This window comes from Zalophus californianus, chromosome 2 (assembly GCF_009762305.2).
Source record: "Zalophus californianus isolate mZalCal1 chromosome 2, mZalCal1.pri.v2, whole genome shotgun sequence".
Classification (NCBI taxonomy): Eukaryota; Metazoa; Chordata; class Mammalia; order Carnivora; family Otariidae; genus Zalophus; species Zalophus californianus.
This window is the reverse complement of record NC_045596.1, coordinates 133,457,488-133,601,666: the sequence shown is the minus strand read 5'-3', so window position 1 is coordinate 133,601,666 and position 144,179 is coordinate 133,457,488. Positions and strand designations below refer to the sequence as shown.

The 144,179-nt window shown below is 37.5% G+C and overlaps 4 protein-coding genes across 7 annotated transcripts; 2 read left to right on the top strand and 2 right to left on the bottom strand.

Annotated features, from left to right (window-relative positions):
- Positions 1-24,278: 24,278 nt before the first annotated feature.
- Positions 24,279-37,844, top strand: PPID (peptidylprolyl isomerase D). 3 transcript variants are annotated; one of them, XM_027597451.2, is made up of 10 exons: positions 24,280-24,475; positions 25,750-25,890; positions 27,660-27,766; positions 29,670-29,858; positions 30,769-30,891; positions 31,039-31,145; positions 33,098-33,239; positions 36,431-36,517; positions 36,618-36,660; positions 37,454-37,844. In XM_027597451.2, exons 1-10 carry the CDS (start codon positions 24,391-24,393, stop codon positions 37,540-37,542), a joined length of 1,113 nt encoding a protein of 370 aa, XP_027453252.2. In that variant the 5' UTR covers positions 24,280-24,390; the 3' UTR covers positions 37,543-37,844. The 3 variants fall into 3 exon arrangements, with proteins under 3 accessions (XP_027453253.2, XP_027453252.2, XP_027453251.2); XM_027597450.2 differs by having other exon boundaries at positions 36,618-37,844; XM_027597452.2 differs by lacking the exon at positions 30,769-30,891 and having other exon boundaries at positions 24,279-24,475; positions 36,618-37,844.
- Positions 37,845-38,377: 533 nt separating this feature from the next.
- On the bottom strand, positions 38,378-66,262 carry ETFDH (electron transfer flavoprotein dehydrogenase). 2 transcript variants are annotated; one of them, XM_027597448.1, is made up of 13 exons: positions 65,888-66,262; positions 60,752-60,892; positions 60,139-60,368; positions 58,785-58,866; positions 58,235-58,353; positions 55,689-55,766; positions 49,229-49,375; positions 47,690-47,830; positions 46,312-46,455; positions 43,290-43,458; positions 40,590-40,772; positions 39,963-40,184; positions 38,378-38,704 (listed from the first exon to the last, which is right to left on the bottom strand). In XM_027597448.1, exons 1-13 carry the CDS (start codon positions 65,919-65,921, stop codon positions 38,541-38,543), a joined length of 1,854 nt encoding a protein of 617 aa, XP_027453249.1. In that variant the 5' UTR covers positions 65,922-66,262; the 3' UTR covers positions 38,378-38,540. The 2 variants fall into 2 exon arrangements, with proteins under 2 accessions (XP_027453249.1, XP_027453250.1); XM_027597449.2 differs by having other exon boundaries at positions 60,752-60,831; positions 65,888-66,097.
- Positions 66,263-66,334: 72 nt separating this feature from the next.
- On the top strand, positions 66,335-70,168 carry C2H4orf46 (chromosome 2 C4orf46 homolog). Its single transcript, XM_027597453.2, has 3 exons — positions 66,335-66,428; positions 66,597-66,797; positions 68,498-70,168. The coding sequence occupies exons 2-3, from the start codon at positions 66,612-66,614 to the stop codon at positions 68,651-68,653; spliced, it is 342 nt and encodes a 113-aa protein (XP_027453254.1). The 5' UTR covers positions 66,335-66,428; positions 66,597-66,611; the 3' UTR covers positions 68,654-70,168.
- Positions 70,169-78,537: 8,369 nt separating this feature from the next.
- RXFP1 (relaxin family peptide receptor 1) lies at positions 78,538-138,806 on the bottom strand. The gene is made up of 18 exons (XM_027599133.1): positions 138,710-138,806; positions 138,462-138,599; positions 118,686-118,784; positions 114,794-114,899; positions 109,853-109,924; positions 106,606-106,677; positions 102,501-102,572; positions 102,343-102,414; positions 101,690-101,764; positions 94,251-94,322; positions 91,856-91,927; positions 90,723-90,794; positions 87,424-87,495; positions 86,461-86,532; positions 84,430-84,659; positions 81,725-82,135; positions 80,774-80,992; positions 78,538-78,883 (listed from the first exon to the last, which is right to left on the bottom strand). Exons 1-18 carry the CDS (start codon positions 138,774-138,776, stop codon positions 78,582-78,584), a joined length of 2,295 nt encoding a protein of 764 aa, XP_027454934.1. The 5' UTR covers positions 138,777-138,806; the 3' UTR covers positions 78,538-78,581.
- Between the last annotated feature and the right edge of the window lie 5,373 nt (positions 138,807-144,179).

The following is a 144,179-nucleotide window of genomic DNA, read 5'->3' as shown; positions in this document are numbered from 1 at the left end:
ACTTGTGAGTTTCCCAAATCAATACTCTACACAGGGAATTCTAATAAAGTGTTTAGAATCTCATTCTGAAATATGAATGGCAACCTAAGAATCACTAGAAATTTGATGAATACTTCCAACATGGTAAGAAAAATCACATGAAAGTGGAAGGGATCTGGAGGGAATAGAAACAATGCAAGGAGAAAAGGACTTAAAAAAACTATAATTGATTATTATCATCAAAGAGACAAAAGAATATATATTTACAAAACAAAAACAAAAAGTGACCAAAAAAGGAAAACACATAAAGAGCTCATAAAAATAAAATCTGTGGTGGTGTAAATTACATATTCAATACAAACACTGGAGGATAAAGTTGGGAAAGATGGAAAACAGAAGAAGAAAGATGAGAACATTATAGAATCCATCAGTGACTTACTAATATGAGTTTCAAAAAGAGAGATCAGGGGCACCTGGGTGGCTCAGTCAGTAAAGCGTCTGCCTTCGGCTCAGGTCATGATCCCAGGGTCCTGGGATCAAGTCCCACATTGGGCTCCCTGCTCGGTGGGGAGCCTGCTTCTCCCTCTCCCACCCCCCCGGCTTGTGCTCTCTTCACCCCACCCCATCAAATAAATAAAATCTTTAAAAAAAAAAAAGGATCAGAGAAAACAGAGGGGAACAAATCATCACAGAAGTGATAGAAGAAAATTTCCCAGATAGGACTCACCCAGAACAACGAATTTTTTTGAATACCCACTTCGAGGCATATCATCGTTACATTTCAGAACACCCTGGATAAGGAAAAGAATTCTAATACCTTTCAGAGAAAAAAAGCTGATCACAAAAAATGGAATGACTCAGAATAGCATTGGAATTGCTGCTAACCACTCTTGATGGTAGAAGACAATAAAGCACTACCTTAAAAATTCAGAGGAAAAACTATTTTTAGCCTAGAATCCTTTATGAAACTAAACTGTAACTCAAGTAACATAGAATGCACACAATTTTCACATATATAAGGTCTCAAACATTATACCTCCATTCTTTCTTGGGAAGCTGGAATATGTATTTTAGCAGAATAGGGGATTAAAATATGAAAATGGAAGATAGAGGAGAAGATCCTAGAAAGAAAAGCAGCAGGGAAAGTTGTAAGGGGCAGGAAGGAATGTCCCGGGACTTCTAGAAAACAGCCAGGCCAAAGAGGAGGAGGAGGGAAGAAGGCTCCCAGAGCAGCTCAGAAAAATGGAATAGAAGTTTTTGGGCAAAAAGAACATGTTATTAATAAGTATATGGCAGAGATGCCAGAACATTGGGGAAAAATTAACAATAGGTAGATGGAAAACCAAACAAATGATAAAATGAGGCAATTATTAACTTCAGAAAAATGGAAAGCTCATACAGGAAAAGAGGTGTGATTGCAATGCATTACTTGGCTCAGTGAACAATATTTATATAGTTTCAATGATGTAATGCTGACCATTGATTTCACAAAAAAAATTGTATATAATTGGGGTGAGAAGAAAAATGAGTTAGGAAGCAATATTCTAGGATTTATTTACAATGGCAGGAAGTCAACAGGCAAATCAAGGAGCAGTGACATAAGTTTATAAAGATATGGAGGAAAATTATCTGTGAAATTAGCTAGAAAAGTTGAGTGTGTTAACCTGTCATGCTGGGAGTGGGCCTGGGGAAGGGTGGGTTAGGAGACTGCTGGCTTTTATCATAAGGCTTGCAGTACTATTTGACTTTTAAAATGATACACACGAATGTGCATTTGTGTGTGTGTGTGTGTGTGTGTGTGTGTTTTGCTTTGACAAAAAATAGTTTATTTGGTGGGTGCCTAGCTGGCTCAGTTGGTAGAGCATGTGACTCTTGATCTTGCGGTTGTGAATTTGAGCCCCACATTGGGTGTGATTACTTAAAAATAAAGTCTTTAAAAAAATAGTTTAGGGGCCTCTGAGTGGCACAGTCGGGTAAGTGTCCGACTCTTGGTTTCCACTCAGGTCATGATCTCAGGGTCTTGAGATCAAGTCCTGCATCAGGCTTGGAGCTCAGCGAAGAGTCTGCTAAAGTTTCTCTCTTCCTCTCCCTCTGCCCCTCCTCTCTCTCTTTCTCAAATAATCTGTAAAAAATAGTTTATTTTTAAATAGTCTCACCTGTGAACATTGTTAAAAGTCTTATTTCTGGGCTTGATCCTATGATTCCAATCCAGTAAGTCTGCAGTGGGACTCAGGAATCTGAACTTTTAACTAGAACCTCATGAAATTTGGATGCAGATTGTTCATGGGTGATCCTTTGAGAAATCTCACCCAGATCCCCTGAAATTATATATAAAGTTTCATAAGAATGTACAGTTTTTTGGAAGGAGTCCATAATTTTTAGATTCTCTTTGATTCCTCAAACCCAAAAGAGTTTAAGAATTGCTCTTCTATGTCTGCCTTCTTTCCTTCCCAGAATAATTGAGATTCCATTAATTATTTAAGGTCAAAGCATAGCTAATTATTGTTAGACAGTGAATTAAACACTTTATAAAACTCATTACATAAGCATATGTATTGAAAGCATTGGCAAAATTCTTAGTCAATTGCTTAGTATATTACCAAAGTAAATACCAGTACATTACTACTGCAGTGAATTGAATATAAATCTAGTAGCTTGAAAAAGTTAATACAAATCCATTAGTACCTACTGGTGGTGTTGACCAAATCTATAGTTAAATTTATTCAGCTGAAAAAAATGTCCATATATGGTCATTCAGTGTTATCTTTAATGCTATAATAGTGCCATATAAATGGCGCTAGCATCCAACTAGAAAATTTAATGCAGGTATTTTGACAATCTTGTATTTTTAACAAATTTAGTAATTTTATGGTGAAAGCCAGCCTTCCTCAAACTTAGGCTTTCAGCCTTTTAAAAACAGATTTTTCTGTATAAAACATTACAAAAATTCATGAGATGTGATTTGGATTAAACCAGACAGCAAAATGTGGCTTCAGATTAATTCCTAGAAGGAATTAAATTTTATGTTTTTCTTTAAACTTTGTACAATAGAGAAATGAATCTTTTCATTTTAGTGACTATAAAAGGAATAAAATATTTAAAAGATAAATCACAAAAACCATCACAAACCAGTAGCTAACAAGTTAATATTTGTTGTATGACCAATAACATACAGCATGACCATTATTAGTTATTTGAGCTGATTATGCACCAGTTTGCATATCGAATGTCCCTTCTTCATATATCAAGTCATCTCTGATATTCTTAGGTGTGGCACACCATTCCTTAAAAATAATAGCAAGGTCATCCATAGCATTTACTGTGTCCCAGACCTTGTTCTAAAGCATTTTCCTTGTAGTATCTCATTTAACTCTGACAACAGCACTATGAGGGAAGTGTTATTATTCCTTTTTTACAGACAAGAAAATTGGCACATGGGAAGCCTGGGTGGCTCAGTCAGTTGGGTGTCTGCCTTCAGCTCAGGTCATGATCCCAGCATCCTGGGATCGAGCCCTGCATCGGGCTGCTTGCTCAGCGGGAAGTCTGCTTCTCCCTCTTCCTCTGCCTGCCTCTCCCCCTGCTTGTGCTCTCTCTCTCTCTCAACCTCTCTTTCTCTGACAAATAAATAAATAAAATCTTAAAAAAATAAAATCCAAGTTTAAAAAGAAAATTGATCCACAAAGTTACGTAGCTGTATAGTCAGTGAACAGCTGAGCTGTGAGCTGAACTCATCAATCTGACATTGGATCGGCTATACTCCCCCGAGGCATATTAATGTAGAACAATCGTATAAACAATTACATCAATATATATGGAAACTTCTCATTTGTAGATTTTTTAAAGATGCATCTTAAAAGAAAAATATCACTATGAAAAAAATTGTTTTTCATCGTTTTCACCTAACAACTAGCAGCTGACATCTTGAAACTTCATGTTTCAGGGAACACATTTTCTGAAATGATGGCCTAAGTAACGGTTTGAAATTTTCCTTTCTGTCGTTCCTTTTTGGCTCCATCCTTCTCTCAGCCCCCTCTGAATTTACTTGTTGAGCTTCTTCTTTTTCAAGACGTAGTAGGAAGACACCTTCATGCAACCCTCTGCCTACCAAATGCTTACTTAACAAGCCTGCGCTTCCTGTTCCTCCCACCCCAGATTAAATGCTTATTGTTTGAGCTACCTTTCTCAGTTGTTTTCCAGTCAAGGCGTAAGTGAGAGCTAAATATCACTACATTTCATTTTTTGGGGAAAAAAAGTTAAACCATATTACATCAGTGTAAAGAACATATATCATATGAGATCTAAGTGTCCTAACAAAATGGCACCTCTTTAATAGCCAGAAATTTTTGCATCACTCTTTGATATCCTTGAACTAATACTTCTACTTCAATTCTTCCATGTTATTTTATCTTTTTTTTTAAAGACTTAATTTATTTTAGGGAGAGAGTGAGCGGGGGGAGGGACAGAAGGAGAGAGAGAATCTTGAGCAGACTCTCCACTGAGCTCCGAGCCCATGTGCGGCTTGATCCCAGGACCCTGTGATCAGGAGCTGAGCCAAAACCAAGAATCGGTGGCTCACCCCAGGTGATTTTATCTTAAATTTAAACAACATTTATATTTGAAAATCTTTGATTATTTGATTGTTATACTCTGTAAAAGATATTAATTTATTTCCTGGATTAAAGCTGTAGATATTAAAATACTCTATCAGTTTAATTATTAGTAGTACAAAATGTATCAATATAACAAATTTTTAATTCTTTTTTTTAAAGATTTATTTAAGAGAGAGAGAGCACGAATGGAGGAGGGTCAGAGGGAGAAGCAGACTCCCCCACACTGAGTGCTGAACCTGACTCAGGGCTCCATCCCAGGACCCTAAAACCATGACCTGAGCCACAGACGCTCAACTGAATGAGCCATCCAGGCACCCCAACAAATTTGTAATTCTTAAACAAAAAATTAAATTGTGTTATAAATGCATTTCTCAGTGACATATGGAGCTTAATTCAATTTTGTTCACTCTTATGGATAAAGATTACTCACTGTGAGAACGAGACAGTTTCAACATTAATTTATGCTTTTTGTTTGTTTTTATAGTTATAAATGCTGAGAAACCTTATTTACATAAATAAGGAGATGAGAATTCAAGGAGTTTTGCTACAGCATTATAATTTTTTCCATCCAAGTTTTATTTTAAAAATCACTGTGTTCTATCATCGTAAATTAGACTGGTGTCCAGCTTGTGGAAAACCCTTTGTTGGAAGTTAGCATTAAGTCTCAACTGTTTTTAATGGACTTTTTATTCTCTTCTATTTGGTTTTTTCTTTCCAGTTAATTATCATACTCTGTAATTATTATTGGTTTAGAGGATATTTTGATCTGTCAAGGGCCAGTCCCTCGCTCTTAAAATTATTTTGGCTCACATTTACTGTTCCCAAAGATTTTTGTGATTAATTTGTCAAGTTTTAAAATTTGGAGTTAGTATATTTACTGAAGTGCACTGAATTTTAGATTAATTTGGGCATATTTGATATTGCTCCAATACCGAATTTTCTCATCTAGGACCTCAACAAGTCTCTCCATTTATGCAAGCTTTGTTTCACATCCCACAGTAAGGTTTTATAGTTTTGTTTTCATGGGTTTCACATATTTCCCTCTGAATTTAAGATAACACAAACACTTTGACCTCTTTAAATGCATTCCTTCTTTCTTTGTCCTCCCTCTCTTCTTTCTTTCCTTGTCCTTTTCTCTTGCTCTTCCAAATAGATTATAAACTCGCACAGAATTGGGAATGGATTGCCCTTCTAACCTCCTAAGTGGTTAAAGCTTTGTTAGAATGGTTTCTAAGGAAAGAAGTACTTGCTGAATAAATAAAGGAATGAAAGGCTTGATTCATAAACTAGAAATGCAACAGGAAGAATTGGGGGATATTCCAGGAAAGGCCTCAAAAGAATTATAATTCCTTAAAATGGATGACAAATTATGGCTTGGTTATACCACAGGACAGATTTGACAAGCTATTCGATATATTTATATATATTATTATTTTTAAAGAGACAAAATGACCTAGATATTAGATAAAATTCTCCTACTGTGGATTCACTCAGAGACCCAGAGGAGATAAATATATGCTTCTGATTTCCTCAGACTTTGAGAAAAATGCTAAAGTTTTTCTACTTATGAGGTTTTCTGAAACATTATTGAATATCAAGGATAATTTAAACTTTTTTTTTTTAAAGGATGACTGCTGCCTAAACATCACGGACTAATTGGTCTTTTAAATAAGGAACATTTTATTTTTTTTAAGATTTTATTTATTTATTTGACAGAGAGAGACACAGCGAGAGAGGGAACACAAGCAGGGGGAGTGGGAGAGGGAGAAGCAGGCTTCCCGCTGAGCAGGGAGCCTGATGCGGGGCTCGATCCCAGGACCCTGGGATCATGACCTGAGCCGAAGGCAGACACTTAACGACTGAGCCACCCAGGCGCCCCTAAATAAGGAACATTTTAAACCCAAAGACTAAGTGGTATTAGGGGTGGAGAAGGGATTTTTGAGAGGAGCCCTGCTGTACATTTTGTCTGTCACTTCAACCACTCACATTCAGTCTGTTGCCTGAAAGAATGTCATCACAGCAAATGGCTCCCATCCTCCTTTGCCTACCTGTTACCTTGTAGACAGAGCCATGGAGGTCAGTAGACATGGCCGTGGGCTAGGAAAAGGCAAACTTGGGGCAGGGGTAGCGTGGGGGAGGGGGTGAAGCATACATTTTTGAGGCACTAGAGAGGTTGCACCAGCAGAGACCCTGTCTGTTCTGGAGTTAGAAATTGAAAGTGAATAAAACTTCTTAGGCAGCAGGAACTCATTCTGACAGAAAGTTCCCCTGACCCAGGACTCCTGCCACAGCTTAATGAACAGAGCCTGGGGAGTGTGGGGAAAGAACTGATCTTGCTGCTTCTCCTGCAGGCTTCCCAGTTGCTGTGTGGTCCCAAAGTGAAGCTGAGGAGCCACCAGAAAACATCAGAAGCTTTCATCCAGAAAAGCCTGAGGAGACCCCTGCCCTTCCTCAAGAGAGAGAAGTCCTTTAACATGACAGCTATTTTTCTTAGTCTTGGAGGAATTCACACCACTCCTTCCCCCATCTTTTTCCCCCAGTGGCAGGAGCAAAAAGGTGTCTCAGAATTTCTAGAAAGGCCTCAGTCCTCCCTACGCAACAACAGGCACAGCCTTGCTAACATTATCTACCCTGAAACCATCAGGATTAATCACATTATCCCTTTATCCCTGTTCACATCATCACTGCAAGAAGCCAGTGGACTCCCAGGTCACCCTCCACCTCCCTTACTCCAATCCCCATATAGCTCTTAATCTCATTCTCCTCCCTTCTTCTACCCTCCCCTACTCTCAGAATGCATCCCCTGTGCTCACTGTAATGTCCAATTTAATAGTGTAATAAATAATTGTGATCTAAATTCCCTATTTTAAGCTTAAAAGATTTGTTATTTTTTTTTATAACTGAGTGCACAGCCTTCTTCCAACAGCTTGGCCCAGTGATCACTTTTAGGGGACTATTGAAGAAGCAACTGAAAATGTTGGCTATTTTTTTCTCAAAAGCAACAAGTCACCTCATTAATGATAAAAAACAAAATTGTTGGGGCACCTGGGTGGCTCAGTCATTAAGCGTCTGCCTTCGGCTCAGGTCATGATCCCAGGGCCCTGGGATGGAGCCCCGCATCAGGCTCCCTGCTCAGCGGGGAGTCTGCTTCTCCCTCTTCCTCTGCCCTGCCGCTCAACAGCAGCTTATGCTCTGTCAGCAGCAAATTTCCTACAACTCTCAACCTCTTCTGCAAAAGTCCCCTTTACTGTCCTGCTCCAGCTGAGATCTGAAGCTCCCCAGATTACTCCTTCCAGCGTAGCCCTCTCTAGTGGTGGCCTTTATCTCTACCATCTCTACCGCATCCTACCTGACCACAGAGTGAGGGTGCTTCTTGCTCCTCATTGCCATTTCCAAACTCCTCCTCCCCCAGATCCCTGCTTTGAATCGCATGTCATCAGATATACCACCTACTGTCCCTTATTGTCACTTGCCCTTATTTCTCAAAGAGTTTAGCAGCTGATTCATGGTCACTTTCTCCATTGGTACTCCTAACATAATGTTAGGTAAATTCAATATCCATTTGGTCAGCTTTCAGATATCCTGGCCTTAGTTCCTTGACCTCTTCTTCCTGTAATTTTGCCTTTCACCCTTTATCAGTCACTCACTGTGAAATCTACTGTAGACCTTGGCATAATCTGTAACAATAACTCCTTCATATTCTCAGTGTCAGGCGTCCCTCTACTACCACCACTATGCCCGCCAGAGCCCGGACTCCAGCAGCCCTCTTGTTCTGCCAAGACCTATAGTCCCTTGACTCTATCAACTTTCAGTTATGGGTTATGCCTCCTTTTCCTCAGATCCTCTCATAGCCTCGTTACCTAGCATTAAATCCCTTGGTCAGTTATTAGAATCACTCCCTTGCAGGGAGTTCTAATTATTTGCTAAAATCGATCCTCCTTTCTTCCAAAATCAGAGCATTGTAGCTCAGCAGAGAGCTGACTATACACACCACATTTCTCCGGCTTCCTTGCATTTAACTGTAGCCATAGGACTAAAATTTTGCTAATAGAATATGACCCTAAGTAATGTGTGGTGCCTGCAGGCTAGGCCCTTAAAACAAGGGGCAATGCTTGTTCCTTACACTCTCTTTTCCCCTCCTGATAGCTGACAAATGGTGTGCCTGCTACCCAGTTTCTAGGATTTAGATGAGAATAAAAGCCCTAGGTCATGAAAGAGAAATAAGGTAGAAGGCCCCTCAGTCCCTAAGTGATCATTTGAAGCTGAGACTCAATGGCCTGGAATGGTCATTTCTGCTTAAAATTGAAATTTGTCAGAGAGGGAGAGAGAGAGAGCAAACGAGCCGGGGGAATGGCAGGCAGAGGGAGAAGCAGGCTCCCCACTGAGCAGGAAGCCCAGTGTGGGGCTTGATCCCAGGACCCTGGGATCATGACCTGAGCTGAAAGCAGACCTTAACCGACCGAACCACCCAAACATCCTTCCACCTTGAATTTTTTTTTTTTAAGATTTTATTTGTTTATTTGACAGAGAGCAAGAGAGCACAAGCAGGGGGAACAGTAGAGGGAGAGGGAGAAGCAGGCTCCCCGCCAAGCAGGGAGCCCCATGTGGGGCTCCATCTCAGGACCCTGGGATCATGACCTGAGCCAAAGGCAGACGCTTAACCATCTGAGCCACCCAGGCGCCCCCCCACCTTGAAATTTAAAGAAAAAAACCCTTTCAAGCTTCCTTCTCTTCCTGCTATCACTTCATCTCTCTGTTCCTGTTTAAAGCAAAAAAGCCCGAAAGAGATACCTGTATTTCTTGAATTTAACTTTCATCTTATTTTCTTTTTTAAAAAAATTATTTTGAAAAATTTCAAACATATGCAAGGGTAGAGAGACAGCAGAATGACCTCCATATATCATCACCCAGTTTCAACAATTATAAACATTTTGTCAATTTTATTTCATCCATCCTCCTTCCCTAAATCATCTGGACTGTTTTTTCTTCTTTTTTTAAATTTGAGTATTGTTGACACATAATGTTACATTAGTTTCAGGTGTACAACATAGTGATTCACTGATTCACCTTCTCTTTTGGACTGTTTTAAAGAAAGTTCCAGGGGCGCCTAGGTGGCTCAGTCGTTAGACGTCTGCCTTCGGCTCAGGTCATGATCCCAGGGTCCTGGGATTGAGCTCCGCATCAGGCTCCCTGCTCGGTGGGAAGCCTGCTTCTCCTTCTCCCACTCCCCCTGCTTGTGTTCCCTCTCTCGCTGTGTCTCTTTCTGTCAAATAAATAAAATCTTAAAAAAAAATAAAATAAAAAAAATAAAGTTCCAGACATCATTTCACTGTAAATACTCCAGCATACATTTCTAACAGATAAGGACTGTAAAAAATGACAGTCACAACACAAACTTAATATCCAACAAATCTAAATACATGATCAGAGTTTAAATTTCCTATATTGTCTCAGAAACATCTTTTTATAATAGATTTGCTCAAATCAGGCTCTAAACACATTGTGTTTGGCTGGTATGTCCTTTAAGTCTTTCTTATCTCTTAACAGTTTCCCCTCCACCCTTTTCTCATGCCACATGAATGTATTTGTGTGTGTATATATATATATATATATATATATTTTTAAGGTCATTTTTAAAAAGATTTTATTTATTTATTCATGAGAGAAAGAGAGAGGCAGAGGGAGAAGCAGGCTCCTGGTGGAGTAGGGAGCCTGACATGGGACTCGATCCCTGGGATCATGACCTGAGCTGAAGGCAGATACTTAACTGACTGAGCCACCCAGGCGTCCTTAAGGTCATTTTTCCTGTATTAGTTTCCACATTCTGGAGTTGGCTATTTGCAACCTCATGATGTCATCTAGCATGTTCTTCTCTCCTGTATTTCCTGGAAACTAGTAGTCATATCTTGAGGCTTGATTCTCTGCTTTCTTCAATCCATTCCAGTCACACATTCACCCTCCTACTACTGTGTGCATGTTGTCAAGTTCATTGATGACCCCTATTGCTAAATCTAATGGCCCATTCTCAACCCTCTTCTTCTTGATCCATTGGCAGTATTTGAATTGATCACTTCATCCTCCTTGGTGCATTTCCTTTATTTGGCTTATTGGACAGCACACTGTCATGGTATTACCTTGACTTACTTGTTGCTTCTTTTCAGTTTCTTTTGCTGGTTCCTGTTTACCATTGCTACCTCTAAATGTTAGAGTGCTATAGGATTATTTTTTGGTTCTCTTCTCTATTTGCACAAAATCCATTGGTGATCTCATCCAGTTCTCAGGCTTTAAGTACCATTTTATACATGCTGACTTTCTAATTTATAGCTTTAGCCTCCTGGATCTCTTCCAAGAAATCCAAATTCATATAGCTAACTGTTTATTTGACATAACCATTTGAGTGTCTAATAAGCACCTCAATTTGATTATGTCCATAATTTGGCACCTGACCTTCCTCCAAATCTGCTCCTCTCTTAGACTTCTCCATTCCACTTGATAGGAGCTCCATCTTTCCAGTTGTTCAGGTCAAAAATCTTAAGATCATTTTGGACACTTTCTTTCTCTCCACCCCAAATAGAATCTGTCAGCAAATCCCACCATCTGGTCATTTATCCCCACCTATACTGTTGTCATCTTGATTCAGTCCATTGTTTTTGTTTTTGTTTCTTCTTTAAAGATTTGATTTTATTTATTTGAGAGAGAGAGAGAGAGAGCATGAGAGGGGGCAGGATTAGAGGGAGAAGCAGACTCCCTGCTGAGCAGGGAGCCCGATGCAGGACTTGATCCTGGGACTCCAGCATCATGACCTGAGCCGAAGGCAGTCACTTAACCAACTGAGCCACCCAGGAGCTCGATTCAGTCCATTGTTATCTCTTGCCTCTTTTTTTTTTTAAAGATTTTATTTATTTATTCATGAGAGACAGAGAGAGTGAGAGAGAGAGAGAGAGAGAGAGAGAGAAGCAGAGGGAGAAGCAGGCTCCCAAGGAGCAGGGAGCCCGATGCGGGACTCGATCCCAGGACCCTGGGATCATGACCCGAGCCGAAGGCAGATGCTTAACCATCTGAGCCACCCAGGCGCTCTATCTCTTGCCTCTTATCATAGCCTCCTAACTGATCTCTGACCTACTCCTTTGTTCTTATCACAACAGCAAGAATGATCTTTTTAAAAAAATGTAGGTCACATCAGGTCACTCCTCTGCTCAAAATATTCCAGTGATTTCCCTGTTTCCTTACAGGAAAAGTTGAAGTCCTTAAAATGACCTATAAGACCCTACATAATCTTATTCTAATACTTCTCTGACATTTCTCCCAGTATTCTCCCAATATTCTACCCCCTACTCAGGCCATGCTGGCCCTCTTAACTGTTTCTGTCACATACCTCCTCTCAACTCACCTTAGCATTTGGTGTTTTGCTTGGTATGTTCCTCCCACATTTTCAGTTTGGCTCACTCCTTCAAAGGGTAAAAGATTTTACATTTTCAATGAGTCCTTTTCTGACCAACTTCTTTAAATTTACATTTCTCAGGCGCCTGGGTGGCTCAGATGGTTAAGCGTCTGCCTTCGGCTCAGGTCATGATCCCAGGATCCTGGGATCAACTCCTGCATCGGGCTCCCTGCTCCTTGGAAGCCTGCTTCTCCCTCTGCCTCTCTCTCTCTCTCTTTCTCTCTCTGCCTCTCATGAATAAAAAAAAAAAATAATTAAAAAAATAAATAAAATTACATTTCTCTAAAAGTAAAATTGAGGAGTCAAAGGGCATAAGCATTTGTGTTTTGAAAAATATTAAAATATTACCAAATTACTTTCACCAATTATGTATGAGTATACAAGTTTTCCCCATAACCTGGCCAACTGAGGCTATTAGCAACTTTTGAATTTTTGACAATCACAGTGTAGTTTTAATTTTCATTTCTTCTCTTATGAGGGACTTTAAATATCAATTTAAGAGCAGTTTGTTTTTCCATTTCTGAAAACTGGAAGTTCATATCCTTTGTCCACTTTTCTAAGGATATTGGTCTTTCTCTTATTTATTTGTAGAAGCTCTTTGTATGCTGTGGAAATGAATACCTAGTCTGTCATATGAGTTAGAATAAAATTTTCCCAGTTTGTCATTTGTTTTTGACTTTATTTATGGTGGGTTCTTCTATGCAGAATTTTTAAAAATTGGAAGTCTAATTCATCGATGTTTTCTTTCTTTCTTTACCTTTTCAATGTGGCTAATAGAACACTTTAAATTATATGTATAGCTTGCATTATATTTCATTGAACACCACTGTTCTGGGTCTTCTATCTCCAATGTAGTGTGGTTGATTTGTTTCCTCAGCAGTGGGCACTGACATCTTCTTGAGGAGTCTCTGGTCCTGCACAGTAATCACTACTGATGACTACCATCCCCATTATGGCCTCTGGTTATAACATCTCCAACTCTAGCTTTCTTTTCTCAACCAAATCACTTTGATCTGTCAGTCTGTGATATTGGGATTTATAATAAGACATACATATTTGATTTTCTTCCTGATTTCCGGCACAGAGGTTTTATCTTTTTTTAAAGATTGTATTTATTTATTTGAGAGAGAGAGAATGAGAGATAGAGAGCACGAGAGGGAAGAGGGTCAGAGGGAGAAGCAGACTCCCTGCTGAGCAGGGAGCCTGATGCGGGACTCGATCCCAAGACTCCAGGATCATGACCTGAGCCGAAGGCAGTCGCCCAACCAACTGAGCCACCCAGGCGCCCACATCGATATTTTCTTTTATGGATTCTGAGTATAGTGTCATACCATGAAAGGCCGTACCATATCTCCCACATGAGATAATTTTTTTATCATACTTTTTTTTTTAACATTTAAATCTTTTATCCATCTGGAATTCATTTTGTTACAGGATGTGAGATATGGTTCCAATTTTATTGTTTTTCCAAATGGTCAACCATTTGTCCTAACAATTGCTCTGATTTACTGAATGCTCTGTTTTCTTCATTGACATGAAATGCCACTCAGGAGATTCTTAGGCAAACTTTAATGGCCGTGAACTTACGTTGATGTAACACTGTTTTCTCTTTGTGAAACCTCTGCTGGCAGGCAGAGACCTCACACTTGCCACTGAGAGCTGCAAACAGGTCAAACCTGTAAAATGCTGAAAGCCCACACCCAGTAAATGAATACATTATGTCTTCAAATTGTAGCTTAGAAGTGTTGTGAGCACATGATTCTCATATAGTTAGTTCCTCCACCCCACCCACATTCTTTCCAATAAGACCAAAAGGTGGCAGGAAAAGAGTCACATGGTTTTTGGTCGTTTGTTCAATAGGTGAAGAAAACCAGAACTTAATATTTGCAAATCACTTTGAACTGCGGAGGAGGACACTGCTATTGTAATCCTCATGTTACCTTTTATACATCAAGCATGTTGTTGTAACATCAGCATTCTGGGCTTAATGAAGTTTTATTCTAATTAGTATAAATTAATCTCTCTTCAACTAGTTGTGAAACCAGGTCACCAAGTATGGATTATGAGAGACAAAATTTGGGGGGATGGAATGAAATTTTTCAGAATTGATGATGTCATATGAGACCATTAAAGCCAGTTCACCTGGCACCTACCTATTAGGATGTTTTTAAAACTAGGACACATATGTATTGTTCAGTGATAATTATACTGATAATGCTGATACTAAGATCCTGCAAAATACTGCTATAGCTTTTGAATTAAGTGCTGACTCATAAAAAATAATTATGAGAAATATAATTTAAGTTTCAAGGTTATTTGGCTGTGTTCCTTAATGGAAATACTGTATGACATAATAGGGGTTTTGTTGACAATGCAGACAGGATAAGTTTAGTTTTATTTTAATTTTTTAAAGATTTTATTCATTCATTTGACACAGAGAGCACAAGAAGGGAGGGCGGCAGGCAGAGGGAGAAGCAGGCTCCCCGCTGAGCAGGGAGCCTGGACGTGGGACTGGATCCCAGCGAAGGCAGACACTTAAGTGACTGAGCCACCCAGATGCCGCAGACAGACAGGGTGAGTTTAATCTTGATTCTTCCACCTTTTATCTAAGTAATTTGAACAAGTAACCTTACTTCTGTAAGCTTCCATTTCCTTATATATAAAATAATATGGTAATACTACTTACTGCTTTAGGGATTAATCAGAAAATCCACTTATGCATTTCCTCCCTATCTGATTGGCAAAGACCAAAAAAATGTAATGATATACTGGGTGGTGAGAGTATGGTGGAGACAGGTACTCTCATACATTGCTTGAGGGAGTGTAAATTGGTACAACCACCACATAAAACTGTTTGGCAATATCTATCAAAATTACAAATGCACACACATACCTTTGGCCTGCAATTCCTCCAGCTGGAATTTATCAAGCAGATGTACTATTTTATTTATTTATTTATTTTTAAAGATTTTATTTATTTCACAGAGAGAGACAGCGAGAACAGGAACACAAGCAGGGGGAGTGGGAGAGGGAGAAGCAGGCTTCCTGCTGAGCAGGGAGCCCTATGCGGGGCTCAATCCCGGGACCCTGGGATCATGACTGGAGCCAAAGGCAGACGCTCAATGACTGAGCCACCCAGGCACCCCTAAATACTAGGAGTTTTATAATATATGAGTAATTTTAAACAAAATTGGTCTTACTATAAATTGTAAAGGCATTTCTCTTAGCCCATTAAGTCTTACAATCTGGGTCTGTTATCATTTAGATTTCTCATAAAGGTATTAAAATAACTAGTAATTTTTTTCAAAGATTTTATTTATTTATTTGAGAGAGAGAGAATAAGCAGTGGGTGGGGGTGGGGGTTGGGAAAGGCTCGAGGCAAAGGGAGGAGCAGGCTCCCCAAGGAGCAAGGAGCCTGATGCGGAACTCAATCCCAGGACCCAGAGCCAAAGGCAGAAGCTTAACCAACTGAGCCACCCAGGTGTCCAAAATATCCAGTAATTTAAAAAAATCTTAATTATGCAAATAACATGATTAGAAGGAAAGATTTTCCATGTACAAATGCAAACATCTCCTGTTAGTCATTGAGCAATTAGAGTTTTGATAGATAAGAAGTGTCATTTAAACTTCTCTCTAACATTACTGGGTTTTGGGGCACCTGGGTGGCTCAGTCCTTGAGCATCTGCCTTGGACTCCGGTCATGATCCCAGGGTCCTGGGATAGAGCCCCGCATCAGGCTCCCTGCTCAGTGGGAAGCCTGCTTCTCCCTCTCCCACTCCCCCTGTTTGTGTTCCCCCTCTCACTGTCTCTCTCTCTGTCAAATAAATACAATCTTTAAAAAAAAAAATTACTGGGTTTTGAAGAAGAAATGAAAATACTTCGAATCATTTATTTATTTATAGTTAAGTTTCCTTATAGTTCTGAGTTTTGAGCAAATTTGGATAAACAGAATAAATGGAGAATTTTCTATTTTACTTATATGTACTATCAGGCTGCCCTAGTTTCTTTTCAGTAAACTGTGCATCTAGATTTGTCACACTTATCAGATATTCTACTATTAATATCTTGTTCTCCCCCATACTTTGGTAATAATACTTTCTCTGGTTTTTAATTTCTTAGACATAAATAGTTTTTAGGCTATGCTGTATATATATTATATATTATATAAATTTATATATTTATTTATATATATATTATATACATATTTTATATATATATATATGTAATGTGTCCTTCTAGACTCTAATCTCCCAGTCTGATAAAGTATTTTCCAGAATGTAAGAAAGACTTAGATCACATGGTGTCTTGCCTACGAAATTGTTAAGAGATCTCCAAAGCTGGGTCTCCCAATTTTTTCCCAGTGTCTTGAGTCTACCTCTATATACTACTGTAATTGCTTTGTCTCTTTTAGCAAACAGGAAACACCTTAAAAAACATGAACTCAATTTTTCATCCTTATAACTATGTGCCAGGCCTGGCAACCAAGTATTAGGTACTCAATAATATTTGCTGAATAAAGACCAGTTTTTTCCAGTAGATGTTATACTTCTAATGAAAGTGCTTCAGGAAATGTTATCACTTTATTACATTTGAGTATTTTATTAAGTATAAAAGTAAATCAAATATAGAGTTTTTATCTAGCATGTCTCAAAAATCTGAATACAGAGGAATTCTGTTTTTCTCAAATTCTAATTTAATAGTGTAATAAATAATTGTGATCTAAATTCTCTATTTTAAGCTTAAAAGACTCTCTCTTTTTTTTTTTAATAACTGAGTGCACAGCCTTCTTCCAACAGCTTGGCCCAATGATCACTTTTAGGGGACTATTGAAGAAGCAACTGAAAATGTTGGCTATTTTTTTCTCAAAAGTAACAAGTCACCTCATTAATGATAAAAAGCAAAATTGTTGGGGCACCTGGGTGGCTCAGTCGTTAAGTGTCTGCCTTCGGCTCAGGTCATGATCCCAGGGTCCTTGGATTGAGCCCCGCATCGGGCTCCCTGCTCCGCGGGAAGCCTGCTTCTCCCTCTCCCACTCGCCCTGCTTGTGTTCCCTCTCTCGCTATGTCTCTCTCTGTCAAATAAATAAAATCTTTAAAAAAAAACTGTTATTGGCAGATGTAGACAGATGAATAGGGAAATGCTTTTTCTGACCTAGGGGGTCTGTTTTGTGGTCTGAGATGGAAGCAAGCAGGACTCTGACAGTTTGGCCCAGAGGTACATTCTTCAGCCTCCCTCAGCCAGGTTCTTCCTCTGTGAAATGGGATCCAAACACCGGCCTCACGGTTTTTATAACCAAGGTTGTCTGTTTTTGGATGATGCTCTGTAGTACAGATTTCTGGGGCTCCCAACAGACTTCCAGAATCTAAATAGATCCACTGTTGCAAATTGAGAAAAGTCCTAACCCCCTCTGGAAGGTTCCACCTTAAGAAGGTGAGCTATTCTTTCGGTCGGCAAAAATACAAACTCTTTTCTTTGCTGCCTACTGGTCTGGTAGCTAGGGCGCTTAAATTATATTCTTCAGGGCGCCTGGGTGGCTTAGTTGGTTAAGCGACTGCCTTCGGCTCAGGTCATGATCCTGGAGTCCTGGGATCCAGTCCCACATTGGGCTCCCTGCTGAGCAGGGAGTCTGCTTCTCCCTCTGACCCTCCCCCCTCTCATGCTCTCTCTCTCATTCTCTCTCTCAAATAAATAAATAAATAAAATCTTAAAAAAATTATATTCTTCAATCAACAGCACAGAAATCCCTCATTTCCCATTGTTACCAGTGATCTCAATGATGTAGCCACAATGCAGAGACTTAAAATCTTAGCTGGTAACAAGTGAAAGGCAGCAGGAATTGCATTAGGAACATAATAACCATTAAGTCCTATGGCCTCACTAATATATCCATCCTTCAAATTTGAATTCTAGAAATCTGTACACCTAGGTAGACAGCAGTATTCTGGCCGCCTGTAAAAATGACTTAATATGTTCTTTTGCCTGTTTGTTTTGAGGGTCAATATAAGAAAAGACCTGGGGGAGTAGTACATTCTGTGTTTTGGTATTATCGGCAACACCATCCATCATGTTATTTAATGTTCCTCGTATAAATTAGGGGAGAACCTAGAGATGGCAGACCCATTAATAACTATTTCATTTAAATTTGAAAGTTCCTGAACAGGAGGGAGATGGCTTTGAGAGACATAATTTGAAAGGAGGGAGAATAGACAAATTGTGACAATGAATGTTACTGAACCACTGTGTGCCAGATGCCTTAAATATTTCTAGCCTATGGTACCTTTAAAGAAAAAATAGAGAAGGACATGTAACTTAAGTGTTGGGATTTGTAGAGGAGAGTTCAGATTTGAACACAGCAGCTTTGGTGGGACAGGATCTAAGAAAGAGGACTTAAAAACTTCCCTGTGCTAACTCATCTCTTCAAAGAACTTCAAACTGTCACCACCAGTAATCAATACTTACCTAGAATGGTTGACACTGACATCAGGATACAGAAGATAAGTTATAAGATATGTAAATCATCTGGCATACACTACATATTCAGCAATGTTACTTTTACTTTTAATTCTCACAAATCATTCTGCCAACGGTACTGGATCTCACCATGGAAAAAATTTCTTTTTCCAAAGACATTTATATGTCTACAGGAATTCTGTATTGTACTTTCTATTTTCAGTAAGTTTAAGGGCATTAAAATAATATTGATTATTGGGAACAAATGTCAATATTATGAATTTAAGACATTGATAAACCCAAATTATTCCATTAGAGATATAATGACATTGATTATTAATGTCTCAGCAATGTCCCCAAAGACCTCTGTGTCACTAAATTCAGTGGGTATTTATCAGTCCTCTTTCTCTTTTTACTTAACCTCCCAAGTTTACCAGCCAACCTGTTTTTCACTCCATCCATCCTTCTATGTCACATCTCATGTCCAATCTGTTACTTGGAACTGTTGATTTTATACCCTCTCCCCATATGCCTTTCTCATGCATAATTTTTATCCATCTTTACTATCATCACTTAAGTACAAGCTAGATTCATGTCTCATTACCAGTAATTGCCCCACTGCCCTCCCTACCTCCATTATGGCTCCCTTTGATTTTGTTCTCCATGCTAGAGCCAAAATAGTCTTTTAAAAATGCAAATATTTTAATGTTAACCCTACGAAAATTCCTACATTGTCTTACTTAACAGGTCACAGAAGTCTCTGTCAATCAAGGGGACCTAACAGACCCTCTCAGTATAAACTCTTCTACTTTGTGTAACTCTTTTTTTTTTTAATATTTATTTTTCAACACAGAGAGAGAGACAGTGAGAGAGGAAACACCAGCAGGGGGAGTGGGGGAGGGAGAAGCAGGCTTCCCGCTGAGCAGGGAGCCCGATGTGGGACTCGATCCCAGGACCCTGGGATCATGACCTGAGCTGAAGTCAGACACTTACCTACCGAGCCACCCAGGTGCCCTTTGTGTAACTCTTTTGTCAGAGTCACCAGGATTTATAACTGCCTATCTTCTCTTGGCTTCTTTTGCCTTCTATCTCTACCTCAAATTAGGGAAATTCATGGAGATGCCAATAAGTTGGCACCAACTCTCCTACCTCCATGCAAAGTGATTAGGAGGAAGTTTTATTATTGCTTTCATTTTCTGTGGAAAAAATGTTTTTGTTCTCACATCACAGTCTATAGATATAGAATACCTTTCAGAAGGCATAGAAGCCTAATCCGTTTTAGGATGCCAGATCAAAGCCGAGATATGAAAGGATAAAACAATTCCAGTGTTAATGCCATGAGGAGCTCAAGGATCCTTTATATGTCATTATGTTTCTTATATAATATCTAAACGTTGTATATTTAAAGATAGATTTCAGGTTCCATCTTTCCAGTACATAGGGAAGTGGCTTTGGAATCAGATCAGGCAACTTTCTTAACCTCCCCAGTACTCATCTGTCTGATAAAGTAAATAGGATAGTAAGATTACCGCTGACACAGAGTTATTTCGAGGATTAACTAGCATAAAGTAAGTAAAGCACTTAGCAGAGAGTCTGGCACATATCAATGACCAATATGTTCTAGTTACTATTTTTGTTTGTGATAGTCATAAAATCCATTTTAAGGAAGTCCTTTTAGATTAATGTAGATTTTTTTTCTTTGGAGGAAGGGAATACTAGGATTTGAACAGTACTTTTGTTGGTTCAAATCATTGTATCATTGATTTTGTTCTATCAGATAAATAGACATTTCACAACTGAACACAGTTAAAATTTATCTTATTACTGTTCTTCAGGAAAGGAATACACAAACCCTGTCTTACCTGGTGTTATTGTAAACTAATAATCAATATCCTTTTTTGACCATATCACTTCCAGCTCCTAGAAGATTCTTACCATTTTGGGAGCTCTCAAGCACAAAGTTCACTGCACTATTTCTATCTGTGGGATGATTTCTGTTGGTGGCAGAGACTCTACTGTCCCCTGGTGGCATCTGCTGTCTTCCATTGGTTCAGTGTTCTAGCTCAGAAAAATTGTAATTATTCTTAGTCATAAATTTTAGCAGGCAGGCAGAACTTGAGAGTTGCTTTTCCGTTCTGATATGGAAGAGTAGGGATTCTTAGGCCTCTCTCCTACACATTAGTATCTCAACACCAATGCTTCCTCTAGAAGCAGAATCATTTTGTCTCCTTAAAGAGTTACACATTAGCCTCTTGGAGTTCCAATTTTGCAGTCAGAGCCTGACTCAACAGATAGGATCCTGAAACTTTCTCCCCAAACTCTGGTGTCCTTTCTGACTTCTTACCTGTGATGAAGGGGTTGGGTGTTATTTCAGACTTGTCTGGGTCCTAGTTAGGATCTCAATGATCTGCAATCTATTACTGTATAAAGGTATGAACTCAGGTGTGTGAGACACAAGTTTTTTTTCTATCACTTACCTTAAGTTCAATTTTGAATCGCCTATTCCAAAGGGTCGGTAATGCCATAATTTTGCCAATTTCTGGTATCTCACTTTTCTCTCTTGGGATTGGATCTAAACTTGATAATGTCTAGCAAATTTTGGGGTTGGGAGCCTCTGGTTCTCAAAGTCATTTGTCTACATAGGCATCCAATGAGAAACTAGACGTCTTACCTCAGTCATCAGTTCTCCCAGGCCTCTTGAGTTCAGACTTCCCTTCTGCAAGCTCTCTTGAAGTATGGAGGCCATATTTCCTTTTCTATGGGAATACAGGGGTATTGTTTTGCTCCCACTCCAAGCTAGGGCATAGGAAATCTTTGGAGTCTGTCTAGTTCCCATCTACTTACTCACACCATTAATCCATATTCTTTCTAGGGCCTGCTGCCTTCCTGAGGCTGTATTTGGGAATCCGGGCACACCATTCCCTCTGCTCTCAGATTTCATAAACTTTTGGAGGTTTGCTGACTTTCCAGGGATGTGACTGGGGAACATGGTTCAGAGACTTCTCATCTCTGGGATAGTGTAAATCTGCCCTGCCATTGCTGCCCCTCCTACTCTCCTCTCTCTGCCATCTGTAACCCCCTCATTCTCCTGCATGGGAGATGGGTTTGTTTGTGCTTTAGTATTATTATTTTTTGCCAGTGGAAAGCCATGCTCTTAGATGCTCTTACAGCCATTTTTGTTCAAATCTCTTGCTATGCCAGGAGTCTTTCTTGTTCCTGTAAAGCCAAGCCTTTTGCAACTCCAAAGTTAGGAAAGTTAGAAAACACTCCAAAGTGTTTTCCCCACTCTGTTTTCTTTGCTATCACATGTTTTTCTCCTTAAGGAATGAGCACAAAATGCCTAGCTGCTTGTTTGAGGGGAGTAATGAGCAAAGAGATTGAGAGAGGATATTGGGTGGGGGATGCAATCTGTTAATATTATCCTCCCAAACTTATGGGGAAAGTGACAGAAATAACAATAATGATAATAATGATAATGATAATAGAGATCTTAGAGCAAATATTCATCCCTCTTTCCAGATGAAATTGTATAACCTTAGCCCTAATAAATAGTGCATGCTCCTTAGTCTTTCTACACACAGACAAGAAGCCTTCAGAACTGAGAAGACGTGTTTTAAGTAAGCAGACTGACAATGGGACAGGTTGTCTTCTAGGAGGATTTATCTTTTCACTAGAGATCAGTACTGGAGTGGTTTTGAAAGGTACGATTCTGTTATTCAAGTTTGTTCTAGGAAAAATGACAGTTTACATAAAGCTGTTACGTTACTGTGAGAAATCTAGACAGAGTAACATTTAGTCTTTTACACCCAGAAACCTGTATAACACAAAGAATCACGTTATATTTTCTGAGAATGCAGAGGCATCTTCAAAGTACCTTTGCAGTTTTAACTTTCATTTTGAAATAGGTTGATACTAGTAATTATTTTAATAAAGTATTAGCTATTTATGATTAATAATTGCTTATACTTGTTGAGTACTTACTATGTTTCTGATACTACAACATCTAAATAATTCTTCACCTAATCCTCATAAGGCACCTGGCTGGCTCAGTCAGGGCAGCATGGGACACTTGATCTTGGGGCTGTGAGTTTAAGCCAAACACTGAGCGTAGAGCTTACTTAAAATAAATAAATAAACAAACAAACTTAAGAGATACATATCATTATCCTAATTTACAGATGAGGAAACTGAGGCACAGAAAGGCTAAGTACTTTGTCCAGAGTCACAAGTTAGTATCTATTAGTGATTGAATTTGAACCTCAGAAGTGTGATGGCACAGAAGTGCTTAACCATGTTACCTAGTTAATGATAACAATGGTTAGGAGGATATGGAGTAAAAGTGACGATTCTTGGACTTAATGTGCTAGAGGCTAATTTTAAGCTACTAGAGCAGAATAAAACTTTTAATGTGAATTTATCATTTGATATTTATGAGACAAAGTGTAAATTACCAGTTTGCAGCCTGGAAATGAGACTGGATTAGTGAGCAATTTATTTTGACTCATATTCATCAAAGGACACAGAGGTTATGTGCTGGGCTGACCTAGATCCTCGTGGAGCCATAACGAATAAACACTATGGAATTCAAGGACATCAACTCATAAGGAATTAACATTTTGCATTAATTTTAATGTGCTGGAATTTGAAAGGATCAGCATGAAGTGCTGATAATCTCAAATTATACATAAATACACATGGAAATGAAATTTCTTATTAACATTCTTATAACAATTCTCAAGTCCATTCACATTCTGTATAACTCGTTCATTCATTCAAAGACATTTATTGAGCACCTATGGGGCGCGTGGGTGATGCAGTCGGTTAGGTGGGATTCTTGGTTTTGGCTCAGGTCATGATCTCAGGGTCCTGAGATCCAGCAAACCACCCCCCCCACCAGCTCAGCAAGGGATCTGCTTGAGACTCTGTCTCCCTCTGCCTTTCCCCCTCCCCCCACCCTGCACTCTTTCTCTAAACAAAAAAATAAACCTTAAAAAAAATTTATTGAGCACCTACTATGTGCTGGACACTGTTAGAAGTGCTCTGAATAGAGCAATGAACAAAACCAAATTCTTGTCCTCGTGGACTTGAATTCTAATGGGAGGAGATAGATGAAATAAATGAATAAACAATTAGAATATTACCAAGTGCTAAAGAACATGCCACTTCTCTCCAAAATTTGGCTTTATCAAGAGGTGAGTCTATGTTCATATAAATACGTAAAATGTTTACACAAATTCCCAGAAGGGAAAAGCGGACTATAACACAGTTTTATCAGGAAACTAAACTGCGCTCTCTTCTGGACGTTCAGCTTCAGAGCCTTTGCCTAACCTCTCTCTATCACTTACAGTGTTAATAGCAACTTGTAACAAAACGGCAGCAGTAACACGGTCACTATAGATTAGCTACCACCTGGCTGTGTTAGGCGCTGTGCTAAGCAATTTGCGTCTTTAATCCCCAAAACGACCCTCTAAGGTAAGCATTTTTATTCCTATTTTCCAGACAAGCAAGCTGTGTGTCAGAGAAGCAGTCACACGCCCGTTAGTGGCAGGCCTGAGGCTGGAATGGAGAGGACTGTCTCCAAAGCTCTTCTATACTATCACAGTAGGAAAAGCGATGAAACACGCAAAAAAGAATAAAAAGGACTGGGGCTGCAACTTCAGCACACGAGAAGAGAGGAAGAACAGAAAGACAGAAGTACAGAAAACTACGGAGAGCCGATGCCAGGTCAACTACGCGGAGACGCCGACGGAAGTCGGCGCCGGAAGTCGGGGCGCGGCTTCCGGACCTCACGCCGGAAGTGGCTCGTCAGCGCCGCCGACAGATCTTCGTGGAGAAAGTCGCTTTTGGGTTGAGCTGCCGGTCGTCCACGAGGTTATTTGAGTTCGTTCCCAAGCGTATCTGCAATTCAAAATGTCGCACCCGTCCCCTCGAACTAAGCCCTCCAACCCCAGTAACCCCAGAGTCTTCTTTGATGTGGACATCGGAGGGGAGCGAGGTAAGCGGAGTCTGATACTTGCGGAATGGCCCCGAGGAAGCTATGCTTCCCGGGATTCGGGGGATTCCGACGGTGGCGTGCCGTTCAGGCCAGGGGCTGCTCTGTGGTGCGGAGGGGACGGCTGCCCAGACTGGACTGCTGGAACATATCCAGGCTTCCAAGGCTGGGTCGAGCGAGCGCCCTTGTACCAAGGCCATCGGTCGTGCGGAAGTTTCTGGAAATTTTTGGTTTCGGGATTGTGGGGGCCGTTAGGTTTGCCTCCTGATTTGGTTGTACCTCCTCGCCACCTTTCACTATCAAGCAGGCATAAAATAAGATTATTTTATGTTTGCAGTGGGACCTTCAGAAAACTGATAATGTGTTTGTTGGGTTCCGGTCACGCCGTGTCTTCTGCCACCCGAGATATACCAGCAGTTGCCAGATTGTTTGTAAATTAAAGCGACTTTTGCTGGTTGATTTTTCTTATTATCAGTTTTTAACTTAGAGGTCCCGTCAGATTGGCGAATGTTTGTTTCTCGTGTTGGCATTGGGGAAAATGAGCTCAGTGTAGCAATGTGGTTGCGTAGGCTACGAAAGCACTTCGGGAGCTCCGGAGGTCTTGTGAATTAGCGTATTGCTTTGTAACTGAAATACTCTTTTTCTAGAACAGGTTAGAATTGTTAGCTGGTCTGTGTGAATGCAAACGGACACATCAGGATTCAGCGACTCCCTTGGCTGATTATGGACACACACATGTATTTATATAATAAACATAAACATATATATTTATTTTGTTTTGAAATTAGTGCGAGGTTTGTTTTTACCTGCCCTAGGAGTTGTCTAAAATGGGAACTTTTTCCTCTTTTGCTTCAGCGGCTGCACTAGGGAGTTTCCATAGAGCACAAAGGCTACAGCTATACTTAAAACTCAGCCAACCCGACCACTCAGAGGATATTTGATTTTCTCCTATTGGTTACTTGGTGGTTGGAATTGCTGAGTACAAGTAGAAGAAATTACTCAAAATTTAAAACCATTTGTACTTCATGGTGTCCCTTATATGGTCCTAATCTGCTGGCTCTGTTTTTGATCCTTTGTTAACATGTAGAAAAATGATTGTTTCAAATTCATCTAGATACGTGACACTTAACATTAGACTAATTTTGAATATTTAGAAAAATGACCAAAAAAGAGAACTTGGTATCTCAGTCACTATACTTTCGCCAACCATCCTTTTATCATTTGCTTATTTAGTTACTTGTTTTGCATACTGACATGTTTTCATTTTTTTCTTTTAGTTGGTCGAATTGTCTTAGAATTGTTTGCAGATATTGTACCCAAAACTGCAGAAAATTTTCGTGCATTGTGTACAGGAGAAAAAGGCATTGGACCCACCACTGGGAAACCTCTCCATTTCAAAGGATGCCCTTTCCATCGAAGTATGTGTAAATTTTTTAATCTGATTCTTATAAATAATTCTGTTCTGTAGCAATTAGGGAAGAAAATCCTAAGTAAAGGGAAGTAAAGAGTGAAAATTAAGAATTACTTTTAGTTTCAGGAGAATGCTCTAACATCTGAGGCAGTAGCTCAATTTCATAAAGGTTGGGCTGTGAACAGTGGAAATATATGAGAGGGTACTAAAGTTTACTTATAGAGAAATGGACTACCTAGCTTCACCAGTGCCCTAGCTCTTCACTCCACTGGGATTAGATTGAGAAAAAAGGGTGTGCCATGATAAAGAAGCAGACTTTAGATAGTTTGACTGCCTGGTGGCAAAAAAGTTCTAACTACCACTTGGGCAGGATTGCTTGGGAAGGCTGTAGCCGATTTAAAAGATTCCGTGTCTTGGTGTGATATTTAATTAAAAAATGACATTTCACAATGCTTATCACACTTTTTAATCATACCTTTGTTTAGTGATTATTTGATGCTTCCCCTAATGGACTGTATGTTCCATGAATTCAGGAACTTATCTTTTCACCATCTTGTTTTCAGCATATAGTATAGTTATTGAGTGGGTACTCAATAAATATTTGTTTAATGAATAAGTATGTTAAAGTATAATCTTGAGTAGTTTATTAAAAGCAACTTAAGAAAAAACTAACATTGATTTTAAAATGTTTAAACTGTTGATTTACATTCATGTTTAATAAAATACTAAAATATACTGTAGAGTGTAGTATTTGGAAAAGAGTTGACATAGCAGGCCTGAGACTGCTCTCCTTGGAAAGGTTTGCTTGCAGCCTGGACATTAGTTGGAGTTTAGGAACTTGGCACTGGAACCAGTCCCTGAATCATAAAGATGGTTTACTGTGCCTGGATTATTTTACAAACACTTTGATTTATGCTAAACACCTGTTTTCCTTTTGGGAGTCTGAAATTTTGGTACATGCTAGGTAGAGAGTAACTGCATGATCTGGCCTGGTTAAAAACCTTGGGCTTACCTGGGCAACAACATTGTGCATATGTTGCAGCATTTTTTTTTTTGCTGGGGGAAGAATGTGCTCTCTGACCTTTCATGGGAGGGAGAGAGTATAAGGAAGCACATAGATTTCTCCAGACTCTGTTGTATCTTTATCTTTTATCGACTAGCTCTGTGTCTGTCCTTTATTGCTGTAATACAACCAAATGCTGAGTCCCATGAATCCTAGGAAATTTCTGAACATGAGAGTGGTCTTGGGAACCTTTGACACCAAGTGATAATACTTGCTGAAGTACTCCCATTATGGTATAACAAATCTACTGGGAATAATTGGTCTTTCCTAGTAGACATCAGTGAGTAACACATGTCTAGCCATATACACAAGGAAAAACAGTTGCTGCACCCAAGGAATTAATGTTTCCTGGAAGAGACAGATCATTACGATACACGTTATGAATGTTATAAAGTGGAGGTAGAGTCAAGATATTGTGGGAGAAAAATTATGAGATCCAACTTTGGGGTCTCAGTGACAGTTATATAAGGGAGGTACCATTTGAACTAATTCTTAGAGTATTAGTGAGTGATTAGTCAGTAAAAGTAGTTTGGACCCAGGCTATGAAAAGCCTTTTAAGAGTTTGGAGTTACGGGGATGGGTGGGGAAAGACAGGAGAGTGGTATGACCAGAGTCATGTTTTAGGAAGTTTCTTTCTTACTACATGTTCATTAGTTAACATTGCTGTAGTCATCCATATTTTAGTTTCTAATAGTTATTTTCCTTTTCTGTAGTTGTTAAGAAATTTATGATTCAGGGTGGAGACTTCTCAAATCAAAATGGGACAGGTGGAGAAAGTATTTATGGTGAAAAATTTGAAGATGAAAATTTCTATTATAAGGTAAAGTAGGCAAAAGTAAGTGTTTATTGCTAATAATAAAGGTTGTTATGTGTCTGGTCTGGGATACTAGTTGGATTAAGACACCAATAAATGTCTCAAGTGTGCATAGATTCTCCTTTTCTTGTAAAAGATACCATATTTGTGAACATGCTCTTTAACATACAAAAATTTCATCCACTAATTTTATTTGGCAAAAATACAATGGTTATGTCAGTGTGATCCAGGTTTACATACTTCACTAAAGCCAATGAGTTTTTAAGAGCAACCACCATATGGCAAATTGTTTCCAGGAAGAATGTTCTCATTATCAGAAGGATGGTAACTTGTGCATTTTTATGCTTGAATTTGAAGAGCAACAAAACCATCGCTAATATCCAGGATGTCAGGGGATTTGCAAAGTAGCGGATATGGTTAATGTCCAAGCTCCTAAAGGACATTAGTGGTGCCTTTGCCTTCTTATATTCATTGTCCCAAGATGTAATCGGGTATATTGCATCATTCAAGTTGTAAGAATGAACATGTAAGTACAAAAGTAGAGTAATATCTTTGGAAATGAGGAATATGAGCAAGGTAATTAGGATATTTTGAAAAGAAAATGTCATCAGTCTTTTAAACAGTATTTATTGGCTGCAGCTATTATGTATTTAGTACTGTCACTGGCACCAAGGAGTTTATAAAAATAAATAGCCTTGATAACAAGGAATTTATGATATTTATGGGGAAGACAAGATTAAAACACATGGGACAACAGGAGAATAATATAATAATGGGCAAATAAATGCTAAATTGATTGAGACTTTCTGTATATATTATAGGAGAAAGAGATGATTTATATATTTCAAACTATGAGGGAAGATATTGAAGAGGAATGGGTACTTAAGCTGGGCTTTGCAGGGTGGCCAAGACTTGGTTAGACAGGAACTAAAACATAGATTCCAGTTTGAATGAGGGATATAAGTAAGTAAAGACAAAGACAATAGGAGGCTGAGAAAATAAAGTTAATATTCTATTTGTTATTATGGGAAAAGCACCAAACTTTTGGAAAGGAAAAAGGGAAGCTGCCTCTGAAGGATGAAAACTAAGATTATGGGATTGCTTTGATCAAAAGAAAGGACATAGCTTTTGCCTTCTGCAAACTTGGTAGCCCTGAAAGCTGAATTTTTTGGGTTGCAGGGGTAAAAGGCATTTTCAGTGGGAAGACTAACATGAGAGTACAATGCATGGCCCAACAACGAATAATTTAGAAAGCCTAAGGATAAAGTGGAAAGGTGAAGAAATCTGGTTTCACAGCACTTTTGAACAGGTTGATGCCAAGTAGAAATTTGATTTCAGGATGTATGCAGCAGTTTCTTTAGGTCATTCTCTGAAGAATGGTTCTCTGAAGATTCACCGGGGATGAAAGCCATAATGTTTGGATTACTTTGAGATTAGGAAAGTACTTAAGGAATGTCTTGTCTAAATTGAATATCCCATCACTGTTCCCAGTTTATTGATGTGTAAAGGAAGAATCCTAGCGTAGGCCCCTAAAAATGGGAAGACTATTGAGTTCTTCTCAGAAAAGAGAACATTCATTATAAAAAAGGACAAAGTATAATCATTAGATTTCCTTAATGCAGCATCTTTGTCTTAAAGTTGAGATATAAGCCTGTTCTCAAAATGGCCAATTTAGAAATCTAAATTGTTATTTTATTTGGTTTCATAAGGTTTTTTTTTAAAGTCTAAAAAGTGATTAAGTACCCCATGTTTGTGAATTAAAGGTTGCAATTTATACAAAATAACACTACATTGTTTGCTCTAAACGATATTACAGCCTGCCCTAGTTTTCTGTGAATGGTCAGTGAAAGAACAGTTCAGACTAGGACCTCTAACCTCGGTTTTCTTTTCCTGATTTGTATTTCTACAGCATGATCAGGAAGGTTTATTGAGCATGGCAAATGCAGGCTGCAATACAAATGGTTCTCAGTTCTTTATCACAACAGTCCAGACTCCTCACTTGGATGGGAAACATGTGGTATTTGGCCAAGTAATTCAAGGAATGGGTGTGGCAAGGATACTGGAAAATGTAGAAGTGAAACGTGACAAACCTGCCAAAGTAAGTAAAAAGTTACAGTGAAATACACTTGTTATTTTAATTACTGTCTTAAAGAGATGTAAGTAAAAGGATCAGATGATTATTAACTGGGAAAATGTTAAGATGACTTTGGCATAGAAGCCTAGACCTTTCACTTTTTCTTGAAACTTTTCTACAGTGGGAAGGATAACATTAGGGTAGTTTAAAAAGAGATTTTTATTATTTCCACTTCAATTTTGGTGATTTTTTTTTTTTTTTTTGTAGCTTTCTTAACTCTTCTCTACCTGCAAAAGTTTGAATCAGCATGTACACTAGTACATAGTAGGAAGAGGACAGGAAGCCAAGAAGCCTGTTGAGACTCTGCTCTTTCACTGGTGGTTTGGCCTTGATCTTGTTATTTAAATTTTCTGGCCATGTTTCCCCATCGTATATAAATTACTTTAGGGTTTAGACTAGATTATGTAACTCTAAAGAGCCTTGTGTTCTAAATGTCTGTGAAATCACAGTGGCCACAAAACTACCTAACCTAACTGGCAGGGCTGTGAGTGGGGATTGGAAACTGAAATACCTGGAGGAGGTAGGCTGTCACCATTGTATGAAAGAAACAGTAGTGGAATTGAAAGGACATGCCTCACCTAAAGAAAATTACATAGAGAATGATAATATTTTCCACATATTCTTATTTATTGAGCTGCTGAATAGCAGTAAAACACTTTCCTAAAATAGTGTCATGGTATTACTTGGAATGTATATAAAGGGCATTATTATAATTAGAGCAGATAGATGAGACTTCTGTCAATCTGTCATTTGAGAAGTGACTTGGACAGTGTTGCACATGACTTACAGCTGTATAGCTTTTGAACCCAGATTTCTGGTTTTTAATCTCATTAATATGGTAGTAGACCTCTACAATTTAGGATTATTTTTACAGTTGTGCGTTATTGCAGAATGCGGAGAATTGAAGGAAGGGAATGATTGGGGCAAATTCCCAAAAGGTGGATCTGGTGACAGTCATCCAGACTTCCCTGAGGATGCAGATATAGATTTAAAAGATGTGAGTACTTTTAGATTAGTCAAATTTTAATTATTAAAAATAGTACTAAAATTTTGAATTTCTCATATCAATCTGTCTTAGTGATAGAACCTAGCATTAAACCACATTAATTACTAAAATGCAACATATTTGTATTTTTAAATACAGGTAAATAAAATTTTACTGATAACAGAAGATATAAAAAATATTGGAAATACTTTTTTCAAATCTCAGAACTGGGAGATGGCCATTAAAAAATATGCAAAAGTTTTAAGGTAATAAAATATTTTTAATTAATTCTAAGAGTTTATAAATTGAATTATAAACTGAAATTCAGAGTTGTTTATTGTCTTTTTGGCAGAATTACTTTGCAGCATAATAACCAGATGTGTTGAAATAGTTTCACATCTTTTGTTTCCTCCAGCTTCTTATTTTGAAAAATTTCAAAATACAGGAAAGGTGAAAGAACAGTATATGAATACACCTGTACCTTTTTTTTTTTTTTAAAGATTTTTTATTTATTTATTTGACAGAGAGAGAGATAGGGAGAGCAGGAACACAAGCAGGGGGAGTGGGAGAGGGAGAAGCAGGCTTCCCGCGGAGCAGGGAGCCCGATGCAGGGCCCGATCCCAGGACCCTGGGATCACGACCTGAGCTGAAGGCAGATGCTTAACGACTGAGCCACCCAGGCGCCCTACACCTGTACCTTTATCTCTTTACACTATTTTTAACTTTTACTATCTTAGTTTTTGTAGAATCATTTTGAAAGGAAGTTACAGATACCATGACACTTTACCCCTAAATAGTTGAGCAGGTAATTCCTAAGAAACGAAAACATGCTTCTACATAACCTTGATACATTTGAAACACCCTGAAAATAACATTGATACAATATTATCTAATATGTAATCCATGTTCAAATTTCCACAATTATTTCAATTTTTTTTTTTTTTAGTCCAGAGTCCACTGTATCATTTGGTTTTATGTCTTTAGTCTCTTATCTTTAGTAGTCCCTACTCTGCACTAGGTTTTTGTAGTCATTTGTATCTTGTGGAGTCTTAAGTCAGTTGTCTTATTGAATACCATCTGTATTTATTTGATTACTTCCTCAAGATTAGTTTGAGGTTAAATATTTTGGTAAGAGGACTTAAATCGGTGGTGAATATTTCCTTTGATAACACATCCTGAAGGCACACGTCAGTTTGGCCTATTTTGAGTTTTGGCACTTGGTTAAAGTGGTGTCAGCCAGATGCTTGTGTCAGAAAGCTACCTTTTCCCTTTCGTAAATAAGTACTTTGTGAGGTGATCCTGTGAGATTGTGTGAATATCCAGTTCCTAACCTTTCTTTCATTCAGTGAGTTTTTGCATCATTGAAGATCCTTCCCTGAATCAGTTACTATACTGGTCACAGAACTGATTTTCTAATATTTTCATTCTGCAGTTATTTTCTGGCATTCTCATGTTTACAAGAGCCTCCTCCTTCTCCCCACCCCTTTTTAGTATTATATACCTGTGGATTTTTTTTAAGTTCAACCTATTATTATCATTCTTTTTGATGTTCAAAGGGTTCCATATTTGTCCAATGGAAGCCCCCTCTTCCTGTATCCTTTGGACATGTTCATATTAGTCTGTGAGCACTTGCTTTCTGGTACAAGGTGTTTCAGTTTCATCTTTTACTTAACTGTTTCCAGATCTGGTATTAGCAGTTTCTCCAAGGAGCCCTGGTTCTTGGTTCTTTTTATTGGGGGATAGATTTTAGAAACCATATTCTGAGGGCCAGGTGTGCCCATTGTTTCTGGGCCCTTTTCCGTGGTCAGAGCCAGGAACTGTATTCAAATACAGTTCAGAATCAACACTGCAAAGGTTCTTCATCTTGCCTCATTCCATTCTCTCTCCCACGGTGACAACCTTGGCCCAAACATACTTAACGTTGGAAAGTACATAATGGAGACCTGAGCTTTAAAAATTGGGAAGTGTTAGTAGTGCATAATTATCTTTAGATTTGAGGAATGCTGTTAAATTGGTTTCTTTGAACACTTCGGGGAAAAAAGTTGGAACAAATAAAAATCTTCTAAAGGAAAATAAGATGGTGATCATTAAGAATATTAATATTAGCATTTGATGAGCTTTTTATATCAGAAATGACCTAACACTTTTTGCCATAGTTGAAGGAGCAGAGTAAGTTGTGTGTGGCATTATATGCTACCTTTATTAATGTATTCTCCAGATATGTGGAAGGTTCAAAGGCTGTTATTGAGAAAGCAGATAGATTGAAGCTGCAACCTATAGCTTTAAGCTGTGTGCTGAATATTGGTGCTTGTAAACTGAAGATGTCAAATTGGCAGGGAGCAATCGACAGTTGTTTGGAGGTAAGTCTCTTTGACATCAGACTTTTTGAAGGAGTGGAATTATGATTTATCAACTTGAAAAAAAGCAATTTTATGTACAGTAATATATTTTATTACAGAGGACCAAATGAGACTTGATGAAACGTAACTTAAAAGTCATTTTTTCTCTAAATATTTTGAACCTTCAGTTCTTCCTGTTAATCCATTTATTTAACTGATGACATTATGTAACTTAGTATCTATGAAGATACGTTCCTTTTTTCCTCAGAGCACAGGTATCAGCTCATTTATTCATTGAACATATTGAGCACCTATTGTGTGCAGGGCATTGGAATATGGGTTGCAGAGCCAGTCAGACTTGGTGTTTTTGTTAGACTTCTGTCACTAACTTTGTGATCTTGGTTAAGTCCTAATTTTAGAGTCTTAACATCTTTATATTAAATGAAAATAATCCTGTCTCACAGGATTGTTAAAAGATTATATAACATATGTAAACCATTTAGCATAGTTTTGGGCACATGTTAGGCACCTAACAGAGATTAGGTGCTTTAATTAAAAGACTCATACTCTTAAGGAACTTTTTGTTTGACTGAGGAGGGAGTCTGTTTTAATTTAGGGTCATCAGGACTTGTATAAAGAGAATGGGTACTACTGGAACATACAAAGGTCACCTGTCTTTATGGGGACATCCAGGAATACTAACTGATAAAACTAGATAGGTGGCAGCATTATCTCCTTACATAGAGCAATTATGATACTCTCCCTATTGCACAGTTGAAAAATTTTCCAAACTAAAGTGTGTATTTAGAAAGATCATCTCTAATAATTTTTATGTATATTGCACATTAAGCTATGTACTTAGATCAGCTATGCCCAGAGCAAGTAGAAATACAGTGAGATGAGGTACGCCTAGCTGGCTCAGTTGGTAGAGTGTGTGACTCTTTTTTTTTTTTTTCTTTTTTTTAAAGATTTTATTTATTTGAGAGAGAGAATGAGAGAGAGCACATGAGAGGGGTTAGGGTCAGAGGGAGAAGCAGACTCCCTGCTGAGCAGGGAGCCCGATGCAGGACTCGATCCTGGAACTCCAGGATCATGACCTGAGCCGAAGGCAGTTGCTTAACCAACTGAGCCACCCAGGCGCCCGAGCATGTGACTCTTGATCTTGAGGTTGTAAGTTCTAGCCCCTTGTTTGGTGTCGAGATTACTTAAAATTAAAAAAAAAAAAAAAAAAAAAAGATCTTAATTTGGTAGGATAGTTAGAATAAGGGATAAGAATATATTTAGAAGGGAGCATATAGGAGCACCTGGGTGGCTCAGTCATTAAGTGTCTGCCTTCAGCTCAGGTCATGATCCCAGGGTCCTGGGATCGAGCCCCACATTGGGCTTCCTGCTCCCTGGGAGGCCTGCTTCTCCCTCTCCCACTCCCCCTGCTTGTGTTCCCTCTCTCACTGTCTCTCTGTCAGAAAATAAATAAAAATCTTAAAAAAAAAAAAAAAAAGAGCATATAACAGAGGAAAAAACTTAACCAAGGAAACGATGGGTCTTCACTCTGGATTTCTTTCTTTTTTTTAAGTAGGCTCCACACCCAACGTGGGGCTCGAACTCATGACCCTGAGATCGAATCACATGGTCTTCTTTTTAAAAAATTTTTATTGTTATGTTAATTACCATACATTACATCATTAGTTTTTGATGTAGTGTTCCATGATTCATTGTTTTGTGCATAACACCCAGCGCTCCACGCAGAACGTGCCCTCTTTAATACCCATCACCAGGCTAACCCATCCCCCCAGCCCCCTCCCCTCTAGAACCCTCCGTGTGTTTTTCAGAGCCCATTGTCTCTCATGGTTGGTCTCCCCCTCCGATTTCCCCCCCTTCATTCGTCCCCTCCTGCTATCTTCTTCTTTTTTCTTAACATATATTGCCTTGTTTCAGAGGTACAGATCTGTGATTCAACAGTCTTGCACAATTCACAGCACTTACCATAGCACATACCCTCCCCAATGTCTATCACCCAGCCACCCCATCCCTCCCACACCCCCGCCACTCCAGCAACCCTCAGTTTGTTTCCTGAGATTAAGAATTCCTCATATCATTGAGGTCATAGAGTCGCATGGTCTTCTGACTGAACCAGCCACATGCCCCAACTCTGGATTTCTTTTTGACCTTTGAGAGGCAGATAATACAACTTTTTCAGTAAAATCTTAGTATTGACCTTTAGAAGATGTGAAGTAAACAAAATTATTTGTAATATATTTTCTTCAAAGGAGAGACCTATTCAACTTTACTCACACTCCTTAAAAAACCCTGTAGGTTTTTGTTGAGGATTTTTGTAGGATTTTATTTATTTACTTGACAGAGAGAGACAGTGAGAGAGGAAACACAAGCAGGGGGAGTGGGAGAGGGAGAAGCAGGCTCTCCGCCGAGCAGGGAGCCCGATGTGGGGTTTGATCCCAGGACCCCGGGATCATGACCTGAGCCGAAGGCAGATGCTTAACGACTGAGCCACCCAGGCGCCCAACCCTGTAGGTTTTAAGTAAAAGAGTGTAACAAATTTTTTATTCATAAGTTTTCTGTTATCATTTAGGGCCCAATCAGGAGATAGAAACTATATAGTAATTTGAAAAGAGAAAGTTTAATATAAAAGAGTATGTAAGAGGGTATTGGAATAATGAGGGAATGGCTAATAAAGAGAATTCTAAAGAATATGGGAAAGCAGATATATGTATCTGCTTTATATATATGGAACAGTCACTCCCCCTAGGCTAGGATGGAGCCCCCAAGGAAGAGGCACCTCATGACAGCCCCTAGGCTGAGGTCCAGACCTCACTGGGGAGGGAGGATGGCTGTGACTTATTGGGTGGCAGAGAAGTTCATTGGCTACCATACTTATGGGACTCCGCTATAGTGCTTGGGTAAGTTGCCTGCAGTGAGCTGCTGTGTGCTGTTGACCAAGCTCAATGCAGGAGCCTGCAAGAAGTGTACTGGAACCTGGAAGAGAAACAGCTTTTCTCGTCTGTGTCCTTTTGGTGCCCTCTACTGATAAAATTAATGTGCCCGCTGGCAGAGAGAAGAAATTTACAGGGTCCATCCAGCTCCATTATCACAGAGCAGTGAAGGGTTGATTTGGAGCTGACCGGCAATAAATTGAAGTTTAGTACATATATTTAATAATATTTAGGTAAAAATATTAATTTTATAATTTCTTGTAGGCTCTTGAAATAGACCCATCCAATACCAAAGCATTATACCGTAGAGCTCAAGGATGGCAAGGATTAAAAGAATACGATCAAGCATTGGTAAAATTTTGTTCTAAGCTTTAATATTTTTAGACAATCACCTTCATAAATCATATATCTAATATTTCTTTAAATGTTTTTTTTTTTTTTTCAATTAAAGGCTGATCTTAAGAAAGCTCAGGAGATAGCACCGGAAGATAAAGGTAAGTTGGCAATTTTTATGGTCAAAGTTCATTTTGTCCTGTTAAGAATGTATCTTTATGAACCATTGTACCCTTTGCCACTTAGATATTTGTTCAACAGATATTACATAATGACTGTTATTGGTACTGATCATATGGCAGTGAACAAGTCAAGGTCCCTGCTCTCAAAAGAGCTTACATTCTAGTTCCTCCTCAGAATACTGATTCTCCCATACCCAAATATTTTTCTCTCATATCATTTGAAATCTGGTTCCTATTACTTTAATTCTAGTTGAAAGCACAGCAGTAAAAGATACAGTATTTATGATGAGTTTAATGTCTGGGACTATTCATTAAGCTGAATGAGGCCATAATACAAGTATTCTAGTTACTGGATGTATATTTTAGGAAAGCTTTGGAAAGTTAGGACAAAAATTAGTTTGTTTTTTTCAAATACGCCTGCTACAAATAGTGATACGAGATCTAGATATTAAAATACATCTTCAGTCTCTCACTGCTAAAGTAAAACAGGGGAGGCACTTAATTGCCTTCTCATAGGGAGAGAGAAGGCAAATCTACACATAATTCAGTTAGACTTCTCTCAAATTGACAATCTAAAATTATGTCTCATGGTTTTTGTATTTGTGGGATTGCTTTGTCAGTAAAACAGTCTGTTAATTGAGCTCAGTTACTTTACAGAGAAGAGTTGTATCAACGGGGAGAATTAACTATCATGTGTAAAACATTAGTTGTTGGGCATCCTAATTTTTTGGGTGTTTTGAGAAATAACCCCTATTACGTGTTTATTTTACAGCTATCCAGGCAGAATTGCTGAAAGTCAAACAGAAGATAAAAGCACAGAAAGATAAAGAGAAGGCAGCGTATGCAAAAATGTTTGCCTAGTAAGAAGTTCAGTTTTACTTAAATACGCATTGATTGTTATATAAAGGCAATAAGAAAATTTAAAGGTTTTTGTCAGTTATATATAATCCCTGATGTGTTTCCTTTGATACTTCAGTTTCCCATTGTTTATAGTTCAGGAATACTGAAAAGAGTTCACTCTTAATAAAACAGTGTTACAAAATACAGTGAAGTTTGATTTTGTTTACAGTTCAGGAATACTGAAAAGAGTTCACTCTTAATAAAACAGTGTTACAAAATACAGTGAAGTTTGATTTTTTTTTTTTAAATGGCTATCTGCATTAATCACAAAGAATAACGGTGTCTGTTATTCTAAACTCGGTACCTGTTTCTAAACTCCTAAAGACACATCTTGTTGAATAAACACTTTAAAGCTTAAATTTGTATACTGTTTCCCTCAATTCTTTGATGTATTTCCCCGTGGTTGGTTTTTGCTGGTGTTTTGTACTTATTTACAAAATATTCAGGGGTCAACACTCTTTCTCCAAAGGGCCAGAGAGTAAATATTTTAGGCTTTGTGGACCATTGTCATCTGTCACAACTACTCATTTCTGCAGTTGTAGCCACAGGCCGTGTGTAAACCATGGGCATCGTGTATTCCAGTAAAACTATTCATGAGAAAAGTGGTGGGCTGGATGCTAGCCTCTGGTATAGAATATACATTTATATTTGAAGTTTTGAATTTGACAAGTCAAATCTACATTAAAGGCCAGTAGTGTATTTGCTATTGGTACTGAATCTTTGAAGAATTATAGAGGCAAGCAGATGCTACCTCATTTGTGAGGTTAACGTAGGAGGAATATTCATAATTTCAGGGTTAAGTATAAAATGTTTATTTCTTTGATAATTTTATGAACATTCTGATCAGTAATATGCAGTAAAATATTTTGACACCTGTTGACTTCTTAACATTTAAAGTTAGTTTGCCATACATTTTAAAGGAACTATCAAATGTGCCTGCAAATGAAATCAGTTGCAGTTTACATTCCATTGTAAGCAGGTCCTCCACCACCTTCGGGTACCACCCAGTTAATATTCTGACTTGGATCTTTAATATCACATGTTTTACAGTGCACGCAGTTCTGAGCATTTATCTGTAACCGAAATCCATCACCTTGTTCCAAAGGTACAAATTCATAAACTCCTGTAAGGAAAAATAAGTAATACTGTGAAGTGTACCTGTTTTAACTTCAAGATTCCAAAAGTAGAAATTGAAGTCCTGGAAACAGTAGCTACAGAAACCTTGAAGGTTTGTTTTCTTAATGTTCACCCACAGAGAATATTATGAAGATCTTGGTGTGTGCTACTGCTATTAGTATAAATTAAGTATGGATAAAAGCAGAAAGTATACAGTTATTTGGCTAAGTTAGTCTTATAAAACAAGGGAACAAACATTTAGCAATTTTTGAGTTCCAATTTTCTATGTGTGTTACAACTAAAAAGACAAATTAGATCCAATGCTTACCCTTTGAAGAGTTTACAAACCAGTGTAAGGACAGAAATGATTTAAAAAGTCAAAAGACAGTCAGGGTCCCTGTCCTCAGAGTTTACATTCTAATTTTAGTCCCTCCAGAATATACTGATTTTCATATATCTGCATACTGTTCTCCCATATTAGAGATCCAGTTCCTATTACAATTCTAGTTGAAAGTTTACATTAAAGGATACAGTATTCATGATGAATTTAATGTCTGGGACCATTTTTTCAGCTGAATGTGGCTATACCCTAATGTTTTAGTATATATGTATATATATATATAATGTATGTGTATGTGTAGGAGCAGCCATGACGCATGATTTAAGTCATGTGAACATGGAAAGAGGTATTTGGTGTTCCATAATCCTTGGTCTGAGGGTAAGGGAAAGGCTTTATTTTTTTATTTTTTTATTTTTTTAAAGATTTTATTTATTTGAGAGAATGAGAGGGAGCACGAGAGGGAAGAGGGTCAGAGGGAGAAGCAGACTCCCTGCTTAGCAGGGAGCCCGATGTGGGACTCGATCCCGGGACTCCAGGATCATGACCTGAGCCGAAGGCAGTCGCTTAACCAACTGAGCCACCCAGGCGCCCCGGCTTTTTTTTTTTTTTTTAAACTCATGATCTGGAGATCAAGACCTGAGCTGAGATCAAGAGTCAGCCACTTAACCAACTGAGCCACCCAGGTACCCCAGGAAAGGCTTTGAGAAATGTCAACTGAATTAGGCTTACCAAAAAATCCCTATTACTTTAGCATTGCTAGAATAAGAACCACAAAAATGAGTTTTCTAATGGAAGCTGGATGTATGGGGTCATTTACAATTTCCATGCAGTGGAAGGAGACATTTCTTAAAGTAATGGAAGCATATTTCCAACATGGTTAAAACAAATATGTGTGTTTTAGAAATGGACAGAAATCATTACTGACCTGCAGGGCAGAATCGCTGCTCCGGTCCATCATATATTAACAGATTTCTATTTACAGGAATACTGTCGTCCTTTAAGGTTAAATGTGCTGGCTGGTCATGTTCATGATTAGTACCACTCAGAGCCACAGATGACAAAAGGTCAAAACTGATCTGTCCATCGGGTTTGGGATACTCAATAGGTGTGCAGTCCTTGGCTGGCTTGAGCTGATCAGAGTCAGAACCTTAAACAGTTTTGAGGAAGATTTTGAATAAAAATATAACACTAATGTAAAAGTACTTTCTCAAACATTTTTATGAAAACTTGAAAATATTATACCGAAGAAATAAGACTTTAGTCCTCTTACAGTAATGATAAAGATTAAAGATACTGAATTTATTATCTCTAATAAAACAAGTTTGAAACAAATTAAAAAATTCACTTTATTACTTAATGGATCCTATTCATGAGATTTTAAAAAAAAAATTTTTTTTTTTTTTAACTCTATCCTCAACGTGAGGCTAGAACTCACAACCCCAAGATCAAGAGTTGCATGCTGTACTGAATGAGCCAGCCAGGCGCCCTGCATTCATAAGTAGCATGAATAGTTAATGATTATAATATTCATACTCAAATATGTTGGAATTACCTTTATGTTTTAGAGTCCACGGCTCCATTCCTCTAAATATCCAGTAAAAGACTCCAGTGTAAAGCATCCCGCCATACACACCCAGTATCCCATGGCAGGATGGTCTGATATTTCTAACAGTGTATAGCTCTTTCCACACCCAGGATTTCTTTATATTGTCTTCATACTCAGGTACATGAAGTCCTTTTGTTAAAAACATGAAATGTTAAGTGTCAAATTACCTTAAGGAGTATAAAATACTTTATCAGGAAGGTATTTTGCTACTGAAATACCTGATGAGTGAATCTTAAATTTAAACAGGTGGTCATGTAAGACCACACTTGAAGAATCTTTCACATACAAATGCTGGCATCTTCCAAAAAGATAACCATTTGATATATGTTAACAGGTGGTAAGGCATTTGATTTCTTAAACTTAGTAGTATGGAAAATTAGTTTTAAAATTCAATGAATCTGAAAAGTTTCCTTAAAGAGTTCATGCTACCTACAAAAGTGAAAAATTTTCATAATTGATTAAATGAAACACTTCTACCTGTTACATGTTGAACTGTGTCCCCCCCAAAAGATTATTTTCAAGTCCTAACCCCCAGTTATGTCAGGATGGGTCACAACAGGATCACTGCAGATGTAATTAGTTGAGGTCATACTGGAATAGAGTGGGTCCTTAATCCACCAACTGGTGTCTTCATGAGATACACGGAGAAGAGAGAAGACGGAAGCAAGAGATTGGAGTTATCCTGCCAAAAGCCAAGGAATGTCTGGGGCTATCAGAAAGCTGGGAGGGGCAAGAAGACTAAAGACAGGAGAGAGTAAGGTGCTATCAACACCTTAATTCTGAACTGCTAGCCTACAGAACTCAGAATAAACTCCTGTTGTTTTATGCTGTCCAGTCTTTACTTTGTCATGGCAGCCCTAGGAAATTCATAATACCGAAATGGTGCATGCATTTAATATTTAGTGGGACAAACTGGTTCTTCTTACTAACTTGCACAAACTCTGTAGTGGCTATCCACTTTCCAGTCATTGTTCTGTTCTGGCTCCATTCCCTTTCCCTCAGGCTTTAATCCTCCCTCCATCTGGTCTTTGTTGATCTACTTGCACCAGTGCTGTCTATGTGCTGGTACTGTGTGTACACAAAGTGCAAGTATGGCTTGTGGTCCCAACAAGGAAAGCTACTTGGCAAGAAAATGAGAAAAAAGTTCCACTACTCTACAGTTACACTTCCTACCTATTCTGTTCTCTCTTGCCTCTTCTATGTTCTACCTATATCCCCTTCCTCTCCCACAACCTAGGACTCCATTTCTACGAAGACATTTGAAAGCATAATCAGGTTTCATACTTCTCCCTGGAGGAACATTTGTTTTTTGGAATTCTAAGGAATAAGGTTTATTTATCAAATAAATACTGAGTTGTTACTATGTGCCAGGGATTTGGGATTCCTGGTGAACAAAGTCTCTGCTCTCTTGGAGTTTTCCATCCAAGAGGCAGGAGACAAAGTTGGTAATTATGTGCCAAAAGGGGGAAAATACTATAGGAAAAAAAAAAAAGTCTGTTGGGGGAAGGGGTGGGAGTGCTCTGTGTGTGTTGCAAATTAACTGGTACAGTCCATGTAAGGCCACCATGAGAGAGAGATCTGAGCAAAGGGGAAGGGAGTGGGGGAGTCAGCCATGAGTAAAGACCACGAGATGGTCTTACAGTCAAGAAGCCAGTGTGGCTGGAATGGAGAGTAAAAAGAGATGAAATCAGAGGAGTGTGAAAACTTAGGCTTTTATTTTGAGAAAAATTGAGAATTACTTAAGCGTCTTCATAGATTAAGGGTTTATGGAGGTAGAAGAGTTTAGTTCTTCCTCTCCACCAGAGCAGAAGGGTCACATCTATGGCTGTGCTTGCAAAGCCTGCAAAGGACAAGGTGCTGCTGGATTCTGCAGTCTGCAAAGCTGTTCTGTTTTCAGATTGAACACCCTGCAGTATTTGTGAGGTATCTTAGTGTGTACATGATACATATGAAATGTAACAAAGTACAGTCAAACTTGAAATCATTTTTTAAAAAATTTTTTAAAAAGTTCAAGCAATCTCTATACCCAACGTGGGGGTCCAAACTCATGACCCCAAGAGCAAGAGCCGCATGCTCTACCAACTGAACCAGTCAGGTGCCCCAAACTTTATTTATTTTTTTTAAGATTTTTATTTATTTATTTATTTGACAGAGAGAGACACAGTGAAAGAAGGACCACAAGCAGGGGAAGTGGGAGAGGGAGAAGCAGGCTTCCCGTGGAGCAGGGAGTGCGATGTGGGGCTCGATCCCAGGACCCTGGGATCATGACCTGAGCCGAAGGCAGACGCTTAATGACTGAGTCACCCAGGTGCCCCAGGTGCCCCAAACTGTAAGTCATTTCTAAGTAGGTGGGACATCACTGGTACTATTCTACTTTTGATGTGAATAAAACAGAACATTGCTATAAAAATCTAATTACTGAGATTAGGTCATATAGTTTTCTTTGCACAGCATACATCTGAATGCTTTGTGAAAAGGGACAGATCTTTTAATGTCACCTGAAATATGCATAAAGACCTCAAGATTTTTAATTGTATTTATTTTCATCCTCTATCTATATACTAAGTGTATGTTGAAATAGCTTCTTTTTAAATATCTCAGTGAAGAACCTGACAATTTTCAATGCTTTAAATAGGAAGTTCTTACCTATTGTCTTTGATTGGAGATTTTCACTAGTTAGTTGATTAAAAATAGATTCTGCTGCCAAAATTCCACTTTTCATTGCTGTGTGGGTACCTTTGATCTTGGGAACATTCATGAAACCAGGACTACAACCAATTAGTAAGCCACCAGGAAAGGTGAGTTTTGGTATAGACTGAGGAAAGAAACATTCAAAGTGCATTTTTAGCTTAAACAAAACTGAATACTACAGATTATCATCTCTTAAAAGTCTTCCAAGGCTGTAGGGAAAAATGTGAAGGGGAAAAATCAGAGCGAGGGCAGTTTTTTTCCCCATTTCCTAAGAATGAGGATTAGAACTATTACTATTTTTCTAAGACTTTTTCCTCTTCTTCCCCATGACTAACCTACATGAGACAGATTTAGGACCAGAGCGTTAACATATTAAATGTTATTTTTACATATCCATGTCTAAAAATACTCCCTAAACCTAAACAACTATTATCTAAATTGTAATCTGCTGTTATGTGCATTCTCAGCAACACATGATTGACAAAAGGATGTTAACTCTATATGTCCTTTTTGTTTTACTTTGATATCTAGGGATGGAAACTTAGGTTCTCATCATGGCATCATTACAGTTAGCTACTTCCTTAAAGAATATATTTTAATATATGAATTTATGATTATGGTTCTCAGACTGAATTCAATATTAGAACCACCTAGATAAAAGAGCATGAAATCAGGCTCACAGAGTAGATAAGAGGGGGAGGGCCTTCCGGAATATTCCTAGCCGGAAAGAGATCCTAGGAATTGGGATAATGACAACACTTCTCTTAAGGAGGGCTGTGGTCTTGCTGACACTGTTTGATTTAATAACCAGAAGACTGTCAAGTTTAAGAAAAGGGCGTGGATTACTAGTACAAGTTCTTCCAAACTGGTGCCGAAGTCCTATGAAGAAAAGTCTCACGGCCCAAGCAACCATATTTTTACATCCTGGGAGGATCCTGCCCTGTAGGGCAGTGTTACTGGCAGCTGGGTATCTTGTTAAGGAACTGAGGAAAAGTTGCACTGAGAAATGTATTCTAGGATATTCATTAAACCACAAATTACTGGAAACCCTCCCGAATAGGTAAGTTTTGGCACAAACTGAAAAAGAAATAAAAAGTCGTGTATATAGAAACAACCTTATTTATAAAGAGAACTGGTGGTTGCCAGAGGGGAGGTGAGCGGGGGGATGGCAAAATATGTGAAGTGGATTAAGAGGTATAAACTTCCGGTTATAAAATAAGTATGACTTAATTTTCAAAAGAGGGAAAAAAGTCATGTCGTATTTGTTAGCTCAAAATAAAATCAAATGTTTCAAATTATTGCTTAAGGTTCTTCAAAAACTTACTAGAACTACATTTCTGAATCTTTGACTAACTGAATCAGAAAATTTAAGTAAAAAGTGAGTGTGTGTGTGTAAGTGCATGTGTGCGGTCAACTCTTCCTGCCATTCTAAAAAATCATCTGAGATGTTGAAACACACAAGGCAGATGTTTTTAAATACAGATCTGTATGTCCTATTGAATATACTGGGAACTTTATAAATTAAAAAGAGCAGAATTAGACTGACAGATATTATAGAGATTGGGCAAAAGAGCTGAATGGGCTTGAACATAGTTATGCAATTTAATAAATATTTGTTGCAAATGAATTACTACTCTAGAAACAAAACCTCATGAGAAGTAATTCCATAGCAACAGAACTTAGGGATTCTGTTATTTTAAGATTCTAGGGATTACATTTATAATTTAACTATGATTTTACTTGACTTTATGAATTATTGTTACAGTAATAAAGTATTTGGAACTTCATTTTAAAGGTTAACTCCCTTCTCCCCCAATTTTCTACCATCTGTTACTTCTACAACAGAATTACAGAAAAAAAAAAAAAGACATCCAATCTATAAAATGGCTTCAGATTCCTAGAATATTAGAGACAGAAAGGATCATCTATAAAATAAAGGCCAGAGAAGATAACTTGCTTTAAATCACTTGGTATAAATTTTAGTAAGCTAATTTTTTAGATCATCTTACCTAATATTTTTACAGTAGTACTAACAGCTTTTATCATAGCTACCTAGGTTTTTTATCTCATTGTCTATATATACTTAATACATTAACTTTTTTTATAACTATGCTGTTTTATAGCTTGTTTTTTTTATTTTTACTTAATATCGTATCTTTAACATCTTTTCCATGTCAACATCTGCAGATGTACCCATCATATTTTTACTGACTACAAAATTCTTTGTATAGACTTGAGCTACCAGTTTCTTCTTTTTTTGTATGTTGTATTATATACTGTATTCTTTTTTGAAATTTAAATTCAATTAATATATAATGTTACATTAACATTTCATAAGATTTATTATGAACATATACCAGAATAGACAATTAAGGGCAAAAGCTTGACAGAGGCCACCTAAAAGGCATGGATGTTACTAGGTAGTTGGGATGAATTAATTACCTTTGTGGAAAACTAAATCTCTGTTTCCTGGCAGCTAAGGAATAAAGGAAAATATCTTTGGATCATATAGTTTTAATTTTCTGGCTAAAACCCAACCAACCAACAAAAAGCCTATAAATTTATCTCAAGAAATCAATATATTCTTTTTTTTTTAAGATTTTATTCATTTATTTGACAGAGATACAGCGAGAGAGGGAACACAAGCAGGGGGAGTGGGGGAGGGAGAAGCAGGCCTCCCGCTGAGCAGGGAGCCCGATGCGGGGCTCGATCCCAGGACCCTAGGATCATGACCTGAGCCGAAGGCAGATGCTTAACTACTGAGCCACCCAGGCGCCCCGAAATCAATATATTCTTAAAACTAAATTCATGGTGTAATTTTATTTAACTATGGTGTGACACAGTTTTATAAACACTATATGCTCTGATTAAAGTTTCTTCCTATGACATAATTTTCTATTCTTTATCTGAATTTATTACATTATATTTCCAATGTTTACTTTATAATACAGAAATAAGAAAAAGTTGGATGAGTTACCTGAAAGCCACCTTCATTCAGGGCTCTGGCTCCATATGCAATCCTTTTTCCACCTTCCAATGTTGGCTGAATGCTGGGATGGTGTTTCCACCTCTGGAACTCTTTAAATGGACTCAAATATGGATTCTGGTAGTCTAGACCAACCTTAAAATTTTTATATTTAAATTTGGTAGATTTATACAATTAGACATTTTTATTTCAAATTATATCAAGGTAAAATGTGATCAAGATTTATAAGAAAACATGTACATTAAATTTCTTGTATTCAAAGTACTTGGAGAAACATATGCAGTAATCCAAACTTAAATAAATAACTGAATAAAATCTGTTTGGAAAAGAAAGGGTAAACAAAAGGATACCATGTGTTTATAATTGGCCAAACTTTAAAAATTTAGAACATATTAATAAATCATTGTGCTCTGTAAATAAAAGCCCAAACTAGAAAAATATTTGTAGGTAAGTGTCTAACATTATGTTTCTACAAAAGGAGTTGTAATTATTTTTCATTTATCAGTACCCACTCTAGTAATTAACTAATAAGCTATCTGTGGTACTAATGAGGCAAAAATGAAGAAACAATGTAATCAAACTTAGAAAAAATAGGACAAGAAATATAAGAAGTTACATTTTATAAGGCATTATCAAAATGCTGGAATTAATAACCAAATCTTTTTTGCTTTGAAAAAATTTAGTCATTGGAATAATCATACAAAGATGAGAAACTGAACACTTGGCTGGGTATCAAAAAACACCAATAATGTAAAAATTTAATAATGTGTCATATACAAGTCTAGCTATGACATTAAATTATAAAGCTGCCACCAACTGTAAGGTACAGAAACCCTTATTTTTCCATTCCTTGCAATGTTCAAGATGTAGTTTACTGCAAAGATGTAAGTGGCCAAAAAGGGAGAAAATGCTTACATTTTTTAAAAGTTAAAGATTCAAACCCAGTGCTGATTTCATTTTTCGTGACAGCATGCCATAGTGGAAAATGGGCTTGGAAGTCACGCAAACTCAGGTGTGAATCCTGCCTCTGTCATTTAATGGGTGTATTTGGGAAAGTTGTGTAACTTGTTTGGACTTCAGTGTCCCGTCAGTAAAATAAGGATATACATACTTCATAGGACTTTTATGAAACTTAGAATTCTCTGTGAAGCCTAGGGCATAGTGTTTGGCATTTAGTAGCTACCATCACAAAAGCTATGTGTGTTTAAAGCTATAGACCAATGCCTGTAACAGCCACAAGCACTTTACCTATTGACAAAATTAGAAAGTGACTTTTAAATGAAAAGCATTTTACATGCTCCAGATTTTATAACACTGATGATCCAAGGACTCTAACAGTAGAGTTTTCTAGAATGGGCGTGTAACTTACCACAAAACCAAGGGCTACCAGGGGTTCGCCTTCATTTAAATGGTAGAGGAAGGAGCCTCCATAAGTGTGTCTGTCCAAGGGCCAGCCGACAGTGTGATCCACTCTCCCTGGTTTCCACTTCTTTTCATGAATAATCCATAACTTAAAAAAAGAAGTCCTAGAGCATTATTTAAGTTTTTTCTGCCACCAAAATATATCAAACTTGCCAGGTTTTATGTCTTAGTTGTGAAAATTTCAAGGGAAAAACTGTAATAAGAGAAGAACTTCACATATCAAGAAAATTGTATCAAATAGCAGTATGATGAACTGGACTAAAAACAGGTCAGAAAAGCTACGAACTCTTTAAGAAATTTAAGAAAATGATTAGATTTCCAAATTGGTTAAGACTTTCATGCGATTATAGGGAACACCACTGAAGAGATGAGGAAAACTTCTGGGGTGTTGGTAATGTTCTAGATCTTGATCTGGGTGGTTCCATGGGTATGCTCACCTTATAAAAATTAATTGAGCTGTACACTTACAATCTGCTGCTTTCCAGTATATATGCTGTTCTTCAATAAAACAGCTCTTGCTCTCCTGCACTCCCCTTTTCCCAAATGAAACAAACTGTTCATCTATTTCCAGAATGGTAAGTTTGTTTTTTTTTTTTTTTTAAAGATTTTATTTATTTATTTGACAGAGAGAGAGCGAGCACAAGCAGGCGGAACAGCAGGCAGAGGGAGAGGGAGAAGCAGGCTCCCCGCGGAGCAGGGAGCCCGAAGCGGGGCTCCGTCCCAGGACCCTGGGATCACGACCTGAGCCGAAGGCAGATGCTTAACTGACTGAGCCACCCAGGTGCCCCTGGAATGGTTAAGTTTTAAATTTTAAACAATTTCCCTTTGAAATATCTAAAAATCAGATAATATTATGTGTTACGTGCAACCTACCAAAACAATAAAACCTTTACTCACAATAAATCTAGCCATATACAGAATTGGAAATATTCTGAGCTTTACCCCCCAAAAATTTAAACAGAAGCATTGTAATGAATCTTTTACACTCTAATAAGCCCAAGGTTTGGGAAAACAGAGATTGGATAAATTGAGAAAATATATTAAACTTAATCTAATTAAATTTTAGGTTTCAGATCAATATACTATGCCTATACTAAATTATCTTCCCAGTGCTATTTTAAAGCAACAGTTCTTGTAGGATGTGGTCACCCTACAAACAGCATAGGGGTATTAAGTCAAATCTTATTAGGACAGATGGCATTACAATGAAAAGAAATTCATATTACAAATATTTTTGTGATTTCAAGCAATGTTTCTTAAAACAATTACAACACACAGAAACAATTTAGATAATAATGGAATTTGATTAGTAATATTTTCTAGCCCCTTAAAAATATCCCAAATATTTTTAGTTATGATGAACATTTCAAGTGAATGAAAAATATAGCAACTATAAAATTATATCAATGTTACAGACTACATTATAATACAAATGAGTTTAAACTCCATAGTTTAAAATTAAAATTACAAAAACAAATCAGGATACCTCCTTCAGTCCAATTCCATAGGTTTGGGGATCACAATTGGCTCTCAAATCAAACTTCTTATATAGTTGCTTGGCTAGATGTCCGTGGCAACCCTCTGCAAAAACTGTAACTTTTGCATGTAGTTCTAGTCCTCTCTCAAATGTTGTCTAAATAATAAAAACATATTAAATTGCAGCGTTTGACAATTCAAAAAATATTCACGATCTGGTCAGTTTTGATTTGAACTATGATTCAGGTATAGAAGAAACAATACAAATACATTAATACTAGAAATAAAACTACTGTTGTAAGTGGAATCTAATTTAAATTTTATAATATATCCTGTGTCTTTGTTGTATTTTTCTTTTTTACTTCCAAAGTACCTGAATGGTTAAGTGTGTAAGAATTAAAAAAGCAAATAAAGCATGCTCATGCTAAAAATATTCTCTACAAATGAAAATAAAGTGGAAAGTGAAAATCCATTTCCCCCCTGTTCCTGGTTTTCCAGTTCCATCATCTGAAGCAAAAAACACTATCAAAAGCTTTCTTGTGAATCATGACAGAAAATTTCCATGAATAAAAAACTATATAGAGTCTATTTATATCCTTCTAACACAAGTAGAATGATACTAAATATACTCTTTAGCTACTTGCTTTTTTCACTTTAATTTTACTTGTTCTCTATTGCTGAATGTATATTCTAAAACCAATTTTTTTTTCCAAGTGGAAAAAAAGCCATAATTAAAGTCTTTACCTCTCTTTTGCTCTCTGTATTTTGCACTTAGACCTACCACAAGGCACTCAATAAAGTTTACTTAGTAAAGCAATACAGAATAATCAGTGAAGTCTCTTATGAAATATATCTTTTCTGACAGTTCTCTATTCATTTTATGTGTATGTCTGTCTATATGCAAAGACAAAAAGTAGTTTTACACTGAGTTTTATAACTGTTTTCACATTAGTTGAATGTAAAAGCAATATACACCAAGAAAAGAATTCTTTTCTTTTTTTTTAAATAGAGAGAGCTCATGAGGAGGGGCTGGGGCAGAAAGAGTCTGGAGAGAGATTCCTAAGCAGGCTCCATACCCAACACAAAGCCCGATGCCGGGCTTGATCTCAGGACCCTGAGATCACGAGGTGAACCAAAATTAAGAGTAGGTCACTTAACTGACTGCGCCACCCAGGCGCCCCTAAAGCAATCATTTTTAATGCTTGAATAGAATCCCCTAATTTTTCAAAAAATTTTTTAAATTATTTATTTTTAAAAAGTTTTATCTATCTATCTATCTATCTATCTATCTATCTATCTATCTATCTATCAGAGAGAGAGAGAGACAGAACACAAGCAGGGGGAGAGGCAGGCAGAGGGAGAAGCAGGCTCCCTGCCAAGCAAGGAGCCCGATGCAGGACTCAATTCCAGGACCCTGGGATCATGACCTGAGCCGAAGGCAGCCGCTTAACCAACTGAGCCACCCAGGCGTCCCTCAAATAATTTTCAATACTGGGACATTTAGGCTGTTCTAGTGTGTTTCACTATATAAAGCATTGCCTAGATGAATATACTTGGTGCTAAATATTTTCAGTCTGAATGGTAAGAATTATCTCATTAATTTACTAAATTAATTGATTATTACAAAGTCTGAACATCTTTCACACATTTATTGGTAACTGCTATTTTTTTCTTGTGCAATGCTTATAAGTGTCATATATATGCATACATGTATATTACACTTACATACACATCCTGTAATTTCACTCAGTATCTTTTTATTTTGTTCTTGCCTGCTCACTCTCATTATACTTCACTCATCCATAAACCATGTTAACAATCTAGTATGTACAGTTTTACCCAAATATTTAAACACACATACATACTGAGATACATATACACTTAAACTTTTTTGGTTCCTGATTTATTTTACAAAAAATAGGATAATTTAATACTGTATCTTACTTTTCTCACTTAAGGATACTTCATGGAAATCTTTTTACATCATTGTAGAGCTCAAATCTTTCTCCTCAATGGCTGGATAGTAGTCCATGTGGAAATACCATAGCTTATTCATCTATTCTGCTAATGTTTAATAGCCATTCACTCTGTTTCCAGTTTATTTGTGACCAAAAATGGTTATAAAACATACACCCTTGTGTATATATCTGTCTATATATATAGATAAATTCTTACAATATTGGTGCTTTTATTCCTGTAAGGTAGATTCCCAGGAGTGGCACTGTTTGATCAAAGGGCACACCTATTTTTATTTTATAATATAACCAGTTCGCTTTCCACCAGCAGTGTATAAGAAAAGCCTTTTCCCACAGTATGGAAGTTACCCTACAACCCAGCAATTGCACTACTGGGTATCTACCCCAAAGATACAGATGTAGTGAAAAGAAGGGGCACATGCACCCCAGTGTTTACAGCAGCAATGTCCACAATAGCCAAACTGTGGAAGAAGCCAACCTGTCCTTCAACAGATGAATGGATAAAGAAGATGTGGTTCATATATACAATGGAATATTGCTCAGCCATCAGAAAAGATGAATACCCACCATTACATCAACATGGATGGAACTCTGGAGGGTATTATGCTAAGTGAAATAAGTCAATCAGGAAAAGACATTATCATATGGTTTCACTCATATGTAGAATATAAGAAATAGTGCAGAGGATCAGAGGGGAAGGAGGGAAAACTGAATGGGAAGAAATCGGAGAGGGAGACGAACCATGAGAGACTCTTAACTCCAGGAAACACACTGAGGGTTGTGGAAAGGGAGGTGGGTGGAGGAATGGGGTAACCGGGTGACGGGTATTAAGGAGGGCACGTGATGTGATGAGCACTGGGTGTTATACACAACTAATGAATCACTGAACACTACATCAAAAACAAATGATGTACTATATGTTGGCTAATTGAATTTAAATAAAAAAAAAAAAAGAAAAGCCTTTTCCCTACAGTTCAGTTACTGAGAGATATAACTGTTTATTTTATGTTTTTGCTAAGTACAGTGCTAAGTCACTGTTATTTTAAGTTGCATTTCCCTGACTACTGTTTTAAGCACTTTTTCCCTTTTTGAGTCAAGAAATATTAATGAATGCCTACAGTGTGCCAGGTTTTATGCTAGGTAATGGGAATACAGAGATGAATAAAAGACAGGTCCTTTTCCTCCAGGCTAGTCATAGAGGGAGATATTAAAGAAATACATGAGCATATAATTACAAATTATGATTAAGTGCTATAAAAAAAGCACAGGGTGTTATGAGAGGGAATAAAATAAGGAAACTGTTCGGGACTGGGTGGACAGGAAAGGCTTCTTTGAAGAAATGACATTTAAGCTGTGGACTCTGAAGAAAAGGTACTTAAGTATCTTTCCTTATGAGTTACAGTAGTCATCTGGACTTGCTCTTCTGTGAATTGTCAATTTTTTAGATATTGCTCATTTTTCTAAAATGCTGTCTTTTTTCTTAATGTATATGTGCTATTTGATATTACAGGTAATAAAAAAATTTTCCCCCAATCAACTGTTTATCTATAGACTTTATAGTAACTTTGGTATACAGAAGTGTTTAATTTTTATACAGTTAAAAAGATCTGTCTCTTACAGGTTTATTATTTCTTGTCTCTATAGGATGGCTTATCCTCCCTTTAGGTTGTAACTGTAATCGAGGTTTCCTTCTAATTTTTTTTATTGTTTTAAGAAATCCTCAGAATTTCTTTAAAAAATAAAGGCCCAACTCTATTTGTTTCCAGATGGCCATCCAGTTTCCCTGGCATCAATTATAAAACAATTCAATCTTTTTTTTTTTTAAAGATTTGTTTATTTGACAGAGACACAGCAAGAGAGGGAACACAAGCAGGGGGAGTGGGAGAGGGAGAAGCAGACTCCCTACTGAGCAGAGAACCTGATGCAGGGCTCTATCCCAGGACCCTGGGATCATGATCTGAGCCGAAGGCAGATGCTTAATGACTGAGCCACCCAGGCGCCCCTAAAACAATTCAATCTTAATGAACTAAAATGTTACTTAATATATTTCAGCTTCCTCTTAGAGGCAGTATGTCCCGTAGTTTTCAACGGGCAGGCCCTGGAGCCAGCCACACTGTTTATATTCAAACCCCAGCCCCACTATTTACAGCTGGCTGACCTTGGGCAAATCACTTAACGTCTGAAACTTAAAAATGTCCAAATCAGAATTCTTATAATAAGATGGCTATTAGATGTGGCACAGAGCTTCTGAATAAGCAGGAGGACATAGGATTCTGGACTTGGGTATTTAGAGCCATGTGACCAGATGTGGTCACATGATTGAATAAAGCCGCCATTGTGGAAAGACACAACTTGTGTGTGTGTCCTCATAGCATGCTCATGACATTCGGTTACAAAGGTGGTGTGAGAAGCCAACCATGTCAGCGCTGCCTACTAGGATATCAAGTAAAAAAGACAAGAGAAATGATTACTCGGTTGACAAGGTGGGGGTATTTGTGACTCCGACGAGCTGTTTCAGTGAAATGGCAGGGAAGAAAGCCTAACTAGGTGTGTTAAATAGAGTGGAACAACAGAATAAACACAGTTCTCGGTTCTCCCCACGCCAAACCTGTGGTACTAAAACAGTTATTTTAAAAATTTAGATTCTGGAGCTCATATCACTAAGACTCCATGTACTCTTCTATGTTTTTATATCTATATAAACACAATATAGGAAAGATATGGGTTTTTTTTCTTTTTTTTTTTAAGATTTTACTTATTTGTCAGAGACAAAAGAGAGCACAAACAGGGGAAGCAGCAGACAGAGGGAGAAGCAGGCTCCCCTCTGAGCAGGGAGCCCGATGCGGAACTCAATCCCACGACCCTGGGATCATGACCTGAGCTGAAAGCAGAGGCTTGACCAACTAGGCCACCCAGGTATCCCAGGAAAGATATGTTTTTTTTTAACTACAAAGCCCAAAACACAAAAATTTACTTTTGAACAAATTTGAGAACATACAAAAAATGAAATATCAGAATAGCAGAACTTGTGTGCCTCAGTTCTGTTGTAATTGTAAATATAAAAATCTTAAAAGAATACAGTACACTTTAAAATTAAATGATCATGGGCACCTAGGTGGCTCAGTTGGTTAAGCGACTGCCTTCAGCTCAGGTCATGATCCTGGAGTCCTGGGATCGAGTCCCACATCAGGCTCCCTGCTCAGCAGGGAGTCTGCTTCTCCCTCTGACCCTCTTCCCTCTCGTGCTCTCTATCTCTCATTCTCTCTCTCTCTCCCAAATAAATAAAATCTTTAAAAAAAAATTAAATGATCATAATACAGGAAAGAATAACTATAACACAGGAAAGAATACAGGAAAAACAATATTCTTTCATTATTATGGAAAGCAGTAGGAGATAATAGTTGTTTGCAAATCTAGCTATGCACCAGAATTCTTTGGGGGCTTGTTAAAAAATAGCTTCAAGGGCCTACTCTAGGACACACTGAGTCCCAGACCTCACAGAATTCCGACGAAACCAGTCAAACACTTAGAACAATGAAGTAGGTAAGACTCAAGAGTTTTGCCACTTGCTTATCTCTAAGCAGGAAGAAATGAGAAGCAGGAAAATCTGCTGGAGGAGACTCAACTAGATTCCCCATTCTATTCAAGAATGGCAGAGAGAAGGATAAATTCTAAGTTAACAAATATTTATTGAGGACCTGACATGACCTGGCGCTATGGTAGGTACTGCAGTAACGCTCCATGATCTCTTCCCTTATGGAGCTTATGAACCAGTTGAGAAATTAAGACAATGAGCAAATAAATATGAATTGACAAATTAATTTACTGAGATGTTATTTTATGTTTTGTTCTAGTATTATGGGAAAGCAAGGTGTTTTTTTTTCTTGTCCTTTCCAAGGAATCTTACACAGTGAGAGATCCAGATCCTGAGAGGTTTTCTTTTGCAAATTCAAAAATAAAAGTTGTAAATCCTGAAAACCATCCAGGATTATATCTGAATGAGAGGAAAGCAATCAGTTGTATATTTGCCAAGAGATATTACAATCACATCAAAGACTTGATCAGCATTACTAATAGTAATGCAAATGATTCTCGTCCACAGAAATGAAAATTATGGAAGTGGCAATGCAGTTGATTGATGACCTACATATATGTATGTTTTTTTAATTCTCCTTGAACTGGCTGTAACATATTACTGATTCTGTCATTTATTAATGAGTGAAATAAAATCTTTGTCCCATGTTTGTTTTATATTTGTATGAGTCATGTTTTTATCTTTAAAAAAAGTATTCTTAAACATGTTATATCTTCTTGTCTAAGTCCTTTTTAGTTCAAAGATGCCTCTATATTTTTTAAGAGAAAAATTCCACATTAATAATTATATTCTAACATACACTTTATTAATGTGCAGTTTGTAGCAAAGCTAAATTATTGTATTTAAGTCGATTCTTTTTTTGTCAGTTTGTTAAGCGCATTAACTGTTAAAATGTTTACCTTTGGTGCACCATCCTTTTGTATCCCTACATCGTTAGTGGCAACTCCTTTTACACTGCTATCTTCATGAAAAAGTACCTAAAATGAAAACATATTTGGTTATCACCTTAGAGGATTCATAACCAACCTGAAAAGAAGCAACAGATATTTAAGAAAGTGAACATGTTCTCTAGATTACAGAAATAACAGGTTTTAACATGTTTAGGCAAAAAAAAGAGACATGTTTTAAAGATACTCCCTTCGAGAGTATAAAAGAACATAGCTCGAACAGTTGGAAATGAAAGAAATGCCACAACCTTGATGAAGAAGAAAAGGGGGAAGCTACTACAGAGGTCACTAAAGAAGCCAGTGAGAATAAACAAAGAGCTCTGAAGAGATCAGGTATCAAAAACATGTATACAGACCCTGAAATCAGGGCCTCTAACAAATGAAGACCATCAGTGTTGGGTGGGAAGACAATAGTGTCAGGAAAGCCTCTGTTCCAAATGAGCTGAGATGCCCCCCCCCCAAAAAAAAACCAAAGAAAAGGAAACAACAAAACAAAACACAAAGAGGTTCAAGATAGTCCAAAGGTGATTAAAGTTTATTTCCGGAGCAAGCAGGATTGGCGAAAACTGGTCAAAATTGTAATTCTGAGGATGAGAAATAGTAATATTCTATAATTCTTACTTAGTTTCTGTTTCCTCTCCGGAGGAAAATGCCCTTTAGATAGGAAGTACAAAATATAGGTTAGACACAGGAGTGGAAAGGTAAAGCAAGGATTAGCAGCAATGGAGATGAAAAGAAAAACATAAACCTTTTATTTCATACCCTGAAAATGAATCAACAGTATAATGTGGCTTTGAACTAAAACTGAAGTCTGGCTCAGAGTACAAAGAAACCTGACAAACCTGACATTAATCTATTGATGATGATCTTTAAGGGACTGAGGAAAAGAGGAGAGTTAATGAGACTGTGTGTGTATGGTGTGTGTGGGTGTGTGTGTGTGTGTGTGTGTGTGTGTGTGTGTACACAAAAACTGAAAATCATAGATTCTATAAACCACCTACTTGTGATTTTGATATTAATCCCAGTCAAGAACATTTTAACCAGGAGAAATAAAAAACCCACACTTGCGTCCAAAAACCCAAATGTATGTATGTATGTACATGTACACACACACACACACACACACACACACACACACACACATATGCGTGTGTGTGTGTGTGTGTGTGTGTGTGTGTGTGTGAGAGTTGGGAAAACAAAAATTAGTATTAGCAGTAAGTATAATACAGGGACCTATGTGTTTTATTTGACTTACATATTGTAAGCGTAAAAACAAATAAAAAATTTTTTTGAATTTTCCCTGAGGCCCAAACCAAAAAACCTCCCCCTCCTGTCAATTCGTCCAATCATTTCCTTTAGAAAAGTTAATTGTAGACCCTTTCTTTGTCTCTCTGAGATATAGGAATGTTTTTAAAAGTTTTATTTAAGACTCTTGCCAGATGTGCACCTCAGAAACGTGTTTCCCAGGGGCCTCGGAGACATTTTTGAAATGTGAACACCAAAAAGAATGGTGTCCTGTTTTCCTGTCACCATAGGAGTCTGGGCTAGGTGCTTGGCTCCAAGTTGTGACTTCCTGCTCGTCAAAAAATTACAAGTTTTATTTTTTTCTCTCGATAAAGACAATTAACTTGTATGTAATGGATTGTATCTGTGTGGCTATGTAAGAGGGTAAGATTTCTTTCTGTCTTGGCAATCTCCCTAGCAGAGTGCCTGTGACATGCACTGCAGTCCTGGTTTAATGCTTACTAAATAATAAAACTTTTTAATAATTTATAGAGGTGATTTTTCTGGGTTGGCAGGAGATTTTATTTTTAATCATTTCCCCAATAATACTTAATGAGAGTTAACTCTATGATATGTGTGCCAAAAGAGTTATTTGGAGACAATTAACAGAACAGTTTCTAGAGTGAAGAAAGCAAGAGCCCTGTTCTACACTAGGCTTGAAGTAGTTTTTTCATTCTGGATGCCACTTTATAAAGGGCATAAAAAGGCAATGCATTCAGAGTGCACTGAGAATACTGAAGGAACTCAAACTAATGTATCATCATGGCTGAAAGAACTGATAATGTTTAACCTAGAAACGAAAACAACAGCAGAGTGAAAGTGGGGAAGAAGAGAGTGGGGCATAATTATAAGTGGAAAACTGTCCTTGGAAGAGGGCATTGATTTGTTCTATGTAGTGTAAAAAAGAAGATATATTTCCATTCAATAGAAGAAAGAGAATATTATCAACAATCCAAACGTCAGATAGAGATGATCTCATCCCCGATGATGGTGTTCAGTCATAAAAGACAATCACATGATATATATGCCTACAAGATCAGGAATTCAAGTACTCTTTGGATTAGATCTTTCCAAGATTCCTTCTAATCTTACAATTCTAAAATCCTATGGGTTTCTAAAATATTTATTTACCTCTGTACCATTTTTGGTTTATATTCAAAAGAAAAAGAGATTATTTCCCAGAAATATTAAAAACAAAATACAACTATACAAACCTCAGCAGCAGCATAACCAGGGTATACTTCAACACCAAGGGCTTCTGCTTGTTCTCCCATCCAGCTCACTAAATGTCCCAAGCGTACAATGTAATTGCCATGATTATTCATTGGAAGACCTACAAATACATGCTTAATTTATCAATCTGACATTTTATCGGTAAAACAACTCAAAAACATAAATACTTAATTTAAAAATTCTAAGCAATGTGTAATTTCTGTGTAAATATACACATCATCCTATGGTCATAATTTCACTTATATTCTACAGCTTTGGCATAGAGTTCTAAGTATTAAATTAAAAAACCATTACAATACTACATTAAAATTCTGGGTTGCCTTACAAGGCTATCTCAATTCTTCTAGACTGGAAGACGAACTAGGTTCTAGTCCTGTTTTACTATAAGCTAGCTATATAACTTTGGGTCAGTCCTTCAAATCTCCGAGCATCAGTTTTCTCATCTGTAAAAAGAAAAGATTTCACCAGATGAAATGTGGTTCCCTCCAGGTACAGAATTCTATGAGTCTACACATATTTATCATACCTTACCTGGAAGAATTGGCACAGGAATTCTGTATTTCTCTGTTAAAATTCCAAATCTGTCTTCTGTTACGGGAGTGTTAAGTGGAGCCTAAAAACAAAAGAAGGAAAGAGAAGGAAGTTTTTAGTTCATATTCGTAACGGTAAATACAAATAATAAAAAAACTGTGTCAAAAGGGAAAGTGAACTACTCTCCTCACTTTTCTCTCATCATTTCCTTTAGAAAACTTGGAACTGCAAATCCTCTTTGTCTCTTTGAGATGTATGGGAATCTTTTTAAAATCTAAATAAACCAGTTTTATATGCCAGAAATCTTTCTTGGGGGCCTTGGAGACATCTTGGACATGGCTTCCTGTCTCCCTGTCTCTGTGGGAGTTTAGCCTAGGTGCTTGCTCCAAGTTGTAACTTCCTGCTTGATGAAAACATAAGAGAAGTTTTATTTTTCCTTTGGATACAGACAATTAACAGGTGTGTCATGGATTGTATCTGCTCAGTTATATAGGGCTCTGAAAACCTTTTTCTATTGCAACTGCTGTGTCAATAATAATTCAATAATATCTATTTTTGGTATAATATTGAAAAGAGAAAGTTAATTAGATATAATTAAAGTATTTCTAGTTTAAAGGATCTTGGTATTTTAGAAAGAAGAGCATAGATGAAATTTTGGGAATTCAATTTACTCCATCTAGAAATAATAAAGAAATCATGTAGTTTTTGACCTTTACAAAGTATATTCACAGGTAGTGAATATTCTAACCTTGGCAGGCATAACATAACCCATCTTATAGAAGAAAAAGCTAAGATATGTAACGTGTAAGATTTTAACCAAAGCCATACAAATTATGAAAGCAGTAAAATTAACATTCAGTTCTCGGCATATCATACCAGTGCCTTTTCTTCTTAGGTTATGAGAGGCCATATTAATTTATTCTTTAGAACATTTGATTAAATTATCCTCTTTGGTTTTAGATATTACAATGTCCCAGGAAATTTACATAAAACTTTATTAAGAACAATGATATAAACACCTATGGAACAAGTTAGGAAATACTCTCAAAATCAAAATGCTGTATTTTATTTGGTACAAATATTCTAGTATCTTCTCAAGCTAAGACCTTCTCATATATCCAGTACATAAATACAACATGTAGAAGACATTACACGAGTATATGAGTTAATATCTTAAAATTATAAGTATAGTTGATACGATTCAATTTTTTGGCTCTTTTTAAGTTAAAAAATGCGTATCTATAATAATCCTTTAAGAGACAGAATTACATAAAAAGGGTTTTCCATCTTCCAGTAGTTTGGAACTAGAGATACGATAAAGATTACATTTTGTATAAAAACCAGTTTGTCATACTCCCTTTTCCTTCCAGTCTGGGAATAATTCTTCAAAAGCACGTGGATCAAGGCAAGCCCCTGAGAGAGTGTGAGCTCCTATTTGAGCAGCTTTCTCTACTAGACACACACGGATGTCCTTTTCATGTTTAGTAGCCAACTGCTTTAGACGAACAGCTGCAGAGAGTCCTGCAGGGCCTGCGCCAACTATAACTACATCCGCTTCTTCTGCAAACCTCTCCATGTTCACTCCTGGGAGGAAAAAATGATTTAAAAAATACATGAAAATTCTAGGATGACTATAATCTGTTAAAAATCACAAAATGCTTTAGAGCATTTATAGAAATTGCCCTTCTGCTTTGTATGAGAATTATACTAAATATATTAATTAGATGTTCTCTTAGGTTCTGATCCTGTGTATATCTTATCTTTGCTTCCATAAACCAACTTTTGGCTTTGAGATTTACTACTATAAACTACGCAGATATTTTCTTATCTCAGCATCAATATGTAATAGATTGGGCAAAGCTATGAAATATTATTAGATGACTTTATATTATCATGAAAAATATTTCCACAAAATGATACAAAGTCTCTAGAGAAGCCTCAACACTTCTAGGGAAATTATTACTTACCTTCCCATCGCTTGTCCTTATCCCGGGGGTAAACAGTATAGTGGGTAGTAACTCGAGGTACAACAGAAGTTGAAGACCATCTTGTATGACACAGAGGTAGATAATTTTTCTTAATTTTTAAGGCATGAAAGCACTGATATGCTGCACAAAAATTATAAACATTAGTATCATTTTTTTCAATTGGCTTCCCTCGGAGTAGACTAAAAAAACCATTTTTTTTAAAGGAAAAAATTCTAGGATTGGGAATCAGATTTGGTTTGTTTAATTTTCTAATATTTAGCCTTAAGACCTTAAATCATTACCCTCTCTAGGTTTCAGTCTCCTCATCCAGAAAAAGGTCACTAGATGATCTCTAAGGTACCTTTTCGATCTAAAATTGTATGACTCCAGGAGATGTCTTATATTTGGAAATTTGTATTTATCGTCTCACCATATCAACACTGCAGACAGTGAATAGTTAGATCTATGCTGTTGAGCCATTAGTTGTGATATGACCTGAAATATACTGTACTATTTCCTAGATGAACAACTTAGCTTCTTCTCATAAAGCAATGTTTTCAAACTATATTTAAAAAGTATCTAATAAACTAACTTATTCAATTTAGCTCATATCAAGCTTAACCTATAAATAGGATGACCATAAAATTTATCAACCAAACTGGGTACTTTTTAAAAAAAAAAAGACTTATTTGTCAGAGAGAGAAAGCGTGTGCACACAAGCAGGGAGAAGAGCAGGTAGGGGGAGAAGCAGGCTCCCTGCTCAGCAGGGAGCCTGATATGGGACTCGATCCCAGGACCCTGGGATCATGACCTGAGCCGGAGGCAGACGCTTAACTGACCGAGCCACCTAGGCTTCCCTAAACTGGATACTTTTGAGAGTAAAAATGGGCAGTATTAATGACTATGCTGGGACAATGTGGGCAAGCTAGGTTTTATGGTCAGCTTTTTAAAAAACTGACTCTCCCATATGGCAATATCTGTACATATTCATCAAGTTAGCAAATAGAAATAAACAGAAGTGTGCAAAGATTTATCTGCAATAATGTTCATTAAACCTCTGTTGTCCTTAAACCTTCAATTCTACTTCTTCCTTCTCCTATCTGAAGCAGACACCCTCACACACCAAACATAATAGAAAGAAGCAATTAAGTGGGAACTTTCCTATTTCCTTGGTAAGAACCTCTAATCTGTATTTGTGTCCACTCTTTGTTCATTTTCTCAGGTTATAACAGATATCTTTTCACTTAGATTACTGATGATGAGGCTTATCCCTCCCATTTTCATAGGGACATCCCTCCACCTGAAGCCTTAGCTTTCACCTGTATCTTTAATTTCTGTCTCCTTTCTGTGGTACTCTTCTCCTTGATACATCTATCCCATTATATTAAAAAAAAAAGGACAGAGAATACTCCCTTGGAAATAGCCCTGACAGATATAAAAACTTATATTTGGAGTTACAGTAATTAAAAGTCTGTTATAGGAGAAGGGATAGAATAATCAAAGGAAAGGAATAAAGAGTTCAGAAATAGAATACACATAAGGATTTGGTGTATGCTAAAAATACCATTTCTAATCAGGGAGAAGAAAGGGTTACTCATTAAATGGTCAAAGATAGGGAGAAATTCATTTGGAAAAACGTATACCTTTCTCTTCCTATCAAAATGAATTCCATTTGGTCTATGGTTTTAACAGAAAAAGTCAAAGTATAAAAGATTATGTTGCCATGTCCACAGATTATTTGTTTCTCCACTTTTGAGTGTGGACTGCAATTAGTGACTAGCTTCCAACAAGTAGAGTACAAAAGGGAAAAATATTAATTTTACAGTGGAGAAATATAGCAGACCCTTTAACCAAATGATCAAGTTTAACATTACTGGCAATAAGACATGTTGGTATCACACGCTCCCTGATAGGATAAGAAGGGCTTTTTACTTCTGTGGCATACTTCCCCAAAATCTGTATCCTCAGTTTAAACATGAGAAATCATCAGACAAATTCAGATTGAGGGACATTCTACAAAATGCCTGGCTAGTATATATATTGAAAGTAGCAAGGTCATGAGAGACAAGAAAAGATACATGTCATTACACATTTGTCAAATATACATAAAATGCACAATATAGAGAGTGAATTCTAATATAAACCATGGACTTGAACAATGATGTATCAAAACTGGCTCACCAATTGTAACAAATGTACCACACCAATGCCAGATGTTAAAAGGGAATGGGGGAAAGTTACATGGAAACTGTGTATTTTCTGCTCAACTTTTCTTTAAACCTAAAACTGCCAAAAAATTAAGTTTATTAATTAAAAACAAAACAAACAAATACAAAAGGGCAACATGGAAAAAGACAGTGGTTAAGTGCATAGGTTTTGGAGTCTGTCTACACTGTGTCTGAATTCGTAACAGTAATGAAACCTTCAGCAAGTAATTTTAACTCTCACCCCATCTGGGTGGCTCAGTTGGTTAAGCGACTGCCTTCGGCTCAGGCCGTGATCCTGGAGTCCCGGGATCGAGTCCTGCATCGGGCTCCCAGCTCAGCGGGGAGTCTGCTTCCCCCTCTGACCCTCATGATCTCTCTATCTCATTCTCTCTCTCAAATAAATAAATAAAATCTTAAAAAAAAACAAAAACAAAGGAGACCATCAATTCTAAAGTCTATGGTCAATTTTGTCTTGGAAATATTATGGTACAGGATCTAGTATAACTCTTACACAAAACAAGTGGCCAATACATATTTGATAACTAGATAGGTATCTTCCTAGTTACATTTTTCACTGTAATTTAGGAACCTGCAAATCTCTGGTGTAATTTCCAAAAACTAACCTGGGTTATAGAGCAATAAAAATAATGAGGCCTTTCCTCGTTTTTGTCTCTTATAATGAAGCATGTATCTGCAAATGAACAAGTTTCTAAACATGGACTATAACAAATAATTAGTAAAGATCAACAAAGACTTTTGCATGGATTTGAAATGTAAAATGTAATAAAATTTACATTTTAATGGATATACTGAACAGCTAAAAATTTTCAATTATAATATCACACCTTATCCTTCATGACCTTATGAAAATTGTGGGGCAGCTACAATGCCCATTTACAGTAGATACATATGAATTCAGACCACCCAAGCTCTCAATCCTTCCAACACCAGTCAAGCTCTGAGACTACAATTGGATTTGAAATGATTTGTGAAGTAATGGAAACTGAGCTGTGATGAAAACAAGATTTTTCTTTCTTTTTTCTGATTAAATGGAGAGATAACAGCCTGGCATAGGCTAGTTATTCTTTAGCACCTAATTGCAGAATTAACATATTTTTATATTTTACTCTTTCCAATAATTTTTTAAAGCAAAAATCTGGCATCAGACATCAATAATTAAAGATTATGATGAATGCAGGAAGGGAAGAGATTTAGAGTAGCTGAACTCTAAGCTAAAGGCTTTTAAACACTAAAAAAATCTGTTTTTGATAATCTTATAGTGGCAAGGAAACTAGTTTTCTCTACTTGCAAAGGCATACTGAAAATTATAGTATCGGGAATAATTTTTTAATTTTTAGGTAACCTTTCACATATCCTAAGTCTTGAAAAAATGTACATAAGGCACATAAATAAAGATATTATAGGAGAATTCAGTTCTAGAGTTCAAATATAGCATTATCATCATTCAAAATAATATTTATTAAATAATTTGTACTATTATTAAAAGATATTAAAATCTTTGTCTTATGATGAATTGTAGTTTAGTGTGTAGAAGTTATCATTTGCTGTTGAAAACTGATGATCTGGTATCAGATAAAAGTAATTCTACTGCTTATACAGCTAGATATTTTCTTGAAAATATTTGGAACTTGGTAGTTTGATTTCCCCCATGGGATAAAAATTAAAAAGTCACAACCTTTACTCCCTTTCTGAAAACAATCTGATACTCCACTTTGGATATTTGAACAATTAGGCACCTTGGCTGAATTTTAGTAGAGAAGGTCAAAAAGTCCATTGAACTCATAACATCACCATATCAAAGTCACACTGCCAACCCATTTGTGTCCATCTCTTTGTTGCCAGTAGTGTTAACACTGAGCTATGCAAATGGCAATGATTTAAGTATCCCTGGAAAATGGAAATGCTAATTTTGGTGAAATGTAATTAACACTTGGTCCAAGAATGATTTCAGCTAAATTAGGCAATAGGGCAGATAGCATCTGACTACTTTGATATTTCACAAAACATAAAGTGTTATCCACACATTAGTGTAGTAATACATGCGCAAGTATCAGGAACTTTAAATAAAATTCTAATTTAACATATGGTGGCCAAATCTGACAAATTTCTACTTTCATGAAATATACATAAGAAGAACATCCTTGAATTTGCAATATGTATACTTGTTTATTCCATAAACAAAAATTAAAAAAACTAAACCAAAAAAAACCAAGCCAAATGTGACAAAATGCAAGGTCCTGTAGTGAATCTTTTTGAATTTTTAAACTTTCAAGTAAAACAAAACAAAGACCATCCAACTGCATTATTATTTTTACTTAAGAGAAAGGGAAGTAATGAGGTATTTTCACAAGTCATTGTGATGGTTCTAGGAGCACCCATAACACGATAAGCCTCTAACGTTAATTTTAGACCATGCAGAAAAACTTCTGGCTCCAAATATAATCTGGTGACTCGGGTAGCGCATATGGATGTTAATCATGCTGTGACTAGGATGGATGGTTGCAAAGACGAAAGTCAGGGCACAACCAAGAAGAAAAACTGTGCAAGTATTATTTTATCCATTTCCAACAATGCAACAGAAAACACCCGAGCTTTGCGATAAGAGTTAGGGCCAGGATTTGGAAGATTCAGTTCGGGACTCCACCGGAGGGCCGTGTTGATAAGTTTCCTCCGCCCGTGACCTTTAGCCTAGTTGTCAATTCTTCCAATGGGGGCAACTCTAGGGGGAGAAATCTAGGGTCCACTGCCAGGTGTAGACAGCGTGACTTTTACCCGAGTTTAACCTGAGGACGTCAGGAGAGCAGGTGAAGAAAGGTGAGTGTCTAGATCCCCCCAGGTGCAGCCCTGTCCGTTTCGCCCTAACTCCTCGACCTTCCTCCACTTATCCCCGCCCGGAGTTCCCTCTCACCCGGGCAGGACAGCTTGGCTAGCGGCACCAACATATTCACTGGTCCCAGGACTGTCGGTGGGACACAACGGAGGGGCTGTCTGTGGCTCTCCGCGGGTGCTGGACCTCTAGGCCGCGGGGGGCGCCATCACCTGCCGAAAAAGACAAACACCTCCACTGAAGTTTGCCTCCCAGCTCTGCCCAAGGCTTCGGCTTCACGGTGCTCCCGCCTCTTTCTCGCTCTGCGCCGGCGCTGCACATGACGCTACGGCCAGCAGAGACATCCGGGTCACGTTCCGAAAGAGGAAAAGGAAAGGGACTCCAAGTCCCAGCACGATCCCGGCTTCAGGCTGAAGATTAGTTCTCCGTTTGCGTCTCACCAAGGGGTGGTGAGGCCGCGGGAGTGCAGGTGAGAGAGACCCACAGATCCCGTGGTATACGCGCGCATCAAAAGTAGTGGGAGGGGGAGCGACGCATACAGCGTTCTGGGAGTTGTAGTCCTCTGCTCAAGCGCCTTCTGAGCCTGACTGGAGTTTTGCGCAGGAACGATGAACCGCCCAAGGTGATTGGCTGTCCCGAAAACATGACTAGTATTCGCGGACTTGGGCAGAGACCCACAAGGAGACTGGGCGGGACTTCAGGCGGGAGGAGGCGGGGCTTCTGGGTGTTGGGCGCGAGTAGTTTGAAAGACAGTTGGTGTTGGTTCGGCTGCTAAGGTCCGATTTCGCAGTACCTGTCCTGCTCAATGGCAGACCCTGAGGAGGTGCGGATTTCTTCGCCGCCCCCGCCGCCTGCTTCCTCTCCCTCGTCTTCAGACGCTTCGTCAGCATCTTCCCCCAGGGTCCCAGTGAGTTTGGGCTGGCCAGTTGCGAGCAGGAGCAGCGGCCGAACGGTGGACCCTCTGGAGGAAGTAGAGCTGCAGATTGGAGACGTGAGTGTCGCTCGACCGGTCTCGGAGCCGCGTCCCCACTCGGCCCTTGTTGGAAGACAGACCGCTGCTGTGCAAGGGAGGGAAGGACCAGGAATCCGCATCTCGCCCTTCTGCCCCCTGAGGGTGTGGGCTGGGGGGGTGGGTAGGTAAACCGGAGACCCGAGGCCCCTTGTCCACCATCCCTGAGGACTCCTCCTTTAGAATTAGTGTTGAGGAGTCAGGGGTTATCCCTCCATCCGCCCCACCCCTCACTGTTTTCTTTTTGTCTCGCCTTCTGGTTTCAATCATCCTCTGTAACCTGAAACCACGCAGCTTTGCTGCGCCGACGCGTGCTGGCGGTGTCTGCCCTCTATTCCTCCTTGTCTGTTGGTGCTTAGGAACAGGCTGTGATTTCTTTTCGTGGGTCTTAAGATCCCGCTGCTCTAGTTGGCCACCTGCCAGAGCCAGCTGGCAATGCTGTGATTGCCTGTCTCAGGCTTGCTTCGCGCTGCACCCATTTGGAGGGGTTTGCTTAAGGCCCTTGTAGTCCAGATTGGTTTCATGAACGGCTAGGTCAAAGGCCCCTCCCTATGACGGCTGGAGTGCATAGTATGGTTTCTGTTGAATCTCGAATTCCACTGCCACACGCACGCGCACACACACACACACAGACCCACACACCCACACACACCCACCCAGAGGAGTTTCAGTATATAAGGACTCTTGGGTGAGTCAAGTGAATGAGGTATGTAGGATGTAATCTTCCTGGGAGAAGTTTGTGGAACAGACCCTCCTGTGCAGATTGGAAACTGGGTAATGAACTCGATTATCTCTCATTGCTTAATAAGTATTTTTTTTAAAAAGATAACTAAAGTGCTGATACAGCTTCTGCTTTTGTTGAACAAGACTGGCATCAAGAGAATATGTAGAATGGACTGCTGATAGGTGATCTAGAAACAGTGTTATTTTATATTCTAGGTGAAGAAAACATTTGAGTAAGAAGTGAATTCCACGAAGAGTTGGATATTTTCTGTGTGCTGCTTTTGTTTGTTTTGATTTTGTTGATGTTATTTGTCCCTTCAGAGTATCTGTTCTTTGGTCTATACATTTTCATGGTCTATATAGTGTTCACAGATAAAATTAGTGGGACAATGCCCTTGTTACCTAAATATCAGTGAGTTGTTTATGATGAAATCCTTCAGATACTGGTATCTGGTACTTAGTGTCAAGGGATCCAAGTCCTCTTTTTGAGCTAAATGAGTCTAGTGTATTTTCTTTCTTTTTTTTTTCTATTTAAAGATTTTGTGTTTTTGTGTTTGTTTGTTTGTTTTAAGCAATCTCTACACCCAGCATGGGGCTTGAACTCACAATGCTGAGATCAAAAGTCACTTGCTCTCTATGACTGAGCCAGCCAGGTGCCCCTGGTGTATTTTAAGTTAAAAAAAAAAAAGTACTGACTTTAAGTTAAAAAAAAAAAAAGGCTGGTGCATAATGGGTATCTTCCCAGCAGACATATTTCCTCAACGCTTACTTCATACTAAATAATTTCTTTGGTTCTCTGAAAAAGCTAGTGTTTCAATTTGAAGATTTCTTTACTTTTATGGAAAATAAGTTGGGCATGGGAGTCAAGGTTTTAAGCTATTTTTAGATTATTTATAAAATGAGATGAAAATCTGAAAGATAAACTTATATTGTTTGACTCTTTCTTTTTTTAATTTCAGGCAGCATTTTCACTAACCAAACTTCTTGAAGCCACATCTGCAGTATCAGCTCAAGTAGAAGAGCTTGCCTTCAAATGTACAGAAAATGCACGTTTCCTTAAAACATGGCGGGACCTCTTGAAAGAAGGCTATGATTCTTTGAAACCTGACAACTGATTTGGCTGTGTAATAATTCATACTTCCTCATTTATGATGTTTGAACATGTACCATAAGTATCAGGTTGTCTCCAGCAGTTCTGTGTATTCAGAATGAAAATTTCTGAGTGGTTTTCTCACTTTTGTGGAAAGCAGAATACCGATGCTATTTTTGATGCTGGCCACTATTTATCTTTAAATACTTTCTGTCCTCTAAACTTTCATAGACTCTTTCATGAAAGTTAATTTCATCAGTAGATAATGTTAATAATGCTACAGTGTGATCAAACTGAAAGGCGACACTTCCTGGGCCATTGGACTCTCTTTGGCAGATTTGGCAGAAAGTATAATGAAGAATCTTAGGCGGGTGTATCCAATTTCCACCATGATTAAGGGTCTCTATGGAATTAAAGATGATGTCTTCCTTAGTGTCTCTTGCATCTTGGGACAGAATGGAATTTCCGATTTTGTGAAGGTGACTCTGACTCCTGAGGAGGAGGCCCTTTGAAGAAGAGTGCAGATACACTTTGGGGGATCCAAAAGGAGCTGCAGTTTTAAAGTTTTCTAATGTACCGCTTCACCGTCTAGACTACAGCAGGATTTTAGTTGGAGGTTGTGTATATTGTCCTTATTATCTGATCTGTTATTCAAGTAATATTGAAATGGCCTAAGAAAAAACATCAGTTTCCTAAAGTTCCAAATAGGAATGGTTCACCAAACCCTGCAGCTGTATCCTCATGCTGGATGATACCTGTCTTTGTAGCCCGAAATTGGTTAACGTAAGTTAGCCCCACCGTCTCAGAGGCTCCACTGCCAGTACTGCAGAGCTGCGGGTGCTCTGCACACGGGATGTGTGTTTACTGTGTGTTCTGTCACTTCGGGTTCCTTCCCCCAACACCCGACATGCCTAGTCCATCTTTTCCAGTCAGTCATGTCCTGGGATCCAGTGTATAAATTCAATATTGCATGTATTGTGCATAACTGTCCTAAAGGATCTTATTTTGTGTACCATATATGTCAGAATATAGTGTACATGGCCATATAATGTAAAAAGACAATGCAACCAACTATCTTAAGTGTCATACCAACTAAAATACCAAATAAATTTTGAACAGTGACTCTTTTTTGAAAAAAAAAAAAAAATGTTACCAATAGGAAAAAACAGGTAGACCATTATTCTATTTGATTTCCAAGAAGATGCCAAGAATGCCAGAGTTTGAAGTTGAGCTTCATTTTCTGGACCAAGGGAAGTAACTTTAAGGTTACCAGTGTTGGCCCAGCTCCACTAGGCCAACTTCCCTGGAACTAGAGATTGTGTCTTCTTTATCTTCGGCACCTAGAACAATGACAGTGTCACACAACAACCAGTAAATGTTTGTTGAATAAAAGAGTTGACAATACAATTAAAAGCTGTCTTTTCTTCCTGTTTTTTAGTGTGAAAATTGTAACTTTTTCTAAAAAGTATTTTAATCAGAACCTCACTGACTTGAAGGAAAACATTCTTTTTATGGGAATTTGAAATTTAACTGATGACAACTTTTTAAAATATATGATAAATACTTTCTTTAATTTTTGATGCTTTTTAAAAAGCTTTTACTTCAGAAAATAAAAGCCTGTCTGGAAAGAATGTATATATATATATATATATTTTTTTTTTTTTCTCCCTCTTTATTTCTCAGGTTAATTGCTTTGTGATGTTGTATGTTCAATTGTTCTCTTTAAAGTGCCTTATCAAAATTATGGCTCTGTACTATTACTCTTTGAACTTTGCACATAACAATTCTAAATTCTAAATATAATTATTCTAAAGATACTTTGTTTTTAATGCATCAAATTTAAATGATGTGATTGGTTTCATATTATTTCCCTTTAATGACAATGTTCTACTTTACTTGTCCCATATCTCTTTTTGTTGGTTTATGTCATATGTGTCAGTGATTAAGCCAACTAGTTCTCCATAACTTATAGACATCTTTGATATGGATCTTAATTCTTTTGTAGATATGGAGATGTGTGCAGAACTATATTCTAAAGCTCTACAGTGGGGTTATAAAAGGGGACAAATAGGTGGACAAAGAATTGTTTAGTATATTAAGTCATAGTTCTTGATTAATTTTTTTAAGTTAAAAATAACACATATGGTGTGTTTATACCAAAGAGATACTTATTTTGATATTAGAAAAATTATTTTTATGTGTCATCAGAAGTGCAGTTTTTTAAAATGTACAGAAATAAAAGTGTTCAAAGCAAATTTTATTTCCATTTCTTTGGGTTCATTATTTTAAAACTTTTACTGAAATATTTCAAGCATAAGAGTAAAATATTAGAGGATATATTCCCACCATGCAGATTTAATAAATGTTAGTATTTGGCTATACTTTCTTCGGATCTACATATGTTTGTAAATGTTAGATACATTTGAAACTTTTGTTACCTTTTTGATCCCATCCCTTCCTCTCTCCCAGAGGTAAACCATTGTCCTAGAAGTGGTGTATATTCTAGTTTATGTTCTTATATTTTTAATGCATATGTATGTTTTCAAAGCACTACAAAATACTGTTTTGTGTATGTGGTAGCTAGCTTCCAGAGGGCCACAATAGTCTGCCTCCTGGTATTCATGCCCTGTATAGTTTCACACATTGAAGAGTGCTGACTTGTATAACTACTAGGAGATTGAGGAAACGCAGTGTGTGATTTCTGAGGCCATACCTTTGTCCGTTTTTGTATTATGTTTTGTCTTTCCCTTATCAATTTGTAGGTATTACAGATTTGAATACTAAGTAATGATCTGTTATCTATGCTTCAACTATCTTTTGTAGTTTGTGATTTATCTTTATATTTGTGGAGTTTTGTGAAATAAATGGTTTTAATTTTAATGAAAATCTTACCAATTTTTCATAAAAGTGCTTTCTGGGTCTTTTGGAAATGTCATAAAGATACCCTCCTTTACATCGTTCCAAAAGTTAAATTTTTGTTTTTAATGTTTAGGTGTTTAATCCATCTGAATTTTGCTTATGGTGTGATTTTGGGATCTTGTTTATTTTTGTATGTGTATTGGTGTTCCTCCAAGTATCAGTATTTTCAAATGCTACCTCTGTTATTCAATTACCATATAAGTGCTTGGTTCTGAGCTCATTATTCTATTCTGATCTATTTGCTTAACCCTATGCTAAGATTCCCTATAACTTTTGTTATAACTTTATCATAAATACGATACGTACTACTTTGATTTTTGTGTGTGTGACTTCCTTCCCCAACCATGTATGTATTTTTTATGTTAGAAAAGAAAAACCATGTTAGTTTATTTCTTATTTTGTTGAATTGTGGTCAGCTGAGGTTAACCCCTGATTTTAGGCAGTGAGCTTTCTGTGGACACTAACTTTATTCCTCAGCACTAAAACTCATAGCTGCTAGTGTCGGGAGTCTGGTAGGCCCAGAGCTCAGCTCTGTTTAGTTTCTGTTGCCATGTGTGGCCCACAGAGAAGTTCATCTTATTTTTAAGAGTTGCTTTTTTAAAAAGCATTCCTTTTTATATTTCTTTGTGCTCTGCTTCATGGGAGGGGTTGGGAAGGCTTCAAAACATAAACATTTTCTTAAAGACTTAAATTTTTTTCTTAGTAGCTCATTACCAGCTCTATATGAACCTCAGAGGAAACCTTAGTATTTTGACTAATGTTATTAAAGCCTTAAGAGGCCAAAGTGAATATGATGAATTTTTTTTTTAAGATTTTATTTGTATATTTATTTGACAGAGCGAGAGAGAGCAAGAGCACAAGCAAGGGGAGCAGCAGAGGGAGAGGGAGAAACAGGCTCTCCGCTGAGCAGAGAGCCCAACAATGGGCTTGATCTCAGGACCCTGGGATCATGACCTGAGCTGAAGGCAGAAGCTTAACCAACTGAGCCACCCAGGTGCCCAATATGATGACATTTTTAATATTAAAAATAATGTTTAAAAACTTCTGAGTATGAAATATGTGTTAGGCACCATGCTAGGAGGTTTATAAGCATTATTTCATATTAGCTTTTTGAGGAAAGATATTATTCCTATCTACAGAAACAGAATAGGAAAAAGCCTGATATGAAATAATTTGCCTGTGGGTCCCTTACACCAAAATTAATATCCTTATCTATACCATACCTAGCTACCTAGCTCTTGGTTAGACCTATTAGTATTCAAGCTTACTTTGTGGACTCTCCCCAATCATGATGGTTTATTTTATGTGTCGACAGGGTCACAGGATAGCCAGATTTTTGGTCAAACATTATGGGTGTTCCTTTGAGGGTATTCTTGGATGAGATTAACATATTGGTAGGTTGAGTATAGCAGATCGCCCCTGGGAATGTGGGTGAGCTTCATTCAATCAGTTGAAGTCCTGAATAGAACAAAAGCCTGCTCCTCCCCTGAGTAATAGCATTCTACCTGATGGCCTTGGAAAAGTGGCTCAGCTTGCCTGATGACCTTTGAACTAGGACATTGGTTTTTCTTAGTTCTACAGTAGCTTCTGGCCTTTGGATTCGAACTGGGACATGAGTTCTACAGATTTTGGACTTGCCAGCCTTCATAATCATGTGGGACAATTTCTTATAAATCTCTTTATAAATATATAGATTCGGGGTGCCTGTGTGGCTCAGTCATTAAGCGTCTGCCTTCGGCTCAGGTCATGATCCCAGGGTCCTGGGATCGAGCCCCGCATTGGGCTCCCTGCTCCGCGGGAAGCCTGCTTCTCCCTCTCCCACTCCCCCTGCTTGTGCTCCCTCTCTCGCTGTGTCTCTCTCTGTCAAATAAATAAATAAAATCTTTTATATATATATATAATATAGATTCTGTTTCTCTGGAGAATTCTAACACACTATTTAAAAATGGAACTTACACGTTTGTCCAGTCATCCATCATAGAATACTTGTGCTAATAACTGTATTATATTCAATTTTCTTCCCTTAGATTAATTTGAGAGCTCTAAATACTTGAGCAAATTACAACTGGAGGTATAGAAACTTGTTAGAAGGTTATTGCAAATATAGTGATGAGACATGATGGTGGCCCAAACTAAGGTATTCGGAATTGGAATAAAGAGACGTAGATAGATTCAAGAGCTGTTTATTAGATAGAATAATTAGATAATAGAATAATTCGATAATAAATTAGATAGGTGAGTTTGATATGGTGGATAAAGGAGAAGGAAGAGCCAAAGGATGACTCAAAGATTTCTAGGTTGGGCTGTTGTTACTATTCACCAAGATAGGGTCTTGAAGAGACTCAGGTGTTGGGGTCAGAGTCCATAATAATGACATTAAAAAGCCAGTGAGATACCCAAGTGTTAATGTCTAGGGGTAGTTGTATGCATAAGTGACTAATTTAGGAAAGAGAATAAGCTAAAGACAAAAATGTGGGAATCATCAGTATATACATAGTAATTGAAACCATAGGTTTCAACAGTAGGTAAGACTGCTACTCCATAGATAAGAAAAAGATTTAAAACAGTAAAGGAGGCTTCTAGTGAAAGATTTTCTCTTTAAAAGAGGAGTACATTAGTAAAAATTAAATACATTTTTGAAGTATCAATTCACTAATTACTTTATTAAGCAGTGAAATGCATGGACCTCACTATTCTGGCTGCATATATCCCTTTCCCATTTATTGTTTTCCTTCAACTTTATCAGTGTCTAAATTGCTAAAAGGCAGTAAATAAGTAATTGCTTTGTGAGAGATTATGTACTAGCCTGGTGTATTAGGAGCCCTTAAACTAAAAATAGAAAGAAAAGAAAGAAAGAAGATGAAAGAAAAGAAAGGAAGGAAGGAAGGAAGGAAGAAAGAAAGAAGAAAGAAAGGAAAGAAAGAAGGAAAAGGAAAGAAAAAAGAAAGAAAGAAAGAAAAGAGGAAGGAAGAAAAGTTGAGGTCTTTCTGATTTATTTTTTAATTTTAAAACACTTTGGTTTAACTTAGAGGATCACTCTGACCTAGAGCATGGTCCATGAGTTTTGGACCACAGTTTTTTTTGTAAGAGAGAAAACTATGACTTGTATCTGTATTAATTTAGTGCTTCTATCGCACCTTTCACTGCAGTTAGTAGGAACTAGTTATATAGTATGCTAGTAAATTACTTATCAAATTAAATTAAATGGAAGTTATTCTGTTTGGGGAGGTGGAAGGATGGAAGAAATGAGTAGACTGAATAGACAAACCAAATTGCTTCTAGAAAATTATTTGAAAATATTTTAATTGCTAAAAATAGTTTCAGATGTATATTTTGTAAATTCACTGCATTCTAAGACCCTTAAACATAGGTTACAATCATAATTTTTGTAGGATTACATATTATCTAGTCTTCATGATTATTGCTTTTTTCTTTTAAAATTTTTTTTTAGAGAGAGAGAGCACGTGGGGGTAGAGAGAGGGGAAGAGTGTGAGAGAGAATCTTAAGCTGATCCCATTCCCAGCAGGGAGCCCCATGTGGGCTCCACCTGGGGCTGGATCTCAGGACCCTGAGATCATAACCCTGAGATCATGACCTGAGCTGAAATCAAGAGTCGGACACTTAACTGACTGAGCCACCCAGGTGTCCCTGCTTTTTTCTTTTTCAGAAATTCTTTACTAGAAAAATATATTTCGGGGTGCCTGGGTGGCTCAGTCGGTTGAGCATCTGACTCTTGGTTTCCGCTTAGGTCGCAGTCTCAGGGTTGAGCCCCAGGTAGGGCTTCACACTCAGCCTGGAGTCTTGTCCCTCTCTCTCCCTGCCATGCCATGCCCCTCACCCCCATTTGCTAGCAAGCGTTCATGCTCGCACTCTCTCTCCCTCAAATAAATGAAATCTTTAAAAAAATATTTTTCTATTCTATTACTTATTAGTAATAAGACTTCTTAAGAATAATAAGTAATCCTCAAATAATCTTATAAGAGAATTTAAATATGCTTTCATTTTTGTAGGCTTTAAAAAATTATGTAGTCTGAGTAGTTAGAGAATTTATATTTTTTTTAAAGATTTTATCCATTTATCAGAGAAAGAGAGACAGAGGCAGGCAGAGGGAGAAGCAGACTCCCCGCTCAGCAAGGAGCCCGATGCAGGACTTGATCCCAGGACCCCGGGATCACGACCTGAGCTGAAGGCAGACGCCCAACCGACTGAGCCACCCAGGCGTCCCTTGACTATATTTTTTTAAAGATTTATTTATTTATTTTAGAGAGCGTGAGATAGAAACCATGGGGGAGTGAGGAGGAGAGGGAGATAAAGTCCAAACAACTCCAAGCTGAGCGCAGAGCCTGAGGTGGGGCTCGATCTCATAACCCTGAGATCACAACCTGAGCTGAAACCAAGAGTCAGATGCCCAACTGACTGAACAACCCAGGTGCCTTGAGAATTGAATATTATAAGAAGAACTATAGCTTTCTATTCTGATTTTTTGATGAAAGCATAACCATATTCCTCAGGTAGAAAATTTACTGGTATTATTCCAAGTAAGAACGGAAAGGACTCAAAGCAATCCATATTTTTAATAGAATTAAATTGTAGGCAATTTACTTTCAAAAGAAATCTATACAATTATATATTCAATAAATATATTTTTGATTCCAGTATTTTCATGTTTCAAACATTTTTGGTGTATTTAAAAGTACCTGAAAACATTTTATTCCTATTTAAAGATTTCAAATTATGAAACCAAAAAATTCCAATAGCTCAGAGACCAGAAGAATAACTAGCCAAAAAGTTAATCTCTTATGAACTGGCTGGCCATGCAAAAGGCAGGTAAATCCATCTCTTGATGACAACTACTTCCTCTTTGAAGTAAAACATGTACATGCAGATCTTTCCTTCCTTAACTTCTTGAATCAGTTCATTCTAGCTCTTCTTTCTTTTCCCTCTTGCCTGCTTTATTGAGATCTAACTCAAATTCATCCACCTAACATGTACAATTCAATGGCTTTTAGCGTATTCACACAGTTGTTTATCCATCACCACAATCAATTTGAGAACCTTTTTTCTGCCCAAGAAAATACCCTGTACTTTTTAGGCAGCATCCTCCCAACCCAATCACCCTCAGTAATCTCTAATTTACTTTCTGTCTCTATGAATTTGCTTCTTCTAGATATTTCATGTAAGTGGAATCATACAGTATTTGTCCTTTTGTGTCTGGCTGATTTCATACTCATCATGTTGTAGATGATGTGTCAGAACTTCATTCTTTCTTATAAATGGTTGAATAATATTCCATTGTATGTATATACCACACTTTGTTTATCCGTTTATTAGTTGATGGGCACTTGTGTTGTTTCCAACTTTTGGTTACTGTAAATAACTAACACAATGAGCATTTGCATACAAGTACCTGTTTGAATCCTGTTTTGTATTCTTTTGGGTTTATACCCAGGGGTGAAATTGCTGGATCACATGGTAATTCAATGATAAGCTTTTGAGGAACCACCAAACTGTTCTCTATTGCAGCTGCAACATTTACATTCCAACGAGCAATGCAGAAGGGTTTCAATCTCCACGTCCTTGTCAATACTTTTCTTCTTTTTTCTTTTGTTGTTTTAATTACAGCCTTTCTAGTACGTGTGATCTATCTCATTGTGGTTTTAGTTTTCATTTTTCTAATGATTACTGATGTTGAGCAACTTTTCAAGTACTTATTGGCCATTTGTCTATCTTTTTTGTGGAAATGTCTTTTTATGTCCTTTGCCCACTTTTAAATCGGGTTGTTTATCTTGAGTTGTAGGAGTTCTTTATATATTATGGGTATTAACTCCTTCTCAGATATAGGATTTGCAAATATTTCCTTCCATTCTGCAGATTGTCTTTTTACTTTTTTTTTTAAAGATTTTATTTTTAACTAATCTCTATACCCATTGTGGGGCTTGGACTTACAACCCCAAGATCAAGAGTCACACATTCCACCTACTGAGCCAGTCAGGCACCCTACCCTGTCTTTTTACTTTTTTGATAACATTCTCTGGTGCATAAACTTTAATTTAGGTCAAGTCCAATTTATCAGTTTTCCCCTTTTTTTTACTTACGATTTTGTTGTCACATCTAAGGATCCATTGCTAAATCCAAGGTCTTGAAGATTTACCCAAATGTTTTCTTCTAAGAGTTTTATGTCTTATATTTAGGTTGTTTAATTTTGAGTTAATTTTTTGTATATGGTATAAGGTAGGGGTCCAACCTCAATCCTTTGCATGTGAATATCCAATTGGCCCAGCATCATTTATTGAAAAGACAGTTCTTTCTTCCTTTGATTGTCTTGGTATCTTTGTTGAAAATCAATTGACTGTAAATGTGAGGATGCATAGAGAAGTGCTATTTTGAGTTTATATCAGAACATCTTTTTTCAGAGTAATATTATGTATTACCTCTCAAGCATACAGGGACTTCAAGAGAGGTAAGATGAATTCTTAAAACAAAATATCTATTTTGCCAACAATCAGACATTTTTTCATTCCTCATTTTTCATTATATTGAGTATTCCAAAACCTTAAACCTTTATTTACAAGTGTCCATGATTATTGTTTTGCTGATATGCATGACAGACAAAGCTCTACCTTAAACTAAGAACTGCAAATGGCCTTTGTATATTCTGTTGCAGCTACACATAATTTGACATTGCAAATTGAAAACGTTCTATGCTGTGCACTTCCAGAAATTTACTGCAGTGCTACGTGCATAATGGGTACTCAATAAATGTGTGGTAAAAGAATGAATAAATCTTTCTGAAGTAGATTTCTCTTAATTTCTTATGCAAAATATGTACTAATATATACACATTATCGATATAATTTATTTCCCTTTGTACGGGCCCCCATCACTTTGATTTTTCAAAAATAACCTCATGTCCTTGTAATAGCTTTATCTTAGCCATTATAAATTATTAATTTTGTGGCATTCATTTTATACTAATAAATCCATCGTGAAGCATCCCACAATATTCTCTGCATAGCAATGGGTTTCAGAGTCAGTTATGAATAGGAATTGAGTCTAGTTGATTGAGAAATTAGTGACAATTCACAGGGGTCTGTGAAAAGAGCTGGCTTTATTAACTCAGATGGTATCTCTTGCAGTGGCCACATTTCTACCCAGATGAATGATGGAGCATATGTTTTCTGACTTCCTTTGCTGTCAATAGATCTTCTTTGTCTGTAGTTATACCAAAACTGATGGATCATTTCTTTGAATGGTCTTGTGGTCAGAGTATACAGAATTGGGTTCAAAGCACTGTTGATAGGCAGAATAAAGATCACTACCCAAGAGGTTATGGTACCTAGAAGAGAAAAATGCAGTAGCTTTAGTGTTCAGGGATGTTTACAAGGTACAGAAACCGCTTTCCCTTGTTTCTCCCCCAGCCCCCTTTTGAGTCTCAATTTTTTCCCTTTGATGTCACATAATTAAATACCAAGTCTAATGTGTTTCCAGGATGTCTTTCCAGGGTGCCAGTGTTTGAGGGGAGTGCTGGTGCTGCAAAAAAACGGGGTTCTTTGCTAAGTAGCTTTTCTTGAATACACCCATAAAAGTATTCCATTAGGTAGAAACATTTTCCACCAAGTGATTGCATATCATTGTGATATGATTCCATTTTAGGAAAAGCAGTATCATTTAGCATTCAAATTATACCTTTTCCAATATTTTAATTGCTGGATAGTACATATAGTGTTTCTCAAAATATATAGATAGAGTTCTGCTATTTCTTTGGTTTTAAAAATAGGTATGCATTTTTAGACTTTTGACTAGATATTTATTTCAGTAAAAACATTGCTGGCTAAACTTATCTTAAAAATCACTATAGTACATAGGTAACTACCAAAAACTCAGATTTGTTATTATAATTTAATTGATGCTATTTTCCCTCTTTGTTGTTTATAAAATGTAAGATACTATTACCACCAATCACAGGATAAAACAAAATTAAAATTGTATGTTTATAACTTTTAAAAATGTGAATATATACTGCACTATCCTTATAATTAACAGCATTTTGCACATTTTTTGTTGTGATAAAATATACATAACATAAAATTTACCATTTTAATCATTTTTAAGTGTGCCATTCAGTGGTAATAAGTATATTCATAGTGTTGTGCAACCATCACCACCATCCATCTCCAGAACTTTTTCATCTTCCCCAATGGAAACTACATATCTATTAAACAATAACTCTTCATTCCCTTCTCCTCCCAACCCCTGACAACACATTCACAAACTTTCTGTCTCTATGAATTTGACTACTCTAGTTACCTCATACAGTGGAATCATACAATATTTTCCCTTTGTGACTGGCTTATTTCACTTAACATGATGTCTTTAAGGTCCATTCATGTCATACCATGTTTCAGAATTTCCTCCCTTTATAAAGCTGAGTAATAAACCATTTTGTGTGTATAACACACTTCGTTTATCCATGCATCCACTGATGGACACTTGGGTTATTTCCAGCGTTTGGCTCCCGTGAATAATGCTGCTATGAACATGGGTGTACCAATGTCTGTGTGAGTTCTTGCTTTTAATTCCTTTAATTCCCAGAATTAGAATTGTTGGGTCATATAGTATTTCTAGGTTTAATTTTTTGAGGAACCACCACGCTGTTTTCTATAGCAGCTCCTTACCAGTGATGCATAAGAGCTACAATTTCTCCAAATCCTCACCAGTTTGTGTTATTTTCTGTGTTTTTGATAGTAGCTATCCTAATGAGTGTGATGTACATTATTTTTAAATACCAAGAATGCATTCTTCAATCATCTCTCACACTCTGGGGTAATGTTCTCTAAATTGCTATGTAACCTGGGAAGAAAAATGTCTTATGTTCCCAAAAACAATGAAGTAAAAAAAAGAAAAAAAATGAAGTAAATATTCGACAATCATTTTTACCTGTTTGGTCATCTTAAGCATGGCATTATCAGAATTACAGAACACAGAGTGTTATTTATTTGAGTCGTTACTTTGTTCCAATAATAATTGTGTTTTAGGCATTTACGGAAATAACTGAACAGTTTCCTCCCAGTAAACTTTTGATTGATGAACAGAGCCTGAAGTACATATAACTCTGACTTACAATTCTTAAAATGAGTTGGTGTTAAGGATCTTAATTTTCTTTCTTAGAGGAACACTGCAGAGACAGACTTATTAATTTTTTACAGAAAGAAAAAAAACGTTGTACCTGGTATTTCTACCTGAAGCAATGAAAGAAATTTCAGTACAAAAATGGGTATCCAGCATAATGCATCAGTAAATACAATAAAGAAAAACCGTTTGGCAAGGATCATCTCTTTTTTAACTTGATTCCGTATTTCAGTTGCTGTTATGGCACTTTGATGAACGCTGTAAAACATGCTTCCATAGGAAAAGACTATGATGATAAATGCCGCCAAGTTAACACCTGTTTAGAATGTAAAGATTATTATTGATGTGTATTAGCATCCTTTCAAAACAAACACACATACTCTTAGCTGTTTGAACATGAATATGTTTTTTTGTTCTTCATAAGAATTACTAAGGTACACAAAAATAATGAATTTTTTAAAAGTTTGAAGTAATGTTGAACTAATGAGGAATAAAGGAATTTTAATTTAAAAATGGCATATTAAAATGAGATTATAGTGATTCAATGACTATCCTGGGTCTTTTAAATTAATCTTTATAATTTTTTTAAATCATTCAATTAGTTTAAGTTATACTTTGAGAATATATATATATATATTTTTTTTTTTTCTTTACCCTCCCCCGGAGAATATTTTTTACAAGAGAAAAACACTTTTATGTCTATTTTCAAGGCAAAGACTTGTGTGGCTATTTTGAATTTTTTCATATTATAAGTGCAAAGGGTTAAAATATGTTTTATTTAGTATTATTAGGGTGACTGCACAAGATACAAGTATTTACTGTTTTGTCTTTTATTAAGGAGCATGTTGGAATTTATATGATAAAGTGGTCATTCAGGGCAAAAAATCCCTTTAGGGATATTCTGACAGAATCCATCCCAATGTCAGTGAGAAAAACTGGTTAGAAGATCTGAAATAAAAATTTATAAACATTAGAAGAAATAATGAGACTGACATTATGATTTATTCTAGTCATTAAATAAAAGGACTTATAATCCAGAGTTTCTCACCAAGAAAAATTGTCACTGAATAAATCTGGGCTCCAGTACTTCCGGTATCTTCTGAATGAAGAGGGAAACACACTCCATTGGTGCCATAGTAGTTTTTGAAAAATTCCTTATTGGTCAATGGAATGAGAGCCACTATAAACCCAGCAATCCAAATAAGAATCAGAACTGTAATTGTTCTGCATTTTCTAGGTCTTAAAAACCTAAAAGGATAGACAATGCAGATATATTTTTCCAGTGTCAGAAATGTTAGAAGTAACACTGATACTTCAGTGGACAGAATGGCCAAAGATCCCACAAGCTGACAGTGAATACTCTCCATCCACAGCTGCGCATGCTTGTTGTATTCTCCACGAAACTTTAGGTCAAAGGCTCCAATCAGAAACAGATATATTCCCATTAGGCAATCAGCACCTATAGGATCAGTAGATGTTGCAAATTTAGAGAAATAAATAGGTATAATGGAATTAACAATAAGCGGTATTATTTTTAGTATTAGCGAAAAATGCCTAATTTACTTCCATCTTGGGAGGAGGTACTTTTTATTCTAACAGTTCATTTATGGGTAAGGACCTCTTCAGCAACTCTCTTCAAAAACCACTCTTGGGCGCCTGGGTGGCTCAGTTGGTTAAGCGACTGCCTTCGGCTCAGGTCATGATCCTGGAGTCCCGGGATCGAGTCCCGCATCGGGCTCCCTGCTCGGCGGGGAGTCTGCTTCTCCCTCTGACCCTCCTCCCTCTCATGCTCTCTATCTCTCATTGTCTCTGTCTCAAATAAATGAATAAAATCTTAAAAAAAAAAAAACCACTCTTATAGCACCCTCTATAGCTAATTATGTAATCATTTCCTCTGTTTTTTAAAATTTTCAAGTCTGTGTGAGCAGGGATTTTGTCTGTTTTGTTTTCCATTCTGGTCTCATCACCTAGAGGTGTTGTTGAGTAAATGGATAAAATGCAATTATGTTGAGGGGCGCCTGAGTAGCTCAGTCGGTTAGGTGTCTGCCTTTGGCTCAGGTCATGATCCCAAGGTCCTGGGATTGAGTCCAGAGTCAGGCTCCCTGCTCAGTGGGGAGTCTGCTTCTCCCTCTGCCTGCCACTCCTCCTGCTTGTGCTCACTCTCTCTCTCAAATAAATAAATAAAATCTTTAAAAAAATGCAATTATGTTGAGCATTCGATTAGGGACCAATATAAGGATGTTATTATTTGGATCACCTCTTCTGCTGAAATATGCTCCTAGCTTAACAAACTAAGGATATTATCCAAAATCCTAGAGGAAATAATTCAGAAGTTGTTGTGATAGACTAATGACTATGAATTTTGGGGTCTATACTTTAGAAGATATGAATAATTAAGAAGAGCTCTATAGGGGTACCTGGGTGGCTCAGTCAGTTAACATCTGCCTTCAGTTCAGGTCATGATCCCTGGGTCATGAGATAGAGCCCCACATGGGGCTCCCTGTTCACCGGGGAACCTGCTTCTCCCTCTCCTCTACCACTCCCCCTGCTTGTATTCTCTTGCTCTCTCTCTCATATAAATAAATAAAACCTTAAAAAAAAAAAAGTGCTCTATAGTCAGTACAATTTTGAAGGGCTTGAGTTATTTACCCAGAGCTGGTCTAAGCAAACCTGTTCTCTCTGATTCTCTCTTCTCATTTTTACATCTTTCTCTGTCTCTTTTTAGGCTCCCCCATCCCCCAAATCAGTTAATGTGATGCACTATTTGGTGATTTTGCTTTTTAAGCAAACATTTCATATCAGAGAGTAGGTGAGATTTTTTGACTACACAGGCATTCTACACAAGGTTTCTGAAATCACTTCACTGTATAAATCATAAAGCTGTCCCTAATCCTTAAAACACTGAAGTTATATTCTAGCCTTCACCAGAGAAATTGAGCATACTCAAAATTTTGTAATTAACAATACAAAGTAGTAACCAATTTCTGACTTCTATTTCTTAGGTAGCTTGCAATGAATAAAACAAACATTAAACTTTGAATGAGGGGGGGAAGAAATGGACAGCACACATAAAGCAAAACATCATGTAAATTGATACTCGCTGGAGAAAGTATGGATACATTGTAGGCCACTTGACCCACACTATGAACAGCCTGAGCGACCACTGGTTTCTTGCTTATTTTCCTTTGTAGTCCTTATTTAACACAGTACTCTGCAGTCACATTTCAAAAACTTTAAAAAATTTAATACTATGTAAAAACATTTTCTTATTCAAATATTTCAAATTATGAATGGAAGAGATTTTAGTAGCGCAGAAACCAGAAAAACAGCTATCAGTTAAGTCAATATCTATAATCCATACATGCAAACAAAAAAGTAAATACAATTCTGAGTGTAAAAATGTGACCGTGAAAAGTTGCCATTTTATTCATAGTAGAAGAGTTTATATGCTTTAACAAAACATGCCCTCAGAGAAGAAAACTAACGAACGAGATATTCTTTATGAGACAAAACTAATAAACAAGAGCTTCATTAATCTGTGTAAGGTAATTGAATTTTCCTGTTTAAAATACTTAGTTTCCTTCTCACCAAAGTTATTTTATTTTCATTACAGTGAATGTGAAAACAACATATAAGCAAAAAGGAGAAAAATGTAAAATCTTGTAATTCTACCACTCTGTTTACTTATTTTCTAATACCAGTGCTTTTATGTATTTCAAAACTATAATTCTTCTTCAATCAGGAAATACTCACAGCAGAGAGAAATGATTGACATGGCATGTAGCTTGTTCTCAGACCTGATATAAGGTCTCATACAAATGACAAAGATGTTTCCAAAGCATGTAACTGCAGATACAACCCAGACAAACACTCTCTGAATAATGTTTGCCAAGAGGTTTTCTAGAGATGAGATCCCATCAGTGTTTGGTTTACAGCTGCGAACATGGGGTGCATACCCACAGTACTGGAATTTCTTAAAATATCTGATGCACAAAGAGAAAGTTAAATAAGATTTTAAATTTAATTCAGTGCCACTATACATTCATATTTCTTTTCTACATTTTCTCAGTAGAAAGAAAATGTCTTAATATGAGCCTCACGTCATGTAAAACATTAAGGATACTAAAGGTTTACATTTTAATTCTTGTGAACTTGATTTCACTGCAAAAGAATATGTGGGTCAGAGCAGCAAATAGGCATCATGAATATACAAGTGTGCGACATGCCTCAAAACATAAATAAACCATTAGCATGGGATCAAGAGAATTAATCCATCTAAAGGAACTTTTATTGGATTTTTAGTGTTTACGTAGCTCCTATTTTTGCTTCAACTAATCTTTTCAGCCCTCAGGGGAAGAGGAAGCCAAATGTTTTCTCCTCTGGCTTCCGAGGCTTTTCTACTATAGAAGTTATTATGTGAGCTGTACCTGCCTGTTCACATGCTTATCTCTCGACCAGATTTTGGTATGTAATAAGGTGTCAATAAATATTTGTTCAGTTAATTTTTTCATCAATAGAGAGACCTCTCGTGTTGATGAGGACACTACCCAGATAATCAGTAATGACTACTGTGTTACCAGCAACACCAACACCATTTATTGAGCATCTTCTAGGTATCAGGAATCAACTCTCAAATCACCTCCATGAGCTAGTTATTAGCATCACCATAGGAGGAGATGAATCTTCAGTGGAGGCAAATTATGTGCTATGAAATTTTCTAATAAATGTAGAAATTGATTGAAGTTCAGATTAGATCTATTTGCCTCTAACGCTATGTACTCTGGCAAAAATTATAAATCATTACAGTTTAGAGAGTTGGAGTAATACAAGATAAAAGCTTGACAATTACAATTACAGTATATTGTCCTGTTTTTAACTCTTGCTGCCTGAATCCTTTAGATCTGATATGGTTTCTGCCCAGTTCAAGTCTGTTCCTTGAGTTGTTTCTTGGGTTTTATGAGGTATACCATTTTCTCCCAATAAACTCCGTTTGGCTTACATTAGTCCGAGTGTTATATGTTGTGTGCAATTAAAGAAACTTTTATAAGCATCTCTCTGAAGAGTTATGGAAAACAAAAGAAATGTCCTGCGTTAGACTTAAAATATAAGCAAAATTATAGAGTGGTGTTGGCTGACATGACACTTTCTAAATTGTTGAGACTTAATTACTCTGGCACGGAGATCATTCTAACCTCTGCTATAAGACTGCATTCAATTAAAGAAAAATGTTTCCAAAGCATGGAATCAATGGTACCATAATACACACTGTTTGAATGAAAGATTTTTCAAAGCTTGCTATTTTATCCATACACACTTGTTCCAATCATGTCCTGACATTGGCGGCAATTTTTACTGAGGAGGATTTCTCCATACTTTCCTCATTTACAGCAATTATTTACTTACAGTTATTTAGTGTTGTTTATATAAGTTCCTATTTCTTCATCTGGTAACACTTAGACCATGTGTGCGAATTACTAGCTCATCAGACAAATATCACTATGTATGAATGTTATCAGAGCTAAGGAGAACTTATAAGACTGAGTGTGTTCTCTCCACACTCATGTTCTCTGACATTTAAAAAATCACCTTTGATTCTACCAAACCATGGAACACTAAAAATCATCCCATCCAATAGCAACACTTTAAGAATAATATTGTTTAGGCAAATGAGTCGGCAGAAAGTCTGATAGATTGGATGCATTGGGTATGGATGTATTAGCACAGTGCACATGGAAACATAAAAGATTGAAATCAAGGTGAAAAACAAGAAAAACATCTGCTTACATGTGAGAGAGATTCATTAGAGGTCTAAACATCCTTTGTTGGATATTTGAAATTTCAATTCCTTCTAGGCTGCTAAAAATATCAAATTAATTATCAAAATAACATATATTACAAGGGTGTAATAAAACGAGTTTTTGTGAAAGACAGTTTAATAAAATGCTGTCAGTTAACACCGATTGTGAACCAAACATTAATACTCAGCCTGCCCTATGCACTTACTTCCCCAACTCCTTTTTGATTCTGACATTTTTACACAAATATCTCCTCCATTTGAATTTTTTTGATCCTTATAAATCATAACACATGCTTTGTGCATAGTAACTATTCAATAAGGGTTTGTGGAATAAATGAACACACATTATCTTTTAGATAATATTACAATAGCAGAGAGGTTTGACATTTTTCTAATAATTTTTAAATAATATATTTTTTTCTAATAAGATGCCATTTTACTGAGAGAACATTTAAATTAAATGAACTGAAGCTTATATTTTAAAGGCAATTCTTAGACCATAACAGATTTGTGTGTGTGTGTGTGTGTGTGTGTGTGTGTGTGTGTGTGTGTGTGGTGTGTGTGGTGTAAGTACTGATTTATATAATCTAGAATATTGCATCTTTGGGATAACAAGGGCTATAATAAAATCCTAGATACCAGTGTTAATGGAGAAATGAATATGCAGAGTTGCCTTCGGAAGATCAAAGCAAACAATCTAATATAAGCTCCTGGTGATTACAGAAAAATGTAAAATCATTAACTGATTTTTAGTTTATAAATATGTAAGATAAAACTTCTTGTTCATAGTCTAGTGAGCACTCATATGGTTTCGTGGTGTTTAACGCGTATCCCAGGAATAAAGTTTCTGATTTGAAAGAGTGTACAAATTTTATTTTATAAAATTTATTAGCTATTAGTATATAAATAACAATTTCATCATAAAACTATCCCCATAGGTATATACTTACAGAGACTTGAGTTTGACAAGATAATCAAATTGATCTGCTTGAATTTTCTGGATTGGGTTATGGGAAAGATTCCTGTTTTTTAAAAAAAGGCAGCAACAGGTCATTTCTAGAAACTGCTTAAGTAAAGAGAAAGTGTTATCTGTTGACCAGATTACTTTTAAACATTAACAAAAAAAGTGTAGTAACAGCACTTGCCTTACAGAGTTCATCAAATATTTAAACGAATTAATGGAGATAAAACACCTAGAATTGCGCCTGGCTCTTAATTAACACTATGATTTTGTTAGTGAGAGGGAGCGAAGACAACGTAAGAATGAAAGTGGACTTGTCAAGAAATGGCTTTCACCATAGAATTAGTAGGGTGCTCTGCAAGAAACCACACATACTTCACCTTTTGCCTAGGATCTCATTTAGTTAAATGGAAAACAATCTCATTTTGTCAAAATTTGAACTGATGGAATCATCCTGAATATTTTTTACAATAAATCTTATGCCAAAGAGTGACATTTGTGCTAATGATTTGTGAGGCATGAAATGAAAAGTAAAAGGCTACAGCTGGGAACAAAGAGATAGAGACCAGAGTTATAGTGCAGCTCAATTTCGATAGAAAAAAAATTTCAGAATCTTTGTAAAAAAAACCAAAAACCTTGAGACAAAAATCATTGATTAAAGGGAGCTTCTCAGGGCAAATTCTCTTAGAGAAATTTATTCTAGGTCAGATCGTTAGTTAAGTGGGGAAGCTTCTGGGAGGCAGTGATTGTAGAAAGAGAGGAAGAATGACAATGAAAATTGAGTTGTATAAAGAAATAAAGTGGACTCAACAGTCTAGGACTAGAAAGAAACTATCTGAACACAATACCGGCCATATATGAAAAGCCCACAGCTAACATCATCCTCAATGGTGAAAGGCTGAAAGCTTTTCCTACAAAATCAGTAATCAGACCAGGATGACCACTTTTGCTTCTATTCAACATAGTATTGGAAGTCTGGCCAGAGTAATTAGGCAAGGAAAAAAAAAAAGCATTCAAATTTGAAAGGGAGAAGTAAAATTATCTCTGTTCACATATGACATGATACTGTATGTAGAAAACCCTAAAGATTTCACACATATACACAGAATTGTTAGAACTTATAACTAAATGTAGCAAAGTTGCCAAATACAAAACCACTACACAAAAACTGAATGTGTTTTTATACGCTAACAATGAACAATCCAAAACGAAAATGCAAAAGGTAATTCAATTTACAATAGCATCAACAGAATCAAATATTTAGGAATAAACTTAACCAAGGAAGTGAAAGACTTGTGTTTGAAAATAAAATGTTGCCAAAAGAAATTTAAAAAGACACCACTAAAAGGAAAGACACTGTATGTTTATGGATTAGAAGACTTAATGTTGTCAAGATGTCAAACTCCCTCGGGCGCCTGGGTGGTGCACTCGGTTAAGCATCCAGCTCTTGGTTTTGGCTCAGGTCTTGATCTCAGGGTTGTGATCTTGAGCTCCTGGGATTGAGCCCGTGTCTGGCTCCACACTGAGTGCAGAGTCTGCTTAAGATTCTCTCTCTCCCTCCCTCCACTCCCGTGCTCTCTCTCTAAAATAAATAAATACATGTTAAAAAAAAAGATGTCAATACTCCCCAAAATGACCCATTGATTCAGTGCAATCTCTGTCACAATCCTAATACTTCTGGCATAGAGAGAAAAATCCATTCTGAAATTTGCATGGAATCTCACAGGAGCTTGAATAGCTAAAGTCATTTTGAAAAAGAACAGAGCTGGAGGCTTAACACTTCCTAATTTCAAAACTTATTACAAAGCTACAGTAATCAGAACCGGGTAGTACTGTTACAAAGACAAGTATATAGACCAATGGAATAGGATAGACAGCAAAGGAATAAACCCTTGTATATATGGTGTCAAGACTGTTCAGTGGGGGAAAGGACAGTCTTTTCAACAAATAGAGCTGGGAAAACCAGACTGCTATCCACATACAAAAGAATGAACTTAGAACTTACCTTACATCATGTATAAAATTAACACAAAGTGGATCAAAGACCTAAATATAAAACTATAAAACTCTTAGGAAAAAAAACATAGGGGAAAAGCTTCAGGTCACTGGATTAAGCAATGATTTCTTGTATACAACACCATAAGCATAGGCAATGACAACAAAATAGAAAAATTTGACTACATGTAAATTAAAAAATTTTGTATGTCAAAGGAGACTATCAACAGTGTAAGGGCAATTTACTGAATAGAAGAAAATACTTGCAAATCATATATCTGAAAAGGATTTAATATCTAAAATATATAAAGAATTCCTACAATTCAACAACAGAAATCAACCCAATTAAAAAGATGGGCAAAAGACTTGAATAGACACTTCTCCAAAGAAGATATATGGCCAATAAGCCCATGAAAAGATGTTCAATATCATTAACCATTAGGGAAATGCAAATCAAAACCACAATGACATTTCACATCCATTAGGATGAATATAACCCCCCAAGATAGAAAAGAACAAGTGTTGTTGAAGATGTAGAGAAATTGGAACACCCGTGCACTGCTAGTAGAATGTGAAATGGTGTGGAAATCAGTGTGCTGTTTCCTCAAAAAGTTAACATGGAATTACCGTATGATCCAGCAATTTTACTTCTGGGGCTATATACTGAAAAGGATTCAAAGAAAGGTCTCAAACAGATATTTGTACACCCATGTTCAGAGCAGCATTACTAACAATAGCTAAAAGGTGGAAGGAACCCAAGTGTCCATTAATGGATGAATGGATAAACACAATGTGACATATATATATATGTATATTTACATATATACGTCACTATATATAGTGAATTACTATTTAGAATAATATTATGAATTAATGCTATTATTCAGAATAATATCCAGAAATTCTGACACATGCTACAAAACGTATGCACCTTGAAGACATTATGCTAAGTGAAATAAGCCAGTCACAAAAGGTCAACTATTGAATGATTCCATCTATATGGGGTACCTAGCATAGTCAAATTAATAAAAACAGAACAGAGATGCTGGTCAGGGGAGGTGATGAGGAGATATTGTTTAATAGGTATGGAGGTTCAGTTTGGGAGGATGAAAAAGTTCTGGAGATGGATGGTGGAGATGGTTGTACAACATGAATGTACTTAATATCACTGAACTGTACATTTAAAATGGTTAAAATGCTAAATTTTGTGTTATGTATGTTATTACAGTTTAAAAGATAAAAGACATTAAAACAAACAAAGAAGTGAAACGACAAAATTAGTATCGGTCTTACAATTGTGAGAGCTCCTTCAGATCCTTAAATACTTGCGGTGGAAGATTTTCAATCTTATTACTTCCTAAATCCCTGGGGAAATAATTGCAACCATGTCATATCAGTTTCTTAAGACTTTATTCATTGTTCTGTAATTTGTTAGGAAATGATTATACAACTTTTTAACAGTGCTGTTAGTTACATTAATTACCAGAAGTCTAAAAGTTTTAGAAAAGCGAGTGTAATGGGAAAATATAAAAATAATTTATCCCATTTCATCACTTCTTCAGAGACAAATGCTTGCTGATATTTTTTTATTTTCTAATTTAATTAATGTATGTGTTGTGCCTCTTTTCCCCTTCCCTTCATTCCTTTCTTCCTTTTACATTAGAGTAGGAATATGATTTGGAGCCTTAATTTTTGCACAGTTCAAACCCAAGTTGTTCAAGGGTCGACTGTAGTGGCTAGCCCAAACTTTAGCAAAATCCAGTTGAGAAAATTAATAGTAAAACATAAAAAAATTGTCTGAAGGACATGTACTTCATCCATTGCCCAACATATATTTTATTCTGATAATCAGCTACTATGTGCTCGGGCCATAAAGCTTTGGTTTATAGGAGCGCTGTTTTAATGCCCTTTGGAACTGGGTCACTGATCTTAAAAAAAGGACAGTATAGACAGTTGATTTAACTTATGTGTCTCTTCCATTATTATAGGTTGGGATGTTATCCAAGGATGTCTAATTTCTTTGTGGATCCAAGATTATCTTTTATTTCCAGAATTAGCAAAGTATGTCTTTTTATCTTATAGTCTCTGAATCCTAACTCTTTAAGAAACTTAAAAACAAATGCACTGTTCCTCTCTAGCAGTGGGACAGAGTGATGTAGGATGTATTTTATTTATTAAATTTACCCTGACTTTATTATTTCTTTGTAGCTATGTTTCCTTTATCTCATTTTCCTCAAATAGTTATTGTATATATGTATATATATTTTTAATGTGTATTTTTGTAAGCTATATAGAGTTCATTTATGGCTCAAAGTACATACAAATAATGCTAGGAAAAGAGATAAATATTTCTCAAATGTATAAAAGCATATATGTGTAACAAGTTTGAACTAAAACCATACAAACAAAAGTCTTATCAAACTTACAATTCATCTAGCTTCTGGAGAGGTGCAAAAGTATTTTGATTTAGGTGATTAATTTTGTTTTTCCTCATTACCCTGAAAGTGAAAAGAAAAATATGTTGTGGCTCCTTGAGGTAAGAGATAAATGAGTTTTTGGAGGGAAGATTAACAACCGGAAAAAAAAAATTATATATAGTGCATTTTCACATCATGTATTTTTGGTATGGTTACTTACCCAGTCTAATTTTAGTTTTAAATTTCTCAAGTCTTTCAATGATGATAAAAATAAAATATTATTCAAATTTTTAAGTGAGGTAGGGAAGAACTCTGCAAGGGAAATAGTGAAAATGTGAATTCTTGAGAATACAGACTGAATTTCATGCACCGCAGAGCACCGAGAACTGGATTAGAGTCGCCTCTTCTTCAGTCCGCCTACTGCGTCTCTAACAGAATACCCCGCGCGCACGCGCCCAGTAGCACTCATACGCATCTGCTAGGTGATGCGACTTGGGGTGGAGTTGCCTAAGGATGTCTAATCTAAACTGGACCAATTCAGAAGATCTCTAGTTTGGGATGTTGAACCAGACTGTATGTAATTACTTTTTTTTTTTTTTTTAAGATTCATTTATTTGACAGAGCAAGAGCGCACAAGCCGGCTCCCAGCTGAGCAGGGAGCCCCCACTCTGGGCTCAATCCCAGGACCCTGAGATCATGCCCTGAGCCGAAGACAGATGCTTAACGGACTGAGCCACCCAGTTGCCCCACAGACTGTATGTATTTCTTGACCAGTACATTTCTGCACTGATCTCATGTATTATGAGCCAGCATAAAGGAGTAACTCATGGAAAAGTGTTAAAATCCCGTGGCCTGGGTGGCTCAGGCCATTAAGCGCCTGTCTTCGGCTCAGGTCATGATCCCAGGGCTCTGGGATCGAGCCCTATATGGAGTTATTTGCCCAGCGGGGAGCCGTCTTCTCCCTGTACCTGCAGTTCCCCTGCTTGTGCTCTCTTTCTCTCTGACAAGTAAATAAATAAGATCTTTTTAAAAAAGTCTTAAAATGTTTCCAATTCTTTAAATGTGTGATATTCTCAAAGGCTGGCCTTGTTCCATCTTGAAGTATTTATTTTCTCTCAGCTCTCCAAACCATTACCACCTCCTGCCAGTATCCCTAGACCAGAAAAGCACAAGCCCCTGCCAAGAGGGAACTCAAAAATGATTTCCTCATACAGAGGCTTCTTTAAGAACAAATAAAAGTAGAACAGCAAAGAAGTTGCAAGTTTTGGTCGATGTCCTTCAGGTGCAGTTTGGTTTCTTTTGGGCAGTTAGTAGGAACTGTTTTGCATGACTGATATAAAGCATCCCGCACCTGAAGACTGCTGAGCTCACTGTGCAAGAGTTCAAACATCTTAGTGGCTTGAACCCATTGGAATGGGGGATGCATATTGGAGGAAAATTTTTGTTGTATCAGCAATAGCTCTTGCATTGCCTGTACACAGAGGTCCTAGTATTATGTTTCTAGTATGGATTTCAAGATGGGTTCTGGGATGTTTCCAGAAGGATTCTAGTATAGTGGTTTTCAAAGTTTTCCCCTGGTAACTGCTCTTAAAAACATTGGGACATAGCATACACCCACAGAACCCAAGACTCAAGAAACAGTACATTTAATTATCTGAACTGCATTCTGATACTTCTATTCAATTCAATTAAACTTTGTTTCATTAAAAAAGCAAGTCGGAAGACACCATATTGCTTTCATCACCCACTTGTGACTTTCAACCCACAGTTTGGAAAGCACTGTTCTAAAAGAATAACCCATAAATGAGGAAGTTGTGTTTTTATATTGAAAGAAGCTCCAGCCTCCTTCGCTTTCATGGAAAAATCAGTGTGAGTTTAAAATAGGCCAGAAAGACGTAAGGAGAAATTATACTCAATAACATTCTAAAGTTTATCCTGGTGTCCACAATTATATCTTCAAGGGTGTAGATATTCTGCGGTATTTTAAAAAATTCTGGTTGTAATTAACTTTTTTCCACAATCTTTACAGTAATAATTTGCAAAGGGCAAACATTCTTACAGATTAAGACTAACTTAGTGTTTCTCGACTGAGATCCAAGGAGAGATTTTAGGTGGTCAATGAAAATTTCCTTCCATTAAAATGGGTATTATTTAAGTGTGAGAAAAACAGATCTCATAAATAGAGTACTGTTGTGATGATCCATGCATGTTGTGAATCTTGATGAAGCTTGGTGTGAACTTCAATAATTTTGCCAATGCACTTCAGTTTCAGAAAACCTCAAGTCATAAGTGAACATTTACCATAATTGCTGTGCATGTTTATGCTAACTTATGTTCATATAAATGATTAATTTTGTTTGTAAAGATATTTAACATCACTTCAAAAGGATAAAACACTACTTACAAAACAGTTAAATTACTGCAGGAAACAAAAGTCAAATTTCTTAAATTATGGATATGGTTGCCTTCAAAGTCCCTGAAACATAAAAACAAAAATGATAAAGCGAAATTTTAATCATAGAAATAAATTGGTCAAGAATTATTTGCTTTCTCATAAAATATCTTTTTTTCCACATGCTGTTTATTTCATATAGATTCCCACATGTAGCCACTTACATAAGAGCTGAAATAATACATATATGTACTGCTTCTTTTTCTGTGTTCATAGTAAAAATGTTTTGAGTCACATCTGTATCATATGTTCATATGGGTACATATGTTATCCTGAGAAATGTGAAGAGAATGAGAAGTCAAATTAAAAAATTTGTTATGATAAATATCCACTTCCTTACCAGATATTTAATAGCGATATGTGTTAAACATCTGTCTACACCGCTCCCTTGTGGTATATTCAATAAACTCCTGTCCTTAAAAAATGACAACAACAAACAACAGAACATGTGTCTAGACTTACCAATGACATTTCTCTAAGTGGTGTGACCCTATTTGCTACAGAAGTCTGCAGAAGATTCTAATATTGCTGCAGAAGCTCCTGCTGTCAAAACAGTGTTTCACCTCTACGTCCCTTGCCTAAACACACCCTAGGAAAAATTCTCAATAACCTTTTACCACTGAGAACACCATTGTTTGCTTTATTATATTGCCACACAGGCCACGCTGTCCTTGGCTTTCCAACTTCCAGTTCAGGGAGATGCATAGAGACCCTACTTATGCTCCCTTGCTCTGTGATGCTGTCACCAGCAGGAGTCTGGTCTGAGAAGTAAAACGTGTCAAAAAACGTATATTTTAGTGTCTCTTCTTTATGGTGATCATGAAGGCATTCTTTTATTGTCCCTCTTTTGTCTTATCATTAGGTTTATGGTGGAAGTTTGTAGAACAGAGAGTTAGCCAAGGTTAGGGATATACTTTCAGGAGTAGGTCCTTAAATCTGTTCTGTCTACCCCAATACTTAGTTTTCTGGTCACCAAATAATATAGAGCTATTCAAGAACAATTGTGACTAAGGTATATGAGCTGAAGTGTGACACAGGTATGAAAATCTGCCAGGGAAACATGGGTAACATTAAAAGAAACACCTATATTCTGCTGGGTAGGCTACATCTGGAATAGTCAGTTCTATTTTAGGCATTGCAATAAAAATAGACTTTGACAAATCAAGGCATATCTGAACAATCTGGAAGACCAGGATGTAAGGGGCCTAGAAATCAAGTCAGTTGAAGAAAAGGGTGTATTTGTAATAGAAAGGAGCAAAATAAGAGAGCTAGATTTGAAGTCAGGCTGTAGAAGATATCATAGGGTTTTTCTATGTTGCATCAGGTTGCAACATTAGATTTACTGGATGAAGGACACAAAATATTTCAAATTTCAGCTCGCAATCTAGTGTCCAGAGAATAATCTTATTATTGCTACTGATATTTAGTAGAGGCAATATACCACAACTCAAGAATTTTGTAGACAGGATTTCTGTACTATATGGAATATTGTATTAAGTCTTAAATCTTGATTCTAGATCATCCTTCTAAAGAAAAAATTCTACTGTCCTATGAAATTGGAAACTAAGTACTTATAGTACTACTTTTTTTGGTCATTAGCTTTGGTCAAAACTTCTGGTCTCTCACAATATATATTGTCAGTGACAGAGACCATCTATTTCTTTCCTCTTTTATTGCTGTTACCGAGAATCTACCACCAGGTGGTGATGCTTTCTTAAGTCTCACAAAGTATCCTTAGGTGAGCTGATCGTTTTTCTTGTTAGTTACTATTGTAACATCTTTTTTCCTAGTAAACCAACAAAAATATTTAAGTTTTAATTTATATTTATACATATACTTATATAAGTATATATATTTAAGCATTAATTTACTAATTTGTAAAAATCAGTAAGAGGCACACCTCGAGGCATCATTTAGGAACTTTTGATTAAATTGTCAGTTTAGGTTAATTTTGAGTTCATTTTAACCTTTATTGGGAAATTTATTTTTGCTTTCTTCCTAAAATGAGAGGTTTTAGTCCTTGATACACAGGGATCCGGTTTGAGGCATAAACTTGAAAATTTGTTTCTTTGATCTGAAGAACAACAGTAACAACCCCCCAAATCTTGCCTGTTTCTTCTCAGCTTCCTCTCTTATCCCCTAGTGGCATTCTAAACATGCAAATCTCCTTAACCTCTACTTCCTCCCCCTACCTTTGAAACATTTCTGACTCCTATTTTAAGGAGAAAATTGAGGTGATGAGGCAGGGAGAACCCCCAGACCTACTCAACATCTACACACTTACCTGTATATGCACCTGGTCTCCTAGTCTCAAGAGGAAGAGTTGACCCTTCTCCTGTTTTAAGCTAATCCCTCCATCTGTTTCCTTGAGTTTGGCTTATGTATGTGTATGTCCTAAAATATATGATCAATTTTGGTGAATGTTCTTTGGACGTTGTTTGCTTTCAGGTTTATATCTATTAGAATTAGGTGCAGGTAAGTCTGGCAGACACCCAACCATAACAGCATAAATACATAACTACAGTTTGGTAGTCCAGGGCTAATTTGGTAGTTTCACAAAGTTGTTTCATGTTCACTTTTTACATGCTCTTGTCTTCATGGTCCGGGATGATGCTAAACTAAAGCTTGAGCCATCATATCCATGTTTTCTGGATAAGGAAAGAGAGGAAAAGCCTGCCTATTTCTCCTTAGGGATATTTCCCAGAAGTTCTACACTGTACTTCGTCCACCTTATTCACTGGAGCTTAGTCATGTGGCTATATCAAGATGTAGGAAATCTGGGGATGTCGTATTTTTGCTGGGCACACTGCTGTCCCAAATAGATCAGTTCTGTTATTGAAAAGGGACATTGCAGTTTGATATACATAAATTAGAGTTAGCTCATTAGTTATGTTATTTAGTTCTTCATATTTTTTTTGTTACTATATCAATTATTTGGTGCATATATATTTATAATGTAATATCTTTTGTGAGAAATTGCACACTATAGCATTTAAATGTCCTTCTTAGTGTTGTTTAATGAAAATTGGCCAGAATTTTGTATACTTCGATAAAAAAAAGTCTGTTTTTTTGTTTTTTGTTTTTGGTTTGCATCTATACGGAATACTTTAGACCAGTCTTTTATTTTTGATCTGTCTTAATCACTTAGTTATAGTTGTGGGGTTTTTTTTGTAAATAGCAATGAATTAGGTTTTGTTTTGTGAGCCAATGTGAAGATCTCTCTCTCTTTTTTTTAAAGATTTTATTTATTTATTTGACAGAGACACAGAGAGAGAGGGAACACAAGCAGGGGGAGTGGGAAAGGGAGAAGCAGGCTTCCTGCAGAACAGGGAGCCCAATGCGGGGCTGGATCCCAGTACCCTGGGATCATGACCTGAGCCGAAGGCAGACGCTTAACCATCTGAGCCACCCAGGCGCCCCCACTTTTCTTTTTCTTTTTTATTTTTTTTAAAGATTTTATTTATTTACTTGCGAGAGAGAGAATGAGAGATAGAAAGCACGAGAGGGAAGAGGGTCAGAGGGAGAAGCAGACTCCCTGCTGAGCAGGGAGCCCGATATGGGACTCGATCCTGGGCCAGGACTCATGACCTGAGCCGAGGGCAGTCAGTTAACCAACTGAGCCACCCAGGCGCCCTCTTTTCCTTTTAATAAGTAAGTTAAACCTGCTTAAGTGTACTGATATGACTAATTTAGCTGACTTTAAATACCAGACTTCAGTCTGCTATTTAAAAATATTACCACATGGTTTTTATAGGTTAAAAAAACTCTCAACAAATTAAAAAAACTTCCTTTTAATCTTTAGAAAGGTTTGTATATTCTATTGGTTATCTTTATAACTTTACCCAATACATTGTATCTTCTCTTTCTTAGAGAATAACAATACTTATTAATTTCCTATTATAATTTTTATTATAAGCAATGATAAAATGAGAATATGTTGTCTTCCTTTCTGCTCCTCTACTTTTCTCCCACCATATGATTTTGGTCAGTTATATGCTTTTTATTAATGTTTGCCTTAGGAATATCAAATATCCACATATTGGTAGATTTGTTGGTTTTAAGTGATGTATTTTGATTCCTGGATATTTTTCTTTATAGTTCCATGGTTATCGCTTTATTCATTTTGAAACTGTTTACTTATCTAAGATTATTATGTCTTCTTGCTGAATTGACCCCTTTATCATTGTGTGATATCCCTCTTTATCCCTGGTATAGTCCCTGTTCTAAAGTCTATTTTTTCAATATTATTTTGTAGATGATAAAGTTCCTTCTCATCCATGCCAAGAGAGCAATGTTGTTTTGTGGCTTTCCGTATCCTAAGCATAATCTTTGTTGGAACAGGATCGTAATATATGTACTCTTTGGTGACTTTTTCTTTATAATTCATATTACGTTCTTGAAACTGAGCCATGTTGATTGAAGTAGGGCTAGTTCATTCATTCTAAATGCTGTGTGTGTATCACATTTTATTTTTCCATCTGGGTCCATGTCTTCCGGCACCTTGCTCCATAATGTATCTTATCGTTTTCTATAGTTTCAAATTCTTCATATTAGCTTCTCTTGCCTATAAATAAACCTACTTCGTCTCCCATCAAAATAAGTTTAATTTACTCTCTTGATCTTTAGTTCACCTTTGGCTATTGCCCCATCTGTTCATGGGCTTATTTACTACTTATATGTCTAACTTTTTGAATTTCCAAACTTCTATTGTGGTGTTTACAGTTTTCATTTTTTGCTTTGAAAGAACTATAACAAAGGTTTTAATCTGTTGTCTGTCGTATGTCTTGCAAGCATATTATCCTGGGCTGTCATATGTCTCTTATTTTATGCATATTTTTCCACTAAATCAGTTAAATAATTTTTTTTTACCAACACATCTAACAGATTTTTCAGTTTATACTTTGCTAAATAAAAGTTCATGTGCAAGGTAAAGGTATTGTGATTAGTTTTAAAATAAATGAATATTTATAAAGCAAAAATTATTATTACTAGCATTAAAATTGGGATAATACTGGGCGCCTGGGTGGCTCAGTTGGTTAAGCGACTGCCTTCGGCTCAGGTCATGATCCTGGAGTCTTGGGATCGAGTCCCACATCGGGCTCCCTGCTCGGCAGGGAGTCTGCTTCTCCCTCTGACCCTCTTCCCTCTCGTGCTCTCTATCTCTCATTCTCTCTCTCTCAAATAAATAAAATCTTTAAAAAAAATAAAATAAAATTGGGATAATACTATCAGGAATGCATATGAGATGCCTTGTTTGGGTAGTTAAAATTTAAAGATAGTAACTTTAGTGATGAAATTGTAAAAAGTCTGCCTCTTTAGTAGTAAATCTTTTTTTTTTAGATTTATTTATTGTATTGTGAGAGAGAAAGAGAGCTGGCATGTGGGAGCGGGGGGAGGAACAGAGGGGGAGGGAGAGGGAGAAGGAGAGAGAATCTCAAGCAGACCCCGCACAGAGCATGGAGCCCAACCTGGGGCTCGATCTCAGGACCCTGAGATCATGACCTAGCTGAAACCAAGAGTTGGACGCTTAACCAGGGGTGCCTCTGTGGCTCAATTGATTAAGCCTCCGACTCTTGATTTCGGTTCAGGTGGTGGTCTCATGGTGGTGGGATCAAGCCCCATATGAGGCTCACAGTTCAGTGGGGAGTCTGCTTGGGATCCTCTCTTCCTCTCTCACTGCCCCTCCCCCAACCTGCACACATGCTCTCTCTCTCTCCAAATAAATAAATCTTAAAAAAAATAAGAGTTGGAAGCTTAACCGATTGAGCCATCCAGGTGCCCCTTTAGTAATAAATCTTAATTATTTAAAAGCACCTGGGTGGCTCAGTTGGTTAAGCATCTGCCTTTGGCTCAAGTCATGATTCTGGGGTCCTGGGATCGAGCACTGTATGCGGCTCCCTGCTCAGTGGGGAGTCTGCTTCTCCTTCCTACCCACCCCCCCAGCACAAGCATGCTCTCTCTCTCAAATAAATAAATAAAATCTTTAAAAAAATAAAGTTTTATCTGAGATGTTTATTTGGCTGTCTTTTTAAAAGCAAAGGAAATGCTTATTAATGTATGGCATAATATCTCCTACATTTGCTTCTGGTCTCAGCGCATGAATTTTTAATTGCTAATTTACTTGTGTAAATATTAATCAATTTTGCTTTATTACTAAGTTTGGATTACTGAGCATGTAATAACTGTTTAATGTGTTTATTTGAAAAAAAATTTAATTACAACAAAGGATATTGAACTTAATTTGCCCTTTTCTTGAATACTTTAGCTTGTCAACAAGGGGGTCTACTATGCTGTCATACCAAGACGCCCCCTGGACTCAGTAATGATTCTGGGGATGTTTGTCTTCCTCTAAATAGTTCCAAACTAGTGTGTTTTGAATTATTATGTCTGCTTTTTATAGCATTTCCCACTCCTGCTTTACTATCAAGTTGAGAGTTGTCACTTCACACTAATGTTTTGAACTTATCTTTCCCCTCTACTTTTTTTTTTAAAGATTTTATTTGTCTATTTGTCAGAGAGAGAGAGAGAGAGAGAGAGCGAGCACAAGCAAGGGGGTAGCGGCAGGCGGAGGGAGAAGCAGGCTCCCCGCTGAGGAAGGAGCCCGATGCAGGACTCGATCCCAGCACCCTGCGATCATGACCTGAGCCAAAGGCATATGCTTAATGACTGAGCCACCCAGGTGCCCTTTTCCCCCTCTACTTTTAATCTGGCTCTTCTACTCTGCTGTGAGCTTAGAAATCAAGCAACAAACAAAACTTCAGAGACTTTCCTACAAAATGAGAGACAGCAGAAGTTTTCATATAATACTGTGTATGTGGTTTATTGAATAAACTTTCAAATAGTTATTTTGGTTACTTATTTCTTCATTTTTACCTGCATTTTAAATAGGCAAATTTACTGGGTAACTGAGCTCTGAATAGGTAGAGTGATACTTATTACCATAAGCAAAGTTACTGTAAACATTTCCATGAAACATATTCTATTGTGATTAGACTTCAAAGATAAATTCTAAGTATCATATTCCCATGAGGCAGAATTTAGGAATGAGACTAAAGTGTCTTGGTCTTTCTGTATCAAATTAATGGGTGAAAACAGACCGACAGAAGGAAGGAAGAAAGAGATGTTCTATAGCTGCTGGACATCCCTTCTGTCTTTCTTCTTCCTGCCTCCAAATTTTTTTGTGCACGTGGGAGGTGTTTTATCTTGGCGAGAGTCTAGAGGAGTTGGTTTAGACAATGGGCACGTTTAATAACAAAACCATGCTAAAGTAATTTGAGGAAATGTGATATGACATTAACAACCTATCATTTTTAAAAACCTAATATCCAAAATGAACTAGGCAAAACCAGGAAAGTTAGCTGACTTCTTTAAGAGAAGGTTCATCAACTTACAGCCAATGCAGTCTTGGCATGTGCTGGCAAAGAGGTTTATCTGGTAAATGGATGAGGACGTTATTCATCAATGCTCTGAAAAAGAAACGAAAGAAAAGAAGTCACATTTTTCTGGTTCTTTTCTCATCTTAAGTCAAACATGGTATTATCATTATCCTTTTTGAAACCACCAAAATCTAATAAGTTAGTTGTCTTCTCTTTTTTTTTCTGTAAGTCTTGTTATATTTAAGTGCTTGTTAGTAATAAAATTCGACAAATGATAGTTGTCAAATGGAGGAAGCAGCAATGTTAGTAACTGAAGGAAAGCTTGTGCCCTTCAAAAGTGGGTAGTGAGAAGGAGTTGATTTTCGATTAATGTTATTTTTCTTTACCAAGATTAATACAGGGCAGTAATGGTGTGCTTTAGAATATTTCAAAGAACATGCCAGTAATTTAGTTTTGATGGGCTGATGTCCTAGAAGACAGAAGATCTTATAAAATCATTAAAACTACAAAATAGCCTCACAGAATATGATTAAAAGATGGTTGGTACTTGGAAAGGCCTTTTGGGGGCTTTAACAATTCCATATTTAATGCTGTTGAACTTAAAGCAGTCATTTTTTTTCATGTCTTTTCCTTCAATTGAAATATTTGCTTTAATTTTTAGTACTTACAAGAGAATAAGAGAATTTAGTCCATAAAATGTTAGTGGGGAAATTCGACTGAGGTGATTATCTTCAATTATCCTGCCAGCCAGAAGAAAAAATTGATTCATTTATATATTTAGAATATAAAAACTAATACTATAAAATGCCACATAAATTAAACATACAGCCATTCTAGTCTGTGGAGATCTTCAAAAACACCCGGCTTCAAGAAAGTTATTCTGTTATGACTGAGATACCTGAAAAAAGAGAAATGACTCCAATAAATGTGTTACCGTCTTTTTTCTTGATTTTTTAAAGATTTTATTTTTCAGTAATCTCTACACCCAACGTGGGACTCAAACTCACAATCCTGAGATCAAGAGTCGCGTGCTCTTCTGACTGAGCCAGCAAGGCGCCCCAAATGTGTTACTTTCTTGATATCTTACAATAAGGAAAGGAAAAACAAGAATCATCCATCTTAGATTTTCTTATATGCTATTCTCATCACACCTTTTCCCTTCTTTTGGGTCTCTAAAAGGTCTTTGTCACTTACCTTTTTATGTCTAGATTTTAGTTCACCTTTAATCAGTCAATCACTCTATTCATTCATTCACCTATGCCTTTACTCATCAAATTGTTTTGCGCACCTACTCTGTGGCACTATCATCCCTTTCTCTGAGGGGCTTTGAGTCTAGAGGGAAGACAGAATATGAACAAGTTATTATAGTAACGTGGGGAAGAGAGAGAAGTTTATAAGGTATGGTTGTTCTGACATTGCAGCGGAGAATTTGGCTTTGTTGGGGGTGGGGAGAGCAGAGTGTGGAGGAGTCAGGACACAGAAGCCTTTACTAAAGGGGGCACAATTGGATGAATGGAGATTTGGATGAAGATGTCATTCACAAAACAAAGAATGGGTAGGAGTTCATATAGGCAGAGGAGATTGCTTATGCAAAGGCAAGAGGTCAGAGAGAGAGCCACAAGTGAGGGGATCACCAGGCATTTCAGTGCAGCCTCACCATGAAGGGGCTGGGAAGAGAGACAGAGGATGACCCTGGGAGGCAGGTGGGGGTCTGTTCTGGGAAAAAAGGACATTGCATGCCTTACCAAAGAGTTTGACCCCACCTTACCTACCCAACTTTACTTCTTATGCTTCTTCAGAGTGAACCAACTCTGTTCTGTTACGTGGATCTCGCCCTCCCTTCGTGTTTATTCCTACCTCAGTCTCTTTAGGACAGCAATGCACTGCGTGACTCTGCTGTCAGCTTGAGTCCTGGCTTTGCTACTTATTAACAGTGTGACCCTAAGGAAGCTGTTAACTTCTGAAAGCCTCAGTTTCCCCAACTCTAAAATGGAGGTAATATTCGTACCTGCTTTATTGGGTTGTGGTAAGATTGGAGGCAATGTATGACATAAGCACTCAGTACCTATTTATTACAACAGCACCTCTGTTCATGCCTACAATTCTGATTTCTTTCCTTTTCTTTTTCCTCTCTGCCTATGATTCATATGCAAGTTTTAGTTGAAATTTTACTTCCATGGATACATGGACCACATTGATTTCTCTCTTTTCTCCATTCTGACAGTTTTTAGAGTTGACATCTTACAAAATTTCTCCTGCCGGCTGTCTCCCCTGTCTCCAGAAAGTTTGACCTTTGCTTAGGGATAGCAAGAGATGATGCCCCATATTAGAACCCCTTCTTTCCCTCCCCTGTAAACTTGGAACCCCATTTAGGCACAGGAAGGTTGTAGAATAACTACAACACTTCTCATGACCACCTCAGGGCTCTCCTTTATTTATTTATTTATTTACTTACTTACTTATTTATTTATTTATTTATCTATCTATTTACTTATTTATATTTATTCATTATTTATTTATTTACTTGCTTTTTCTTTCAAGATTTTATTTAAATTCAAGTTAGTTAACATAGAGTGTAGTATTAATTTCAGGAGTAGAATTTAGTAATTCATCACTTGCATATAACACCCAGCGCTCATCCCAACAAGTGCCCTCCTTAATGCCCATCACCCACTTACCCCTTCTCCCACCCCCCTCCCCTCCAGCCACCCTCAGTTCCCTACAGTTAAGAGTCTCTTATAGTTTGCCTCCCTCTCTGGTTTTATCTTATTTTGTTTTTCCTTCCCTTCTCCTCTGTTCATCTGTTTTGTTTCTTAAATTCCACATAAGAGTGAAATCATATGGTATTTGTCTTTCTCTGACTGACTTATTTCACTCAGCATAATACCCTTCAGTTCCATCCACGTCATTGCAAATGGCAAGATTTCTTTCTTTTTGATGGCTGAGTAATAATCTATTGTGTGTATATATATATATACACACATTTTCTTTATCCATGCCTCGTTTGATAGACATTTGGGCTCTTTCCATATCTTGACTATTGTGGACAGTGATGCTACAAATATTGGGGTGCATGTGCCTCAGGGGTCTCCTTTTAAAGCCAATAGCAATCCCCTAGGTACATTTGACCCCCTCCCATATCCTATACCCCTCTGTTTAGCCCAGTCCTCTTTATTTTCCTGAGTCATCCTTCATTGCTCCAGACCCCAAATGGTCACTCATTTCAGTGAATCTTTTTTTTTTAAGATTTATTTTATTTATTTATTTTAGAGAGCAAGAGAGTGAGAGAGAGCATGTGCATGCACAAGCGGGGAGAGGGGCATAGGGAAAGGGAGAGAATCTCAAGCAGACTCCGCTCTGAGTGCAGAGCCCAGTGATGCCAGGCTCGATCCCACGATCCTGAGATCATGACCTGAGCCAAAATGAAGAGTCGGACGCTTAACTGACTGAACTGCCCAGGCGCCCTTTTCAGTGAATCTTAATAGCAGTTTTGATCTGAACAACACAGGTTTAGGATTTAATTAAGTAACTTCTTTTCATCATTCTTTAATTGTTGTGTGCATGCTGGTTTTGTTTCCCCGCCCTAGGTCATAAGCTTCTGGGGTGCAAGAGGCATGCCTCTCTCTAAGTGGTAGCGTAGCCCTTTTCCTGAAATATTAGGGTGTAAGCTGCTGGAAGGCAACCTGTCTGACTTATCTTTCTATCCCACCTCCCCGTGGTGTCTAGCTGAAAAATTTACACACTCTAAGGGCTAATGAATATTTATGGAAGAATGAAAAGCAGGAATCCAATGATTGTCACTGATAACCTGGAAGTATGTAACAGCTTTTTTTTTTAATTTTTTTTTAAAGATTTTATTTATTTATTCATGAGAGACAGAGGAGGAGAGAGAGAGAGGGAGAGAGAGAGAGAGGGAGAAGCAGAGGGAGAAGCAGGCTCCCAAGGAGCAGGGAGCCCGATGTGGGACTCGATCCCAGGACCCCGGGATCATGACCTGAGCCGAAGGCAGACGCTTAACGACTGAGCCACCCAGGCACCCAGTATGTAACAGCTTTAACATCCAAACAATATTCCAGTGCTATGAGTAACCATGGAAGGAGATGGAGGACCCTTTAAAATTTGTGGTACTAGTCTTCACATCCGTTGAACTTTATACCAAATCTGGACTGTCTTTCACATCCATTGAACATTAAACCAAGCAAAAGTTTTGAACAGATTCATGGGGGATTGGAGAGAAAGATAGTCAGGAGTCTCGTGGGAATGAATCCAATATGGACTTTGGGTGATTTGCCAAGACAGGAAAGAGCCGGGTGGGCTAGAAGGGTGGAGGACTTGGCAAAAGTGGTTACTCTTAGGACATCGAGTCTCCAGGGCCCTTCTTCCATTTTGCTGGTGAAATGATTAGATAGCTTTTCCTCAGTCTCAAACCCTCATGCCACAAACTAGGAATCTGACTGGAATGAGTTTCTTGGATTAGGATTAAAAAAAGTGGTGTGATATGGAAAGTAAGGGGGCAGAAATAGAAATATAGGGAGTTGTTGATTTATGCGAGTTTTGGTTATATTTCCACGCCATTACTTCTTACAGGAGGTTAGGTTCAGCTGCTTAGTAAAACTCAGTGAAATGGAACTTTGAGAAAGCCAATCTTAAAAAGCTTTGCTAACTACAATGAAATATTACTTCATACCCATTAGGATGGCTGTTTTAGGGAAAAAAAAAACAAAAACCCAAACAACAAACCCCTAGAAAAGAAGTATTGATGAAGATGTGAAGAAATAAGGGCTGTTGAAGTCAGGACTCACGCAGGAGCTTGTCTGAGTCGGAACCCCAAGGACACAGGGCTGTGCTGACCCTTCCACGGATGTGGGCAGGAGGGCTGTGTGCAATGGACGAACTGTGGAATGGGCAAACTAATTGGCACGGGTACTTACAGTTTAGTAAGACTGTAGAGTCCTCTGAACGCATAGATGGGTACGGATCTAATCTTATTGTTTTGTAGGCACCTGTGGAGAGAATTATAAAAAAAAATGATAATGAAAGAGCGTTTCAGTTTTGCAAGATGTAAAGAGCTCTTTGGTGCCTGTAGCAAAATAGGAATGTATTTAATGGCTCTGAATGTACGTTGTAATTGGTTAAGATGGTATATTTTACATCCTATGTATTTCACCGCAATAAACATTTTTTTATTTTATTTTAGTTTTTTTAAAAGATTTTATTTATTTATTCATGAGAGACAGAAAGAGAGAGAGAGAGGCAGAGGGAGAAGCAGGCTCCCAAGAAGCAGGGAGCCCGATGTGGGACCTGATCCCAGGACCCTGGGATCATGACCTGAGCTGAAGGCAGACACTTAACCATCTGAGCCACCCAGGCGCCCAATAAACATTTTTTTAATTAAAAAAAGGTGAACATAACACAATAAGTTAGGGAAACTAGATATCATGTCATTTTGTTTTGCTATTAAGTTCGGGTATGATTAAGCAAGTTTTATTTAGAAATTCTAGTTATAAGGATGAACATTTAGTAGTTAAAATTTAATATTTGAATTTTCTATAAGTAAAACTTTAATGCACAGTAGGCACTCAATAATCAAACAGTCCCAGAAGTCAGACTTTTTAACATTTCCTGCTGTAATAGAAAGATTGGCATTTAGCAAAGAGCTGGCAAAAGTACAAGTATGTGATATCTTTAAGGCCCTGGATCATATTCTATGTTAATCACAAATCTGCCCAACAAGTCAACTTTAATTTTGTTAATTTGACACCCCAAGCCTTGCTCCAAAAAGTGTTTGAGGAAGCTTATAAGGAGTATTTATGGCAAAAGAAAAAAAAGAAGTAAAAAGACTCAGGATTAGAAGAATATAAATTAGACTGGCGCGTCAAGACAAGAATGCAGTCTTAAATAGTTAACTAGTCATCCAGGATGATTGGCCTTGGGCTAACTGGAGGTCAAAGGAAATAGGTACCGGAGCACAAGCAAATGCATCAAATGCACCCTTGCAAAGCTTTGTACCTCTGCATGTACTGGCCCCAGGTTGTAAGAAATGACACAGTAAGGGCTTTGAGCCTGACTTCTTGTTCTGAATACAGGTCATCATTGTCCTTTAGGGCGTTCTGAAGTTTATATGTATATATTTTTATAAATATTGGGAGCAATAAGGAAGAAACCAATATGAACACATTTTTTTAAAAAAGATTTATTTATTTGAGAGAGAGAGAGAGAGAGAGAGAGAGAGAGAGAGAGAGCGCGAGCATGGGGCGGGGGGGGGGGCAGAGGGAGAGGGAGAGAGAATCTCCAGCAGACTACCTGCTGAGCACAGAGCCCAACTCAGGTTCGATCTCACAACCCTGAGATCATGACCTGAGCCAAAATCAAGAGTCGGACATGGGATGCCTGAGTGGCTCAGTTGGTTATGTGTCTGCCTTCAGCTCAGGTCATGATTCCAGAGTCCCAGAATCAAGGCCCGCATCAGGCTCCCTGCTCAGTAGGGAGTCTCCTTCTGTCTCTGACCCTCCCCCCTTCATGTTCTCGCTCTCAAATAAATAAATAAATAAATAAAATCTTAAAAAAAAAAGAGTTGGACACTTAACCAACTGAGCCACCCCGGCAACCTCAGCATGAACAAATTCTTAGTTAATTAGAAATTTTGACTAAATAGGATTCCCTATTTCTCCAACATGCAAGAAAACCTAACTGTGATTGTAAAAATGTTATTATTAAATTTATTATGCTTTTAACAATTTCACAGAACATGCTGTGGTTCCAATTACATAATAGGGAATGCATCTTTCTCACGAATACACAGCGAACCTTTAGCATGTATTTATTTGTTCCTAAGTATTTTAATGATTAGTGATTAATAGACTGTATTGCATGGAGGTTGAGCAAAGCTGTATCTCTAATAATCAGGTAGAATTTTTTTTTTGTAATTAGGCTATTTTGATCTACTAGTTAAAACAAACTGGCTGTTCAAGAAGTAATTTGGGGCGCCTGGCTGGCTCAGTCAGTAGAGCACGTGACTCTTGATCTCGGGGTTGTGGGTGTGAGCCCCACTTTGGGTGTAGAGAGATTACTTAAAAAAGAAAATCTTTAAAAAATTAGTTCAATGTTTATTATGTAAAAATACTGAACTACTGTGTTATATAAACCTGAATTTTGATATTTAAATTGGGAGTATTAACGCCTTTTAAACGTGTGGACATAAGGTGGTGCTACAGATCACAAAAATTTTTCAGTCTCCAAAAATCATAAAATAGAATACCGAAGCATCCTCTTGAAGTTTTTACATAAGGCCTAATTTTGAGAAGTTCTTCTCTGCTGATTGTTAAACATCCAGAATAAAGTTTTGAAAGTCATTTTTATTGAAATTTTTATTTTTTAAATGTGAAACATACTTTTTTGCAGATTATCTGGGTTTTGAGTACATTTCATTGGATGAAGTAGATTAATTTTTCTTCTGCTTTTGCTCAATTTCTATTTGTTTTCTTAAAGAAGAATGTACAGATAGATATAGATCTATGTGTGAGGTTTCTTCAGTGTAAAACCAGAACTAAAACAGACATAGGTATGAAAATGAAACTAGGAATTCTGAGATGTTTTCTAGTTAGCATGATTCAGGCACAGGATATTTAAACCCAACAGTTCAAGTATGATATGATTTAGTCACAGAGTTGGACTAAATAGCAGGTAAACATAACCCGGGCCATTATGGATTTTTGGAGTATACACAAAAATGCTGAACTGATGGGAATCTAGCATGTCAGATGCTACTTGAGGCGAAAATAAAACAACCTGCATGGCAGATATGAAAATGGAATTAAGTCCCCCAAACAACATGCTCTGGGGTTTCAAACCACCACGACTTGCTCTCTTAGCTGGAGACTGAATTTGCAAACATGTGGAAGAAAATTCTTCACAGGCCAGTGTGTGGCAGGACAACTCAAAACTTACGTGCTCCAGTTTTTTTGGAAATAAGTATCTGTAATTTTTCTAGAATGGCTTCTAGAACTCCTCAAAAAAAAAAAAAAGTTGCCTGGTAGTCTCTAGCTAACAGCTAAATAATTTCCTGAGGAGGCACTAGACTTAATGGTATAGTGTTGGTCTGTGCAGAAGTGGGAAGAGATAGATAGGCCAAAACAATGTGAGTTAATTTTAACACTGGGAATTAAATTTTTTTCTTACAGCTTCTGAAGATTATGGTACTTCTTGAAGCCATCAGGAGGAAGCTTTCTTATTAAGTTCCACTGAAGTGACCTGAAATAAATGTAAGTTGTGGTTCTTAAAGTGTTTTTTTCTTTACTTTTATACTACAACAGTATAAATAATTCTAAGCTTTATTTACTTTAGCATCAGCTCTCAGGAAACATTTTATTTCATGATGTTACTCTCATATCCATAGTACCATTTGAACTAGGTCTAACTGTTAGTTTTGTATTATTACAGATATTTATCTTTTCTTAAATTTAGGTTACAACATTGTCATTCTAACAAAACACAAAAGTAATGAAACTGGGAAAACAGTTGTCAGTTACATTTTCTTTCCTCTTTTTATTTAACAGGAACTAGAAAGCATCTCATTTTTGAAGTGGCAATAAAAATAGTGTGTTCTGTTTAAAGCACATTCAAGAACTTAGGTAATTTTATATTCTTCAATATTTCATTGCTCACATCCCACTACCTTTACTTCCTTTTAAAATTCTTTATGAAGGCAACTGTCAATTGGTAAGTACAACTGAACCGTCTTTATTCAATAAGTGATTTCATTTCAATTTCTAGTAAATTGTATAGATTCACTTGAATCACAATTTGATATGTAGCTTGCCGCAAACCAGGTCCACATAATTGTGGTTCTACTGGGAAGGATTTAAACCTTTAATTTTTTAAAGAAAAGCAATGTAAGGTAGTAGGAAAAAAAAAATTAAAGAAGCAAAAAACCAAACCAAACAGAACAACACCCAGACCATTGCAGCTGGAGTCTCTTGCATGAACCATACATAATCTTTCCTTGTCAGTCTCTTTAGCTGTGAAAGCATCTATTTGTACTAGATGACCTGTAATAATATAATGCCATTGTTACTATCTTTATATGGAACAGATGCTCCTTGTTAAGTGAACAATAGACTGCATTGTGTGCAGGTTGTCTGCTGTGGGATATGCATTTGGAGATGCTTGATAGGCAAAAAGGACTCAGGTTATGACAACATCATACAGTAGGCACTACCAGTGTTAGTTGTTATGTTGGTTTGGACCAGTGTTGCTTAAACTTGATAATGAAGACTTCTTAAAGCAAAATAGTTTCTCAGACTCCTCAGGACACAGTTTTGGAATCTAACTTGCGAAATGCTATTCTAGAGTCTAGGAGACCATGTATCCTCAACAGGTATGTTATTGCTCCACGGTGTGAAAAACGGTTCTTAAGGAGGGAAAAAACATCTTACCTTTTTAAATGGATGAAGAACAGGTATACATAAACAGAGATACAGTATATGTGTTCTATTAGAATTTCACAGGAGGGGACAAATAGAAAAAAATGCCTAAAAGGCCTTGGGGGGCAGTAATGAAAAGAAAAAAATTTAAGAAACACTGTTCTGGACTATACATAGCAGTCATTTAGTGGTTTTTAATGAATGAATGCCAAAGGCTGATTAACTATGAACTCTCTCTTGAAATCTTTCTTAGCTGCCAGGCTATCACTAAATGTTCTTTCATTCCTTATGTTAGCTAATTGAGAATTCCTGTTCTACTAATCATTCTTCCTTGGCTTGGATCTTCAATTCTGCTTTACATCCTGTATTACATGTTTGTGTTGTATAAAAATGAACAGTTGAATATTTGAGTTTGATTTAAAAATATGGATTAAAGCTTAGTGTGTTTTCAAAAATGTGCTCATTCATTCATACATTCATTCATCTTCTCAACATATGTTGAATTCCATTTGCACTTTGGAAGAAAAGGATAATGTCACTGCTCTTAAGAAGCTTATACTCTATTTGGGTGACAAAGAACATATTTTGTCTATAAATAGAGAGTTTTCTTTGGACCATGACTTCAGTTTTATAGCCCAGGGCTAAAAAGGCCATCATCTTGTTTTTTTTTTTATTTTATTTATTTTCTTGTGACTTCAGTGAAAAAACAGTGTTTAGAGCTTATTATACTCCATTAGGAACTTTGGAGGATACATAGAAAAGCCAAATTGTAGGTCCCCATTGAGCTTATGGCACTTCCCTTTTTCTGGTGGAGAAGATTAGGACTCCAATCACTACAGCACAAGGAAGAATGTTTGATGTGCTTCAGAGAGACACAAGTGAGGTTCTAATGAGAGAATCCAAGAGGAAGAGCCTAACTGCACGTGAGTGGGAAAGTTACTCTGGAGGGAAGGAAAGCAAATTTAAGGATTCCTTAAGTAATGTTTCTTAGAAAGTTGGTTTTTTTTTTTTATTGACAGTGCCTAGGATTTTTAGGCTACTTCTTTCTAAATGATGTCAAATATTTTAACAAATAGCATTCTCCATATTTTCATAATACCCTGTTGAAATCGAAAAAGGTAGGTGGTATTATTCTCAATGAATAGGACAAGCCAAAAAACTTTTTAATATGATAAATTCTTGTGTTTTAAAGTGTAATATTCCAAGTCTGACTCTTTACAAAGTGGTGTGTGTAGGCGAAAGAGAGAAACTACCTAGTTTAATTATTATTGTCAAAGCTAGGCATAGTTTTGATAAAGTTCTTACAATCAGATTATGTAGTTTAGTGATTGAATTCTAGGATCTGTTATAGTCAGCCTTCACACAGTCAAAACTACCAGTTAGGAAGCCAGAACAATGCATAAATAATCATATATTTGTTTGTCTTTTATGTTCAATTGCGTTTATGAATTGTCTTAAAAATCCCAACTTCAATACATATTACTTGGATTATTGGTTTTTTTGATACTTATATATGATTTAGTCCATTTCCGACATTTCCCTGTGAGAGTTCCAATTCAAGATACGGAACGAGCTCAGTAATAAAATTTGATATTTATTCTTCTAACATATTTGCTGTGAAGCCCACAGTTCCTTTTCTCTATGGAATTGAATGAAGGCTGGGGCGAGGTATGATGTTGAGTCAGAGTTCTGCAGAGTAAAGTAGAAATGGACAACCTGAATCAAGCTGCTCAACCCAAAGCACAAGAAATTGCTATTTTTTAACAAAAAATAAAGTGTTACAGACACAAACTCCTGAGCTTTATTTCTCCATCTTCAAATTCCTGTTGAGAATTTCTACTGACTGACCTGTTCACGTCAAGTTGAAAAAGGCATCTAAAATTGGAGTCCTAATCTTTCCCACTTACTGTCACCCAGTCTCCCCATTCTCCCACCACTCTGTTACTCAGGATGGAAACTCTGAAGTCATCTTGGACCCTTCCTTCTCCCTTGCTTCCCTGTAGCCCATCTTCACGAGGAGCTGTCCCATCCCAGTTTCTATACCAAGGCTTGAAAACTGGTGGCTCACAGGAGTGCACACACTTCTTTATGAATATATGTACGAATGGTTGTACAATGGCTGTATGAATGTATGTATGAATGTACTGAGCCAGAACAGTTTTTTACTTTAACTTGAATCCGAATGCCTTTGGGTATTCTTTAGGGGCATGAACTCTCTGGTTAGTATTGCCTATCTTCTTCCATCCCTCCAGTTCTGTCTCTTTCTTCCTTTCTTATGCAAAGTTTAGCTAAGTTGTAGAAGAACGGATTCAATTCTTAATTTCAGGAAAGTGAAAAATGAGACTGGCAGCATCGGGGTATTCTTTGACTCATTTTCTGATAATTTGATACAAACAGTGGGGGTGATAAATGTTTCTCTTTGAAAATAGAATGAAATCATCTCAAGTTTTATACCGAGCAGGTCCAGTCATGATTTAAATCATGGAAACTCTCCACAGAACCTCAGATTATTATTTTATTCTAGTAAAATATTATTATTGTTTTCTAGGAAGACTAATTACTATGGAAGAGAGCTCTGGTGACTTGAGGATAGGATAGAATGTTAGCCTTAGTCTGGGTGGGACTGTCACTTGTTTCCTTTGGAAAACAAGTCTTTGTGGTTTAACCTGCTTGATGTTCTTAGCTCATTGCCAATTTGGATAAGTTCTTTAGGTCACCATCAGTTGAGGAAACCCACCCAGATTTTGTTAATTTAATGCCACCACTGTCTACAGGAACTCTGAGCTCTAGCTCTCTCTGCCTCTTATAGTTCAAGCATATGAGTTGCTGTGTTATGTGGTTTGGGTTGGCAAAGGCAGGACTTATTTGTAAACTTAAGAATTACTCCTATTTTGTCTTCTTATACTCAAAAGTCAGAGCCATACGGCACTAAAACATCTGGATGAAACAAAAAACTCAGCAAAAACATTGGATTAAAGTATCTACCTTCCCCTTATTTCTTTTAAAATGTTTCAGACAAATGTGTGTGACTGTGTTGCTAAAGTTTGCTGAATTCAAATTAGTACTGGATCAATAAACCACTTAGTATGAGGATAATTTTCTTCTATATACATAAGTTTGAGTTACTTGGGGTGGGGGCGGAAACAACATCAACATCTCTGAGCCAAATGTGATTCAGGAGAGTTAGATTTTAAATATGAATTCATAAAAATGAATATGTTATCCAATTTATTTCACTTGTTTTCTTTTTTTTTATTCATAGGTAAGAGTGTTTACAACAAAGTTCTAAAAGAGCTCTTTCAATAAATGTCAGTTCTTGTAATAAGAAAACTCTATATAATAGTTTAACTGGCAGCCTTTTCTCTTTAGTAGCACACAAATGATGACATCTTTTGTTTAGATAAAATATGATACTAAATACTAAATAGGATTATTATGAAGGTCTAAATAAGTTACTATATCTAAATACTCCACAGGTTTATTATGAGGGACTAAATAAATTAATATGTAGAATAATTTAGAGTGGGGCCTAACATTTAATGAATGTAAAATAAATAGCAGCAATCATTATAATTGACCGAGAGCAATGACATCATCTTTGAATAAAAATGCATTAATAATGACAAGGCCTTAATTATGATACAGTTTTACAGGTGCTATTCTGGCTGTCAGGATGAAGCCATTCTTTTCTACTTACATTACAGTCACATTTGAAGAAACTGACGGAACAGCTCGTAAATTGGTCTCATCACAGTCAACCTCTAAACCTCGGCAAAGACATTGCATGGGCACAGAACCGACCACTGAATAAGGAGGAAGTTGTAAGGAATGGGGGTAGTGAGGGACCAGGAAGAGGAGGGTGATGAAAAGAAAGAAATGAAAAGCTATGAGAAAATTATTTAGTACAAAAGTATGTTTTACCTAAGCAATATGGGCAATGCTTTAAATTAAGGTTACAAAGTTTGTTTTTAATTTAATGTTAAAATGATGCTACGACATTAAACAGACACATTTACCAGCCCATGCATTTCTGTAAATAGCTGACAGCTCTTCTCTGTTTATTGCAAAATGAATGAAGTCATCTGCTTTTACTCACCCGAGGAGAGTGGTTATGTCCAGGGGTGACATGATAGTGTGTGATGGGCTTTAATGTCCATTATTAAAGCTGCTATTTAAGAATAAAGTATTTATTAATGGCATAATCAAACCCTTAATGGAAGACTAGGTCATTTCTAACTAGTGAGGAAGAGAACTAAACACGAACTTATAGTGTTGGTAGAATTCTTTTTTTTTCTTCTGGAAAATTCAGGAGTTCTCTAAAGGATTATTTTTAAATGATCTTCTTTTGGCTTATGTGGGGATGTAAGGATGTCTAAAATGTCATTTATGGGAATGAACTTTTTTTATGCATAGCCAGCCTTCTATTCTCCCTGCTAGTGTCAGGAAGAGGGAGAACTGGATGTATGACTTTGGCCATCTTGTGGGACCGCAGTCATAGTCTTAAAGATGTGACCCCATAGTTCTAAAGTCTACTAGAGACTTGCAATGATGTGTTCATCTAGCTCAACAGTAGAAGAGGATTGTTATTCAGTATAATAGAGTCTGATTCCTGCCTTTGTGGGGGAATGGTTGATTAACGAGCACCACAAGGAGTGCTTCCCCTCTCCATTTACTTTGAGACCCTAACCCGTACAGCAGAGGTTACAGACTCCTGTCTGCAGGGCCCTGGTGAAATGGGTGTAGGCCTTGTCCAGATGTCCCAGTGGAGCAGCGTCTCCTGTCGTCATGTTAGGACAGGCGTATGTGTAGCCAAGTCAACAACTTTCTCAAAGAAGCCAGAAATACAATTCTGTGTAGATAATTACCTATTTAAAAAATGAGGATAGCCAACTCAAAATATTTTAAAACATCACAGAACAAACAAAACTTTCTATGAGAATTTTCTGCTTGTAGGCTTCCAGTTTTTGATCTTTTACAGTAAAGCTTCCAGAGAGCTGAAAAGTGTCTTAATGGCAAAGTAGAGATTTCTATGACAAAGCTGGTGGATGATTATTAATGAGCACAGCTGGCTAGTAAATAGGAGACTTTGACCTAGTAAATATCCCTTTGCTCAGCTATGGGGTGACAGGTGTTCTTCCTCTCCTCCCGAATAACTCTACCGCCTATTTTACAGGGTTATAAAAGATCAAAATCATAACTTAGGTTTTGTGTTTTCTGTAAACAGAATCTCCGCCAAGAACTTTTAAACAGTTTTATGGTTGTAAGTAACCATTTTGGCTGTGGATCTCTGAAGCTGAACACTGATTTTGTCTCCAAGTTATAAGCCACATCCAACATGAGTGTTGTGTGGTGGGGAGAATGTGGGTTGGGAAAGAGGGTGGAGGTTTTGAGAGTGAGACTAGGAAGGGTAAAAATGGACGGAGTGAAATTAGCATTACTTCCAGCATGTTTTTTCTGTTTACATTGACGGAGTTAAGATAATTCACATATGTTGATTACAGGGTTACCTGTAATAGGGAAAAATGAAAAAAATAACACCGAAATATCCAGCATCAAAAGAATGATTAAGCACATTATGACACTTAAAATATATTATATAGTATATTCAAAAAGAGCTTGTAACAGCATGGATACCTGATTATGCTAAAATGCTAAATGAAAATATGATAAAAATGGTTTGTACAGGAAATTTCAACAATGTTAAAATAAAAAAGATGAATAATGTGCCAGCAGATTAATGCTGGTAGCCTCTGAGTGGTGAAATTATGGTTGAGCAAGCAAACAATTCTTTCTAAATCTTTGTACTTTCCATATCCCTCAAATTTGAACTTTAATACTATGTTAATGATATAGTTTCCATGATATTGTTCCTGAGAGGTGACTTTATAAGTGTGAGTTCCTCACTTCCTTCACCCAGCCGAAAATTATTATAAGCCATTCTAGTTTAATTTCCAATAAATCCTTATAATAATCTGATTTAAATAAAGTGGTAAAATAGGAACTTTAAGTTTCACCCCCAAATTTTACCCTACACTTTTCATTCTGTTTTATACTGCTTTTATGCTTGAAAAGGACATTTAATTATTTATTACCACCCCTTCCTGAACTGTCTTTAAAGAACTCTAATTGAATATTATATATTTGTTCTTTACCAAAAACTGATAATTTTTTTTTTTGATATGTCATTTACTGTATAGCTCCATTCTTCCCATTGGTTATACTTAGGACACATTTCTCCCAGAGTTCAGGATTAGGCAAAAGTTATCTCTCTTGCTGACTTGATCTGTTTCCCCGCTCCCCCCCATTTGTTTGTTTTTGCTTTACAAGCCAGGCTATAAAAGTTATGTAACCCATTATCTTCCTTCTTTAGCCTGATGACTACAAAATTCAGAACTAAGCTTTGGACACAGGTATTGAACTTTTCTCAGTGAGGATTTCCTTATATAATTTTTCTTCCCATTCCTTTCCCCATTCACTGTTGATTTTTATGTCTTATATGTTATATTAATGGCTTAAGTCTGTTAGTATCCAGATTTTTATTGTAAACTGCCTAAAATTCAGTTGGGAATAAGAAGATATAAAAAGATTCAATTAAAATTTAAGAAATGAAAAGGAAAGGCTATCCAATAAAACAAAAAAAAATCAAAACTATGTTTTGAGATAACATGGCATAATCCATTAATTTTTTTGCATTATATTAGCAGGTAAATTATACCTGTTACCTTTTTTCTTTCCCAAAAGGTTTTAGGGATCAAATAATTTGGTCTCTGTGAGAAAATGTGAGGCTGAGACAGAATCCTGAGTAGCCTGTGGGTTTACAGGATGGATGTATGTTCCCTTAAATTGGGAACTGTTAGTAGCTTTTTATTAATGTCATTTGAATACTGAAGACAAAAAAAAAATTAAACCTTTTTAAAAAAGCTGGACTTCACAATTTGTGATAGAACATAAAGGAAAAATTATAGTAAAGGGTCCCCCTCCCCCCCACTATCTAACCAAGGACCAAATTTTAACTCCAAGGCACAAATTTACATTTGCATAATTAGAACAAACAAAATTTCTTTAAAGGAGTTGTTTATGAGATCTTCCTGTTCTAAAATATCACAGTCAGTCCTGAGGTTATACCCTCCCACAGCCCCTCCCGTGGTTTTGGAAGTTTTCAGCATGTGACTAAGCATAGCAGGTTATAATTAACGAGGCTTTTTTGCAGCTCTAAAGTAGTTTAGACCCCAGAAGCTTTTCACTTGCAAATATTAAAATGCGGAACAGCTTCTCTGTTCTTCTGTTTCTACGGTTTCTTTTGTATCAGAGTCTATAATGATTGTGAAAAAGGGACATAAGATAGCAACCCTGACTGATGGACATTAATTTTGTTCACAATATCTGGCATGATATATTGCTTTTATACTTAAGATCCCTGAGTCACTTTTAAATAAAATCCCCAAATTAAGGCTGCATGTCTAATAGAGTTTGCTGTTAGAAAACTATAGTGTACCATTTAAAAAAAATATGTTGGATCCAACTTTTAAAAACATGGTTTCTTTTTATGAACTCATGGAAATAGAGACTCAATCCTTCTGATTACTTACAGCATTCAGATGTTTGCGTCTCAAAGTGATATGGGGAAGTCATTCTGTAGTAATTGGTGAAATACTTGTCAAATTGCAAAGACCATCCATTGTTGTCACCTAAAATAAAAATCAGAGAGCAGAAAAGTTCAAGAAAACAGAAATATTCTGGTGTGTTGGGAAAAACGGTTCTTCTCTTTAAAAGAAACAAGAGATTCTCAGACCTAGTGAGATAAACATCTCTGGGAGCTTATTGACAAATGCAAATTTCTGGGTCCCCCACCTAGAGGTCCTGATTTTATAGGTCCAGATGGGTCCCCAAGTCTCCATTATGGGGACTGTAGGTGATTCTTCAGCAAGTAGTGTTTGAACCACATTTAAAGAAACAGTACTTTCTTAAGTATTGAAATACAACACACTGATCCTAGCATATTAATTATGATTCCCTCAATCTTCTTCTATCATTTAAACTGATGTTTGAGGTATGTCGACATGGATAGACAGTCATGATTGTTAAAGAAAAGAAGAAAAAAATAACATGCCCAGCATGATTGCATTCCATTTTTTTTTCTTTTTAAAAGGGCACTATGGTGTCACATGGATGGTTTTAAGAGGAGTTCTCTTCTGAAGGCTTACCATATTTTCTCATCTATATTTTCTGATTTTGATATTCAACTCCTGTATAATTTAAAAAACCCCACAAGAATAGTAAACGTCTTTCTTTGGGGAGAAAAAAAGAAAATAATTTTTTTCACAAAATTCTTTATGACCTTTGAGTTATTTTTAAACATAAGAGACAATGAAGCCAATCATGTGATAGAATGGACTATGAATGGGGCTGTAGGCACAACTTCTCTGGAGATCTTTGCAGATGGTACAAGCCTTCACCCTACTGGGGGAATTTGAATGTGATCCTTTCCAGAGGTTCTAAATTTTTTTCAGAATGCGGCCAGGACTCTTTAAGGATGCATAAACATATGAGCAGATGATAAAAACTATAAAGTTTATCCTGTTTTTATAAACTAGTATTAAATCTAGCATTGATTTTTTTTTTTTAAAGATTTCACTTATTTATTTGAGAGAGAGTGACAGAGATAGAGAGAGCAGAAGCGGGGAGGAGAGGGAGAAGCAGGCTCCCCGCTGAGCAGAGAGCCTGACTTGGGGCTCAATCCCAGGACCCCAGAATCATGACCTGAGCTGGAGGCAGACACTTAACTGACTGAGCCACCCAGGTACCCCCAATCTAGCATTGATTTTATAAATTATTTCTGCCATGGATGTGTAATTCAAATCTGAGACTTAAATCCAGATATTACAACTTTGTACAGTTGCGTAGATTTGGTGACATGGTCTTGATCATATCCATGGTTCCTCGGTTTACCACAGGCATCTCAAATTCAACATTTCTAAGATGCGGTTCATTATATTTTTCCATATAATCTTGTTACTCCTCCTAAATTCTCTGGATTGGTGAATGGTCCCCACAATCTATCAAACTGCCTGAAACTGAAAGGTTAAATTTCTGGGAATATGCTCATATCTGAAGAAATATAATTCGTATGATTTTCCCCCTTCTCCAGGCTATTTTCTTATTTTTCCACACTCATTAACTCCTCCATGAAGATCATCTTTGGAAAAGGAAAGGTATAGTAACATAAATGCTATTTATACTTGTAAAATTGACTTCCTTTTCTAAAGAAACCCCATGAAAAGAAGAGATTATTTAAACATTGTATTTAAAATATTCTACTTCTTTTAGCATGCATCATTAGTTTTAAAACTTGTCTGTTACAAAAGACTTCAAAATAAAGGTAGCAAAGTAATAGAATGAGACCTCAGTTCAGAGGGAGATAAGTGATGGATGGCCCTCAAGTTTACCAACCGTGTTGGTAAAACCATTATTTTTATTTTTCATTTGAATGCAAATTTTATTTCACAAAAAGACAACATGATTCCTCCAAAATAAAAATCAGGAACACCTTTACAGCTTTCATTCCAACCAGGCAGACGCATTGCGCCTTCCTGTGCCACCACGCTCATCACACATTCACGGCGGCCCTCGCCGCTGGAGGGTTGGGCACCACGAGGCTGCCCGGAAACCTCCGGAGAAAATGCACATTCTAAATCTATTTTCCAGTCAAACTTTCCAGTGAATGTTGGCATTACCCAGGAGGATATGTGAGATATGTGTAAGGCTGAAACTCCAAAGGATCAAAGTGGTTAGCCATCAGACATAGTCCAGTCCCCAGTGTTGGTTAGGCAGGTCTGGAGGGGGATGCCCGGAGGTCAGGGTGGCACTGGTAACTGGCCTGTCCACAAACTCCACAGTGCACAGCTCTGGGCCATTGTCGCCACAGGGTGCACACACTCCAGTTACAGAACCTTGATGGTGTTTGGGGCTGATGTCACCAGGCTGTGCCGTGGCACAAATAGAGTCATCTAGGGGCCCCGCGCTGGCCAGTATTACCTGAGGTTAAAGCCATTCAGCAGGAAACCCCAGCTGGGCACCAGTAACTAGGTGGCCAGGAGCAACATCCTAGAAATAGCAAATACCAGCCATCAAATACCCAGGAACCAGTTCAAGGTGCCTCCCCAGCCTCTGACATCATGAGGATGACTTCTCGAGCACAGAAACAGGAAGAAGGGGAGGAAACTGGAGAGACTGAGCTTGTACAGCCAGAGACTACAAGTTATTGAAACCCTGGTGGATTTTGTGCAGTTTGCTCCTCCTCTGTTCTATACTGGGTTTAGAATGCTTTCATGTTCTTTAGAAGTTGGTAACTCAAATCTATGTTTTCCAGACCTCAAGCAGCTAGGGTTCTTGTTAGAGATATGTTTCTACCATTTGGATGCACGCAAGTGAGACTGGACGTTTGTAGATGCCCGTCTTGTGGGTCTCTAGCGCGAGTTGGGGCAGTTACTGTATCCTGCCTCATGGTTCAGTTTCATAGGTAAAGAGATGATTAGCAGTACTAGTAACCAGTGGCAACAGTAGCAGATGCTTCTCGATCTAGAGCTTGCATGGTGGTGATTTGTCCTCACTCTTGACTCCTGCTTCTATAGCCTTTACAATGATTCTATAAACACCTTCTTCTTTGTATGAAATCTCTTTTTTCTTAAGGGCTCCCCTCCAGACCCCAATCTGGAGTGGTTTCTGTTTCCTTCTCCCAGAAGAGATTGTGGATAAAGACTCTCAAGGATGGAAACATTGGATTGATGATCTGATCTGGTTGGTTTTGAAGATAATGGTAATACTGTTACTATCAGAAAATAGGACGCTCAAAGGTTATGGCACACGGTGACAAAGGAGTTCCTTAAATGATCATTTATGGCTTCCTTATGACACGCCTCTTAGAAGGCTACACTCTGGCAAAGTGGTTGTTATGATAAATCATTAGAATGAAAATGAGGAATTTCAAGGGTTATGGAATAAGATAGCTATGGAGTTGTCCTGGAGAGATTAAAGCAAGGAAATGATATGCCCGGGGTTTAACATTATCAGTTTGAAAAAGTTCAGAGAACCAGGGGGCTTCCATGACCGCTCTAAGATAATCTTTTATATCTTGTGGTCTCAGAGTTGATGTAACCTCGAATCAGGTAGAATCTGATCCAATGGGTTACCAAGTTTACAGTATAAGCCTAATTCATGTGTAGTTATCTCTTTTAAGTGAACATTAGGACCCTGGTTTGGAAGGAGACCCTGTGAACTGTGATGGGACATTTGAATGTGTTGAGTTGAATTTGAATACTCTAAATCCTTAGCCCGTGCAACCTCTCCTGTCAGCAGAAGCAGCTCCCTTCCCCTGTCCCATGAGGTTGGCTGTAGTTTGTGGGAGACATGTGAGTTACTTTACTTGAGGTGAATAACTTGTGAAGTCTCTCCAGGCCCCACACTTTGAGCATTCTTCTTTGACCCCCAGCCTATTATAAGCACATCCCAGAAGCCAAGGACAAGTTGGACTTAGAAAGTGAAGACTGACATACCAAAAGATTTTGCTCTTTTAGATAAGCAGAAACCCAAGGAAATTGTGCAGGAGCAATTTCTGAGCGTGCTAGACCAGGAGGAGAGACTATAACTTGGATTGGGCAAAGTTCATCAATACAGGTTTCTGGATTCAGTGTGCTAGCTCAAGCAGTAGTTTGCCAGATTGTTGACTGAATCCAGACTCAATGTTACCTTAGGCTAAATAAAGTTGAGAGGGTAATCCTAAGTGGTACTGATTGAGTCACCGAAGGGGTAGATCACAACGAACATGGCTATTGCGTTGTAGAGCTGCAATGGACCTGTGGTGGATACTGTAGATTGACTTGCTCAACCTCCATTCAGTTCCCCCTTCATTGGTGTGTTCCTGGAAAGCAGAGACTGAAAAGCTTACAACAACATCTCTCATCTCCTTCACAGCCAGGATGGGGTGCACTCACACATATTTTGGCTGCTAGAAGAGAAGTAGAGATCATTTTCCTGCTGGTATGTCTAAAACAGAGACATCATGTTAAGAGGCAATCACGGCAGCGGCAGGGCAATTTGGGTACCAGCAGCTTTGTGGGTGCAAAGAGGCAGTTGTGTTAGTGGTAGGGGCATCAGGATCAGCAGTGGTGGTGGTAGCCACTGTCTCAGTCTCTGGGTTGTAGCTAGGTGGTGTGCTGTTGGATTCAATGACACCAAGGGGAGCTTTGCGGACGCCCAGTCCCAGCCAGACTGAGAATTTTGTAAGTATCTGATTTCTGCTTAACATACCTAGAATGGGTTCTGTTTTATGCATTAAAACCCTGATAGATACAGAGACCCTTTGAATTATTGGATTAAAATGTGGTTTAAGTGTGATTGGACATTTACAGCATTTGGGGAGCTCAAGTGGAATCTCAAGAGTAAGAACAAGGCAGTGCATTTTTTCTGAAACTGAGCTTCATTGTAGTTTAGTTTTGTGGTCTTGCTACAGAAATGATGACACTTTTCAACATTTTTCTTCATCTCCCATGTGGGTTCTGGGGACAGGGTCAGGAGCCTTACAAAATGTTCTACTCTTCTGGGCTCCAAAGTTATCTATTTGTATCACTTCTTGGCCTTTTGGCTAAGATTGAGTGCAGAATTTTCTGTTTGTTTCCTTGCCTGTCAGGTTTTGGTTTAGGGCATTGGCTTGTCCCCCTTTCCTGGTTTGGCTGTGTTTGTTGGCTTTTTGGCAAGTTTTTATTTTTAAAAACTTGGTTCATATCTTTAGATATAAGAAAGGAGAATTTTGTGAGAGATTTTGATTCCCCCCTTTTATTTTATTTAAAAAAATTTTTTTTAAAGATTTTATTTGTTTGTTAGAGAGAGAGAGAGAGATAGAGAGAGAAAGCACAATCAGGGGCAGGGGCAGAGGGCAGAGAGAGAAACAGGCTCCCCTCTGAGCAGGGAGCCCAATGTGGGACTTGATCCCAGGACCCTGGGATCATGACCTGAGCCGAAGGCAGACGCTTAACCATCTGAGCCACCCAGGCGTCCCTTGATTCCCCCATTTTAGCAGAGAAATTGAATATTAGCACCTAGCACTGAGAAAACTTGTGCTTAGCAAATACCTACTATACTGTAGTAGGTACTTTATTTTGTCCACATAACTCTATCTGATCATTATTGTCATTTCCATTTACAGGTGGAATTGCTTCTAAGAAGTTTAAGTGAAACATTACTAAAAATTATTAAAGAGTTAAAATAATAAAATTATTTTCACATTCTCTTTTCTAAGTCAAATACATGATTTATCAGTTGATAGTCTACCTACAGAATTCCAACTTTTGCGTGATGTCAGCTTTAAATAGTTATTACTGTTTACTACCTATTTTTCTGTTGTCTATTTCATTTCCATTATTGAGGCTCTTACATCAGAATTGCATGAGCTATACAAAGATTCATTAAAATAACAACCAGAAGTAGTTATTAACTGAAATTTAAGTTCATTGCTATTGTTACTTATGGAATAAGTGAGAGCATTGTAAATCATTAAAATATTACTAAAAATTAATTTAAAAAACAAATTAATTTTCATATTTATGTAATGATTTTTATATATTTATAAATGTTATAAATAAAACAAGTAAGATAAGTCATTTGGCTCTGGCTATGATGAGGCATTAATTATTTTTATAAGCAAGTTTGTTGTGTATCTACAGAGCAAGGGAGGAAGTGGTTTGCAAAGGTCTGAAGAATTTCTCCTTGCAGGCTGCCAGTGCTTTGTTGGTTTTGTAGGAGGGGGATGTACACACCCCATGTTCATGTTCACGTTCTGAGATATCCACCCAGACCTCAGAAAACAGCAATGGAAATCAGGTGAGGTGACAGCATTCCAGAACACAGGGCTGTTTCTGTGGTTAGTGTTTCACTGCTGCTAGGAAATTTATGAGATTAGGGGGTTGGGTCAGTGCCAGTAGATGTTGATTTTCATTCACTCTGGTTCTTAGCAGGCCCTGTATTGAACTGAACTTTTACAAATGAACTATTTCAATGTGCTGCATTTTTACCATTAACTTACAGTGCAGTGCTTGAAATCACGGGTTTGGGGCCCTGTGCTAATCCTTGGTCCCTCACCATTGCTCTCTAATTTAAGGGGTTCACTGTATATGGCCTTGGCTGCAACATTTAGGTCCAACAAATTCACAGAGTGTAGTTATTTATGCTGCTTCTCTTTTCTTTTTCTTTTTTTAAAGATTCATTTATTTGGGGCACCTGGGTGGCTCAGTGGTTAAGCAACTACTTTCAGCTCAGGTCATGATCCCAGGGTCCTGGGATCGAGCTCCGCATCGGGCTCCCTGCTCAGCAGGGAGCGTGCTTCTCCTTCTCTCACTCCCCCTGCTTGTGTTCTCTGTCTCGCTCACTCTCTCTTTCTTTCAAATAAATAAATAAAATCTCGGGAAAAAAAGATTTATTTATTTATTTTAGAGAGAGAGCGAGCAGGAGTGGGGGGGTGGGGGTGGAGAAGGGCAGGGAGAGGAAGAGAGAACCTCAAGCAGACTGCCCTCTGAGCACGGAGCCCTAGACAGGGCTCAATCCCAGGACCCTGAGATCATGACCTGAACTGAAACCAAGAGTTGGACATTTAACTGACCGAGCCAACCCAGGAGCCCCTCTTTTCTTTTTCTTAATCTTATTCCTTTCCTCTCCCTTTCTACCTTATTGTACCTCAACACAACACACACACAGAAAAAAAGGGAGTGAAAGAAGAGGAGAAGAAGAGGTGATATCAGGATAGATGTGGGGAATTTTAGAATGCAGAAGGAAGCGGGATAAACCTGCTTATACTTCCCCAAGATAGAACATACCTTTTTCCAGGGAGATCTTTTTTTCAACAGCAACATCTTCAAACACACAAGCTTTTTAGTAATTAGCTTTTACCTTCCCTTCCATCTTCCCAAAGCATTTGCTTCTTCCCACCCATTACTTCCTCCCACCAGAAGGCAGGAACATAGAACATAGGAATTGTAGCCAAAGTTGCAAAATTGGAAACTTAGCATTTTTAAGAAAACAGCTTTTGGTATGTGTGTTTCTATATTTTAATTCCTTCATTTTTAAGGACGTGTGGGGCAGTGAGCAGAATGGTTTTTCATACTTGAGTAATGATCCCCCTGAAGTTTGATTCTCTGATTTTTCTTGAGGTATCCCAAGGTAGCGTAATGAGTGCTGTCCTCAAAGAACACTGTGGTAGGGGTTATGGGTTCCTATGTGTTAGTATTGCTGCATGAACAGCATTGATGACAGATATATATGTTTACTAAAAAAGTGATTTTTCTAGCTAAAAAATGATGTAATGATGCTAGTGTTAAAAAGGAGACAGCAGGCCCCAAATGGTGTCACTGGTGCTAATCCCCACATCAGCAAACCGAGACTTAATACCTAACCTAACGGCAGTCTTAACTCCCCAGGAATGTGACCTTTAACCAGCCAACCTGAAATTTCCCGGTTAGCACTAGGAGGTAATCTGCTGATAACCCCCTTCTGTTTCTCTTAGGAGGGCAACCTTGCCTAAAACAATGCATTCTTTGTTAATAATTTCCTTTTTTTGGTTCCCCCTCTGCCTTTAGAAAACTTTTCTTTCTTTTTTTTTAAATTTTATTTATTTATTTGAGAGAGAGAGAACATGAGCGGAGGAGAGGGGTGGAGGGAGAGGGAGAAGCAGACTCTCCACTGAACAGGGAGCCCAATTCAGGGCTCGATCGCAGGACTCTGGGATCATGACCTCAGCCAAAGGCAGACGCTTAACCGACTGAGCCACCCAGGTGCCCCTAGAAACATTTCCTTTTCTATGGCTCAACAGAGCTTCTTTCTACCTGCTAGCTTGGATGCTGCTTGATTCATGAATCATTAAATAAAGCCAATTTGATCAATTTATTCAGTTGAATATTTGTTATTTAACACAGTGTGGATAAAAATTAATGACACAGACCAAGAAAAATCTGGTGTGCATGCTGCATGGGCTCAGTAGATGTTCGCTGAGTGAATGAATGAATGAATGAATGAGGCTCTATCCTCAAACACACTTCAGAGAAAATCCAGTCTCTTCTTCTACAGTAAAATTTGGGAACTGGGGCACTTACCGAAAACACAGTTTTCCAGTCTCTTCCATTGGACATTCTGATTTACGTGGTCAGTAGGGGGTCTAGGGATCTATATTTTTCATAGGTGTCCCAGCTGAGTCTTAGAGCCAAGGTTTGGGAGAACTGCATTAGGAAATTCACCCCGGTCAGCTACAGCCCTTCCCACATGTGGTGGAACACAGCTCGATTTTGTAACAGAAAAATCCTGTCAATCAGAGGAAGCATATTTCTTTTCCTTTAGCAAAATTGCTGACTGTTAATAAATAATGAGTAGTCCAAACACTTAAATAAGACTAATGCAAGTGGTCCCTCATTTAAGGGCACGTTGCTTATATCTTTCTTATTATACTTACTGTAATCTGTTTCATACTATGCTTATTTATATGTGTATTTTATCTCCTTATGAGAGTATAGTAGGAAATAATCTTAGAAACTTAAGCATTTTTTATATACTTCAGTGACTACAGAGTACTTTTTAGCATATTTAAAATGTGGTATAGGAAATACTAAAACATTATTTCGCTTGCACCAAGTGTTTGTTATAATTTAGTTTTATGGAAAACTGGATTACACATCAATGAGAATTCTGGACAAGGCACCTCTCCCGCCCGTGTTCTCAGATTCTCCTGGCACTGGTGTGGGGTGCGGGGCAGGGGTGGAGGTTCAAGGGATGAGGTCTGGACGTGAATGGGAAAGGCCCAAGTTTCTTTTCTTTCTTCTTTTTTTAAAATATGTTTTTATTTATTTTAGGTAGGCTCCATACCCAACATGGGGCTTGAACTCACGACCCTGAGATCAAGAGTTGCATGCCCCACTGACTGAGCCAGCCAGGTACGCCCCAGGTCCAAGTTTCTTGAATGCACTAAATTGCTATGGTGCTATTATCAGGCTTTCCTCAAATAGTTTCCTGGGTTTCTCCATGAGAAGAGAGCTCTGTGGTGAAATATGTTTAGAAATACTGCGTCCTATATCTCCACTTAGGATTAATAATGCATGCTGGCAGGAGGAAAGGAGAAGTCAGGCATTAAAGAAATATCTTGAATTTTGTTGAATTCTTGTTATAAGACGCCATACATTTTGGAAAGTGTTTGCTTTTGCATTTGCATAAGAAAGAGTATGCCTAGATCACTGGTTTTCAAAACGTAGATCCAGGACCAGCAGCATCAGCATCACTTGGGGACTTGGAAGAAAAGCATATTCTTGAGCCACACTCCAGGGGCATTGAATCTGAAACTGGAGATGGGGCCGAGCCATCTAGGTTTTAACAAGCCTGATCTGCTGGCCTGCTCAAGTTTGAAAACTGCTGCTGTGCACTGATTAATCACTTTCTAGGTGTTCTGAATATGGCAATAAAATTGTCTATGCATGGGAAAGTGAATCATTTCAAAATGTTAATGAGTGTGGGGTGCCTGGGTGGCTCAGCCGTTAAGTGTCTGCCTTCGGCTCAGGTCATGATCCCGCGGTCCTGGGATTGAGCCCCGTGTGGGCCTCCTTGCTCAGTGGGAAGCCTGTTTCTCCCTCTCCCACTCCCCCTGCTTGTGCTCTTTCTCTCGCTGTGTCTCTCTCTGTCAAATAAATAAATAAAATCTTAAAAAAGGAGATGTTAACGGGTGTCATATTCATCTGCTGTGTTCGTTAAACGCAGATTTCTGGGCTCCTGTACCACCTACAAGTTCAGCATTTCAGAGGGTGGAGCTCAGAACTCTAGCGCCTCTCACCAGCCCCCAGGACAATGCTGCAGCTAGTTCTGAGACCTGGCTTCCCAAAAGTTCGCACAGATTTGCAGGAGCCACTCCTTTGATATTTGGGTTTTGAATAATCAAAAGTTAAGGGACTTGAGTCTCTGAGAGGAGGCCAGAACAAAGGAGGATATAAGGATGCTGCACTGAACGGTCTTGTCTTTTGTTCAAATGAAGGCGTTAAGTCCCATGGGTTACAGAGCATACCTGCTTATTGACTAATGAATGAATAATTTATAAAGTTTGGATTTACGTAAAGTGGGGCATTCCTGATTCTTAGACATTTACTCAAGTCTCAGCACCCATTCTTGGGATATATGGAGAATCTTTTTCTCAGAAAGTAATGATCCCCAAAGTAAAGGTGCCCAGGGCCATTAGAATAAACCTTTGGACCGCTGGCTGGCCAGGCAGAACAATTCTCCCAGCTAACTATGTGACAATAGTAGTTTGCTGGAAAGAATGCAGTAGCCTGTTTGTAGGCTTTTAATACCTTTGGACGCAACTCTGAAGAAATTAAGGTGTGTGACGTTATCTTGGGCCTATTTTAAAGGAAATTAAGGCCACTAAAGAAACTGTCCTTTGTGGCCTATCTAGTAGGAAGTGCTCTGAGATGGAAGTTTTGGTGAAGTTAACCCAAACATTGTTAAACATTGTTGGATAAACAGTGAGGTTAAATTGAGGTTTGTCGGGAAGCCTGGGTGGCTCAGTCGGTTAAGCGTCTGCCATCAGCTCAGGTCATGATCCCAGGGTCCTGGAATCGAGTCCCGCATCTGGCTCCTTGCTCAGCAGGGAATCTGCTTCTCCCTCTGCCTGCAACTCCCCCTGCTTGTGCTCTCTCTCTCTCTTTCTCTGACAAATAAGTAAAATCTTAAAAAAAAAAATGAATTGAGGTTTGTCAAGCAAAGGGGGAAAAAAAGAGAAGAGCAAACCAAGAAACAGACTCTTGACTGTAGAGAACAAACTGATGATCACCAGACGGGAGGTGGGTGGGGATGGGTGAAATAGGTGATGGGGATTCAGGAGGGCACTTGTGGCGATGAGGACCAGGTGTTGTATGGAAGTGTTGAATTACAGGTGTTGAATCCATACTACACTGTATGTTAACTAACTGGAATTTAAATAAAAGCTTAAAAAAATAAACTGAGGTTTGTCTGTATAGAAAAGTCAAGGGTTCAGCTACTTAGGTAGTGCCCATTCTATTTTGAGAATAAGAGATCGAAAACCACGTATTTTTGAGCATACAATGCATGCTTGTATATTAATACATACTCATGACCCATGTCACTTTTCCTCTTGCATTTTTAACCTTAAAAAAGGTACGTCACCAACTTTAAGTGGAATATTCTAAAGTGAGAAGAGCTAAGTTCTACATCAAACTTCCTGGCATTGCCATCATTCTGACACCTGGATAAAAAGCTGTATTTAGGAAATGAAGAAATATTTGATGTTCCAGAATTTTCAATTCAGGCTCAGTTACAAATTAAAGGAGTCCTTGAATACACTTCAAACGTTCTTAACATCTTTTTAAAATTTAAAAATATATGTTATCACCATCACACTCGTAAATAAATACTGTGTATCTAATTCTCATAGGTTAGGAAGTGTCAAGCCAGTGACAGGAAAATATTTTGGGGTATTAACGAAGTTTTTCTTCCCTTGAATTTTTTGCATTCTCTGTCCTTTTACCTACAGCAGGCAGCTAAATTTTTCCACTTTCATTGCCTTGGGGAAAGGACAAGCAGAAGCTTGCAGATAACAAAAGGAGTCAAATTCTTAGCAATTGATTTTCAAAGGCCTATATTTGAGCATTGAGATTTGGAAAAACAAAAAAGGAGGGCGGGCTTTGCTGTTCCTCATCTGCACAAGATACCTGGACCAGAGAAGGAGAGAATGGAAGGGTCTTCTTGCCCTCCCTTCTCCCTAGGCAGCAGAATCTGGGGGAAACCAGAAACTCCTTACCTTCATTACATCTGCAAAGACCTTATTTCCAAATAAGGTCACATTCTGAGGTTGTAGGTGGACATGAATTTTTAGCAGATACTAGCCTACTACACCACTCAAAATGTATTAGAAGAGATTTCTATTTCCCCTGTGGATGATAGAAATACTAACATGGAAACAGAATAACAAATGTCTTCATCTTTTTTCCTGTAGACATCCTTTTCCTCTGCTAAAGTGAGGAATGTTCAAAGAATCTACTAAGGGGGGCACCTGGGTGGCTCAGATGGTTAAGCGTCTGCCTTTGGCTCAGGTCATGATCCCAGGGTCCTGGGATCGAGTCCCGCATCGGGCTCCCTGCTAGGCAGGGAGCCTGCTTCTCCCTCTGCCTCTCTCTCTCTCTCTCTGACTCTCATGAATAAATAAATAAAACATTAAAAAAAAAAGAATCTACTGAGGGATGGTATCAGAGCTTGGGTCCTTATGGTAGAGTAATTCAACTTGGCTCCAATAGGGGGATGAGGTGGGTTGATGTGACTTCGACGGAGAGCCCTCTTTGTATGACCATCTGCTTATAATACAAAAGAAGGAATGCTAGCAAATTTCTAATCTGGAAATGCAGAGTTCTTTTTATTTTTATTTTTTTAAAGATTTTATTTATTTATTTCAGAGAGAGAGAGAGAGAATGAGAGATAGAAAGCACGAGAGGGAAGAGGGTCAGAGGGAGAAGCAGACTCCCTGCTGAGCAGGAAGCCCGATGTGGGACTCGATCCCGGGACTCCAGGATCATGACCTGAGCTGAAGGCAGTCGCTTAACCAACTGAGCCACCCAGGTGCCCCAGAGTTCTTTTTAAATAAGAATCTAGAGGTAGTGAATAAATGCCATAGTATCTGAGAATTTGATTCTACTTTATTATTTCATTTTTACTACTGAGTTAGTACTCAGTTTAAAATGGACATAAATGATTTCTCGGTGAAGGTTTCACCTTTTTCTAATCCAATTCCCTCAGTATTTACCCAGATGTATTCTCCCAAGTATCTGAGAGTTTTAGCTGAAAAAGCGAAAGGTCCCACTTTTTTTTGATTTGTCATTCTTGCAACAAATACTGCTCTAATGATTCCTGAAGTTTTTTTTTTTTTTTTTTTTTTGGTCCCTAGCCTTGTTTGATCGCATCTGTGACAGTTCTGAGAAGAAAAATGGGTTAGTGATACATGGCAAAAACATATGGAAAATTGTGTGGGAATATATCAAATGGTATAACTCAGGGGAAAAATTGTTCATTTTCATATTGAAGCTTATCAGTAAGGATCAAAGTTATAAAAATGGTGCAATTGATTTTGACAAATGTGTGTCTGTATATGTCTATGAATTCTGTATTGCCCAAATATTTTAGGAAGAAAGGGATTTTTGTGAATGCAGTGGAAAACTTTAAATCTATTGCTTTTGTTTGCATTATGTCCATGAAAAATGTTCAGTGAGTAGATGTGTTATATTTTTTATACTGAGACATTTTATTTTATTTTTATATTCAGTAAACTATCCCATTATCGAGAAATTATTTTTTAAAAGAAAACTGGGAATTCAATAGCCAAATCAGAGTGCTTCTTTAAAATGCCTGTGATAATACAAAGGTTGTATTTTTTTTTCCAAATATATTTAGTTCATATTCCAGTTCAATACATGAGGAATCAGTTTAATTTATTTAATGGTGTTTCATTTTCTTGGTGACTCTGCTAAATTTTATTACTACTATTTTGATTTGACTTACTTTTCTATTTTAATAATTATTATTAGTGTCAATGTTAAGTAGCTTGGAGGTATGTTTTTGGATATATCTTAAAAGTTCTAATTAAGGAAAAGTAGTCCCCTTCCATTACAAAAAATTTTTTTATTTGGCAATATGCTGTTAAGTCATAAATGATCCCTCTAAAATTGATTTTTAGCTGTGGGTTTTTCTTTAATTTATATGTTAAGATACTGTATTTTATGTGATTATAAATATATTTAATGATACTTATTCAAATATGCATGAGATTTACATATTTTGAAAAGAACCAACTTTCTGACTTAATTTAATTGGCATTAAACAGAATATAAACATGAATATCTTAAAAATGAACAGCCAGGGGAACACAAATTACCCAGATACTATAAAATGAGAAGAAGGAAAAAAAAACAACCCACAGCTGGTGAAGGGGATTCGGTAATAAGATGCAAGAGAAATAACTGCATTTCATCATTTTTATCACCCGGGCCCTAAAGGTGGTGGTGAAATTCTGTTATCCTTCCTGGGATGTCCTAGCCTACTCACCCATGGACAGCAACAGCGTGTCAGCTGACCATGGTTGAGGTTTTGACCAGAGTTCAATTTTTTTTTTAATATATGTATTTCTAGATGACTGCAACCAATGCAGTGTCAGGGTTTCTTACAGAAACGAACACATTTGATTATAATGATAATGGAGTTTGTTAGCAAATGAGCATGCTGGCATACCATGGAACACTTGATTCTCGTTTATTTCTACTGATGTTACTATTTCACGTGTATTCCTTATTTTCTGCTCGCTTGGGTGTCGGTCAGTGGTTCTCAAAGTGTAGTGTGCGTCGGAATGACTTAAAGAGCTTGCAGAAACATTGTTCAGCCACTGGCTGAGTTTCGGATTCACCCGGGCTGGTCTGGGGCCTGAGAACTTGCATTCTTAACTTCGTGGCTAATGCTGAGGAGTTTGGTCCAGAACTACACGGGGAGATTCGCTGGTCTAGATGAATTTCAGGAGAGATATACTTCTTTTCTTTTTTAAAAAAAGATTTTATTTATTTATTCATAAGAGACAGACAGAGAGAGAGAGAGAGAGAGGCAGAGGGAGAAGCAGGCTCCCCACTGAGCAGGGAGCCCAATGCGGGACTCAATCCCAGGACCCTGGGATCATGACCTGAGCTGAAGGCAGACACTTAACGGCTGAGCCACCCAGGCGCCCAAGAGATATATTTCTGACATAAAACCAGTAATAGTTTAACATAGTATTTGTTACATAGACATGTTTTCATAAGAAGAGATTATGATTTCACCCATATTTCCAAAACTAGATTTGAGGGTTTTCAAATGTTGGCAATGGTGAATAAAGGAGGTTTTAAAATAGCATACTCTTTTTGGTCTAATAAAAACATTTTAATATTAATTGCTTTTCAAATGTCACTTGTATTTTTAATTAGTATTTTTGATTAAACAAAATGCTGTTCATTTTCATATGCCAAGATTTAAGGTCTTTATATACATCTATAGCTAGAACTTGAGTTATTTCATCTGTGACCTGAATATTTTATTTTTATGAATGAATTCCCTGCTCATGTCAGAGGTCCTTAAGACAACAAATTAGTAAAACTTTCAGAACAGATTGCTTATACTATTTTGACTCAACTTGTTTCACACTTCCCTTCATACATACAGACCAGGATTTCCCTGTTTTGAAGTCCAGTCAAATATAAGCAATTCCTGGGATCGAATTAAAAAGATGTAAACTCGAGAGTAACTACTGAATATAGGGGTCAATAATCTGATCTGCACAGATTGATTCCCTGATAGATAGATAGATAGATAGATAGATAGATAGATAGATAGATATATGTAATTCACTTAATTCTCACAACAAATTTATTATTCCAATCTCACAAATAAGGAAAATGGGACTGAGCCAAAAAATGATTTGCCCAGGCAGGTAACAACATACAGAAAGAGGCACTTCTAGGATCTGAGCCTGAGCTTTCTGATGCCTGGTTGAGGAATCTTCCAACAATTCTGTTTCTATTTAAAGAGAAATCAAAGAAGGTAAGGAAAAGTCATTATTGTTGTGATTATTTTTGTAAACTACTGACAATATAATAATTTTACACGAGTGAATTCTGAGTGCTAATTGGGGGAAATTGATTCCAACTCAGGATTAAATCGTTTTTTAGGAGATTTCTGTTTTAGTCAATGACAGGGATTAGGAATCTTTTTTGCCTTTTAAAAACTATAAAACCTTTTGCAAAGGTTTGATGTTATGGATACTTTTTATTGAAAGTCTACATGTGCACAAATATACAGCATTTTATAGTTTCCAGGGAATTCACAGAACCCCCTGAAGATTTTCTTTCTTTTTTTTTTTAAAGATTTTATTTATTTATTTGACAGAGAGAGACACAGCGAGAGAGGGAACACCAGCAGGGGGAGTGGGAGAGGGAGAAGCAGGCTTCCTGCTGAGCAGGGAGCCCGATGCGGGACTCGATCCCAGGACCCTGGAATCATGACCCGAGACGAAGGCAGAGGCTTAACGACTGAGCCACCCAGGCCCCCCCCGCCAAGATTTTCTTGAACCTCAGAGTCTACTTACAATAAAATACAAGCCACTATTCTGGGATACACAGCCCAAGGGTGCAGTAGGGGTGGCAGGTATCTATTGAGTGCCACATAGAAATTAAAAGCAACTGCTTGGGTTTTTTTCTTTGGAGGTAAAGATATTAAAATCTATTTAACAACCAGTTTATAAACTTAATGAGGTGAGCGAAATGATAATTAAAGTCTAATTTATGAATATTGTGATAGACTCCGTTTGAGAGAGAAAAGAATAGAGGAAAAGACAAGCATGAAAGGGAAGTTGAGAGAGAGTGAAAAAAGGGATGGGGACAGTTATGGGGGCAGAATGGAAGTGGGGAGACACATGGAAACGATAAGATGGAATGAGAGAGAATGGCTCTCAGATCCAGAGAGCTGAATAAAGACTGGGAGGGAGAAAAAGTCAAAGAGGTGGAAAAAGAAGAAACCATGATGGGTGGATACATCTCTAACCCGACTTTTATTCCGATTGGTATTGTTTTCACAAGAGTTAAGTCCATCCTTGTCACCAGAACTCAAATTCTAAGTATAAAGGAATAGGCCTTAATATTTTCTCTGTTGTATTCTCTCTATTAAAATTCACCAAGATAATTAATCAGGATAACTAACATAATTAAGGTGCAAATCTACAAATCTACACAGTTTACCTTCCCCCCCCCCCCAATAAACTATAATTACATTTTCAGGAGATGTGGGAAAACTTACCCACCTCCTGACTATCCCATAATCAATAGGATACACGTGCACCCACCGACCCACACACAGGCACACACACATCTACTTGTATGAACATGTAACTACAAAAGCAAGCGTATGGAAAAATATCATTCCTTCAAATATGAGCTGCTGTTTCAATAAGTAAATAGACAAACCATGGTTGTTCCTAGAGATATTTAAATTGTTTAACTAACAGGACTTCCTAAAGTCACCACGTGGGGACTCTGAGTCACTGAGAGTTAATATCAATGCTTGTGGGAAAAGCAATCATAATAGCACCCGTGGTAGAATTTGCAGAAGAGGCTGCAGTCCCTGCCTTCCCTCTGCGCAAGCCCCTGGCAGTGTGCCTTTGCAGCCCCTCTTAGCAGGGGTAGGGGCCCATTTGACCCCTTGAAACATGGCCGACCTTGTGACTCGCTTCGGCAAGGACGTGGGGCGAGTGCGCCGTTTTTGAGCCTAGGTGTCAAGAGGCCTTGTACGCTTCCAGTTCACTCCTGAGTGCCATGTCTCTACTGCGGGAACAAGCTTGGCTTGACCTGCGGGAGGACCACTCTGGAGCTGAGTCACTCTGGTTATCTCAGCCGAGGTCCCAGGCATGACGACAAAGCTGATCCACAGATAACCGCAGATGCCTGAGAAAGTCCAACTGAGCTGAGTTGTTGACCCACCGAATGGCCAGCGAAATAGATGATTACTTCTTATGTCACTAAGTTTGTAATAATAACAGCTCACTGATACACAACTTAACATTTACTGAATGCTAATTAGGTGTCAAGTACTGGGCTGAGCATCTTAGATACAGGATCTCATTGAATCTTTTGAAGACTGGGTGGTCACAGATCCTTTTATTATTCTCATTTCACAGAGCAGAAAACAGCCATTTTAACCCTCTTCATAGCCAGAACTGAAGTCCAGATCTCCCGAGCCTGATCTCCACATCTGAATTTGCTGGATGGTAAATCCTGAGAAACTTGAGTAACTAAGTATCACGGTGAGGATTGTTACTTTTGTTACTTGGTTTCTTTAAATTTAGCACTCAAGCAGGAACTCCCAAGCTTTTTTTTCACTGAGAAACTACTTTTGGTGGCAAATTTCCTGTTGCACGAAGTTTTTTCCTGCTTCCTGCCAACATTTCCACTGGTGGGAAGCCCTGAAGCCACTTTCTCTATCTGAACTGCTCGCAGCTTGAGAGTGGCTGGCAGTGGGCAGAACACTGTTTTCTTTTCTTCTTCTTTTTTTAATTTGTTCAGTATTCAGGTATTTTAACAAGATAGAGTATATATTTTTATATTACATATAAAATTTTATATTTATATATACTTGTATCTAATATATATTTAATTATAATCACGCATATATATTTAAAAATATATTTTTAAAGAAGAAAACACATATGTATAGCCATCCAAATCAAAGGCAATTTTAGCTTAAGCTCACCAGTTTAGAAAGTGTGTTTTGAGTTAACCTCCACCATCTAGAGACAATGTTCCAAACATTGAAGAGTTAACTCCTTCAAAGTCGTGCCTTAAAAAGTCTCTAATACTTCAGGGAGTGAAGACATCAAGTCCTCCTCAATGTATTATTTAGACAGCACTTCAAATCGTCATGCCTGTTTTTGTCCTCCAAAAATAGTACCTTATTTCTCCATGAGTGAGAAATCTTATTATATTTACATTATTAACCAAAGCCCATTTTCCTAGTGAGTCAAATCCAGCCAACTGAAGTTCTTTTATACATTTGTGTTTTTGAGGCTTCAGAAATTTGAACAAAATTCTAACCCAAAGCCAAGTTTTCCAGATATTCTTGCTGGCTGGAAGCCCTACTTGTTGGCTTTACAAGATTATAAATATGATTGTTGGTTAAGTAATAGGTAGGGAGGACTTAATTGTTTGTTCTTTTCTAGGAGGTCTCTTTTGTCCTTCAGAACTGTAGTCAGCAAAAGATAAGAAAGGGCAATAGCCGTTAACACTTAACTAGCACTTGCTGTATGCCTCTTTCTTCTAATCTCTTACATATAATCTTCCCAAATTCAAAGGGTCAGTTTCCAAACCCTTTCCTAACATGAGAAAACGGAGGCAAAGAGAGGCTAAAACACATTCGCAAGACTACATCATTGGTTATCGTTGTACCCGAGTTCAAACCCGGCAGTCTGGCTCCAGAGCCCATATTCTCAGTTTCTACACCCTTCTGCCGGTAAGATGCTCACTGGACCGGTTTGCGGGATAAAAAACTATGTGCACAATCACCACTTTCCTGAAATATTGGCTGTGAGACTAACACATTGAAAAGAATGGATGTTTTAAGCTAATAAAAGAAATGTAAGATGTCCTTAAGTGACATCTATTTTGTATTTCAACTGAGTTTTCTCTTTCCCCTTTTCTCCTTGGGAGATGTGTCAGCGACTTCAGTTCGCTGCGTCCGCCCCGGGTCCGGCGGTGACTACGGGCGGGCGCTTCACTCACCGCAGTTGTCCTCATCAGCCCGGTTGCCGCAGTCGTCCACTCCGTTGCAGTGAAGTAGCTGAGGCAGGCACTTGGTGATATTCCCACAGGGGAAATAGCCGAGGGAACACTCGACATCCTGCCCGCTCCCAGGAACCACTGATGAAGAACGAGGAGAGAAGGTTAATAAAAAAACATTTCAAAAAGTGGTTTTCTCCCAGTATCCTAAAACAGGCTCTCATTCTGTCAGGTATAGATGGGAGCCTCACCTTGCTCACTAGCCTGAGGCCAGCTCTTTTCCAAGAACCTCCATGCTATTGGGACGTTCTTTTCCATGTTCCCAGAAGATGCCAGGAATCTCCTTTCTTTGCCTTTTCTCGTGTTGTTTCCCACGTGGAATGTCACAGATAACCGTCCCCCTGCGGTTGGTTGTGGGAGCAGGACGGGGCGGGGGGGCGGTGGCGTCCCCCCTGCTCCCACAACCAACCCTTCTTTTTCTATGAAATGTCTGCCATACTTTAGAGTTTAACTCAGTTCCTTTCTTCTCTTTCAAAAACCTCTCAGCCAATCATTTAAAAAATCAGGAATTTATTGAGTTCTCAGAATCAAGGTTGGTCTGGTACTAGAGGAAGAACACATAGAGACCATCAGGAAAGTACATGCACCTGCTCACTCACAGATTGGATAGTTCCTATGTGTGAGGCTTTGTGCAAGATTTTGTGCAAACTGCACTGAATGAAATAAAGTTCCTGCCCTTTTCAGATGGGCTTTTTTCACTTAGTAACATGCATTTAAAGATCCTCTATGTCTTTTTATGGCTTAATAACTAATTTCTTTTTAGTACTGAATAATATTCCATTGTCTGAATGTATCCACAGAAGGACATCTGTAGGTTGCACCCAAATTTTGGCAGTTATGAATAAAGTTGCTATAAAAATCCACATGCAGGTTTTTGTGTGGATATAAAGTAACGATGCCACTTTATAACCTCAGATTTATATAAACTTTGAAGATTACTGGGGACTCCCAAATGTAATTCTGTTGCTTATTATCCTTATCAAGTTTGTACCTGCTTGGAACTTTCTCGAATATTGTCAATTATAAGAAATAAGAACAGAATAGCTTGAACTGTCAATAGCATTTATTTTGTAAAAATGTATTTGTAATCTGTCATCAAGACATGAAAAGAATAAAAATGGCTATTTTCTTTGTAAAGATGCCGCAGGACATTTAATAACAGGGCAAGTGACATTTTTATAGAGAAGAAATCTAGTTATGTCAGGTTTTGACTGTACTTAGTTTTTCAGAGCACATCATTTGTTGAAGGAAATGGTTAAATCTATGTAATAATGAGCTATGTTGTAAATAGTACTTTCACTTGTGAAATTATTTTAAAATTATCAATATTTTTTTCAACAAACTGATTAAAATTAAGTCAAAGGATTTGTGTACCACTGGATGTCACTGGTAGAACATCATACATTTCAGAGACTTCAAGTGTACATAAAATAAGGTTAATTTGTGTTGATACTGACTTTTGATATCTTTATTAATGTCTTAAGAACAAAATTTAAAATTTAAGGGTTTCAGGGATGCCTGGCTGGGTCAGTCCATAGAGCATGAGACTCTTGATCTCGGGTTCATGTGTTCGAGCCCCACATTGGGTGTGCAGCTTACTTAAAAAAAAATAAAAATCAGGGGTTTCAGAAAAATTCTTTGATGAATTGTCAGCCTTCAGCCACAGTTACTGTTAGAAGATGTTTTAACTAGACATACCTGCCTGTGTTTTCATGCTGCTGTTTTGAAAATTCTTCCAGAGTAACTTATTTTTATGGATATTATGCTCTTATGTCCTATCTTTTAAGTTTATCTTTAGAAGCAGATACAGCTCTTCAATGATTGTGCCATGAAATTAACTCCACGTTTTTATAACATTATGATTCAAAGATATATTTAAAGTCTTAAATAGTGATATTGGGTGCCTGGGTGGCTCAGTTGGTTAAGCGACTGCCTTCGGCTCAGGTCATGATCCTGGAGTCCCGGGATCGAGTCCTGCATCGGGCTCCCTGCTCAGCAGGGAGTCTGCTTCTCCCTCTGACCCTCCCCACTCTCATGTGCTCTTTGTCTCTCTCATTCTTTCTCTTTCAAATAAATAAATAAATAAATAAATCTTTAAAAAAATAAAGTCTTAAATAGTGATATTTTAAAAATAACTTTATTTTGAGGTGGTATCAAACTTAAAGTTTCAAATATAGTATAAAGAATGAATCCCCCCCCGCCAAATCATTTGAGAATAAGTTTCCGATCAGATGCTCCATCACACCTAAAAATTTTGGTTGTGTTTTTTTCTATAAGCAAGGGCATTCTCCTACATAACCAAGCTAGAACCATCAAAATAAGGAAATTAACATTGATGCCTTACTACCATGTCAACCTCAGAATCCATTCATGTTTCACATATTGCTCAAAAGTCCTTTATAGTAAAAGAATCTAGTTCATAATCCTTGCGTTTAATTGTCACATTTCTTTAGTTTCCTTCAATCTATAGTTTCTTAGTCTTTCTTTATCTTTTATGACCTCGACACTTATGAAGATTGCAAGTTGAACATTTTGTAGAATGTCCCTAAATTTTGGTTGTATGATATTTCATCAAAATTAGATTTACATTATGCACCTTTGGCAAGAAATTCACAGAAGTGATGCTCATTTCAGCCTGTTATGCAAGATTTTGATTTGTCCCATTACTGATGATGATCACTTTGGTCACTTGGTTAAGGTGATGTCTCCAAAACTCCTCCACTGTAAAGTTAGCTTTTGTAATTAATAAGCATTTTGTAGGGGGGAATTCCAATTCCCAGCCAACACTAGAAGGTTCAGTCTATTTTTTCCCTTTACATATCTCTAACTCCCTTCTCTGACAATGAGAAACTGCTTTCTGTTATCCTTAATATAGTTATTATCTTGACAGATCCTCTTCCTGCATGGTCGCCCTCCTCACCCCCATTCAGTTCTGACTCCTGGTAATGGGCATTTTTCCTATATGAGCACTCTCCTTGCCCTGTTAGAAACCTGATACACGATACCAGACACCAGCTCCCTCCGTGGACACCTCCTCACCCCAGCCTGGCCCCAAAATTCCTCTCTGGGCTAGCACAGCTCCTCTGTCTCGCTCAGCACAGAAGGATACCTTTCTCTGATCACCAAATAGCTTTAGGGCTCCATGATAGAATGATAGAGTAAGGGGCCAGTATAAGATGGTTATCGGAGAATTTTGCAGTTGAAGGGGATCATATTATGCCACCCCAAAATATGCCACTTTGGCCTAAGTATTAAGACAGTTAAAGACAGTTAAAAACAAACAAACAAACACAGGGAGGGCTCTCTGCCCTCCACCATCAGTCTAAAAGCAGGGCAAAAATTTCCCTTTTTGAAGGTGTCTTCTTCCACCTTCCATATAAGGAGGAGAACAACTCTTGTCACTGGAGATGGAAAGTTGGCACCAAGGTGAGTCTGCACAAACAAACCTTACTAAAATAACCTTTTTCTTCCAACTCGGGACTAAAATCTTAATAATAAACATTTTTTGGAGGCAAAGTTCCTAGTGGTTTATCATTAATGGAATAAAACTTAGCTTTTACTTTTTGACAGACCTTGACAGAAATGCACAAGCACTTACAATTTTGTCTAGGGAACTCATGAAAATGCCAACTCGAAGGTGAAATTATAACCCTTATTGTGAAACAACCTTAAATGTTAATATGGAACATTTTAATATGGTTGCTCTGAAGTCAATGCCTAAGGGCATCTCTGTTCAGTTAAATCTAAAATAAAGTAGGTGAGTGTAATTGGTACATTTCATTAAAATGTTTATTGTGTTTCTGTTCAGCTATGACTCGTGTAAACACTAAGGTAAGAGTGTCATTGGATTCTACAACTTATTTCCCGCATTTGAAATCCTTTTTATGATCTCTGGAAAATATGCAATATTCTATTTTCTTAGATAATTACAGCATCAAGACTATAGAGATAGTTTACTAAATACCTTGTTAGGAAGTAAAATAAACACACATGTGTGCACACACATGCATGCACATGCGCACACAAACTTTCCCTACATTCAGTCCTTTTATTTTATTTTAATATTTTATTTTTTTAAATATTTTATTTATTTACTTGAAAGAGAGAAAAAGTGCACAGAGGGAGAGTGAGAGGGAGAAGCAGACTCCCTTCTTAGCAGGGAGTCTGACACAGGGCTCAATCCCAGGACCTTGAGATCATGACCTGAGCTGAAGGCAGATGCTTAATCGACTGAGCCATCCAGGCGCCCACAGTCCATTTATTTTAAAAGATAATTTCTATCTTAAATGATGACTGCCGATAACTATTTAAGATATATTTTTTAAAGATTTATTTATTTGTCAGAGAGAGGGAGAGAGAGCACGTGCATGCGCACAAACAGGAGGGGGGTGGGAGGCAGAAGGAGAAGCAGGTTCCCCGCTGAGCCAGGAGCCCAGTGTAGGGCTTGATCCCAGGACCCCGGGATCATGACCTGAGCCTAAGGCAGACGCTTAACTGACTGAGCCACCCAGGTGTCCCACTATTTAAGATATTTAAAAACAAAACAAAAATATCAGTCACAGCAGAGGTTTGTTAGATACATGGGGCAATTTCGGAACTATATATTCACATATGTATGTTGAACAATAGTCTGTATAGTTTGATCTGATTTATATAAAATAAAGGCGATATAATACTTGTGTTTATAAAATGCTGATGTATTCACAACAAACCGTCAACAGTGGTCGTCTTTGGGAAGTGGGACCAGTAATTGCAGGACAAAGGGGAGATTTTACTCTGCAGTTTATATCTTCAAGAATATTTGGACTTGTTTTTTAAAAGCGAGTACTGCTTTAATAATAATAAAATAATCTGAGGTTATTTACAAGCAGTTCAAATGTGTGAAAATTTGGTTTCTTAGCTATAGATTAAAAAATCTCACTTGTAATAGTAGTTAGCTCTCTTTAGACCTTTTGAAACAAGGTAATATAAGGTCAGTGGGTCTCAAACAGGAATGATTTTTCCTTGTACCCCAGGGATCAAATGGCAAAGTCTGGAGACATTTTTTATTGGCGTGACAGGGAGAGGGGAGGGCTGCTGTTGGCATCTAAGAAGTAGAGTCCAGGGATGCTGGTAAACATCTCACAATGCATAGGAAGGCTCCCCCAAACAAAGATCTCTCTGTCCTAATGACAGTAGTGCCCAGGTTGAGAAACCCAGGACTCGGCATTGTTGAAGAATCAATGGGAAAGCACTCCATGACTGCAGACTACTAACACATGAGCTCACTTGCAGAACAGGCAATTGATTAATTAATACTCAGTGGCTATTCATCTTCTAGTAGAGACTTTCCAATAGATTTTAAGAGATTTTAGAAGTAGACAGACGTTACCAAACAGAGGGACCAGTGCAGCTGTTGTGTCTCTGGATTGCTGTTGTTTTGACAATTGAGAAAGCGGCCACACCTTGTTATGTCCACTAATGCCAGGGAGGACGTTCATGGTAGTTAGAAAGAATAATTTCTTAGCTATAAGGATTATTAAACAATGGATTGGATTACTGAGACGGTCTCTGGAGGTTCTGAAAAGTTGGATAGATAATTTAAGTATATTTTGCCAAAAGTAAAAGAATCAGCCACAAAACATTTTCAGGCCTCTTGAACTAGTTCCATGAATCTATGAA

Excerpts from the sequence above, each read along its gene's own strand:
- PPID (XM_027597450.2), top strand. The coding sequence starts at position 24,391 with ATGTCGCACCCGTCCCCTCGAACTAAGCCCTCCAACCCCAGTAACCCC. Across the intron at positions 25,891-27,659 it reads AGGATGCCCTTTCCATCGAA|TTGTTAAGAAATTTATGATT; the intron begins GTATGTGTAAAT and ends CCTTTTCTGTAG. Across the intron at positions 31,146-33,097 it reads AAATATGCAAAAGTTTTAAG|ATATGTGGAAGGTTCAAAGG; the intron begins GTAATAAAATAT and ends TGTATTCTCCAG.
- ETFDH (XM_027597448.1), bottom strand. The coding sequence starts at position 65,921 with ATGTTGGTGCCGCTAGCCAAGCTGTCCTGCCCGG. Across the intron at positions 58,867-60,138 it reads CAGACTGGAAGGAAAAGGGA|GCTCCACTTAACACTCCCGT; the intron begins GTATGACAAACT and ends TTTTGTTTTTAG. Across the intron at positions 58,354-58,784 it reads TCCTGTGCCAATTCTTCCAG|GTCTTCCAATGAATAATCAT; the intron begins GTAAGGTATGAT and ends ATGTATTTGTAG.
- C2H4orf46 (XM_027597453.2), top strand. The coding sequence starts at position 66,612 with ATGGCAGACCCTGAGGAGGTGCGGATTTCTTCGCCGCCCCCGCCGCCT. Across the intron at positions 66,798-68,497 it reads TAGAGCTGCAGATTGGAGAC|GCAGCATTTTCACTAACCAA; the intron begins GTGAGTGTCGCT and ends TTTTAATTTCAG.
- RXFP1 (XM_027599133.1), bottom strand. The coding sequence starts at position 138,776 with ATGGAAAAGAACGTCCCAATAGCATGGAGGTTCTTGGAAAAGAGCTGG. Across the intron at positions 90,795-91,855 it reads CTCCAGAAGCTAGATGAATT|GGATTTAGGAAGTAATAAGA; the intron begins GTAAGTTTGATA and ends TTATTTCCCCAG. Across the intron at positions 80,993-81,724 it reads TTCAGTGACAATTTTTCTTG|GTGTTAACTTGGCGGCATTT; the intron begins GTGAGAAACTCT and ends CATTCTAAACAG.